This window comes from Procambarus clarkii, chromosome 25 (assembly GCF_040958095.1).
Source record: "Procambarus clarkii isolate CNS0578487 chromosome 25, FALCON_Pclarkii_2.0, whole genome shotgun sequence".
Taxonomy (NCBI): domain Eukaryota; kingdom Metazoa; phylum Arthropoda; class Malacostraca; order Decapoda; family Cambaridae; genus Procambarus; species Procambarus clarkii.
Genome location: NC_091174.1, coordinates 6,474,407 through 6,594,624, shown reverse-complemented (window position 1 = coordinate 6,594,624; position 120,218 = coordinate 6,474,407). Strand labels below are relative to the sequence as shown.

The following is a 120,218-nucleotide window of genomic DNA, read 5'->3' as shown; positions in this document are numbered from 1 at the left end:
GGGGATAGGAGAAGGGGTGTGAGTAGGGTAGGAGAAGTGGTGAGAGACAGTGTGCTAGAGGAAGCAAACGAGGTTTGTGGAGGGGGAGGGGAAGAGAATGCGCAAAGTAAAATGATGGAGGATGGACGGTAGTACATTATTATTATACCAAGCTTAATTAACTTGTATTTCTCAAATTTTCAATTACGAATCTCAGTTTGTTTACGTCTATCTCTCTCTCAGCCGGCGGCTGAGCGGACAGAACACTGGGCGCGTGATCATGTGGTTTCGGGTTCGATCCCGGGCGCCGGCAAGAAACAATAAGCAGAGTTTCTTTCACCCTGATGGCCCTGTTACCTAGCAGTAAATAGGTACCTGGAAGTTAGTCAGCTGTCAAGGGCTGCTTCCTGGGGGTGGAGGCATGGTCGAGGACCGGGTCGCGGGGACCCTAAAAAGCCCCAAATTCATTTCAAGATAATCTCAAGATAACCTCTCTCTGGAATGACTTGTAAACATGACTTTTCTCATGTTTACAAGCTGCTAGAGAAGGCATGTGTGCATGACACCTGCCCTTGTAGCTGGCTGACTAGTGGTGCGTAGCTCTTTTGAGCTGGGAAAGACACAAAGTTACCTGCAGATCAAGGGTATGGGTAGCATGGTGTCTGACGCGTAAATGTGTATACCAAATCTGAGTATTTCGTTTACTGGTCCGAAATTAGTTCTCTTTCTAACAAAACGTAACAAAATCGTTCTTGGTTCGACAGGAATCCTGATGCCCAATCCCGTTGTACTGATTATACTTTAAATTTCGCCAGCAGTATTCGGTGTGCCCCATACGATTGCAATTAAGTCGGGGCCTTGCTACCGGACAGGGATGTTGCCCAGGTTGATTACCACCTGTACTAAGCCGCCGATTCGTAAGCTGAGCCCCGTTTAATGTTGCTGACGTTGATGTTATTAATGCAGCATGTCGCTCTGAAGGTTATTATTCAGCTGAGGGTGTGAAGGCCCAGAATGCTGGTTTGGGTGACCATTCCTGCGTCCAGTCTTTTTGAAAGGTCTATTTAACTCGGAGAATTTTGATTTGGACCTTGAATCGGTGCATTGGACACTTCTTGAATGTCAATTGTAGATATAGCAGGATGTGTCTTTGAGTTGAGAAGAGAAGACGTTACATTCAGTATTGTATTTGTGCCGTCGTGCATAACCTCACTTGGTGTGACAGGTGTTGTCTGCGACACAGAGGTACCTTGAGGTCTTAACTATCCTTAAAAAATCCCTCAACTAGGCAAGTAGAGTTAAGCACCACACTAGAGACCACGGTCAGCTGTACGTTCAGGCTTTTGTTGGGGGGGGGGAGAACGAGAATGGGGTCTGGGTGTAAGACCTGTGTAAACAAACAGCTGGGTGCACGCCCTCTGCTAGCACACTAACACTTTACGCAGAAAGCACAAATCCCTTATAATACATAAGGAATTCACTCCACTATGTCGGTTTCCTATCCACGATATCTCTCTCTCTCTCCATACAAGTGGGCGGAAAACATCTGTTAAGTCTTGAGCATATTTGAAGCTTCTCTCCCCGTCTGAACCAATCCTGTTTATTCCGGTCTTCCGTCAACCTTTTCACCGAAGCAGGAGCGTCTGAGTGGCCGGCTCGCTTCGTGCATCTCGTGTCATTTCAGGTAAGAAAAAAGTACAGAAAGACGAAAAAAAATTGAATTCCCGCCCTAACTCAAGCACTCTCGGTCCGGATTTGAAAGATAGTGCCTTGAAAGTGCCTTGATTTAACTTGCTCAACTTTAGTTTTTTTCCGCTAATCTAAGGCATGAACGACATAGAATTCAAGTTACTCTAAATCTCGAGAAGACGTGTGCAACTGTCGCTGATTTGTCCGTATATGTGATGGAAGGAACTTTGTAGGGGAAAGCAAATTATGAGGGGATAAAAAGTTGTGATTGGAAAGAAGATTGAATGGGAAGAAAATTGAGCTGGGAAAAGAAAGTAGTGAGGAGAGAAAAAGACAGTTATGTACATGAAGGTCCTGGCGTTGTTCTGCAGAAAGTTCTCCATATGTTTGCTAGGAGTGCTGAACTTAGGTACCGATAACGTTGTTAAATTAAAGAATAATTTCTGAAGAATACTTTGACATTTGCTGAACGTATTCAACGAAACCCAACTTTACCCAATCCATCAATTAACTAGTGGATAAGTGAGTCAATGGATCAGCGTCTCACAGATCAGCTCTTTCTCTCCATTTCCTACTACCTAACGATACAACTGTTCCGCCTAATCACAAATGTACGACCCCAAGCAACCCATCTAACCTATCGTGGCCGATGCATAAAAAAATTCAATACGAAGTATCAAGTGAGAAGATGAGATGCACAGATAAACATTTAATATTTATATGCCGCCTCTCATTGAACTACACAGGTATTGAGTTATCAGTTGTTAGTCAGGTAAGATCTAATGTAATTTTTTCCAGAATCCCAGAACTCGTTTTCCAGTAGCACAAAACTTCAAAGGTCAGGATGTTTTGTTGGGTTTTCCCTGAATTTCCTGAAAGATAAAGTAAATTGTATCTCAAGAGATGAGGGAGGGAGGAAAGAAGGCTGAGAGCAAGAGAGAAGGAGAGAGAGAGGGGAAGAGAGAGAGAGAGAGAGAGAGAGAGAGAGAGAGAGAGAGAGAGAGAGAGAGAGAGAGAGAGAGAGAGAGAGAGAGAGAGAGAGAGAGAGAGAGAGAGAGAGAGAGATTATACACTGTCATGGCACCTAAATTGTCCCTAACCTCTCACCTCCCTAAAGTGTTTTCAACAAAGTGTTGCGACGCCCAATTCAACTTTTCGTCGACATTCAGAATGACCGCTCCCCCTCAGGGATAGGCTGCTGCCAATCAAACACTCACCCTGATTGACAGGTGAACACTTTCTCATTCGTTTTGAACGAATCAAATTTTACTTTCATCAACTTACAACCTAACTTTATATTGCAAAAAATGTAGGTAATAATGTCAGTGAATGGTACAGAGGGACGAATCACCACAAGCTATTGAAAAGTATAAGCGACGAATGTACACCACTGTAATGACGAGTCATGCTTTGATGAAAAGGAAGCAATCAACGAACATCATCCTGATAAAGAGCCAATCAATGTATATCATAATGATGATAAAGAACCAGCCAACGAACTCCAAGATGAAAAAGAATTTAAAAACAATTAACGCATGCCAAGATGCTGAAGAACGAATCAACGCATACCATGATGAAATAGAACCATTCAATGCACCCCGCGAAGAGAAAGAACAAATCAACGCACACAAAGATGAAAAAGAACGCCGAAAAACAGACAACGCATCCCATAACGCCAAAGAACCAATCAGCGTACACCATGGCGGAAAAGAACCAATCCACTCCCGCCGTGAAGAGAAAGAATCAATCAACACATACATCGTGAGCATAAACACGCCAACACGCTACATAATAGGCTAGTGCCACAATAAATTAACTTCACGTTGGGCACAGTGCCCACTAACGCATGCAGTTGTCCCCCCGTTTTCCCCGCTGCCAAATAAAAAGAACAAATCAACATGCGTAAATCAGAAAATTTCCCCCCAACCGCTTAAAGAATCTCGGCATAGACAAGGAAATATGTGACTGACAGCGTCACAGGGATCCTAATTGATAAAGCTGGTGCATCTATAGATGAATCTCTAAGAAAGATTCTACCTAAGGGGAGTTTTAGATGAAGATAAGGGAGTTAAATTTACGCGAAGAGAGATCCAGCCGAGGATTTCGGGGTCAAGTCGACCGATTTTTGTTTCATATTATCCTTGATAGATCGTATTCACTTCCCTTATATATATACTCGCTCCGGCAGCACCACAACTGGCTGTTATTTCCTGTGTTATGGGTCGTCTGTCGCCAAGAAATATGTCTGACGCGTTTGCGTGTTTTTTCTGCCCCCATAGAAGGAAAACACGGATGCTACATTGGGAGTGATATACAATGTATCTTTGACTTGATGATAGTGATGATTATGATGGCGGTGATGATAGTGACGGTGATGATGGTAGTGAGGGTAGTGATGGTGATTCATGGTAGTGATGGTGATTATGGGGTGATGAATGTGGTGATTAATTGCTTAACTAAAATACCTCTTTAATTGTAAAATTAAGGAGATTGGCACCTCAGATAATGATGATTACTTTCTCTCTTCCCTCTACTCTCAGTAGTTCATCAATTCCTTAAAAATATCTATCTTCCCATCTCTGTCTACTTGTCTCTCTCCCTCTTACAAATTGCTTTCATTATTAACCTTCCTCCTGTTTACTGAGCCTTGCTTCTATTTCTCCTACATTTCAGTCCTTTTTCTTACTTCTTTTTATTTTATTTCACTTATCCTTTTTGTCGTTTTAATAAATGTTTTTTGTATTCTGTATATAATTATTGTTCTTGTGCAAAATTTAAATTATTTTGTTTCTAATTAATATTCTCAAAATTTAACACTGATTCGTTAGCTCATACACACGTACATACACACACCACAGAGACATTATAAAGAACTTTTTCAGTGTTGGTAGTTAACAAATGGAATTCATTAGGCAGTGATTTGGTAGACATAGCATTGAGCCGAAGCTCAAGAAAGCACCACTAGGTGAGTACAACTAGGCGAGTACACACACACACACACACACACACACACACACACACACACACACACACACACACACACACACACACACACACACACACACACACACACACACACAAACACACACACACACAAACACACACACACACACACACACACACACACACACACACACACACACACACACACACACACACACGGTAATTATAACACCCTCTCCCTTCATGCTGAAGGGAGAAGGTCCGGGACAATGAGGTAAGTTACATGATTTTGAACGAAATTTCCATTCCCCTTCTCAATCCAGGAAAGAACATAGGTGAGGTTGAGATTATTCCCATCACTTACACCTTGCTTTTGCTCGTGAACTAATTTTCTGCTATGCTTATTTCCAGGAATTTAACCAGCCACTCACGCACTGGAAGACCAATATATCAGTTATCGGCAGACCAACACCGGCCCACTGCAAGCCCAAATCTGCTTGCACCGATCTAACTCAAGCTCGCCCTTCGTTCAACGAACCACTTCAAGCGTATTCCTCCTGCGCCGACCGAACTGAAACCCACCCTTCTTCACCGACCCACCTCAAGCCGACCCCACGTAATCAACACCCCAAGCATGGAAGCCAGCGTGTATAAAACCCATTACAGTGCAATGCGCGTGTTATCAATAAACAATTATAACCAATTTAGCAGTTAAAGAGATACTAACGCCCCGTTTACAGCCTGAACGCTGGTGACTTTCAAGTGAAATTAGAAAGTGTCTGGTATAATAATAATCTGGTTATAATAATATCTGGCGTAATAATATTAAAAGTCTTCGGAATAGTTGATAAGATTGATTTAGTGTTTGTGTTTGTGGATCAGTTGTGCACAAGAGGTTCCGTCTGCTAGACAGATAACGAACGAGGTATTATATGTGCAGGAAAAGCGTTTATCGAAGACAATATTATTAATAATGGAATCTATTTCTTCTGACCTTTATTGTGTGAACCAAGAACGCTTTCGTTGAATCATTCAACGCTTTAAGGAAAAAAAAAAAGAATTGAGTCTTCCGATAAAAAGAAGCTAATTGCTTTCATTAATGTTAATAAGCTTGAAAAGGTCTGAGAGGTAGCACTTGACACAATACTTTACCCGAACCGTACCTTAGATAAACGTATATTAATAGCTGCAGTTCAAGTTGAAAATAATGTGACGAATTCAATGTATCTAGTGTTAGCCTCAAGACTCGGTACTTCACGACATGTTTAAGGAACCGTACATTTAGCCTCTCGTCACGTCCTCGGGAGGAGGGGGCATGACACATGACCACCTCGACGGAATCTTACATAACGGCAACATGGAATTACTCGAAAAAGTTGGCCGAGATAAAAATCAACCTCGAGTAAAACGGAAAGAATTTCTTCACGCTGTTTGATCGCCAGGAACTCGTCATTATAATATAAGAATCGAACTGTTGTAAATGTATTTGTGTGAAGCCATGCGTTATTTTTTGTTTAAAGGGAAAAATTGAAAGTGTGCTTTTCAGCATCAGTTTTAAGAATTAATCAGAAAATAATTTGCATAGTAATTATTGCGAAATAGCGATGCGTGTTTGAACCATTTGCCTGGGCTTTGCTACTACTAGATAGAATACTAATAGCTCCTTGAGGACCTCCATCCATCCAGCATAACATCTTCCAACACACTACAATCCAACATCACATCTTATATACTTCATGAGAAGCTGAAGATGGCATCCCTAACTCTGTAAACGTCGAATGTCGCTCACCTTGTGTGTCTTGTCATTCGAGTAGAGTGTCACCCGTCTCACATGAGCCCATGATACGACCTTGACAAGTAGAAGCAGAAGGAGGCAGGGAGGAGAAGGAAGACGAGGAAGCAGGAGAAGGTGCTCCTGAGCCGTGAGGGAGCACCCTCCACCATGGCGAGGGATATCCCACATCTGGACGTGTCGGCTCTCATGTTCCTTCTCTTGTTGCACCTCACTCTGGCGGACCCTCACAAAGGTCAGTCAGTCACTCAGTCGCTCTTCGTGGCTGAACAGAATAAGAATTTGAAGTCTCCAGTAATGATGTCTTGGGAGTGGTGTATATATATATATATATATATATATATATATATATATATATATATATATATATATATATATATATATATATATATATATATTGCTTTTCATAGCTCCCCGCCCCCCCCCCTCTCTCTCTCTCTCTCTCTCTCTCTCTCTCTCTCTCTCTCTCTCTCTCTCTCTCTCTCTCTCTCTCTCTCTCTCTCTCTCTCTCTCTATATATATATATATATATATATATATATATATATACATATATATATATATATATATATATATATATATATATATATATATGTGTGTGTGTGTGTGTGTGTGTGTGTGTGTGTGTGTGTGTGTGTGTGTGTGTGTGTGTGTGTGTGTGTGTTTACTAGTTGTGTTTACTAGTTGTGTTTTTACGGGGGTTGAGCTTTGCTCTTTCGGCCCGCCTCTCAACTGTCAATCAACTGTTTACTATTTTTTTTTCCACACCACACACACACACACACACACCCCAGGAAGCAGCCCGTGACAGCTGACTAACTCCCAGGTACCTATTTGCTGCTAGGTAACAGGGGCACTTAGGGTGAAAGAAACTTTGCCCATTTGTTTCTGCCTCGTGCGGGAATCGAACCCGCGCCACAGAATTACGAGTCCTGCGCGCTATCCACCAGGCTACGAGGCCCCTGATCCACCAGGCTACGAGGCCCCTCTGTGTGTGTGTGTGTGTGTGTGTGTGTGTGTGTGTGTGTGTGTGTGTGTGTGTGTGTGTGTGTGTGTGTATGTGTGTATGTGTGTGTGTGTCTGTCTGTGTGTGTGTGTATTCATAATTGAATTTCTTTTGATCTTATATTCTCTATAAAAATAAAGTCTATGGCAATGGTAAATATCTTGAAATGATAGAACCGAATTAATCAATACACATAAAATAGCAAACCTGCCTTCATTGTCAGACCTAAAACAAGAGATATTAAGGTAATTAGGAAAATCCAATTATTAACATCAAATTAAAAATATTGTTAAGATTAAATCTTAAGAAACACAAAACAACGAACGAAAAAGAAAAACTGTCGGTAATTGTTGTATAAACATTAAATAAATTAATGAAAATGAGTTAACATAGTGAAGAACACACACCGCTCTTCTTAGGTTAGGTGGTCAAATAAGATGTAAATTGACAAATCAGAACGAAAAACATTTTCGAAACGTAATTATTTCATTGAAAATAAATATTTGAGGACTGTTAAACAATTGTTAAAACACAGTTGTAAATATAAAAATGCTTAAACCTGCAAAAACAATACATAACAAATGCAAATAAATTAAAGTGATACAAAAAGAAAAGCGAGCAATTAAATTATCTTTATTGCACATTTGTTTTTGCGTTTCTATTCACACACTGTTTTGTATTGAATGTATTGATAGGGCTTGTTAATTAATCTACGGCTCTTGCAACCCACGTTTAACTAACTTTATTTCATTATTACAATGATTTAACAGTTCCAGTTACAAAAACTGGTCCTAACATTACTACTACTACTACTACTACTACTACGATTACTAAAACTATTATTATTGAAATAATTGCTACTATCATTAAAACTGTTGCTACTGATTGTACGCTAATAAATGCGGTTGCTCTTTCTTTTGATTTTATGGCTATTATATTTTCCAGTTTGTTATTTTATGTTATATTATTTGTTTATTTTACATCTGAACTTTAAATTTAGTTTACAATATTTAAGGTATCAATAACTTTATCAAGTATACACATTATCCGTAGTAAATTTATATTAATAATTATGGTTTTAATGCATTCTATATTCAACTATTTCATTCCTTTGTTTTTGATAGATGGATAAATCAATTTCCTCACTCTTTCAAATCCTCCTTTCTTCGTTTGTCTTATTTATACATTCTTATTGATTCATTCCTATTCCACTGTTCCTGACCCATCCCATGTGGGCTCAGTCCTTCCTTCCCATCATAATATTTTCTCCTCCGACCCCTTACTTGCTTTCATTTTCCTGTCCTGTCACCCACATGCTTATTATTACCCCTATACACAACTCTCTCTCTCTCTCTCTCTCTCTCTCTCTCTCTCTCTCTCTCTCTCTCTCTCTCTCTCTCTCTCTCTCTCTCTCTCTCTCTCTCTCTCTCTCTCACATTTATTGTTAACCCCCCCTTCCCACATGCGCCTCTTCCGTTGTTCGCTCACATTTTCCTCTTACACATTTCTCTCCACTTTCTCCTCTCTCTGCCCCGTGTGAGGAAATGTTAACGAAGTCATGTCGTGTTGGTAAGCATTGTCAGGCCTTTCCTCTTGTCACACAAGTCATACATCCTCCCCACACCACTCTACACCATTCGCCTATTATACTCAAGTCAAACACCATCGCCTATCCTATTTCACCCCCGCACATTAATCTGTCCTAATTAATCCCCCCCCCCCCCGGCCAGTGCTCCTCTGCTATTGCACTCCATGAAATTTCCTATCCTACCTCCCCCCTTTCAAATTTCTATTCTTCCCAACCCCACACCAATAGTTCTACCCCACGTCATCGCCTATCTTACTCCAGAACTCTACCTATCCAACCCCACACCACACCAACGCCTATCCTACCCCATCTCTCACATTTAATGCCCGTACAATTCCGGGTTTGAATTTATAAGATTTGTGCCGCGGGGATGGAAAAGTAGCTGGCTACTTTTCGTGCCCAGGAAGGGTAAGTGAGAGCTAGGGTAGCAGATAGCCGTCATCTATCTTCATATTTTATGGGCACTGTGGCTTAGTAGTTAGGGACTTACCTGTTACCTTGTTTTTGCTCTATATGTCATTCATTTTCATTATCGGAGTTTCAAACTCGGGCCTGAAAAATACGAGAATATTGTGTACTAACCAGACCATGAATTTTCACAAAAAGAAAGGACCTCCGACGAACTTAACTAAACTGAGCAAGATCTAAAAACTGAGCTTTTAAATCTTGTCTGGAACTTATCCAAGTCATCTAGGTTAATCCATCCTTTCTTACATGTAAAGATTTTGATTGCCCGGTCTGGTGTTGGGGGTGCGGGGGTGAGGGAGCAGGTGTTCAGTGCCTTAGTTCTGTTACTTAGGAGAGTCCACAGTAATGTTAGAAAATATATTGGTGATGACAATTTATTTAATTCTACCAATCTCGTGGAGTAATAATTCCAACTTATAGACGCAATTGTTGGGACAAATTGAAAATTATACATATACAAAACTGCGATTATAGCCGTCTGTGGGCTCTCGGTCGGCACAGGTGTCGAAGCCCTCGTGCCTGAAGTGTGACGTCAATGGCTAGGAAGGTGATACGGATATTGACATTCTTCGAAATTGAATTTTCATTAGGCCGTTGAGTGCTTTATGCATGATGAAGGGAGTAGTGCCACCATGACGGAGTAACAGATGCGAGAGTAAAATGTGATATATGAAGAACGGAATAAAATAAGTAGAATACTCAGGTAAAAAGTGCTGTTGAATACAGAACGTAGCTGAGGTCTGGAGTGAACATGTTGCATGCAGAAGGAGGGGGGATTAAAAGACCCAAATGAAGGAACCGTTGAACACAGAAGAGAGGAATTAAAAGACAGGTAAAGAGAGTGTTTGCACGCAGGAGGGAGTAAAAGGCGCGGGGGGAGGGGGAGGAGTCGGGAATTAAATAACATTTAATGAGTTCAGATAATTAGAAATCTAAAGCAATGCAGGAGTGCAATGCCTGTTACAACATTATTTGTGAGATTGCAGTTGCTGGTTTTATTTTGTGTGTACAAGTGCGCCAGTCCCTTTGTGTCCCCTAGTCAGAAGCACTTGCATGTTCGCCCCAGAGAGAGAGTGTGTGTGTGTGTGTGTGTGTGTGTGTGTGTGTGTGTGTGTGTGTGTGTGTGTGTGTGTGTGTGTGTGTGTGCACGTGACAGATGTATGTGCGTGTATCACTGTGTTAATATAAACAGACTCTTGCGTTTATGCGCACCTCTATGCTTGTAGAAAAAAAGGATATATGTGTGAGCCCTTGTATATCTGTGGACAGATTTATGTACGTGTATACACTGTATATATATGCAAAAAGACACATGCGTATATGCTGTATATAATGCCTATAAGATTAACGCCCTCTTTCCCCTCACTTGGCCGCCTTTTGCGTGAACGTTACCCCAGCTGTGATGCTCTGATTAAAGGTCCTGATCCAAGGTTTTCCAGAGACAATAAATATTTTCTCATAAAGGGCCAGGGTTCATGAATGGGCAAAAGTACAAGGGACTTAGCTAAGAGGCTTAAAGTTCAAAGGACTTGGGTTAGAGGGGCTAAAGTAGACGGGACTTAGCTTAAAAGAGCTAAAGTACAAGGGACTTAGCGCAGAATGGGCTAGAGTACAAGGGACGTAGCTCAGGATGGACCAGAGTACAAAGCTCTTAAATCGGGGTAGACTGGAGTACCAATTATATAGATCATGATAGACTGGAGCCGGACGAGAAAAAAGTAATCTCAGTTTACCCATATGATATTGATATTGATATTGATATTGATATTGATATTGATATTTGACATAAACTATATGAATTGTTTACTTCCTTTCTTGTTAGTTATTCTCACAATTTCTTTCTTGTTACAGGAAATTATTCTGTGACGTCCTTTGTCACATCATTTGTCACCTTTTTTTCCGGACTCCTGTTCCCAGTACTCAGCTTCAAAGCTTTACACTTTGTTTTTGTACAACTCTTGTAGCTTTTACAGCTCTAGTAGCGTTACAATTCTGGTAACTTTACAACTCTGGTAGCCACGTGCTGTGTTTGTCTGCGTATGTTATTGCGTGTGTACGTTTCTAGCTGTATTCATTTAGTCTTAATTGTGTTGGTCAATTAATCTTCTTACTCCACGTGGCAAGTGACCTTATCGTTCGACTTTGCATTTATGTGTTGCTTCTGACCTGCAAAGCCTGTTTGAACCTAGGACCATTGAACTTCTCGAATCAATGACCATTGTATCTATCGACCCAGGACCATTAAATCTTTCAAACCAGATATGTTATCTATGGACCTATGGAAAACAGATACAATAATAAAGTAATAATATCTTACAGCTATCGAACCATAGGCCATTGTATGTATCGAACCATGGGCCATTGTATGTATCGAACCATGGGCCATTGTATGTATCGAACCATGGGCCATTGTATGTATCGAACCATGGGGCATTGTATGTATCGAACCATGGGCCATTGTATGTATCGAACCATGGGCCATTGTATGTATCGAACCATGGGCCATTGTATGTATCGAACCAGGAACCATTATATCTGTGAACCAGGGACTATAATATCTATGAATCAGGGACTATTATATCTATCGGAGCAGCGATCATTGCATCTGTCATGACATAAACTATTTTATTTCCCATGTTTAATAAAGCGAACCAAGGAGAAACCGATGATTTTATTCCCGAGTACATGCGTTCTTCATACACTGGACTGTAAAGTGGCTCCTCCTGGCACGATATTTTTATGTAAGAGAAGAGGGTTAGGTAATTATGTGTAAACATTAAAGACCTGGGGTCCCGTCCACTTGAAACAGCAGTCTCTCTCTTGCCTCCTCGCTGAGTCTACCTCATTCAGAGTCTCTCTTGCCTCTTGGCTGTGTCTACTTCATTCAGAGTCTCTCTTGCCTCCTGGCTGTGTCTACTTCAAAGTCTCTCTCTTGCCTCCTGGCTGTGTCTACTTCATTCTGTCTTTCGCCTCTTGGCTGTGTCTACTTCATTCAGAGTCTCTCTTGCCTCCTGGCTGTGTCTACTTTAGAGTTTCTCTCTTGCCTCCTGGCTGTGTCTACTTCAAAGTCTCTCTCTTGCCTCCTGGCTGTGTCTACTTCATTCTGTCTTTCGCCTCTTGGCTGTGTCTACTTCATTCAGAGTCTCTCTTGCCTCCTGGCTGTGTCTACTTTAGAGTTTCTCTCTTGCCTCCTGGCTGTGTCTACTTCAGGGTATCTCTTGCCTTCTGACTGTGTCTAGCTTATTCACAGTATTTCTTGCCTCCTGGCTGTCTACCTCGCTCCCAGTCTCCAATAGATCCTACGTTCCTCCGCAGACTTGGCTCTACTACTGCTGGGTAAATCGTCCGACATGACACGCTTCCGAGAATGACTGAGTACTGCCGAATACTGCTCGATTTTTCCTCCTCAGACTATGAAGTTGAATACGAAAACAAGGGCTGTTTTCTGAAGGGGCAAGCTACGGCTGTGGATAATTTGCTCCATAAATAGACTCAAAAATGCGTCTCTGAAAGGATAGACTTTAAGGCGAAAGTTTGACGTTCGAACTTTTTCATTTTGCTAAGATGTTAAAGAAAGTTTTTAAGAGATGAAACTATTTATTATTGAGGAATGTGCTCGGAGGAGGGCAGACGAGGAATGGTAAATAGGGAGGAACACGTAAGAGTGGAAAAGTTGCACACGGCTTCTCTCTCTCTCGATTTCACTCGCTTGTATTGAAGAAATGATATGAGGCGACGCTCTTATGAATAAATAATGTGTTGCGAAATCAATAATGACGTGCTAGGAGCTCTACAAGCATGTAAGATGTGCTAGGAGACCAACATCTTGGAATGACGTGCTTGGAGACCCACGTGTTGGTATGACGTGCATGGAGACCCACGTGTTGGTATGACGTGCTAGGAGACCCACGTGTTGGTATGACGTGCATGGAGACCCACGTGTTGGTATGACGTGCTAGGAGACCCACGTGTTGGTATGACGTGCATGGAGACCTACGTGTTGGTATGACGTGCATGGAGACCCACATGATTGTATTATAGGCTAGGAGATCAATTATTTCACATAAGTGTCCTATTTTTATTTCTCCATATTTTTGCATCATTGTCAAGCATCAGTGTAGGAACAAACTCCTACAGAAAGGGTATTGATGTAGCACAGATGAAGCATAGGACCAAGCATTGATCCTTGAGGTACGCCAAATGGTTTCCCTCTTCACTTTTATACCCTGTTCTCTATCTATCAGGTATTCTTTCATCAAACTAAATGTTCTTTCAATTACTTTAGACTTCCGTACATGTTTAAGTTATAGCCTCTCGTTCGGCAACCTATCGAAAGCTGTCAAGAAAGACACAGTCAATCCGATTTCAATTCCCTGTCAATTCCCACATTTGTCATGCTGATGTTATTTTTTTTGTTTTCCTGTATTTCATGTTTCTTATCTTTGATTTGTATGAGTGTGTACTCACCTAGTTGTACTTGCTGGGATTACGCATCGGTTTTTTTCCCGCCTTTCAACCGTCAATCAACTGGAGTACAGGTTCCTGAGCCCATTGGGCTCTATCATATCTACATTTTAAACTGTGTTTGGAATCTGTCCACCTAGTGCATTCCATTTGTTAACAATCCTGACGCTGAAAAAAAATTCTAATGTCTCTGTGGCTCATTTGGGTACTACGTTTCCACCTGTGTCCCTTTGTGCGTGTTCCACCTATGCTTAATAGATTGTCTTTCTCTATTCTGCCCATTCTTCTGAGAATTTTGTATGTATTGATCATGTCTTCATTCAACTAACTCATCTGTCTTCCAGGAACGTGAGGTTTATTTCCCGTAGGTTTTCTTCCCTCGCGCGTGTGTGTGTTTGTAATTATTAGTTGTGTCTGCATATTTCTCTCTAACATACTCACACACATACATCCCCAGGAAGCAGCCAGTAGCAGCTGTCTAACTACCAGGTACCTATCTACTGGTATATGAACAGACGCATCAGGGCGAAAGAAACTCTGCCCATTTGTTTCCGCCTCGACTCGAATCGGAATCGAACCTAGGTGCTTATGACTACGACTCCCGAACGCTGTCCACTCAGCCGCGAGGCCCCAGTGTGTGTGTGTATGTGCGTGCGTTCCCGTTTATACTTGTGTATGTTCATAATTTATATTAACATTTTCTTGAACAAAACCATAATTACAAATTCCTCGCACAAAACATTTCACCAAGATATCTTCTGGTAAAATATCCCTATAAGCCACTTATATCGACACAGCAGAGTCAAATATATCAGGTATAACTGAGATATTCCAAGAAGTGTACTCAGATTTAGATGAATCGATGAATGGGTTTGAATGCTGTGGTCGCCTCGGTTCCCGGATGGAACACGTGGCATTATAGCGAACGTTTTCATTGGTTCTGACCGTAAAGTGTCAAGAACTATGTCTCTCTATGTGTCTGCTTACCTAACTATGTTGACCTATGACTAGAAGCAAGTAGTAAAGCCCTAGGGGCCGTTTCCTCTTGGTTATTTTACCACTGATTTTACACTCCTTGACGTGTAAAATCTATGCTTTGTCACGCTTGCTCTCAAAGTCTGGAATTGAGGTGGTTGCTGCGACTTCTTTTTCAAAAGTGTTATATTTGTTTACCAATCGAAGTAAATGTGTTTATTGGATCGTTTATTTTTTAGTTTTCAATCTTTGTCCATTTGTCCTTTTATCTGGCTGGAAGAAGCTTTCTTCATTCAATTCATCAATTCATCTTATACTTCGTGGTCATATCCCCTCTGGTTCGTTTTTCAAGAGTAGTTATGTTGAACTCTTTTTTTAATCTGCGCTCATACCTCAGTTCTTTTGTTTCTAGTATTGGTTTTGTAGCAAATCTCTGGACTTTCTCTATTTTCGAACCTCACATGGTTGGAATTCCAGGATTTTGCTGTACGGTTGTATGTACTTACCTAATTGTGCTTGCTGGGGTTGAGCTTTGTCTCTTTAGTCCCGCCTCTCAACTGTCACTCAACTGGTGTACAGATTCCTGAGCCTACTGGGGCTCGGGAAGCCTACTGTACGGTTGTATGTTTGTGTGTGTACGTGTGCATGTGTGTGTGTGTGTGTATGTATGTGTGTGTGTGTGTATGTGTGTGTGTGTGAGTGTGTGTTTGAGTGTGTGTGTGTGTGTGTGTGTGTGTGTGTGTGTGTGTGTGTGTGTGTGTGTGTGTGTGTGTGTGTGTGTGTGTGTTTGAGAGTGTGTATAGCAGCAGTTGTAAAAAGATTATCAGTAAAGGTAGCAAAGGGAGTATTAGCTCTAGTAGTGGTAGCAGTGTTCATGGTAGTTACAATAGTAGTAGTAGTAGTAGTAGTAGTAGTAGTAGTAGTAGTAGTAGTAGTAGTAGTAGTAGTAGTAGTAATAGTTGTGGCAGTAGTAATGGTAGTAATTGCATCATTCACCCTGATAGTCTCCTTCATTGCGCCCCAACCAATGTCACCAGAAGCTAACAGCGTCGAAGGGAATGAACGTACTGATCTCCATATGTTTTGTTACAATACTCTCCTTGCAAAAACTGTCCCTCGCCCACACCATCTCACCTATCGTACCTTAACACACAGTTTCCTTGATTTAACTTACAGGTAAAACATTCCCCACAAAAGCATGAGCATCGTTCTCCATTTGTCCTGTTGAAAATTGCTTTGTGTTATCTCAGGAAAAATATGATGACATTAAACTGTAAATGATAGCAAGATATAATTATAAGATACTCGTAGTGCCTTGTGAATTCATTCGCTGTCATCATGTTGGAGCCGCCATGATTAGTTGGTAGTTGCAGATCAAATAATTGTTAGTGGATGTGTTAATACTATTTTAACAGAGTTTTTAAAATAGAAAGAGAAGGAGGAATGTTCTCGGAATAACTGGAGATGAAAGGGGGGATGAAAAGGAATATTGGAAAATAAAAACAATATAGTTGTGGAGAAGAAAAGGGTGCGTAGAAGTAGGAAAGGAGCAGAAAGTTTTTCGACCTACCCATAATACTTATACAAAGAGAGAACAGTTTATTCCCTCCAGGAGTGTAAGAAAGAAGATTATTGCATGTACAACACGAGTGTAATTATCGTTATAAACCACGATTATTATTTAAATAAAGACTGTGATACATGTACACTTCCTGTATTCATAAACCGGACAGACTAATGTAAATAATGACAAACTCAGGATAACTAGTGTACACGAGGCCTGGTAGTTTCCCCAGGAGTGTCACAGTCATAATACGTTCACTTTCCACCCTACGTTCTCACAGAGAAGGGACGTGGGAAAGCAGATAGATAACCACAGTCTACCACAGTCAGTCAAAATCCCTCAAAACTCCAGTCAAAACACATCAAAGTTTCATCTTCTCTCTTGATCTATGAAAGTATGTTTTTAAAGCTCACACCTGTGTAATAATACATTATCGATGTAAATAGTAAAATAATCAATTAACAAGTGAGAGTCTTAACTTACAGAGGTCTAATTCACCATCGAACTCGAAAACAGTAAAGACTAGTCTGAACAAAAGAACAATAGAATAAAAGAATCTGCAAAAGGCCTTTTGGTCAAAACAAGCAAGTTCCTATTTATATCCACCCAAACATATTCATATATAATATCTGATCTACCCTTGTAGCAATCCATATATTCCTCGTATATTATGTTACCCTATTCTTTGTTCCATAAATGAACCTCCGCTCTCGTAAACAATTACTAGGAGCAAGATTAGCAAGCAGCGCTACATCACTACCCTCTAGCATCATAAAAGAGCTTGAGGTCAGACGTAAATTACACCACAAGTATCAAGGCCACTCCACGAATTTGCAAGGGCGGGACTCAGCAACTGCAATGAACACGAGAGTCGACCTGTGATGAGGTACTGACTCAGGTCACGTCAGCTCTGGTATAATAATTCGCCAGGGAGAAGGGGGGTTCTTTAAATGCTCGGGAAGCCTGGCTAACCTTCAATGACAGCTGTCGACGAAATATCGCCAGCACGAAATATGACCGTAGAGTCACATTTTACGAGGTTATTATGATTTAATTCCAGGAACACTGTGGGGTGTGAGGGGGGTCAGAAAGTGCCTGAGCACAGTGATTGTAGAGTGAAGCCAGTCTTTTCTTGGGTAGTAGGCTCATTTATTATTATCATTATTATTTATTAATTATTATTATGATTGAGGATAATATATATATATATATATATATATATATATATGTATATATATATATATATATATATATATATATATATATATATATATATATATATATATATATATATATATATATATATATAATATTATTTTTTAAGACTCAGCAAGGATGACTGGCTGTGACAGCGGACCTGCTTTCTCCATCTGAGTGCAGAGTGTACGTCAAAAGTGCTTAGCTCCCTCTAGCTCTCGGGAGAAATATTTATCTCACTTATATTATTTATTTTATATATATATATATATATATATATATATATATATATATATATATATATATATATATATATATATATATAAATGTGTGTGAGTGTGTGGTGTGTGTATTTCTTTGTTTCTCAATTTCTTGCTGAATCTCTCTCTCTCTCTCTCTCTCTCTCTCTCTCTCTCTCTCTCTCTCTCTCTCTCTCTCTCTCTCTCTCTCTCTATCATAAATATATATGAAATTCCTTTTATCTTAAATTCTAATCGTTTACAGTATATTAATGTAATTTTCAAGTAATATTAATTAAGATTATATGAGAATTTTATGAATTTACTCAGATGCTTAGAACTTGGTTGAAAAATATGAAACTCACTCTCACCGAGTCAATTGTTATGCATTTGGATTAGTTTAAATTGCTGTTAAAGCTTTGATGAAGTGCATTGTAACCGGCTGCAATATTAAAGTTATTCCATGCAATATTGCAGCCGGTTCCTGTGTAAGTTAATATGCACGAAATATGTAAATTACATATATATATATATATATATATATATATATATATATATATATATATATATATATATATATATATATATATATTTATGGTATTAAAGCTTATATTAAAGCTTAAACTTAAATTTTTCCCCCGCCACATGAACCTACCGTAACATTTGAATCCATCTTACTGTTTACTGTATAAGAAGCGGGGAGAGTATTTTATTATCTGCAAGTTTTCCATTTGAAATTATTATGAATATTCTAAACAAAACAAAATAAAAAATCATGACTCTAAATTCCACGTAAAAGTAATTAAAATTAATAATTACTAACAAGTAGTATTGCAAGGACGAGATATTAATAATAATTTATTATCGGTTAGCCAATATTTAGCTTTTTATGAAAATAATGCTTTCATATTTGTTTAGAAATCAATTAGAGTCTATGTGTGTAGGCGCAGTGTCAATATGTTTCTGTGTGCGTGTGTCAGTGTGTTTGTGCGCATGTGTCAGTGTGTCTGTGGTATACCGTATATTGGCGTTAATATTCGATGTAAATATTTGTATTATTGAACAGAAGTCGACACAAGGTTATAGGCATGTGACTATAATCTTGTGTGTATTCACAGTACACCCAAATCCACACTTTCCCGCAAACGAAAACACACAAACCGGCTCACTCAAGTAACCCACAAGGAAGTCAAGATAGAAGTAACACCTTCAACATCTCAGATAACCAGACACAGCCCCGCTTCTGTGCCAGGTAAGTCCACTACGGGCTCGCCACACCCCGGGCTACTTGGAATTTTTGTTCCATGTAGCTGAATCTAAAACAACAACAACACAGCTAACGTAGTATTTAACTTTCTCCCTTCTTGCCTGGTCTCAGGAGGCGAGACAGAGTTTGACTGGTCCTCATGGTGGAGTTATGACGGAATTTCTGGCCCCGGGTTTTGGGGGATCATCAACCGGCGTTGGAGGCTATGCAGTGATGGTCGCCGGCAATCCCCCGTAGGACCTGGCCACTTCCTCCATCGTCTTCGACCACACTCTCTCCAGCCTGGTGCTCGCTTCTCACAAGGTAGGCTAAATTCTCTCTCATCAGATCTGTTTTCCCATATCACACCCACTTTTGTTGATACATCTTGCATTTCACAATGTAAATCTCTCTTTCTCTCTCTCTCTCTCTCTCTCTCTCTCTCTCTCTCTCTCTCTCTCTCTCTCTCTCTCTCTCTCTCTCTTTGAAATATATTTTTCTTCCCGGAATAAAGTTATCTGTTAAGGTAGTAGAGTATATCAGTTTTGCATTTGTTAACTGAGATTATCTATCTCTATTAAACTGACTATTATAGTTAATCTCAACCCCTATAGGAATTCTATATTACAAGGAAGCCATTTTGACGTATTTATATATCTCATTATTACGTCTATTTCTGGCGCTGTTGTCGCCCGTCTTCCATACAGCTGGACGGAACGCTCACCAACACTGGCTTTGGTTTGCGGTGGACGGTTGAGAGCAGCCAGGTGTGGCAGGTCTCCGGGGGACCTCTCCACTACACCCACACCTTGACCCACGCCGTCCTCAGGTGGTCCAACGCCGCCCGCACAACCCACACTCTCGGCTCTGAGCACAGCATCCAAGGCCAGATGTTCCCTGCTGAGGTGAGTACAGCCTTGCATGCCTCTACTTCAGCTATCCAGTGTAGTTTGTTTGGCTTGATGTCGTATCAGTATCCGAGGGATGAGTTAGGCTATGTTACAACATACACAATGGCACTGGTAAACACACTCGCACAAACTTGAGAGGTCGGCAGAAGAAAGTGACAGTTCGATCCTGCAGGCACAAATAGGCGAGTATACCCACCGCACGCGGCGATTACATCTCGTCATGCGATCCAAAGCCAAGAAAAACTCTGTGATATTCGTGCACCATCTTACGTGTGTGGTTTACGGATAGGGTCACTGACAATGTCACACTAGGTCACTGACTAGGTCAGACCAGATCACTTCAAAGGCCACACCAGGCCACTGACGAGGGTCACACCAGGTCACTGACCAGGTCACACCTCGAGCGACATTCCGTAAATGTTGAATTATTTGCCTCACAGTTTCTGTCTTATCTTCCATGACGTGAGATTTGGAATCGATCAGATGACCTAAAAAGAATACTCTTTTTCTTGCAAAACAATATTAATTTTTTGTTGAAACTGCAGAAGTGGGCACACACATGCAAATACACACAATACACAACACACATACACATACAGTACACACACAGTGTGTACAGTACACAGTGGGTGTCACAACAAACACATGTCAACAAACAGAAAACCTTCTAAGTGAGATCTATCACATAGACACAAATCCCTGGAAACAAACGATACAAAAACCAAACACAGACAGATACAGACACACAATACAGACTCACGATCAGTCATGGAACGGTCATACACAACATATCAGGCTGCAAGAGACTGCCCATCACACTAAGAAATACTGAGCGGCCACCGTGCAAGGGAGTATCCATAATTATTTTCAATTTTTCTTTCTGCGCGCGCGAGGAAGAGAGAGAGAGAGAGAGAGAGAGAGAGAGAGAGAGAGAGAGAGAGAGAGAGAGAGAGAGAGAGAGAGAGAGAGAGAGAGAGAGAGAGAGAGAGAGAGAAGGATATTACCTAGGATATAAACAACACTGAAAATGCATCTTGTATACATTTCAACAAAAACATCCATTGACATATATACTGCTGTTGCATATTACTTGCGTTTCGCTATCTTGCAGAAATATTGCTAATAGTGCACTCTTTCTCAATATATAAATATTTTAGCGTCAACTCTCCCAGTCGATATCGTCGTTATATCTTACCTGCAATTGCCATATGTACGATGATCTTGCATCACTGTTACATACTTATTCTTGCAGTAACCGTGCATTATAAATCATAACTAGGGGACTCGTGCTTAAGCAATTGCGATTCAGGGATATTTGTCGTCTAATTTAAAACAAACGTAAGTAATCAAATCATTCGGGGAGTCAATATTACCTCCTCTTGCGAAGCTTCTACAGAATCAAGTGTTGGCATGGAAGTCAGTGATATATTTGTGATATTTTCGTGATATATTGTGATATATTGTGATATATATATATATGCAGCGACATAGGCAGGTTTCTGTTATATATATCTACCATAAGACCTAATAATACGGTATAATAGATATACGGTATAATGGACGGTATAACCGATATACCGTCCTATTATAAGACCTAAGCAGAAGACTTTATCATATAACATATACAACATGCACCATGGTGCAAAAAATGAGATGCATTAGTAGACAGAAAGTGTTGACCAAATTACTCCTACACAAAATATGGCAGGTATCTTCATGTTTCGTTTCACTGTCGCTCACTAATTGATTTGCTTTTAATCAAGCAAAATAATAATAATACAGGAACATAGTGTAATAGAGAAGGACAATACTGCAACAACGCAACGTCTTCAAACACGAAAGAAGATATAAGAAAGTTGGGAAAATTGTGAAATTTCCATTGACAATTGCAACACATTGACCAGAGACACTAGTTTGCGGTTCATTTATACTAGTTGAATAAATAATCAACAGCTTATTTGCAGTCTCCATTAAGTTTAAGGTACCGTTCAAGTTAATAGATACAAATGGAATACGTTGAGATTCAGAAAAGATCTGGGTATATATTAGTTTGAAAATAGGGTTGTTGATTTATGGAACAAATTTTCTGGTAATAAAATTAGACATTGGATCGCTGGATTGTTTCACGCGTAGGTTTATATATATATATATATATATATATATATATATATATATATATATATATATATATATATATATATATATATATATATATATATATATATATATATATATATATATATATATATATATATATATATATATATATATATATATATATATATATATATATATATATATATATATATATGTATACGAATGAATTTAGTGAATATAAATAGAAGCTTCTTTGTATGTCCAAAAGGCCTTCTGCAGCTTCTTATGTTATGTTCTTAAGTTATACAACGTTGTAAAGCTGGGCTTGGTTACTTAGACACCGTCGTATGAGTTCTTTCCCTGCTGTCAAGAAAGATGGGAGTGAGAGATTTGCAGAAGAGATAACGGCGCAGCTACCAGAGTTTTCTTGTGGTTCCTAAGCCCAGCGCCCATTGTGGAGTCGTCTGGTAGAGGAACGCTGGCTCTGGTAGCGTCCCAGTGCGTCTGTGGCTTACAAGAATGGGAGTCACAGAGCCAGGAGGCGGACTCAGGCCGGAACCACTGTCAGCACGATCCTCCTTCAGATTACTTTGTCGGAAGAATCGACCGATGTGGGAAGTGACCTGAGGGCGGACTACACACGTATTATCCCGCGTGCGCGCGTGCACACACACGCACACACACCACACACACGCACACACACACACACACACACACACACACACACACACACACACACACACACACACACACACACACACACACACACACGCACACACACACACACACACACACACACACACACACAGTTTCATGTGTAGATATGACAGAGTTCAATAAGCTCAGGAATCTGTACACCAGTAGATTGACAGTTGAGAGGCGGCACCAAAGAGCCGAAGTTCAACCCTCTCAGGACTACTAGATGAGCACATGTAACTAGGCGAGCACACACAGTGCACTTCTGGTAGCAGTAAGGTGATGGAAGCCACCTCCATTCACAGCTTCAAGAATAAGTACACAAACCATAAGTAGCTATTTAGTACAAAAGTACTAAATCTTCGGTTAGGTATAAATGCAACAAATAACGATGAAGCAGGTCCAAAAACCTAGATCTCGATCCCCGGTGAAGCCCAGTTAGGTAGGCAGAGTTAGGTAAAGACATGCACACTATTTGCTTCCATGTTTCATGTAACTGCCATAACAAGCAATTCACATACAGCTACGTTAATAACTAGGAATGACGGGAACATGGACGTTTGATAAACAATTAGATTAATATTAAGTGGATTCTTTGTTAATTGTTCTTCTGTTAATTATTGCTGGCCAGAGATAGGTCACGAGAAACATGACCGTTCGTGACTAAGACCACCGAGTCTCTTCGGTGTCAAACACAACCCTGCGTGACTGAGACCACCGGGGCTCTTCGGTGTCAAACACAGCCCTTCGTGACTGAGACCACCGGGTCTCTACGGTGTTAAACACAGCCTTTCGTGACTGAGACCACCGGGTCTCTACGGTGTTAAACACAGCCTTTCGTGACTGAGACCACCGGGTCTCTACGGTGTCAAACACTGCCCTTCGTGACTGAGACCACCGGGTCTCTACGGTGTCAAACACTGCCTTTCGTGACTGAGACCACCGGGTGGTCTCAGCGCCATCACATACTGATGTCATCCTTTCACCTGGATGCCTTAAAGGTTATTATTATTTTGAGCAGTCTTTTTATGTGGTGAAGATCCGGGTATAGAGAGCCATTCCGGAGGATCTAAGCTCTTTCCTTCACTCTTTGAGATTACATTCTCTCTCCTCAGCTTACTTCTTCCTCAAGACCTCCTATATCCAAGGATAAATTTGGCATTTGATGGAGATCTGGCTGCAGTTATGCAATAGATTTTATCCGGCAACATTTAAGCTAGTGTTTGCTAACTTTCTGATTTTATTTTAGTTTAAACTTACAACGTCAATTAATCAAAATATTTTAAGAAAAAAGGTGAATTAAATATTTGTTCCCGTTGTTTAATTGTTTACGGTGTTTATAGTTTGGACGAGGAGATGAAATACTACTGGCTACCTGGCTGGTATCCCAGGTAGGTTAAAAGGCAGATATTCATTAAACAACTTTTGAATGGGGACTACTAGACTACAGTACCAACACTAGCAGGGACGCAGATGACTGCTGTAAGCTACCTCCCAATCTGTCTTATTCTCTGATCTCACTTTTCCTCTTTTCTATCTTCTTCAGATCATTAAATTTTTCCCCTAGGACTGCACCGATGGATGTCGAAGACGTGGGGTCCTTGACGTTATGTGTCGTCAACTAACTTGAGGCGTCTGATAGAGTTGACCTTAAGACATCTATGATGGCTTGATTGATTGATGAGATGATTTCACATTTAGATGGACTGAGGATGAGTCTCAGGCCATCTCCCACAGAGTTCACCGGAGAGAAATGAGCCATTAGTTTCCATATAACATTGCTTCTGAAGCAGAGAGAAACGGAGGCAGACACAAACATAGCGGTCGAAACATGAAGAAGGATTGTCAGAAATGCAAAAAGAGACACAGACACAGACACAGGTTCAAAAACCTTATTATATACAGATAGAAGAGAAATATTGACAGGGTCAGACATAAAAGCGGGTAGTGAATTAGATATAGAGAAACAGAGATGCAGAAGTAATGTAGAAAACACAAAGATTGATAAATAGAAAATCGGAGTCAAATAATGACCGAGCTAGAATTAAACAGACTCCGTGAGAGATAGAAATAAACAAGGAGGTAGAGAAACAGAGATATACAGAGGAACAGAAACAGAGACGAAAAACAGGAATACAGACTGAAAGAAAAAAGAGATTCAAAAATTTAGAAAAATAGGAAAACAATGACAAAGAAATAGATAAATAGGTACGCAAGAGACAGAGGTCCAGAGAGAGACAATTTAGCTAAACCTTAGAGACAAAGAAGGAACGAGGGAGACAGACACACGAGAGGAGATTGTGACAGTGAGAGGATACATAACTCCCCAGGGAAGGCCACGTTCACTCAACAGCGAGTGTGATTCACTCTATCACTGCCTCGGTAATTTGTACGTGAGAGGCCAAGGTAGTGTTTCCCCTGGATGGGTGATTTGTCAAGCAGCCAGCTCAATTCTCATTCTCTCTCTCTCTCTCTCTCTCTCTCTCTCTCTCTCTCTCTCTCTCTCTCTCTCTCTCTCTCTCTCTCTCTCTCTCTCTCTCTCTCTCTCTCTCTTCGCCATCCGACCCTTCTATCCAATCTCTCCCCCTCCTACTACACACATACATGCCAGGTAATATATTGCGGGCAGAAAACAAAGCCACAGTTCATGGAACGAAATCAAAGTGATGTTGAAATTATTATGGAGAAAGCTAGAATCAGTACTTGTAAAGTAATGCAAAACATTTGTAACTTTGATCAATGGTTATCATCCTGTATTAGGTAAGACCCACTACAGCTGATTCCAATGACTTCAAGTTTCACAGCTTATTTTTATAAGCTGTGAAAAAGACATTTATTGGGAATGTTATATTAATTTAATTTACTTGTTAAAAATTCGAGCAATGGTCATGTTTAAGATAACACACACACACACACTCACACACACACACACACACACTCACACACACACACACACACACACACACACACACACACACACACACACACACACACACATTAGTAGTTAGTAACAGTTGTTTGAGTGACAGTTGAGAGGTGGGCCGAAAGAGCAGAGCTCAACCCCCGCAAGCATTCCTATGTGAATACACACACACGCAAACATTCAACATGCGATTAAGTCCGAGAAGAATTAAATGATTTCCACGCCGTGGGTATATTCTGTTGCTGTTGTGACGAGACCTGTTTCCTTGTTTCGTGAATCTGAATGACGCAATGCCGGTTAAAGGACGCAACAGTTCACGTAACGCAATCCCGACTGAGTGTCGCTATATCTCCTTTGATTGCCAACTGACGCAAACTCCGTTCAGTGACACATGACGCAAACCCCGTTGAGTGACGCTAGACTCAACTCCGCTCCGAGAAAACGCACAAACCTGACTCTCGCTAAATATTTTCTGGATTTTGCTATCAATGTTTTATAGAGCATTTGCATACTGGACAGCGAGAGTCTATTTCGTGAGAGTGGTCGAGATTGTGGTACTACCATCTAGGGGGGGGGACACAGGTGTACATGTATCACTCAACATGAGTACATATGAGTGTACTGTAAGCATGCGTGTGCTCGCAAATGAGAATTTAAACTCAGCAAATGCAAGAACTGGGTACAGCATAATGCTCATTTGTTCACTCAAAGCAAGATGACAAATGAATGCAGAACATACTGTCATACGAATACTGAAGAGGTTTTCAAACGAATGACGAATAAACATAAAAAAACATTGGTGGTATTGCCAGCAACAATATTGGCGGCAGTTTTATCAGCAAATTCAACATTTTCAGCAGCAATAACATTAGCAGCAGCGGTGGCAGCAGCTAGTCAGCATGAAAAGGAGCAGTTAGTAACATGAGGCGGAGCAGCATCATCAGTAGCAGCAGCAAGCAGGCAGCATATAATAGCAGCCACAGCAGCACAGAGCCGGTTGGGACGACTCAGTAAATTAAAGATAATAGTCATTGATCCGCTGGAGTAAACTCTCATCTTAACTTATTCTTGTTTTCCTCCGCAACTCATGAAAAATGTAAACACCACAGGGTCCCAACACACGCACACAGACTCATGTTCATACCAATCCTCACACACACACACACACACACACACACACACACACACACACACACACACACACACACACACACACACACACACACATACACACACACACAGTGTCAGAGTGGTTGACAAATGGAATGCATTAGGCAGCGATGTGGTGGAGGCTGACTCCATACACAGTTTCAAGTGTAGATATGATAGAGCCCGATAGGCTCAGGAATCTGTACACCTGTTGATTGACGGTTGAGAGGCGGGACCAAAGAGCCAGAGCTCAACCCCCGCAAACACAACTAGGTGAGTACACACACACACACACACACACACACACACAGTCCCGCGTTCCATAGTATCTCATCATCTAACTTCGACCATCTATAATCCCATGTGCTACCCGGACACCAAACCTCTGCAAGACACGACACAACACATAGGGACGCCGAGTAAATGCGTTGCGTGCTTTCTCGCCCATTCGTGCCCCAAAACATTCCCTTTCTTATATATAACAAATTTAAGTGTCGCTTTACTAGAGGGGAAAGAGAGGTAAGAAGGTCTGTTAAATGTGTCTCTTGATTTGTATCATGGAGCGAAAGTCTTAAATTGAGAGATAGAGGAAGGTAAACGGTGAGTTAAACCTTCTGTTTCTACCATAGGGTGCTTATACGAGGGGTAAGGGCACCCCCTAAGGCTAGGGAAAGTCGAGCCTTATACGAGGATTAGTCAGGATTTATATGAAGGAAAATAAGGCCAAACACGAGGGAAAGTCAGGCCTAATTTGAGGGAAAGTCAAAGAGAAATGAGGCGCTAAACATAGGTCAACCTTTATTAAATTTCAGTGCTTCCTTTTAAATTGAGTGACTGGCTTTCATTTAATCATCTCGAATTTGTTTATGTGATCGCTTCCATTCATATGAATTCACGTTTTAATTACAAGTTCCTCTCTTCCTTTTTCTAAAGTCTTAATTTAATTTGACCACTTGAAAGTGAGCGCCTCACTTTCATTTGAGTTCCTCCCTTGCCATTGGCAGCCCGTAGGTCAATTCTGAGCTGGCAAATACATCACCAGAAATTCTTCTTCGTCTCCTGTTCATTACTTCAGCAGCCAGTATCGTCGGTAATACTCTGCAGGAAAAAATCAGAAGAGGTCTCTTTTTGTTTGTCGGTCCGTTCAATCTGGCGTCCACCAGTCGCATCGCAGACTGGAATGAATCCTGCCCAAAGTTTTAGAAGAGCGGTCATTGATACAGTTCCCGTGGAGCCTTCCCTGGAAGGTCTACTCAAGAACGCTGAGTTCAATTGAGATTAGTGATGATTACATTGTGCGTTCGTGTGTGTGTGTATCTGAAAAGCTAGAGAGAGAGAGAGAGAGAGAGAGAGAGAGAGAGAGAGAGAGAGAGAGAGAGAGAGAGAGAGAGAGAGAGAGAGAGAGAGAGAGAGAGACAAAGAGAGAGAGAGAAGAGGTAGAAAACTAGGAAAACAGAAAAGAAAGGATGAAGATTATATGATCAACTTCACAAAACTAAACCATCGAGAATCTGTCAGAGACTAGACGTAGACGAGCTTTTGGAATAGAAACCGATGACCTACTAATACATGATAGTAGTTTCCTGGATACGCTAGTCCGAAGAAAGTTAGGTGTATCATGTGGCCCCGCCTCTCCACCGTCAATCTACTGGTGTACTGATTCCTGAGCTCCTCGAGCTCTATCATATCTACATTTGAAACTGTGTATGGAGTCAGTCTCCACAACATTACTTCCTAGTGCATTCCATTTACTAACTACTCTGACACTGAATAGGTTCATTGTAATGTCTCTGTGGCTCATTTGGGTCCTCAGCTTCCACCTGTGTCCCCTTGTGTGTGTACCACCCGTGTTAAATAATTCATACTTTTCTACCCTGTCAATTTCCTTGAGAATTTTGTATGTTGTGTTCATGTCTCACCGAGCTCTTCTGTCGTCCAGCAACGTGAGGCGCAGTTCACACAGCCTTTCCTCGTAATCCATGCCTCTTAGTTCTGGGACTAGCCTAGTGGCATACCTCTGAACTTTTTCCAGCTTCGTCTTGTGCTTCGCAAGGTACGGGCTCCATGCTGGGGCTGCATACTCGAGGATTGGAGTATGTGTGTGTGTGTGTGTGTGTGTGTGTGTGTGTGTGTGTGTGTGTGTGTGTGTGTGTGTGTGTGTGTGTGTGTGTGTGTGTGTGTGTGTGTGTAGGTGTGTGTGTGTATGTAGGTGTGTGTGTGTGTGTGTGTGTGTGTGTGTGTGTGTGTGTGTGTGTGTGTGTGTGTGTGTGTGTGTGTGTGTGTGTGTGTGTGTGTGTCTGTTTGTGAAGTCACCTATGTACATTTACCAACAAGTATCTGAAGGAAACGACGTTGGGCACCTGGGTCTCGTTTCACCCCGATTGCACACGAGTTTGATTACCTGGACCCATAAGACGCTTTGGCCTTTTTTTTTTTTACACTTGACGCACCTATTCACGTAACAGTAAATAGTCAAAGCTCTTGTGGGTCGAATCCTGAGGGATGGTCAGTCGATGACCATAGTCTTGAGACATCATATTAACCTCTTTTGCTTGTGATGGAAGCCAATAAAATGGATGTGGGGGAGCTTTTTGCCCACTTATGGCAATGTGAGTAGGATATATGTACCACTTTCATCAACCACTGTCACACTGTTGAAATTTCCTGTTATAATTTTTTGGTGCATTTTGCTACCATCGTGATCCAAAATATTCTCAAAATATAAATCTCTTATAACCTTGACATGATCTGATAGATTATCATGAACGGGCAGACTGTCATATTCTGACACAGTAATTGCTAAAGCACCAACAACAATATCAGCTACAACAGTTACAACAACACAGAATTATTAACAAGGGTCAATACAAACAACAACCACAGCAATAAACAATAATATGAGACAAAAACACGGAACAAACAATAGTATTTCATTCACCTGGGCTATAGAAGGCTCGAACCGGTGACCCCATGAGTGTGAGGCCGAAGTTCTATTGACCGAGCTATTGAGTAACCTTAAACAATAGTCTTTTTTTAAACAATAGTATTGTTTGACAGCGACATAATAACTGCCTGTGACGGTCGACTCTCACTCTTTCTCACTCAAACCGCTTCACTGTTTCTCACTGAATCTGTTGCTCCATAAACTATTTTGATGCCCCATCTTCCCCCAACTGAGACTGTGGTTTCCCTGCCCCCCCCACCCCTCACTGAGTCTCTGGTTTACCTGCCCGCAGGGAACCCAACATTAAAACGTTGGAAACATCCAATATTAAAAACGGGATGTTGTAAAAATAGTGTAAGTACAGCTCTGAACTTAAATATACTGCAAATGTATAAAGCTATTTTCAATTGTTATAGAAGAAATGGTTTGTTTAGGTTATGTTTAGTTAGGTTAGGTTAAGCTTGAGTATATTTAACAAGGTTTAATTTGAAATGGCTACTTTAAATTTGGCTTGATTAGATTAGGTATAGTTAGGATAGATTAGGTTAAATTATGATAAATATAGTTAAGCAAGGTTTTGTTTGTACATACTATCACATGTTGCGGTAAGTTGAGTTTTGCACTATAAAATATAGGGGACGCAACTTCCTGAAGAAGAGAGAGAGAGAGAGAGAGAGAGAGAGAGAGAGAGAGAGAGAGAGAGAGAGAGAGAGAGAGAGAGAGAGAGAGAGAGAGAGAGAGAGCGGAAGAATCTCACAAGGGTCTAGTATCTCGTAGTATTATTTTAACCGGTTTACACACCTCGCCGTCCTCCCATGTACTCATTCCGTTAAGAACAGACGCGGCAGAAGAGAAGGCGTCAGTAACGACATATTGAAACACCTCTCGTCAGTATTGAAGCCTTTGGCGGGCGGCAACCAACGACGAACTACCAATTCGCTTGAGTGCTTCTAAAAGGCTCCACTGGAGCTGACGTTGCTGGTGTGAGACGCGATGTTCTGCATTCAAGTGATCACAGCTAATCCCGACGCTTTACTTATGTACATGTGTGTCGACCCCATTTGAAAAATGAGAGTTAGTCTCAGATTTTACCAATGTAGTAACCAACTTTTAATAAAAACTGTGTTTATCTCTCTCTCTCTCTCTCTCTCTCTCTCTCTCTCTCTCTCTCTCTCTCTCTCTCTCTCTCTATATATATATATATATATATATATATATATATATATATATATATATATATATATATATATATATATATATATATTAATCCTCTACCTCTTCTGTTTCGCCTGCTCCTATTATTTTTACTTGGAGTGATTGTTGTTATTCTCCAGACGTGCCACCACCACAGCACAACAACACACTGGGAGGGAAGGGGAGAAGGGGGGAGAGAACACATTAAAGAACGGAATTACGAACTTGAGCAAGACTTAGAGCTGGGGTATTACCTATATTCTCTCTCTCTCTCTCTCTCTCTCTCTCTCTCTCTCTCTCTCTCTCTCTCTCTCTCTCTCTCTCTCTCTCTCTCTCTCTCTCTCTCTCTCTCTCAAACATTTCTTCTTCCCTTAAATTTTCCTTCTCTCAGTTTTCTTTTCCTTACTTCTTCAACCGTATCCTTCACTTTCGTATCCCTCTCTTTCGACTTTATTTCCTCTCCACTTTGTCTTTCCCGCGCTTCCTATTATTCTCCTCTTCTCTTCCCTGTCCTCTTACATCCTTCTTCCCCCCCCCCTTCAGTTGTCATCCTCTCTATCTACCAACTCTCTCAGTTTCTTCTCTACTATCATGCTTCCCACTTTATGCCCTCTTTATTCCTTCCCATCCGTTTTCGTTCTAACATTTCGACCTCTTTTATCATCATTTCTGTCTCGCTGCCGGCCTCTTCCTGCCTCTCCTGGCCTCTTCCGGCGTCTAACTGCCTCACTCGACCTTTCCCGGTCTCTCCCTGCCTCTTGAGGCATCTTCCTGTATCTCCTAGTCTCTTCCTCTCTCTCTCTCGGTCTCTCCCTGCCTCTTTCGACCTATCCAGGCTTCGCACCTGTCCCTCCCGGCCTCTTTCTACCTCTTCGCGTCTGTTCTGATCCCTCCCAACCTCTTCCGGTCTCTTCTGGCCTCTCCTGACATCTAGCGGCCTTTTCGGACATTTAGCGGCCTCTCCTGACATCCAGCGGCCTCTCTTGACATCTAGCGGCCTCCCCTGACATCTAGTGGCCTCTCCTGACATCTAGTGGCCTCTCCTGACATCTAGTGGCCTTCCCTGGCATCTACCGGCTTCTCCTGACACCTACCGGCCTCTTCTGACACCTAGCGGCCTCTCCTGACATCTAGCGGCCTCTCCTGACACCTAGCGGCCTCTCCTGACCTCTCCTTAGCACCAAAGTCAATGTTTACCTGAAGAATCTCAGACACTGGATGCGGCAGCACAGACTGCAACGGTAAATATCCAGGGCTCATTATGGTAACAAGATCCGGCTAAGTATCCCACCACTCGCCTGATTGCCAACTTGACCACTAGTCGGAGCATTGTCCGGTATTGGAGGAGCATTTTAGTATCAGAAGAGCATTGTAAGCATTGTATATATCGACGTTAAAAGATAATTTTTATCTAAAGACGAGCATAGGGAGGAATATTTTTACATCAGAGGATGAGTGTTAAAGTATTATAATATAAAAAAGCATTATGAGGAGCAGTTCTCTGTTATATAAACATGGTGATGGTCAGTTTTGTTCCTGAAGACCATCCCAGTGCCAAAAGAGCATTTTAAGAAGCATTATGGCAACATTAAAGGGTTTTAAAGAACATTTTAGGACCATCGTATGAGTGTGAAGAGTATTTTTGTCAGTTGAAGGACAATTCCAGATGAGCATTTTGAAGATCATTCTTCGACTCGACGAGCATCATAGTACAAGAAATACATCACAACGTAAGATGAGCATTGTTGAAACATTAAAAGATCAGAAAGTCATTTTATGGAGAACACACACACACACACACACACATGCATTTATATATACAAACCCTTCAGGTCAAATAGTGTTTGCCAAGTTTATTGTCGTATTTGGGAGTAAAGGCTGTGTTTACCATCGTCTGTCCCTAATGGTGCAGTTTCACTTTTTGAGGCAATATTTGAGATGCGGAAATTGGTTGTGGAGACGCAGGGCAGAGATGGGGGCAGGAGAGGGAGAGTGGGAACCCAGCAGAAATGTACAGAACTTGGCTGAGGAAGGGGGCCATAAGACTGCATGAGTGTACATTGACGTTCACGGGAATACATAACATTGTATTCATTCCAATGTACTAACATAAGCATGAGAACTCGTGGAAGTACATTGGAGTACATGGGAGAAAATTAATGTACTTGCTTAACATAGCGGAAGACGTCTTCTTAGGTTTATCTTATATGTAGGTTTTTTGTATTACACGACGTCCTATTTGGGTTATCTAAATATTAGATAGAGGAATTCTGGATAGAAAAGCAGAAGGCCCTCTTCCTACTCTCTGACTCACACTGACAGCAGGATAACAGTTGAAGAGATTCCAGTACCATGTCGTGAAAAATGGAATGACAATTTAACCGAGAAACAAGAATACTCAATCACATTGCAGTACTTCTACTGCCCGTTGATATTTTCACTTCAGCTACTACTACAACACAACAAAAAACGACAGCAATGGCCATTTAGCTGAACAAACACACTTCAGCATATTAACAAATGAGAAAATATAAATTTCAACAAATATATATATATATACATATATATACCGTTATCTAAACTGATTGCTAACCAAATTGCAAAAATTGCCGAGGCAAAAAAATAATTGCAGATTCAATTAATATTGCAGGAACCACTTGGCACATATTCTTGTATTGGACGAAGATCCCTGGATTTGCAGACGATGAGTCACAATAACGTGGCTGAATATATGATGACCAAACCCACACATCAGAAAATGGAGGAACGACGACGTTTCGGTCCGTCGTGCACCATTATCAAGTCGTGACTTGGTAATTGTCCAGGACGGACCGAAACGTCGTCGTCTCTTCATTTTCTGATGTGTGGTCTGGTCATCATATCTCGATTTGGTTTTGTATTTTTATTAAAAAGACTTTCGCTCTTCGATGACAGCGTAAAGTTTGTCTAAGCTGAGTCAACGCTTATTTTATATGACTGCTTTATATAGGAAACAAATAGAATAGTAATATTTTCGGTAATTAAGCTTTCGAAAATTTATTTTTAAGTTAGCTATGGAAGATGGTGTAACTTATATTAGTTTGGCACTGAAGACAAATTGACTGCGTAACTATTTCGTTTTAGAAAACCTCATCCAGAAATTCGTGGCCACAAAGACTATAGAGAAACATCTCTACCCTAACAAATATAAATATTTGGCCACAATAGCACGAGAGAGAAACATCACTGCGCTTGTAATCATTCTTAATTATTTCGAGGTCAGAGCACGGTCAGCGCTTAACAAACGCACGACCACTGAATACTTGCTAATTCCCAACTGTTGCAATTACGCCGAAACAACAAGGAAAATGCGTATGCAAATTTGGAAATTATAGAGAGGTAAACTAGTGTACCACCTCCACGCAAGAAAAGAATAGAAGATCGACGGAGAAACAAAATATAAACAAAGAAGAGGAAGGAGAATAAAAATAGCAGGCAGCGAAGCAAGTTCAATAAAGGTAGGCGGATGTGAACTTGTTCCCAAGTTCATTTCTGTGTCTGCAGCTTGGCTCAGCCGAGTCTGTCCATTGTTTGCTTGCATAGTTTTCAGTGCCAGGTGGACCAAGCGGGGGAAGAAATGTGTAGAAAGCCCGAGATTTTCTCTGGGTGTTTACGGGGGTGGATGAGGTTCGTTAATGAGGTGAACCTCGGGAGGAAGTGGAGTGTCGCTAATGAGGTGTACCTGGGGTTGGGAGGGTGGAGGTCGCTAATGAAGGGGGGTTGCCTATGCTCTAGTAAAGTGTACTAGAGGAAGGGCACTAATCAGGTGTGATTGATGGGGTGAGAGGGCACTAATGAAGCTGAAAGAGGTCCAATGGGGTGCACCATGGGGGATGGATGGGGCATTAATGAGACTTACCTCATTCATGATCTGTCATTCAGTGTCAGCGAATACGTTGCTGTTTTGGTATATTATTTATTGATTATTCTCATATTTTATTGCATTTTTTCGATTATCGGAACTTATCTCTTTGTTATTCAGTGTTTATATTCCATCTTTTTAATTGTTTTTCTACAGTTCCTTGTGTACTTACTGCTATCGCGCAGTTTTCCTTTGTCTTGCTCTCACGTTGTGGGTGTGTGGCACAGAGGGAAAGAGAGAGAGAGAGAGAGAGAGAGAGAGAGAGAGAGAGAGAGAGAGAGAGAGAGAGAGAGAGAGAGAGAGAGAGAGAGAGAGAGAGAACAAGCGATTTCGGAAAGAGCTCTATTTCAAAATACCATTTTCTCATCGATGATGAGTTGCCTCAGAAACCCCACAAGGAAGCGGCAATGAATACCAGAAACCCAAATTGGAACCTGGAGTTAAGAGACGGTAGGATCATGAGACAAAAGACTTGGGTGAATTTGAAACGTGCGAAAGCGATCACAGTCGAGAGAAACAATTCCGGTTGGTGGTTACAAGGGGACCATTCTCAGCGACACTTATTGCAGGGATATGGGGGACAGGGCGCCTGTTGGATTATTCAATATGTTTCTATTTTGTGTGTGGTGGTTCATATCCTTAGACTGGTTGGTTTGAGCAAGACAGGCGTTGATCCAAGTGGTACGGCATTATTCGTTCACTCTGTTCTCGTATACCAGCTCCCTGTACTAATATCCAAGCTCCTTGTACTCATATCCTGGCTCCTTGTACTCAGATCCTAGCTCCTTGTACTCAGATCCTAGCTCCTTGTACTCGTATCCCTTCCAGGAGGTATATACCTATCTGGTCATAAATTTGTGTGTTGTTTCCGGATTAACAGGTCAAAAACCGTGGGATTAATTTACTGGGTTAAATACGAGAGTTTAATGATACATGACACTGAATGGGTAATGGATCAAAGACGGGGTCCAGGAGCGGAAGCTTGATCCTCACAATCAAAATTCCGTGCAAATACAAACACACACACACTCACGCGCGCATGTGAAATTATTCTAGTTTAAGATCTAGTTCCCAGAAATTTGCATAAAATGATAATCCATTATTTCCTTGGGGCAAGAGAGTGCTGTATTTTGTTTATATATGAATTATTAACTAAATTATTGCCACTTTCTTTGCTTTTTGGTGATACATATACTACAGCACTACAGCAGGGAGTAGGTATGTTTCTGCTTCCTTTCTATCTGTCTGTCTGTCTTTCGGTCTTTCCGTTTGCCTGTATGATTTTTCATATGTATATGTCTGGGTGTTTGTCCGTATGTATGTCCGTCTTTGTGTCTGGCTATCTATCTACCTGCCTGTCTTTTCGTCTGTCAGTCTGTTTGCCTGTCTATATGTCTGTTCGTCTGTCAGTAATGTGCAATTCTAAAAAGTTTCAAGCTGATTTTAACCCAACTTGGATGGTATTTTAGGAACAGCCCGGCAGGAAGTGATTTAACTTTGAGAGTCTATCAAGTTGTTTAGCCAAATATGTAAATTTTGAGGACTAATCTTACGAGACAATGAATAAGTTTACGCAATTTCCTTCATTCGCCTGCTGTGGCCAATTTTGCCACGGATGCAGCGAGGAAGAAGGGGAAAGAATGTGTGTGTGAGAGAGAGACACTGGGAGTGAAATGAGTTTGAATCAAATTAAATAGGAAATGAAACTAGGTGTGTTTTGAGATAGTGATCTCGGATGAGGATGATGGTGAGTGACTTGCTTCAGATGGTGAAGGGGCTCACATAGACTCTCAGGAACAGGAGAGGGGAGGGGGGAGCTTCAGCCCTCTCTCCTGACCTTCTCCTGGTGTTGAACGCGCGAAGACGGTTCAACGTTGGGTGCTGGTTCGAAGCCATCTGACTGCCCGTCGGAGAGAGCCCCCCGAGAAGGCCTCGCCCTCGAATAATGTACCCATTTAGTTATGCTTGCAGGAGGTTGAGCTTCAGCTCTTTAGTTCCGCTTCTCAACGGTGTTTCGCGTAGGTTTTTTGCAAATAGTGTACTACGGTGAGCATTTAAAGAGATGTTAGAGCTGTAGTTCAAATAGCTCAAAATTATAAGGTTCGGGGTTCGATTCACAGGGCTGGACGGGATATTTTGTGCACGTTTCTTTACGCCTGATGCCTCTGTTCCCCTACCTGCAAGTAGGGAAATTTAGACTGAGTTAGACAACTGTTGTGGATCGCATCCTGGGGAAAAGGTCTTGCTTTCTGTTACCGACAAGGAGAAATCAGATGTGTGGTTGACAGGTAATTCCCTCGTCCGGAATTTCGACATTTTAAGTTGAGCTTCGAAATTTTCTGTTAAACTTAAAGTTGCCAGCTTAGGTGTGAGCTCTTTGTCCATCCTTGGTGGAAATTTTAAAATAAATTTGATAAAATTTTAATATTTTTAAACTGTAAATGTACTAACAGCTAAATATTGTGGAAAGCTTCCATATTTGCCACATGCAAAAAAATCGGTAATTATCAGGCGAAACTGATATGAGCCAGGAGCTGAGATATGAGGACAAGGAGCTGAGATATGAGGACAAGGAGCTGGGATATGAAGACAAGGAACTGGGATATGAGGAGAAGTAGCTGGAAAATGAGGACAAAGAAATTATATATAAGGATAGACTAGGATAGGAGAGGGAACTGGGATATTAGGACAAGTAGCTGGGATATGACAACAAATATCTGGGATATGAACACAAGGAGCTGGGATATGAGGACGGGGGAATGAGAAACAGTGCCCAACCTCTTAGGCCATCGTGGGCTCTATGCAAAAAAAAAATAATCTTCCTGAGAGGTTTTATATAAAATGACAAGAGTGAACTGCGAGACGGTTTATCTGTTTTGGGTGAAGAGATGTGTTGAACGTGAGCGTTGAACAGATGATATCAGTGGGCGTTGAACAGAAGGTATCCATGGGCCATAGGCTTTCTGCCTCTTAACACTTATACTAGTAAGACTCGAGTTCAATTTACATGACAGAACGTGTTGACATTTTATAGTGTTGGTAACAAATATGTGTCCGTTTAGAGCGCTGTTGTGTTGTATATGTATTGTCTCGTTGGCTCGCTAGTGTTACTAGGGAAATGGGACTATGGGAATATCCCATTTGTCCCGCACTAATCCAAGCAGCATCACACAAGCAGGAAACAGGAATAAGCTTATGCGTCTTCCCTGCGTTGTTCCTTCAAAGTTAGTTTCTGGAGGGAAACCCAACGTGATGCGACGACCTTCCGAGTCTTCAGTAAGCAAGCTTGACCGGACAGCACCACCAAGAGTGACCTGGCCAGACCTGGCCAAGCTCACAAGGTAAGTGACGCTGACAGCAGCATCCCAGGAACTCCTGCAGGGAAGCTGTACCCTTGTTGTCAAAGCGTGTTAATTAACAATTTTTATCATAGTCACGTTGTTATTAGTGCTCTGACGTGTCAATAATTAGTTTTCAATTACAGTTTTCCCTGGGTTGATAGTTAGAAATCACACAATGGAATAATGTAGTGCATAATTTCTATAAATATCGATTTCGTGCTACTGTTGCCTTCTGTATTTCGCAAACGCATTATTTCGAGACGAACGTATGTGCAATAATTTAAAGATAACACCAATATGCTTCCACGTAGCATATTGGTGCTACTATGTATATATAAAGTAGCACCAATACGAGGACAAGGGATATATATATTGTATTATATTCATATATATATACACACATATATATATATATATATATATATATATATATATATATATATATATATATATATATATATATGTATATATATATATATATATATATATATATATATGTATATATATATATATATATATATATATATATATATATATATATATATATATATATATATATATATATATATATTATATATATATATATATATATATATATTTTATGAGATTAAAATTACTCTGGTACCAATCATATTAATAATTGTGTTTTATTAGTTGAATACATTTTAATGAGAATATTCACGGGTTAATTATCACACAGCCTCAATAAGGGTGTCATATCTTCTGCAAACTGTTAATAATAACAGGTGCAACACAGAAATAATTTTAGTGTTTCATACATATCCTGACAGTGGAAAGTTTCCACACAATAAACATAGTACGCTCTAGGAACCCCTAATAAACGGAATAGGTTCTAAGAACTTCCAATGAACGTATTCGTTTCTAGGAACCAATTATCTTGGTATTTTAGGAAAAATATTGCCTTTTAGCAATATTATTTTAGCGATATTAGTAGTGATGGATCGCCTGGGGAACTTTGACTTGTGTTGATTGGTACAGCGACGGTATCGTTTCTAGCAGGTCGGCGTCCAATCCCCGATGGTCCAAGTTGATGGGCCTCTATTTGTTACCCATCGTCCTATCCCAGGTCATTGTTATCATATCCCTTCCAAGTGACCTTATAACCTTACCATCTCATCCATTCCAGGTCAAGAGGTTATTTTGGTCCAGTGTAATGGAGTAAAACATGTTGTTGTCGTGCTCAAAGACGCTGATTGGCTGGTCTGATGCTCACGCAGTATGACGCGCTCTGATTGGTCGTACATTCCCCCCTTCCCCCTCTTGAAGTGCGCCGAGTGGTCGTTCCTTGTCATGGGTATTGCCAATTGCTTCTCTCCTGTCATGAGGTAAACTGATTGGCTCTGTTCTCACCTTGACGTCGGCTGATTGGTCACTTCTAATCGTGAGGAATTCTGCCGCTTAGCACCGCTGTTCTGATTTACAGGATTTTTAACCGGGGAGCAATAACCCTAGTGGCCTCGACGAGGACAGGAAGCCGGCGGCTTGTTCTACATATACTACTGGACAATAACTTTCACTTAAAATATTTTTAGATATTGCAGGTAGATTTACCACCCAGTAAAAAAACAATGCAACTGTTTTGCCTAATAAGAAACACCAGCAGATAACACCAGCAGACTACACCAACAGATAACACCAGCAGACAGGTAGTGGACTGAGGAACTTGATAGTCAAGGCGAGGTGTAATAAAAGAAGTGACTTCAGTAAAGTCCCGAGGCGATGGCACCAAGCCTCCCTTAGCAACTACACCTCTTCGACACCGTCTACACTGTGTGGCTTGAGAGAGAGAGAGAGAGAGAGAGAGAGAGAGAGAGAGAGAGAGAGAGAGAGAGAGAGAGAGAGAGAGAGAGTGAAAGAAATAAGAGAAACTGAAATATATAATTACACTTCTCACCATGACACGTCCAATCCATCTTAAAACAATCAGTATCTTTACATATTTGCTTTGACTTCGATGAAGCCTTAGTCGCAACCTGGATGTGCAGGCGGTGACATGTTTATACTCGCACGTGGTACAATGAAATTTAGGTGTTCCTACATAAAGTATTTGCCGGTGCATAATGTGTATGTTTGTATATCTGTGTATGTGTCCACGTTTATGCACGCGTGAGCAATTTAGATGATGTTTTTGCGTGTGTGTGTTGGTGGGTGTGTGTGTATGCGTCTGCGAGAGTGTGTTTATGTATATCAGTATGTGAATGCGTATGTGTATGGCCGTGAATTCATATATATGCTTATAAATGTACATTTGTGAGTTCTTATGTGTTACCTCGCAAATATACACAACTCAGCATATTCCATTTATAATAGATTACTCACGTGTCTATTTAATCTGTCAAGTTGGACCAAAACACAAAATTAAGCCATTAATCACATGTAATTATAACCGAAAAACCGATCTATTGCAGGACCTCCTAAACCGGATGATCCCCCTTCATCCGGCCAGTCGACCACTTTCCTAATGCATTTTGGACACTAATTGAGTCCGCAGAGCACTAATAAGCAGCAAGTTACGCTCGCCTTAATATTTTTACGTAAGGAATGAACGATGTTTGAAAGACATTGTTTAGTTGTATCGTGGATGATTTGAAGCCTCTCTGTTTCTGTTATTTATATATATATATATATATATATATATATATATATATATATATATATATATATATATATATATATACATACATACATATATACAAACAATTGCCAGATCAAACGATTGGCAAATTCCCTGACAACCAATAACATCAGCTGACACCAATAATATTTTACTATTGTGTCTATCAACAAGGTGTATGACATTGGAGATATTCTGAGCACTTATAAATGTTTTTTAACATTAACACGTGCTTTCTTCACTTTAATTTTCTTCACTTTAATGTACTAATACTTACAGCAGGTATATTCATACACTCTATATATTGAAATACAACGCAGCTTGGCCTGACTGGAATGTAGCAGTAGTCAAATGAGATATAACTAATTTAGCTGGGAATGTAGCGGTAGTTGGATGGAATATAAATTATTTTTACTGCGATACAATGGAAGTTACCTGGAATGTGGCGCTAGTTGGCTGGGATGTTGAGGTAGTCCCGGATAAAGCCATTAATATCTTACTGACGCGATACACATCTCACCGTGTATATTAGTGAGGTGTATACTGTGAGGTATATCTCGATACACCTCACATACGCGATATACATCACACTCACGCTTTCTCTAGAACGATATACTGTACACATATCCGACGCGATTTACATGCCTCCGACGCGACAAACATCCAATATACATATCACGGACGCGTTATTCATCTCAATATATGTGCCTGACAGTTCTGTCAAGCATATATATATCATATATTTACCACCATTTAATGACCTTTGTAACCACCATTGTCAACAGCCACGGCCAAAGGGGAAGAAATAAATCAGAGTCGTTTGCGTATGCGGCTGTTATGCTTTTTCTCTCCAATTACACTGGCAACAGCGTGCTGGTTCAGTCCAATCGGTCTTTCAGTTTTACATTTTTGGGGCCTTGTTTTGCCGGAATAAAAAGATATGAACGGGATTGCAGCGACACAACAAAATGGTTTGGAGTAACATTGATGCACACGTGTTTGAGGTTGTTTTTGATAATGTAATATAAGCGTTTCAAGAACTCATCAGTACAGATTATGCATTTGAATGATCTGTGTAGCTGAGAAAAATACTGATCCTTTAAGGTGGGATCGAACCCGTGTCATGTGAGCGGATATGTTGTAAAACTTGTGATACCGAATGATGTCTTCTAAACTGTTTTATTTTTAAGCTCAACACGGTAGAGTCTGATGTGTCCAAGTACGCGAGTTTGAATCCATTGTATGACGAGAATTTTCTCATATGTGCGTTACGCTTTCGTGCTTTCATTATACGTCTGTAGTTCTACGTAGATGACGCAGGATCCGTTATGATGAACCAGGACGAGCGAAGACTACATTTGGCTCCGGGAAGACTTAGACGAATTGCAGGCATGATATGACAGATGGTTGCTGGACTTCAACCGAGATAAATGCAGAGCTATGAGGCCGGAAACTGGGAGTAAGGAGGACAACGCAACTTTATATACAGGCATTGATATGGGAGGAGCTTAATAAAGCCAATGAGAACAGGATCTAGTTGTACAGGCAACAGCACGCGATATATATCTCACTGGTTCTACATATATACTGGCACTGACTCGATATATACGTACATGACGTATATAACTGATATACATCTGACTCGTTGTACACCTGACTGACTCGATTTGCATCTCGCTGATGTGATATACATCTCGTTATAACGATATAAAAAGCTTAAGAAAGCCCAGTTTTACTACAAAATTGATCCTTCAACTTAGGGTACTAAATAACTTGGATATATTGTGACATATTTCTTCATGTGAAGATATTTCTGTGTTCTTGTTAGTACTGAATACACATACGTTCCTTCTGATATATATATATATATATATATATATATATATATATATATATATATATATATATATATATATATATATATATATATATTTTCCTCAGATGAAATATATGAAATATATTGCATCTGAGGAAGGCAGAAACGCCCCCTGGCCAATGACAAATAACGCTCCTTACTTATGGGGGCAATTTTTTCATCCCTTCCCTCAACCCCCTTTCCCCTCAGTTTATGAAGGTTGATAACAAGGCATCTCCCTGTGTGTCACTCTAATGGGCTGACTGAGATGGGGTAATGAGCCAGACCACGAGAATGGAGTTAGGGAAGGAGAAGCAGATGGACAGGTTAGGGGGTTCAGTGTGTTGGGACATGATTTGGTGAGGTGTTATTCCAGTCGAGGAAGGGGGTGTGAGGAAAGGGGTGTGGGGAAAAATGTGTGGGGAAAGGGTATGAAGAAAGGGGTGTGAAAAAGGGGTGTGTGAAGCAAGACTAACATAGAAAGCAGAAGAATAATAGGGGGAAGAAGAATGAAACTAGCAAATTAAAATTAACCCCCCCCCCACCCATAAAACATTCCTTTAAAACCTGCATTTAACAAATTATAAGTATGCCGAAAGAGAGCTTAACATCTCCAGCGTCTTCTCAGTCTTGAAAGAAAAAATCTTAAAAAAGATATACTTGCCTCAAAATATATTGCTCGTATGCATCAAAATATAATTGATGCATACAGGTTGGATATATAGAAATTTACTATCATAAGTGGATGTCCATCCTTCATACCAGTACAAGAGATACTCTGTCTAAGGTTGGAGGCCAGACGCTTGAGGTTAGTCTCACTCAACTTTTGAATATGATACATGTGAAGTGTGAGACTGTCATAGGTCAGTTGACGTCGGCCCAGTGACCCCTTTAAGAAAAACTGGCTCCTAATTTTTGCATGAAGTCTGAAATCGTGTATTTATTTTCTGTAAAGTTTTAGTAGTTTTCACCTGTTTGTAATATTTTGTTTTCAGAGAGAGAGAGAGAGTGAGAGGGAGGAAGGAATTGTGGTAGATGGGATAAGAAGCGCGGGGAGGAGAGGGAAACTATAAAGGTAGAGAGCCTGGTAAAGGGAAAGATAGGGAATAGGACCAGGAAGGAGGAGAAGATAGCGGGGACAGAGGAGGAGAGGTGAGGAAAATAGGAGTGAGAAGGAAAATAAAGGGATTGTTGGGGAGAGGGGATAAGAGTGTTGAAAGGTGGAGAGAAGAGATGTAGGAAAGAGATGAGAGAAAAGAGAGAGAGATTGAGATTTGGATAGGGGTACCACCTCTGTTGCAATTGTAGGGACCCATAGCCACGAATATAATATACATAAATAGAGAGTAATATAAATAAATAATATAAATAGATATTAAATATATATATATATATATATATATATATATATATATATATATATATATATATATATATATATATATATGTCGTACCTAATAGCCAGAACGCACTTCTCAGCCTACTATTCAAGGCCCGATTTGCCTAATAAGCCAAGTTTTCATGAATTAATGTTTTTTCGTCTACCTAACCTACCTAACCTAACCTAACCTAGCTTTTTTTGGCTACCTAACCTAACCTTACCTATAAATATAGGTTAGGTTAGGTTAGGTAGGGTTGGTTAGGTTCGGTCATATATCTACGTTAATTTTAACTCCAATAAAAAAAAATTGACCTCATACATAGAGAAAAGGGTTGCTTTATCATTTCATAAGAAAAAAATTATAGTAAATATATTAATTCAGGAAAACTTGGCTTATTAGGCAAATCGGGCCTTGAATAGTAGGCTGAGAAGTGAGTTCTGACTACTAGGTACGACATATATATATATATATATATATATATATATATATATATATATATATATATATATATATATATATATATATATATATATATATTTTTTTTTTAAAGTTTGTGAGGGTACCACCTCTGGTGGTACCCTCATATACCCTCATATGGTACTCTCATATATATATATATATGTCGTACCTAGCGTACCTAGTAGCCAGAACGCACTTCTCAGCCTACTATGCAAGGCCCGATTTGCCTAATAAGCCAAGTTTTCCTGAATTAATATATTTTCTCTAATTTTTTTCTTATGAAATGATAAATCTACCCAATTCATTATGTATGAGGGCAATTTTTTTTTATTGGAGTTAAAATTAACTTAGACATATGACCGAACTTAACCAACCCTACCTAACCTAACCCAACCTATCTTTATAGGTTAGGTTAGGTTAGGTGGCAGAAAAAGTTAGGTTAGGTTAGGTTAGGTAGGTTAGGTAGTCGAAAAACAATTAATTCATGAAAACTTGGCTTATTAGGCAAATTGGGCCTTGCATACTAGGCTGAGAAGTGCGTTCTGGCTACTAGGTACGACATATATATATATATATATATATATATATATATATATATATATATATATATATATATATATATATATATATATATATATATATATATATGCAATTGACGATCACAAAACACTGATCATTTTATGCGGAAAATCCACAGAGAAATATGAAATGAGGTGAACGTTTCGGCTTTGTTAAAGCCTTTGTCAACACCAGACTGACTAAGGAGAAGGGAGAAGGGGGAGGATATATAGGCCGACACCTGACCAACCCATCCCTAGGGTTGGTCAGGTGTAATTAACCAAAATCAGGTATAGCTTAGCTTAAAATGGTCAAAGAGGATTAAGCGGTCAGAGAAAGAAAGATTAAAGAAAAGCCTCATGAACACACAATATATGAATATACAATTATAATGAGACATTGTAAGCCTCTCTATCAGAGTTGTTTCTTAAACTGTTGTGCAATATTATAACTTAAAAATGGATCAAGTTTGTACATTCCAGTACTAACATTAAGAAGATTTGGACACTGACTGATTAGAGCAGACTCAATCAAATTCCGTTCCACGAAATCCCCCCCAAAAAAGCATTACCAATTGTGGGGATTTCGTGGAACGGAATTTGATTGAGTCTGCTCTAATCAGTCAGTGTCCAAATCTTCTTAATGTTAGTACTGGAATGTACAAACTTGATCCATTTTTAAGTTATAATATTGCACAACAGTTTAAGAAACAACTCTGATAGAGAGGCTTACAATGTCTCATTATAATTGTATATTCATATATTGTGTGTTCATGAGGCTTTTCTTTAATCTTTCTTTCTCTGACCGCTTAATCCTCTTTGACCATTTTAAGCTAAGCTATACCTGATTTTGGTTAATTACACCTGACCAACCCTAGGGATGGGTTGGTCAGGTGTCGGCCTATATATCCTCCCCCTTCTCCCTTCTCCTTAGTCAGTCTGGTGTTGACAAAGGCTTTAACAAAGCCGAAACGTTCACCTCATTTCATATTTCTCTGTGGATTTTCCGCATATATATATATATATATATATATATATATATATATATATATATATATATATATATATATATATATATATATATAAGTGTATGTGTGCGTAGAAAAATTCATCTGTTTCTATATTATATACAGGAAAAAATATCATACAAAAGAATATTTACTTTCTTGTCGTCAATTTTAATTCAGGGAAAATATTCATAAGATAATTGGAACATTGTGTGAAGAAAATCCACATTAAAATAATATAAATTACTCTGCAGAATACAATTTTGTTCTCATTTATTGTATATTTTGACTGAAATTGTCACGAGGGTATTTTCAGCTTTATCATATTTTGTCTGAATATCTGTCTATTTAGATGAAGATAGATGAAGATGAGATACATCTTCAAATGTTATGCAATTTATAATACGTAAAAGTGTTTAAAAAATTTTGGCAACAAACATTTTAATGTTCCAAGTATCACGTAAAGGAATGGTTACAGAATTGAAACTGTAATGAGTAAAAACAAATTTCATGTTGTGCTACATATAACTGTACTGAAAAATAACAGTTATAGCTGGCAGTATCCAAGATAACTGTTGTTGAAATTATTAAAATTTATAAATATTTAGATTACATATTTAATATCATTCTGCTTCATGTACCTTAGAGGGTCTTTCTCTCTCTCTCTCTCTCTCTCTCTCTCTCTCTCTCTCTCTCTCTCTCTCTCTCTCTCTCTCTCTCTCTCTCTCTCTCTGGACAGACTTACCAACACACTCACACTCTCACTCAAACTCAGAGAACACATACTTGAGACATTGGGTCCAGTTATCGTGAACACTTTCCTGAAGACATTACAAGATAATATGAATGCCTTTTTTAAAGATATCTTAGTGGAGGAAGATGGAGGAGGAGAAGGAGACTAACGAGGTGGTGAGAGTCTCGACATGTTCCCTGGGGTAACGCTGCCGACCTCTGAGAAGATACTCGACAGTATAGTAAAATACGACAGCACCAAGAAATGGGAGTAAACCAGGTAAAGGAAGCTCAGACGATGAAAAATAATAGGATAAAAAACGAATAGAAAACCGATGGCTAAAACTGATAACCAGAATAAGAAGATAAAACAGCAATATAATACCTAAGAGATTGAAGATGTTCCCGTGAAGTGCCAACATTGTGAGATTTTGTGAATACCATTCAAATAGATTTTCTAATTTGAATAGTTTTCTTAAGTTTTCACCTTTATTCACTTTGATTTAAATATATTCACATGTATCCAAGCCAGGTAAAAAAGAACTAGAAATATGTAAATAAATAAATAAAAGAACTAGATCAAGAGAACAACGAATTTATGAGGTAAATTCAAATAAAAAATACAAATGCTAAGCAAACATTGTATCAAGTAATAAATATCGTGTTCCACACACACACACATATAATGTGTGTGTGTGTGTGTGTGTGTGTGTGTGTGTGTGTGTGTGTGTGTGTGTGTGTGTGTGTGTGTGTGTGTGTGTGTGTGTGTGTGTGTTTATCATTTGTGCCTGCAGAATCGAGCTATTAGCTCTTGGGCCCCGCCTTTCTAACCATTCATTTTTTTCTCTATTGTATCTCCCACAGATATTTCTCTTTAACACAACATTGCACTCACACATCCCTACAAAGCAGCCCGAAGCAACTGCTTCACTCACAGGTACCTATTTATTGCTAGGTGAACAGGTGCATCAGGATGAAACAGACTCTGCCCATTTGTTTACGACTCCCCTGGGAATCGAACCCAGGCCATTATGACTACGACCCCCAAACGCTGTCCACTCAGCCGCAAAACGCCTATTGCGTGTATGTGTAAATTACAGGGAAATTAATACGTGATCAATATTGTAAAAACGTATGACACCTCGAGGGGAAATTAAATAAGAAATGGCTTGTTTTGAAATATACACAAAAGCACTCCAGTAATTTCATGTTTTATTTTCCTTCGTGGTCATACCTTTTCACACACACATATATATATATATATATATATATATATATATATATATATATATATATATATATATATATATATATATATATATATATGTATATATATATATATATATATATATATATATATATATATATATATATATATATATATATATATATGTCGTACCTAATAGCCAGAACGCACTTCTCGGCTTACTATGCAAGGCCCGATTTGCCTAATAAGCCAAGTTTTCCTGAATTAATATATTTTTTCTAATTTTTTTCTTATGAAAAGATAAAGCTACCCATTTCATTATGTATGAGGTCATTTTTTTGTATTGGAGTTAAAATTAACGTAGATATATGACCGAACCTAACCAACCCTACCTAACCTAACCTAACCTATCTCTATCGGTTAGGTTAGGTTAGGTAGCAGAAAAAGTTAGGTTAGGTTAGGTAGGTTAGGTAGTCGAAAAAACATTAATTCATGAAAACTTGGCTTATTAGGCAAATTGGGCCATGCATAGTTGGCTGAGAAGTGCGTTCTGGCTATTAGGTACGACATATATATATATATATATATATATATCCTCAGTACACACACACACAAGGAGAGGCACTTGCATACAAATTAGGGAGACTATAACGAGGAAACATGCATGCAAATTGAACACGCAAATTAATCCAAGGAACATCAGGAAGTGTTTTTTCTGCGCAGTTGAAGTGAGGAGGAGAAATTGCCTAGATGGAGGGGCGTCCAGGACAGACTTCTCACCATGTTACAACACGAGCTACAATATAACACAAGGGGTTAGTGAGCAACGGAACTCTAGGGTCTACTAGCCAACATGAAACCAATGGACTAGAAGGTAGCTTCCAGGCAGTGGGGTTGGGGGAGTAGAACTACTGTCAGAACACCCTCCAGGTACGATCCAGGCCTACAAGTTAATCTGTTAAAAGGCTCCCTTATCCATTAACCATGGATTAAAATTAACCATTAACCATCCATTAAAAAGGCTTTGTGCAAGGCTCCTTTATCCATTAACCTGTCGGTATCGGCACTTGTAATGCTGTATTTATATTTGGCATTTGTTGTCATAAATTCATTTATCTTTCGTTTGCAAATATCTGTTTCCTTTTTCAATATTTTCTCATAACTATTATAGTATTGGGTTGATATTCTTCTCAGATGAATATTTTTAATACTTATATGTGATCTAATCCGAATATTTCTTGATTAGAAAATTACTAGAAATCTATATTATATATGTATAGACGACCAACGTATATACGTTACTATATATGATGACGTCCAAGCGTGTCTATAAATGCCGATAAATAAATACGAAAATATTTTAGATAATAGCAAAAGGTGAAATGATTACAAGTGATTTCACCTTTGCTGTCTGACTGTATGTTTTTTTTTGTTATCTGTGTCTATCTGTCTGTATGTCTTTGACTCGGTCCGTCTTCCCCGCCCCCCTCTCTCTCTCTCTCTCTCTCTCTCTCTCTCTCTCTCTCTCTCTCTCTCTCTCTCTCTCTCTCTCTCTCTCTCTCTCTCTCTCTCTCGTGCGAGTTCTTGTTCAGGGTGTAACAATATGTTAACATCTCACCCCTCGCGACATTTAGTTTGACAACCATCTCGTTAAAGTATAAATTTATGATTAATTTGTTTATAGAAGTTAGAAAGCTGAAAAAGTATTGATAATGATGTTGCTTTCGGTAATGTTTAATGAACCTCAGCACCCTTCGAGAAGTTTCTCGTTTGAATTGCATTAAACATAAAAAATTACTACTAATAGGACATGTTTAAATAAAATCAGGAGTTGCAAACATTGAACTTTTATATTGTAAATGCATGGTTTGGTGAGGTAACAATGGTTTGTCTAGTTGTCAGGTAAGACTGGCATGCCTAGTTTGTGAGGTAACACTGGCATGCCTAGTTTGTGAGGTAACACTGGCATGCCTAGTTTGTGAGGTAACACTGGCTTGCCTAGTTTGTGAGGTAACACTGGCATGCCTAGTTTGTGAGGTAACACTGGCTTGCCTAATTTGTGAGGTAACACTGGCATGCCTAGTTTGTGAGGTAACACTGGCTTGCCTAGTTTGTGAGGTAACACTGGCTTGCCTAGTTTGTGAGGTAACACTGGCTTGCCTAGTTTGTGAGGTAACACTGGCTTGCCTAGTTGGTGAGGTAACACTGGCTTGCCTAGTTTGTGAGGTAACACTGGCTTGCCTAGTTTGTGAGGTAACACTGGCTTGCCTAGTTGGTGAGGTAACACTGGCTTGCCTAGTTTGTGAGGTAACACTGGCTTGCCTAGTTGGTGAGGTAACACTGGCTTGCCTAGTTTGTGAGGCAACACTGGCTTGCCTAGTTTGTGAGGCAACACTGGTTTGCCTAGTTGGTGAGGTAACACTGGCTTGCCTAGTTGTCAGGTAACACTGGCATGCCTAGTTGGTGAGGTAACACTGGCTTGCCTAGTTGGTGAGGTAACACTGGCTTGCCTAGTTGGTGAGGTAACACTGGCTTGCCTAGTTGGTGAGGTAACAATGTTATTTTTACGATAGAATTATATGTATAGTTAAGCTTAGATTAGGGTTAGAAGTTTAGGTTCAGCTGGCAATTATTTGTATCTGTAATACGCAAGTGAAGCTTTTAGACAGGTGCAATTTAAACACATGAAGGCAGCATACGACTGTGTCAAGAAAAGTTCGAACGTCAACAATTGTGAGTCGTATGTAGAGTGGATTTAACTTATAAACAGGTGGGATTGGTAGGTAGATTATGCGAGCATTTGTCTATTGTATATGAGGATGGACTGGATATTTTTACCCACACCTTACTAAACATTGGCTAAGTGGCTAATAATTCATAACAGCCCACAACAGTCCCTGATCAGCGCCGTGATGCTCCTCCATCAAACCCCTTTCCCCTCTATTTACAAATAAAAATAATAAACATATGACTAACGTCTTATTACTCTATCTTTTATCGAATAGTGTTTTGCCCTCTTTCTAACCCGTTCTCTCAAACGACAAATCATTTTTTTTTACATATTGGTAATCAACGTTTGTAAAGCATTCTACTATGACATGTAGAGGTTCCCAGATATCTACGGGAGGGTGGGAGGGAGGAAAGGAAGGATAAAGGGGGGAAAAGTTAGGGAAAAGAAGGAAAAAGGAAGATAGAAGAATGGATGGAGAGAGAAAATGATAGGAGTGGTAGAAGGAAGATAATGCAATATATATATATATATATATATATATATATATATATATATATATATATATATATATATATATATATATATAAAATAAATAACAGAGGTTCCAGGATAAAGCCCTGGAGCACTCTACTTGTAACTCGGAATAAACTCCATTGATGCAATCAGACAGATCGACAGGTAGGAATACAGACTGACGATGAGACATGTATAAGCGGAGGAGAGTATATACTGAGAAATAAATAAAGAAAAGAGCTAATAAAGTAATGTTCTGATCCTATTACCTCCCCTTTCCCATCTTCCCCCCGAAGCCTTCATTAACGGAGAAACGTTAAAAAAATATATGATAATGTAGCCATAAAATGTGAAAAAATATTAACTCGCATTTCCTGTTGGAGGTGAAGCCTGGAGGGGGGCCGGGGGAAGGGGAGAGAGAGAGAGAGAGAGAGAGAGAGAGAGAGAGAGAGAGAGAGAGAGAGAGAGAGAGAGAGAGAGAGAGAGAGAGAGAGAGAGAGAGAGAGACAGACAGACAGAGAGACAGAAAAACCGTCAGAGTGAGGAGGAAAATACATTCAGCTTATGTAGGAGGCCGATAAAAGGTAGGAAAGAGGGATGGAGAGGGGGGGGGGGAGAAAAGGTATGTAAAAGGGAAGGGGTATAGATAAGGAAGGCGAAAGAGGAAGAGAAGTAACCAGGAAGAAATAGAATGAGAGAGAAAGAAAGGGAGAAAAGAAGGATGGAGACATGGAGAAAAAATGATGGAAACATGGAGAAAAGAAAACAAGAAACGAGGAAGGAATAACGATGAGAATAGAAAGGATGGAAGGAATCCTGGTAATACTCACAACAACTTGTCATCTATCAGAGTAAAGAGTATATCAACTCTGCACTGATATGTATAATTTGAATGATGTATATAGAATATGATGTATATAGTGCACGAAGTATATAGTGTATCAGACGTGTATGATGTATATAGTGTATGATGTACATAGCGTATGATGTGTATACGATGTATATAGTGTATGATGTGTATTTACAATCAAGGTAAAGCAATATGTCAACAAAGTCAATACCAAAGCAAGTTATCTTAAACAGGTGAACTACGTAATGCAAATCCCCCACAAAAGCAAATTACTTGAATCAATCTAGTCCACTCACGAAGGTAAATATAAGCAAGTCCCTCATAAGGGTGAATTTACTTAGACAAGACCCTCCGCAAAGGAAAATTACTTTTGACAAGTCCTCCACAAAGGAAAATTACTTTTGACAAGTCCTCCACAAAGGAAAATTACTTTTGACAAGTCCTCCACAAAGGAAAATTATTTTAATCAAATCTTCCACAAAGGTAAACTACTTCAGGCACGTCTGCCACACAAGAAAATTACTCCAACGTAATATAACTCTCTCCCGGCAGCTCAGCTCATAGAACAAACACCGCATGGCGAGATGCTCCACGCAAGCAATCACCCACAAAGACAAACGACACAAACAGTGAACCTCATAAGCCAGGAAGGCAAACACGAGAGTCAAGAGCCAGGTCGTGGTTCCCCTCTCTGAGAGCATATAACGCTACCAGACGATGTCGTAAATCTCCGGTCCAGCGGTTCATGGCCGGTTCATGGAGGAGGCTTCTATAGGGGTGACGGTCATGTGACCGGGATGAGGGAGACCGTGTTCTGGGTTGTTGATCATGGGCTGCTGTAGGTTGCTCTGAATGTTGTGGGGTGGTAAGTTATGGTGCAAGTGGTGATGAGCTTCCAGGGTAAGCGGAATGAGAGGGTATTATCTTGTTGGGAAGCATAAGGGCGTGCAGTATACCCTAGCAGGCTTGGCATCAGTTGTTACATCAACGTCTATTGTCCCCAGGAAGTTCTAGTCTCAGGGCATAGCTGAACAGGCGATAGTTGATGTAACAATGAATAACCGTTGATAATATTGATCTTTTGTCAATGATGTTGGTTTTACGTTGCAGACCATGTCATAATAACGTAGCTGAGGATATGGTGCTGAAACCACACATTAGAAAAATGAAGAAGCTAGACGTTTCGGTCCGTCCTGAACCATTATCAAGTCGTGTAATGGAAAGAGTGTGGAAGAGATAGACTGTATAAGGAAAGAAGGAGATGAAAGGTGGGATGAATGAAAGAGAAAGATGAGGATATTAAGATGAAAGGTAAGAATAAGATGAAAGAAAAATTTGATGACAGATAAGATGTTTGGTAAGAATAAGATGAAAGGAAAAATAATGGAAAGGGAAGAAAAGGTAAAAAACAAGAATAAAGATAAAAAGAGAAGAATCAGGTAAATTAAAGATAAGGTTAGAAGGGAAGGAAAAAGTACGATTAAAAAACAGATCAACATTACGTTGGATAATGCTGATCTTACGTTGATGATATTGACCTTATGTTGATAATATTGATATGTTCATAATACTAAATATGTTGATAATATTGATCTTATGTTGATAATGTTGGACTTATACTGAACGTTGAATGTACGGTTCTGGGGCATAGATTGCAATCTAGGATGCCTTGTGTATTGGAGAACACGTAACGTAGAATGCTCTTTGAAATGAGCCAGGCGAAATGGGAGGTGCCCTGAGGAGCTGGGATGTGCTGCACAGGGTGTGTCTACTGTATGGTATTACATACTGTAACCATGAAGGAGGTTATACCCTACTTCGAGTTCTGGAGCAACGTTTATACCTCGAGCTTTAGATCAGCGTCTATCTCGAGTTTTGGGATAGTGTCTACCTCAAGTTTTGGGGCAGCGTCGGTAGCTTGACCACCGTACCTGATCAACCAGGCTGTGACTCATACGTCAGGCTGCGAGCAGCCGCGTCCAACAGCCTGGTTGATCAGTCCGGCAACCAGGAGGCCTGGTCGACGACCGGGCCGCGGGGACGCTAAGCCCCGGAAGCACCTCAAGGTAACCTCAAGGTAAGGTAACCGTTCCTATGGTCCGTTCATTTATCTTCACCCAACTCTTTTACGGACTTGTATTTCAAATAGGCAGTAATTGGGAAATGTCAAATGTCATTCTGAATGGCAAACATTCAGATTCCCAATTGAACATATTTTGCTATGCACCTGTCCTCTCAATTTGATTAATGTGGTGTGGACCTAGCCCATCGAACTAGGACTCCCCTTCCTCTAGAATAGATGACATTTTCAAACAACTCAATACCTTTTTCAGCCTCTGCGTGTATTGCAAAGTTTGTTTGAGACTCGGCTAGAAGTCAGAGGTAAATGTCAAAGTGACTCTAGCACCATTTCCTGCTGCGAAATGCCAGGAGGCGGGTTTATCGTGTTACATTCCGACGTTGAGGGATTATGTGGTCTTTGAGTGAAGTGGCAGGAAGGGCGACTTGTCGCCTGAGGTGTAACGCAACGCTACGCAATTTACTCACACGTTGACTTACTTGTTCAGTGCTCCTTGACACGATTGCAATAATAACTGATGTACTCAAGCAAACTAACACACGCACGCACACAACACTGATACACACGAACACAATACAGATTCACACGAAAACAATACACATTCACACGAGCACAGTACTGATACACTGATGAGCACTAACGCAAAATTGACACACCCAAGGAATTTTGACATGCTCAATACTGACACAAACTCACGTAAAACTGAAAAACACTTACATAACAATGACAAGCTCACGCATCACTGGTACCCTGGCTGGCCTAGGTTCGAATCCTTGAGGAATCATTTAGGTTCAAAGAGTTTATGAAATAATGGTGCCCATTCTCCGCCAGTGATGCGGGGTGTTGGATGCATATAGGTTTGACGACCTTCTAGTACTTATATGCAAACGAAGCTTAAGTGGGTACAGTACTAAGCTGCTACCCAGGTGGCCTAGGTTCGAATCCTTGAAGGATCATTTCAGATCTGTTGAAACACTGATGCCTGAGAAATTTATACCAATACAAGGTTCATAACTGCAACGTTTACTATGTGAAATTAGCAGAAAAAATAATTCTCACGCCACAACGACATTGCAAAATGCTTTACTTCCTTTTAAAAAGGAATCGAGTTATCAAGCTTTCTGGACCTCGTCAATGGAACAGTTTTCGTAAGACTTCACTTCCCTCTCCCTCTGCGGATAATCCACTCACGATTTTTTCCTTAAACCCACAAAGGATGGAATAGAGAAGATCAAGGACTCGAGGAACACACACACACACACACACACACACACACACACACACACACACACACACACACACACACACACACACACACACACACACACACACACACAATGGGATCTGGTAGCTGAGTGGACAGCGCTCGGGACTCATAATCCTGTGGCGCGGGCAGACAAATGGGCAGAGTTTCTTTCACCCCTGAAGCCCCTGTTACCTAGCAGTAAATAGGTACCTATGAGTTAGACAGCTGCAAAGGGCTGCTTCCTAGGGGTGTGTGTGTGGAAAAAAATAGTAGTTAGTAAAAGTTGATTGGCAGTTGAAAGGCGGGCCGAAAGAGCAAAGCTTCACCCCCGCAAGCACCACTAGGTGAATACAACTAGGTGAATACACACTCAGGGGCCTCGCGACTGAATGAACAGCGCTCTGGGGTCGTAGTCCTAAGGACTCGGGTTCGAGTCCCGGCCGATGTGGAAACAAATGGGGAGAGTTTATTTTACCCTGATGCTCCTGCTCACCAAGCAGTAAATAGATACCTGGGAGTTAGACAGCTGCTACGGGCTGCTTCCTGAGGTCTTGTGAGTGTGTGCGTGTGTTAGAAATATATGTAGTAGATATAATAGAGGAAAAATTTATTGGTTAGAAAGACGGAGTCCAACAGCTAAGAGCTCGATTCTGCAGACACTAACAGTAAATACACACACACACACACACACACACACACACACACACACACACACACACACACACACACACACACACACACACACACACACACACACATACACACACACACACAAGGTTCGTTCTTGAGCTAAAGAAGCGGAGCTATGAAGAAAGACTGAAGGCACTGGACCTCACTACACTGGAGGAAAGACGTACAAGATACTAAGGGGATTGACAAAGTAGATATAGAAGCAATGTTCAGTTTAAGGAACAGTAAAACGAGCGAACATAATTGGAAACTAAGAACACAGATGAATCTCAGAGATATTAGAAAGAACTTGTCTCAGTCTAAGAGTCGTAAATAAATGGAACGGACTCGACGAGGAAATTGTCGAGGCCAATTCCATAAAGCTTTAAATGTAAATATAAGAAAAACGAGTTAAAAAAGACATTGCATTGAACTAACGATGGTCGAAAGGCGAAGATTAAAAGCACGACCCTACAAGAACTAGGAGAGTACACACAGATCCTCGCCACCGAGCGGGCAGCGCATAGGGATCACAGTTCTATTGGCACGGGGTTCTATTCCATACCGTCATGTAGGTGTGGCAAGGGGAGCAATTAAGTCAGGCATAATCACCTCACTGCCCATCTACGCCGCGCGTTAAACCACTTTCCGGGACCGGACTCCATCCTTAAGTAAATTTTATAGGACCGCACAGCCGGGTCGAGAGGCTCCTAATTGTGATTTATAGGTGAAGGCTTCGGCTCTTGCTACTGCACATGCGCCTCACAACGCAGGGGAAATGTGCCCCCTGAAACACATACTCACACATGCGTATATATACATTAGTATACAGAGAGAGAGAGAGAGAGGGGGGGAAGGAGAGATAGAGTGAGAGATAAAATAAAGTTAAAAATATCTCATTTAATCTCAAACCAAATTAATTTAATACAAGAAATAGAGCTTTAGTTGGTAAAATGATATACTGTGGCCAAGTGAATGAATAAAAAAGTGAGTAAACGGCTCTCATACTTTCTCTAATTTAAGAGTAAATAGCAAGAATTTCTTCATAGTTGAACACTGACACAAGCTAAAGGGGGATACAAACGTCAACATGATAACTAAGAACACTGTTAATATATTATCTTTCAAGCTGAGTTATTCTTAATTTGGAAGCCTCCAAGTTACAGAAAAAACGATCTTCCTGATGCACTCAACAGAGAAGATCTTCCTGATGCACTCAACAGAGAAGATCTTCCTGATACACTCAACAGAGAAGATCTTCCTGATACACTCAACAGAGAAGATCTTCCTGGTACACTCAACTGAGAATATCTTCCTCATACACTCAACAGAGAAGATCTTCCTGATGCACTCAACAGAGGAGATCATCCTGATGCACTCAACAGAGAAGATCTTCCTGATACACTCAACAGAGAAGATCTTCCTGATACACTCAACAGAGAAGATCTTCCTGGTACACTCAACTGAGAATATCTTCCTCATACACTCAACAGAGAAGATCTTCCTGGTACACTCAACTGAGAATATCTTCCTCATACACTCAACAGAGAAGATCTTCCTGATACACTCAACAGCGGAAATATATTCCACTGAGTAAATATTTATCTTACATAATAATGAGACACACTTCTTCCTCAAGTCCGTCTGGGAATATTTAGACACCCAGAGAATGTTATTTTATGGTTTACGAATACAATTTAAATTCTCTGGAATTCACGCGGGAAATAATGTTTTGCTTTTTTTCGTTGTTGGAGAGTGGCATATATTTATATTTTTGAAATGGAGGGATTAGATATAATGGCCTTGTCTGATGTTCGGAATGCTATTTTGTTCCATGGAGCGATATTTTTTGTATTTGGCAAGCGTTCTGAATGGCGATTTTTTTTTCTGGGGTGGAGTCGTAGGGAATTTGGGGAGAGAGGTTGGGGATTTGTTTGGGTTGCAAGCGTTGTTGACCATATCTAGGCATCGTATGGTTGGCGTTCGATCCCCGACAGTTCAAATGCTACGTAGTGATGGTGGTTTCTGCTGTTAATTATTTTACCTATTAGTGTAGTGGAGAATATTGTAATGTGTTACTCTGTGTGTGGGGGGAAGGGGGGGGGGGAGGCAGGGTGTTTGTGTGTGTATATGTATACATGCATACAATGTTTACACATAAATTACACATCCTAATTTCTCCCCAGAATCAATACAGCAAATTTAATGCAATTATGGATTATGGTCTTTAGGGAAAACGCTAAGACATGATTTTGAGCAAATTGGCCTCTTGTAGTATTGCATATTTGCGTATTCTGAAATATTTCGAAAGCATAGATCAGGGCCACAACTAAAAATATTCACTTGTTCAATTAATGTACAAATAATATTAATATAAATTATAATGCAAAAAATATAATTGACACTGACAACAATAATAACACTTCGACTTATTATTATTAAAATCGTTATTATTATTATTATTATTATTCAAATCCACAAGGGCCTTGATTAGGGTTCGAACCTATGCGTTGGGTGTTCTCAGACGTGCTCTAGTCAACTGTACCACGACATGGTAAATAATTGAAAACAATTTGACGTGGTACAGTTGACAAGAGCTCGTCTGGGAACACCCAGCACATAGCTTCGAACCCCCTCATCAAGGCTCCTGTGGATTTGTTCATTTGATATATCACGTTATTGTGACTTCTGCGTGTATTATTATCCAGAGACCAGGGACCATACAGACATGGGTCCAGAGACCAGGGACCACACAGTCATGGGTCCAGAGACCAGGGACCACACAGTCATGGGTCCAGAGACCAGGGACCACACAGTCATGGGTCCAGAGACCAGGGACCACACAGTCATGGGTCCAGAGACCAGGGACCACACAGTCATGGGTCCAGAGACCAGGGACCACACAGTCATGGGTCCAGAGACCAGGGACCACACAGTCATGGGTCCAGAGACCAGGGACCACACAGTCATGGGTCCAGAGACCAGGGACCACACAGTCATGGGTCCAGAGACCAGGGACCACACAGTCATGGGTCCAGAGACCAGGGACCACACAGTCATGGGTCCAGAGACCAGGGACCACACAGTCATGGGTCCAGAGTCCAGGGACCACACAGTCATGGGTCCAGAGACCAGGGACCACACAGTCATGGGTCCAGAGACCAGGAACCACACAGTCATGGGTCCAGAGACCAGGGACCACACAGTCATGGGTCCAGAGACCAGGGACCATACAGACATCGGTATGCAGACTGGAGGTGTGAACTCGAATCCTAATTCTGATTTATATAGCGAGTTTTTTCAAGGGTTTTCTGATCTCGGGAACATCAGGTTAATGTGCAGCACAGCCAGGCTGGCCTCGTATATTCAAGACCTTGCTCAACTTTGCTATGCATTGCTAAACATGGACGTTGCTACACAAGGTCTTGAATGACTCAATATTCAGGTGTTAGAAGATATATATATATTATTTGTTAAGATATTCAGTTCATACGATTTTCCTGAGATACTTGAATTAAAAAGTATTTAACTTTATCCGAATCAAAATTTATTTTACTTTCCCATATCAATTTACCCATTTTGTACCTAATGTTATCGTATGAAAACTACAAGGGGGTTCAGAGAAGTGTAACGCATCCGGACATCTCATCTGTACAGAGTAACAAGGAAGCCGGATGAAATCACAGCCCTTGTTAAAGTCCGCAACACGCTAACGCAGTATATGGACGTAAATGTCTTCGCTTTTCCGGATAAAAGGACCCATAAAATTGGGATTCTGAGCCCATTCCACGGGGAACAATTTATTTGAATTTAAGTCCTGTTCCAAAACTCGGACAAGCGTCAGAGCTTTAAAAGTATGAATTTACGGCGTCTGGGAATTTATGAGCGGTTGGTGTGGGTGACGATGGTGGTAGTGGTGGTGGTGGTGATTGTAGTGTGGTGGTAGAGGTATTGGGTGGTGAGGGTGGTGGTGGTGACGATGGTGCTGATAGTGGTAACGATGGTGGTGATGTTGAAAGTTAATGTTGACAGGGCCAGATGAAAGTCGTACCTCCACTGGACCATGATAACTTTAGCTTTCTTGAAGGCAATTATTTTTACGGCTTTGTTATCCTTTGGTTCTTTTCTATATATTTCTCTTTCTTCATGTTGAGATTACGGTCTGTGTGTGTGTGTGTGTGTGTTCTTTTCTCTATCATTATGTCGGTCCCAATCTTTATTGCTCAAACACACACACACACACACACACACACACACACACACACACACACACACACACACACACACACACACACACACACACACACACGCACACACACAACTCAACTAGCGGTCTCATGAATACCGGATAGGAAATGATCTCCCAGAGGTCGCCCTGAAATATCTACTTTATACCTAACCCCCAGCAGTAATGTGAACAATAAGCAGTAACGTGAACAATAACAAACGCAGTTATTTAACTTTTGGCATTCTCTATTACCCATTTTGGTCGTTTATTTCATTGGTTATCGTCTAAATTTTATCTGATATCTAATTTAATTTCCTCTGCTGCTGCTGAGTTTGTCACGAGTTATGCTCAGATTGACCGAATTAAACCTGGCTCCAGACAACGTTTTCATTGACTTTTTACATTTTGTTTTTATTTTATTTGGGTCAAGATAAACAAATATATCGATTAGCAGACACGTGTGCAAGATATAAACGATTTATTTATTATAAATATAATTTATAATATTTATAATAAATATAATTAATATATAATATTAATTATTTATTATAAATATGAGCGTACAGCATTAATGTTAAAATTTAAGGCAAAATATTTACCAGGGGTGAATTCAATATCCACAGAACGAATACTATACACCTTAGAGGGAAATACAGTAGTTTCAAGATGAATACAATACCCGTCTGTCACCCCCATCACACCCCACTTTCACCCCCCAGCCATCCATCACACCCACCCTCATATAAGCCAAGAATCACCATCATAACTCCAATCACAATTTTAGCTCATAGTGAGTTGTAGCGCATCGTTATATTTTTCATGATTATTATAATTTTATTTTTCCTTTCCGCTGGCATCAGCGAAAATAGTGTTTAACGTGTAGAATTCTCAAAAATTACTTGATGAAATCACAATCTTATTTCAAATTCTTTAGGTTTTAATATATGCCCCTTCACCCCTCAACCTCGACCACAGACACAAGAGACTTTTCCGACCACAGACACATTAGACCTCCCATATCACACACACACCAGATCTCCCAGACCTCCCCTTTCCCTTGGCGACCTGTCCAACACCCCGTATGTAACCGGTTAGAGAGACAGTAAACAACCTCAAAATGCCCCTACAACAATCAGGAATCGCAGGCCACTGTCTCAATATTTGCCACTCCGTTAAAAATACAACTGTTTAGCTTAACCATGAGTGAACAAACCCAAATAACCCAAATAACCTCTCAGAGCTGATGAACAGACAAAATATTACGATGCTTAATTTCTTACAAATACGTCCCATTTGTTGCGGATTGGTCGAGACCTATTCAGAGAATATTTATCTCTTGCCAATCACAAGTCGTCGCAGGTAAGCTCGTTCACACCACTTAAACGTCAATTTTGAAACGGTTTTGCTTGACTATACCTGTCCGACCGGTGAGCCAAGAAAGCTTCAGTAATGTGGGGTTTTACATTTTCCTAAAGCGCATGGATTTTGATACTATGGTTGAAAGCGCCAAAATTGGCTTTTATTAACGTGAGGACAGGCTGAGCAGAAAGAGTCAAAAATAAAAAAATAAAGAAAAGAAGATCACAATTTCTGACAGTCACAATTTCGAATTGACAAAAAGAAAGTTGCAATATATATTGCAGGCTCTCCACTGGTAAAACAAAAAAAAAAGGCCAACAGAAATTCCCGACAGACGAGACAGACCGCCAGAGCACACAGATTTGTTGACCCGGAGCTGTGGAGTTGGAGGCAGTGTTGTTTATTGTGTAAACAGGAGGGTCAGAGTGGCCTCCCTCCTCCTCCTGGCACTCCTACTCCTGGTCCTTTTCTTCCTGGTCGCCCTCCTCCTGGACCTACTTCTCTTGGTGCCCCCTTGTCATGACCCGCCTCTTCCTGACCCTTCCCCTCCTGAAACTCCTGATCTCCTTCCTCCTGCTCTCTCTCCTCTAGCTCTTCCTCCTCAGGGCCCCTCCTCCTGCTAGCCTCCTCTTCACAGTCTTCTTCCTTCCCTCACCACCCTCCTCTTTCTTCTTCTTCCCCTTCTCTTGGGCCTCTTCCTCCTTTCCCTCCTTCACATCGACGGTGGACGGCTATATAAAGTTACAATACAGAACGAAAGAATGTACAGCCTGAGGCAGTAGAGGGCCCCCACCCCACCCGGCATGAATAATGCATCTGGCTCGGGTTTTTGTTGCTGGTGTGGGCGTGGGCAGCCAAGATAAAGTCAGGGGGCCTCTGACAGCAGAGACCAATAGTGTCTGATTACCACCTTTACCGGTGTGGGCGTGGGCGGGTTGGTTTAAGTCAGGGGGCCTCTGACAGCATAGACCAAGAATATCTGATTACCACCAAACTCACAATGGAAGATGATTTTCCCCTTCTGACCTTTTCCCTCGACAGAAATTGGCATTGTTTCAAGCCTGTTCCATCCGATGTGTATAATATTTCAATCTCAAAAATAGTAGTGTCTGAGAAATATTATATTATATTATATATATATATATATATATATATATATATATATATATATATATATATATATATATATATATATATATATATATATATATATATATATTAACTGTTAATATAGTAATTGTTTTTGTTGACATTTTATTCAATATGATTGAAAGTGTCACATAAAAAATTACATGACTGAAACATTGATATTTCTCAGGTTCTTCTTCGCATGGGAATAAAGTTGAAACATTAATTCTCTAAAATTCATTATATATTTATAACTGCCCGAATATTGGTTTGAATCGAATTCGGAGGAGCTAATTATTCAACATCCTTCCCAGATGAACATATCAATATTATATGCGACATAAGCAAACTACATATGAGTGGTTTTCGGGAATTTGGACATGCAGGCCCCTCACGGTAATGTTCACTACCTATGTGAGACGAGTGCTGAACTAGGCAGCAGCTGTAAGTTACTTTCATCTAAAAACAAATAACAAAACGAAATTTTGGACCCTAAACTGAGATAATTGGCGTACAAGGAAAGACTAAGGGAATTAAATCCTAATACATGAGTTAAGAAACGAGACAGAAGAGACATGATCGCGACATACAGTATCCTAAAGGATGTTGTTAAAATAGACGAGGACGAAATGTTAGGCAAGTGCGACAACTGAACGAGAGGTCGTGAATGCAATCTATAAACGACTTGAAGCATTTCTGCTGTTAACCCTCCTCCTGATGTCCCTTCCTTCCTGGTCAACATTATGATTGCCTTTTCCTCCTGGTCCTACTTCTCCTGGCAATCCTCCTCCTGTCCTGCAGGAAGATTTAGCAGAATCACTCTAGGTGTTGTATTAGACTCGTGACTTTATTCAACAAATCGTTCATCCTCGCCACACATCCGTCTCTAGCTACCAGAATTGCCAACAATTCTCAGCTGATCCCTAACTTAAGCATGGAGGAGGAACAGAATGCCAAAGGGTCTTCGCGACCAGAGAATGTAAATAATGCAGGTGTTGACCTACACATGTTTAAGTAGAGAACAAACAGAAGAAAGTGAACACTTGCTTGGTATTGTAATTAGATTGTGTACACACTTAGTTGTGCTTGCGGGGGTTGAGCTCTGCCTCTTGGGCTCTTTGTGTGGGTGTTTGGGGGCGGGGGCGGGGAGCTGGCGGACCCCCACGCTGACCTATACGAGGTCACTCCGTCAGTGTCTGTCCTTGGGTCTTCCCTCTAATTATCGCCTTGCCGCCTTTCCCCGTAAACAACAACAACCTTCAGACCGCAGCCATAACGCTACGTTGTCTGTCTTGTTCATTATCCTTCCTCTTCTCGTCATCTTTCTCCAATTTTATCGGAGATGGGAGAATCTCCTATTCTCGTCATCTGCAAATTTTTTCTCCTATTACTCCTCTTATCACTTGCCTGTTATTTACTCCTATTTATTCTCTTCTTCTCTTCTTCTTATTTACATATTCTCCTCTAGTTTCTGATTATTGTATTTTCTTCTTTCTCTTGTCCTTTCTTTCGCCTTATTATTCCTTCTTTTAACTTTGTTTTCATGTATTTATGGTCTTTATTGTTATTTCCTTCTACACATCCATTTGAATCGCTAATATTAGTTTTCATTATTCTTTTGCAACTCTCACTCTCTCTCTCTCTCTCTCTCCCTCTCCCTCCTATAACTCCTTCTTCTCCTCCTCCGTCTCCTCCTGCTCCTTCTCTTCTTCCCCCTCCTGCTCCATTCTTTTTCCTTCTCCAATCTCTTTTTATACTTTTCAGATTTCAACTGAAGACTATTCCTGAACACACATTCTCGTAATTCCCGAATTGATTCATATATATATATATATATATATATATATATATATATATATATATATATATATATATATATATATATATATTTATATATTTTATATATATATAAGAAAATAATGGAATCTACTAATTGTCTGGCTCACGAACGCAACATATCAGCGACATTTCTTTATGCAGGTTATTTTAATTAATAACCTTTTAATCTCAGCATTCTTTTTGTGTATCAGAACGTTGTGGATTATTTCAGATAATGATGGAGTGATGAAAATTGTTATAGAGTGGGAGTTGAGTGGAGAAGAACGCTGCAGAGAGGGAGAAAATCGAGGGAGCGAGTTGTTGAGTGGGAAATAGAGGGAGGGAGGGAGTGTTGTATAATGAAGAAGAGTATTGGAGAGAGGGAGTAGCGTGAGGGACCGTGATGGAGAAAGAGGGAAGGTGTATCAAAAAGGCCTTTGGGGTAAGATTCGTCTATGTCAGGTTAAAAGGGGAAAATGAAGATAAGATGAGGAGGGTAGGGTCTTTGCGGATAACAGAGTGGTGCAGATGTGTCATTGTGAAGAACAGAGTGTTGCAGAAGTGTGAGTGTGTAAGAGCATGAGACTGTGCTTCAAGCAGGAAGACGTATGAATATCCTATATAACTGATCTAAGCAGGAGAAGACACAATAATAGCAGCTTGTCGATACAACTCTTTCCCCCCCCATTCCCCTAGAGATGGCCTCCCCCATGGAGACTATAATCTCAACACTATAGGTGAGCTCTGGGGGTAACTGGGCTATTGGACAATATGTTCCTGGTAATAGGTACTGGTGAAGTCATCGAGATTCGAAGGTGGTGGTCACAACAGTTTGATGTAACGAGCTAGGTGGTGAGCTTGGGGGTCATGTAAGAGAGCATTGATTGTTTTTGCGTTCAGAGATTGTATTCCTGTCTTGTCCAGCATTATCTCACCGTTTTTTGTATTCTTAAGGAAATGTCTTGTGAACATATTTAGGCTGAGAAACAGTGTAGGCAGAGGGATAATATCACAATGGGTATTGTTACTGTTATAGCAACAGCCTTGATTGAAAACGATTGATTGGTAAGTTGGTATTTGATATTGATGAATTCAATTAAAATTGTTTTCTATAAATTGAATATTATTAGTTATTTTTGTGATATACTTTGGCAAAAAAGGTTTGTATGGCAACATTTTGCATATGCAGTGTCTCTAATATACAACTGAAGCAGCATATGCATCATAACTCATATATAGAAATGTTTCATTGGAACTCATCCATATAAATGTTTCATCAAAACTCATCCTCAGAAAACTTTTCAACAAAACTTTGTGACACATTTTGCTGCCTCTGAGTGCTTCACAGGAAGTAAAACTTGGATTAATCGATTGGTTGATTAATTGAATAACAATTTGATGAACTTGGTTATTGGTTGGATAGTTGATCAATTGAGTTATTGTGTCATTAATTGACAGTTTACAAAGACAGTACAGTACACTGAGCAGCTCTGTCCGATTTTGTATATTTATGGCGAATATTCCTTGCGTTCTTAGTGAAAACATTAAATCAATTTGCAATTGAATTTGGCTGATTTAGGGTACAAATGGCTCGGAGGAGACAGGTACCAGTGTTGTAGAACCTTCAGAGGTTTAGTTTAACGCAGTGATCCCTACAAATGAAGCCTTTCTTAAGGCTGAGCTTGGAATAGTGACAGTAGAAAGTACTTTACTGCAATAATCATTGCAGTACCATACCTACAATAATTACTGAATTTATAATAGTAATAATTATTTTTATTATTATTAGCAATATTATTATTATTATGATGCAAGGGTGTCAACAGTCATATATGCAGCAGCCCAATACCCCTGGAGGGAGTGAAACAGTAAATCCCTCACATACAAGACATGTGGGCCAAAGTAGCAGCGTGCGTAGACATCAATATCTAAGAGATAATAACAAGATATAAAATATAATATAAGCGTAGGATACCTTGCATTTCTAGTATGATAAAGGTAATCAGTATAAAACTAATAAAGAAGACTTCACAGTTATTCTAACTTAGATGGCATAGTGGCAACTGTAGAAACCTTCTTGGTGACTCTGTCCTCAGTAGCTTTGTTTAACTCATAGGACACCCTAAGTGGCACAGGAATGGCAGAAAATCTGGGAGTGGTGGACAAGTTGCTGCCTGATCTCGTAACACTGCTGGAGGGTTTATAGTAGTCATAATCACAGAACATATTCCTTCGACGATCCGGAATAATCACTCACAACCCCGAGGAAAACCTGGACATATGTTCTTTCCCTCCCGGCCTTCCACTCCGTCCCTCTCCTCCAATGTACCAGACTCACGGGAGATAAATATCACTCGTCTCCACAAAGTCTTACAGTCGGAAATCAACACAAATACTGTCACAAAGCTTACTTTAGAAATTATTTTTTCAACTACTCAATGCTGAGTATTGAGCATACTTTTGTGAAGAAAGTTGTTTATATAAACATTAACGTGAGGCTCTCTGACTTCTCATGAGGAGGTCTTTGAGTCGAGTGAGTCACATTGCTTGTCAGAGGAAGTCTCAAAAGACATTCAAGAGGTATTATGACAAAGCTGCAAGTCTCTCCAAAGAGATATCACCTCCGTATACCGCAGTGAATACGACCTGTGGAACGCACTTCAATATGTAAGAAATGATTTCCAATTCAGATATCCTGACAATCGATTTCCAGCAAACGTGTCGCTAATGGAGGACCATATGTCACACTACCTGACGGAGACCCTGTTCACTAACCACGTAGTGAAGGACATCAAATGTTCCTGAAGGAGGCCTCGTCCACTGACCACATCGCTCAAGAGATGAAGAGCATCTGGTAACACGTGAAACTTGGTGAATTGTCTGTAGCTGTCAGAAACAATTGGAACCTAATCTCTTTTCGATCTCAAGAGAGATCGAAGTCATCCACAAGACCTGGGAAGGAAGAAGCGCAAGCAGGAAACGCATCGTATGTTTGGGTATAAAAAGATAACTCCCAATTCCCATACCACTACTCCCTATTACAATTATCTGCCACTACCATTACCCCCTCATCCCACTTCCATTACTATTAGCTTGTCCCTTACTACCATTAGTTTATCTCTCCTTGCCACTAACATTAGACCCCATCCTCTTGACTCGCGTTCTCTTTCATTGCACTCAATTGAAACAAGGATAAGACACACCTCCGCTCATCACCAGCATTGTGTTATGCCCTCCTAGCACCTCGAGACACAATAGCTGACAGATATTCATCTTAAGTCAGTATGGGAAGCTGAGTCATCTCCCAGTGGCTGAGAGAGAGAGAGAGAGAGAGAGAGAGAGAGAGAGAGAGAGAGAGAGAGAGAGAGAGAGAGAGAGAGAGAGAGACAGAGAGAGAGAAAACATCTAATACTTGACAGCTTCCAGCCAGCAAATCCATCACCGGGTCGACTATCTGCCGAAAAATTTAACAGGAGATAATTGGTCACGGGATGTTACCGTTTCCTCCCCTCACCCCTTACTCTTTATATCTCCCCGCCCTGCTCTCTCTCTCTCTCTCTCCCTCTCTCCCCTCCCTCCCTCCCTCCCTCTCTCTCTCGCCCTCTCTCCCTCTCTCTCTCTCTCTCTCTCTCTCTCTCTCTCTCTCTCTCTCTCTCTCTCTCTCTCTCTCTCTCTCTCTCTCCCTCTCTCTCTCGCCCTCTCTCCCTCTCTCTTCTATTTTTAAACTAAGACTAAGGTTCATTAAGAATCTCATTGATGTCCCTAGTGAAACTACACACAAGAGCTGAAATCCTACTTCACTTCATCTGAAGCCTACCCCTAGAGACTCATTTATTTCATGAGATTATTATTTATATCCGTGATGGTGATGCTGGTGTTGATGATTGGTTGTGATGAATTTGGTGGCGGCGTTGATTCGTTGTGGTGATTGTGGAAGTGTTAATGACTGGATGTGGTGATGGTGTCGCAGATGATTGTATATGATAATGTGGTGCTGGGTGAGGGTGGTTGTAGTGGTAGTGGCGGCAAGGCTGGTGCTAGTAGTGGTGGTGATGTTGGTAGTGTGGTGGTGGTGGCAAGGCTGGCGGTAGTGGTGATGGCAAGGTTGGTGCTTGTAGTAGTGGTGGCAGTGTCGGTGGTAATGATGGTGGCACGGTTGGTGCTAGTAGTGGAAGTGGCGGAGGTGGTGGCAAGGGTTGGTGCTTAGTAGTGGTGATGGTGGTGGTGGTGGCAGCGCTGGTGATAGTGGTGGTGGCAACGGTGGTGCTAGTAGTGGTGGTGGCACTGCTGGTGATAGTGGTGGTGGCAATGTTGGTGCTAGTAGAGGTGGTGGCGGAGACACAACTCGCACCAAACTTCAGTAAATAAGAGATGGTGGCCAGGGTAGCCCGGTGCCTCTTGCGTCTTCATTACAAACCACCAGCACCCACTAGGAAGGTGTCTCGTGTTTTACCCGCCCTTCATCCCTTCTTCTCTTACTTTCTTTCTCTCTCCCTTCCTCCCTACCTCCCTTGCTTCCTTCTTTTCTAGGTCTGGCTTTCGTTTTCTTCCTCCTCCTTACGTTCCTAACTCTGTTGCTTCATTCTTACTTCCCTCTCTACATCCTGCAGTCCATCTAAGTCTTCCTTTTACTTTTGGTCCACTTTCCACTTTATCTTTCTCTCAGTGCTTCCTCTCGTATACTGCCACACACGGAGAAACTTGCGCACTCTACTTTTCCTAGATAACCTTCACCTTTCCTCACTCTGTCCCTCGCAGTTCCTTTCTCTGTGGACTCCACACTTTCCAAATCCCGTTGAATCAATGCAAAAAAATACAAATAAAAAACGATGAGAGTTCTGGACCAAACGGTGCTGGAGAATCGAGGTGTGACCTGGCAATACGTTCCTCATGCTGTCTCACCTGCGAATCCAAGATTAATCCTCCTGCTAATCCAAGATTAATCCAGCTTAGAATCGACAATTGATCCATCTAGCTCACCTGTGGATCCTCAATTCCGAAAAAAAGGAGGAAGTCATATCCACCAAAACTGGTGGTCTCCTCAAATGGAAACAATGGAAAAAGTGACAATTTCGACAAAGAAGAAAAGGCAAACACGCACAACTGATATTAATAGTATTCGTATTCTGATGGAGACTATTGCAACTTTTAGCAGATGATCGGATACGGCGAGGAATACTGTAATAGCCGGTGGATTAATTACTGATGAGACCATGTTAGTTTAAAACGTGGATGGGGAGGGAAGAGACGTATGTGAAGGGGGGAAAGTGGAGGAATGAGGAGTAAATGAAGTGGGGAATGGGGTTATGGGCAGCATGTGAAGGGTGGGGGAGGGAGAGAGTGAAGTAATGATGAAGGAGAAGGTGGAATGAGAAGGATAAAGAGTGAAGCAATGATGAAGGGGAAGGTGGAATGAGAAGGATAAAGAGTGAAGAAAGGAGGGACAAAGATGTGCAACGAAACTCGTCCCAGAATTGAAAAGCTTGAGCTACGAGGAAGGATTTGCTGGGTGGGGACATGGTAATGACATAAAAGATTCTAAGAAAATTTAAAAGTAGAAGCAGCATTGTTCCAAAGTTAGGAACAGTAATAGGGAGCAATGAAGGGAACTAGAAACACACATGAGTTAGAAAGCAATAAAAAAAATCCAGTATAAAAACCATCAATAAATGAAGTAGACTTAGAAGCAAACTCAGTATATAATTTTAAATCTGAATATGATAACGTGAAAAATGAGTCACTGCAGTAATATAAGAACGTTCGAAAAGCGGGGCTAGAAGCCTAGCTCGTCCCTGAAACCACATCTTGATGAGTACACACATACACGCACACACTCTCTCTCTGTCTCTCTCTCTCTCTCTCTCTTATATATATTATATATATATATATATATATATATATATATATATATATATATATATATATATATATATATATATATATATATATATATATATATATATATATATATATATATATATATATATAATAGAATTTAAAAGTCATCTGTACATCAGTTGATTGACGGTTGAGAGACGGGACCAAAGAGCCAAAGCTCAACCCCCGCAAGCACAACTAAGTGAGTAAAACTAGGTTAGTACCTATTAGCACTCTCTCTCCCCTCCCGCCTTTTTTTTTAACCCTAAAACTCCAGCTTCGAAACCTGTGAATCGCATAATTCAATTTGTTCCCGTTTGTTTACCAACACAGGAGAAACACAGGCCTCACCGCCTTCCACTGCTGCAGTCCAATTGGTCTCGAGAACTATATAATTTAAATCCTAATACCTAAAAATCCTAAAATCCTAATACCCAGAAATTAATTTATAAAATTTTTACAACATTATAATCTCTCCTTATTTCCAGGGCGACGTAAATAGGTACGATTGAGCCACCCTGAGCCGCTCCCTGTGTTGTTTGTACATGATGTTAGAGTATTTGTTTTGATATTTTTATGAAATCAGTGAGTATCGGTCTCAATACTGACCTAATAAATTGGCCCATTAGCCTGCTGATTCAATGATTGGCTCTCTGACCTGCTGACTCAGGGAGTGGCTCTCTGACGTGTTGACTCAGTGAGTGGCTCTCTGACCTGCTGACTCAGTGAGTGGCTCTCTGACCTGCTGACTCAGTGAGTGACCCCTTATCTACTGACTCAGTGAGTGGCCCATGACCCTGCTGCTAACCCAATGCGTATTCATTTTCTTCTGTTAGCCAAAGTGGAGCTTTACCCTCCTGTTGTCTTTTTAAGTGATGTAGAGAAACAACAAAAAGGAAGCAAACGAAAAAAATAAATAGGAGAAAAGAAGAAAGAGGAGGAAGAACAACAACCACGGTGTGAAATGGCGTAAGATATGTATAAATGTATGATAAAGCCGAACTCCTCTGCCTCTGTTCAGCCCCTTCAGAATATGCTTTATTGAACATTTTCTTCATATTTTCCAATTCTCCTGTACAGCGGAGCCTCAGGCCAGACACCCCGGTGCTGGCAACTCAAACACTCTAAGATTATATCAACATTTTGGAAGGGGAGGAGAGTCGAGAGGGCCAAAGTCTCTCTCTATTCGGAACTATTCATTGTAGTTCCCTTTCTTTGGGGTCATACTGATTGTGATCCCACGCTCTATACAGGGACCCTGGCCAAGTGGTTTCACCCTTACTAAAGAAGGACCCTTTTGCCTAGTGGTTCCGCCACTAGGGCTTAAACGAATTTAAACAAGCGTGCAGTGTTCATATGGGCATAGATAAGCTAACATAGTTGTCTGAGGAGCCTAGATTAGCGCTGTATTGCTTGGCTATGTGAATAATAGCCAAGCAATACAGCAGTCTTCAGAAGGACCTAAACAAGCAGAATGCGGTCATCAGATGGATACAGGCAATTTAGCACAGAATTTGCAAGACCCTAAACAAGTCTTCAAAAATAACTTATTTTTTATATAGATTATATATATTATTATATATTATTGATATTTTTATGAAATCAGTGAGTATCGGTCTCAATATGGGCATAGATAAGGGCTATGCCCTTATCTATGGGCATAGCCCATAAGGGCTCAATAATGGGCTCCTTTTATATATATATATATATATATATATATATATATATATATATATATATATATATATATATATATATATATATATATCCATCATTTTAACTACCACGTCAAAACGTCAGAAGTAAATAAAATTGTTAAAAAAACAACTAGCGAAGACAAGGAAAAAGAAAGAGAAGGTCTTGAGGTGTCTGCCGGTAACGATCCCAAGTTCACGAGACAATATCCATCCACGAGTGACACTCCCGACAGGATGATTACCTCCAGGACTAGAAATATCTGGCACAAAACACCAGGAGCAAATGAGACTCAGAAACGCACCACTCAGCCCAAGCCTTGAACACGTTCTCCGACGAAAGAGAATGAACATTAATTGAAGAGAGCGTAATAAAAAACGATTAAACTGATGGATAAGGTAATATTTTAAGTGCAAAAATTACACGTTGATAAAGTTACATGCATATTACAGTTGTTTACTTCAAACAAACATTAATTACTCTCAGCATCTCGGGCAAACAAATGCAGTAATAACAAGAAATCAATTATAAAGCTCAAACACTACACGGATACCTCGTCCATGCTTCTAAAGCTTGCATGCGATTCAACGTGCATGCGCTTCGCCTAAAGATGCATAGAACCAAGCAGTGTATTACATCCTGAGAGGGATAACCGTAACAGTATAACGAACTAGATCAGCACTTTGAGAATATCCATTCTAGTACAATAAGAAAATGTTTTAATAATTGTAAACGGTAAACCTTCCCATGGGTTTATTCACTGAGCTGGGCACGTTGTTATGATTCTGGTCACTTCCTATTTATCCTTGGAAAATGATATATAAAATAGAAGCAAGTATTTTCAGTGTGAGATAAGATGGAATAACAATTTATAAAATAGTTGTAGTAGTAGTAGAAATAGAACTGGAAATGGTAATATCAGTATTGGTAGCAATAGTAATATTATTATCATGTGAAAGAAGTAGCAGTTATGCTAGCAGGAGGTAGTTGTAGCAGTGCTAATAGTAGCAGAGTTATGAGTGGTAGCATTGCAAGTTTCAGGAGTTTTGGCAAGATTAGATTCGAAATTCCTTCCTTCCTGTTAAATTTCCATAAAGGTATATTAGTAGGGAAAAGTGAAATCACTATTTTCCTGCTGGGAGTGCAAGCCAAAGGGGGTGAGAGCAGGGAGTGAACCTTCAGCTTTTCTATCCTGCCTTAATTTTTCTACGTCAGAGTTGTAGCAGCACCAATATTAGCAGTTGATTCTCGGAGTAGATAACTTCTGTATATATCTCGTGTTATCCTGTAAAATGTGTGATAATGCAATCTTTTGCATTTTTTGTCTGTTTCTCTCTCCTCTACTTTACTAACATAGTTCACTAAGCTTTCGTGGAGTAAGCTTAGTTGCAAGCACCGTGTATTTTCATTCACTGTACCCTAAAGCTGTAGAATTTGCTTGTTTATGTCCGCTATGTTTGACCTTAATTAAATTTGCATAATTTTCAGTGTTTTTGTAAGTGTGAATTTCAAAGTGAATTGAGTATATAAAAAGCGAGTTTTAGCCTTAACTGAGGAAAAATTAACTGGAATACATGATGGGAACTTGCTCTGAGGATTAAAGAATATGTAAACACAATATTAAATAAATTTGTGATTGGCTTACGTTCACGAATATAGAATTAAAAATAATAGTATTATAACCCCTAAAGGTACTTGCATCTATAACTTAAACAAATTGTAAGCCAATTTTGTAATCAATTATGTAAGGTTTTAGTCGCATCGTAATACTTATTGGAAACATTTGTTGAAAATTTTATGACAAAATAATTACATAAAATAATTGTCAACATTTAATATAACAATTAAATCGTACTTAATTTAATTTCTTATCAATATATATATATATATATATATATATATATATATATATATATATATATATATATATATATATATATATATATATATATATATATATAAGACGGAGAGACGGAGACTTTGTTACTAGAACTGAACCTCACAAAACTGGAAGAAAGAAGAGTTAGGGGAGACATGAGCATTACCTACAAAATTCTCAGAGGAATTGATAAGATAAACTGTTTAACACGAGTGGTATGAGAACAAGGGAACACAGGTGGAAACTGAGTACCCAAACGTCCCACAAGGACGTTTGAAAGAACTTTTTTAGTGTCGAGTAGTTAACAAATGGAATGCATTAGAAAGTGATGTGGTGGAGGCTGACTCCATACACAGTTTCAAATGTAGATATGATAGAGCCCAGTAGGCTCAGGAATATGTACACCAGTTGATTGACAGTTGAGAGGCGGGACTAAAGAGCCAGAGCTCAACCCCTGTAAGCACAACTAGGGGAGTACAACTAGGTGAATACACACACACACACATACATACAGACACACGTTCTTAATTCTTATGTTCTTGTTCGTGACTGAGAACGCACTGACAATGAGCATTTTCTCCCATGACAGATTCAGCTCTACCTCTACAACAGTGACCTCTACAGCAACTTCACTCATGCTCTAGACAAGCCCAATGGCGTCCTTGGTGTAGCGGTCCTCCTGAAGGTTAGTTCATACACCATATATATATATATATATATATATATATATATATATATATATATATATATATATATATATATATATATATATATATATATATACACACATATATATAACATGATATGAATTCATTGATCCCACCAGGATTCGAACCCGCGAGGCCAGGGATCACCCCACTGGCTACCACCTAGTGCTAGGGGGTCTGGTAGCTGAGCGGACAGCGCGCAGGACTCGTAATTCTGTGGCCCAGGTTCGATTCCCGGACCAGGTAGAAATAAAGGGGCAAAGTTTCTTTCACCCCTGATGCGCCTGTTACCTAACAGTAAATAGGTACCTGGGAGTTAGACAGACAGTTACGGGCTGCTTCCTGGGTGTGTGTATGGGGAAAAAATGAGTTAGTAATTAGTTACAGTTGATTGATTGACAGTTGAGAGGCAGGCCGAAAGAGCAGAGCTCAACCCCCGCAAGAACAACTAGGTGAATACAATACCGATACCTTTCCACTAGCAACTGTAATCGGTAGCGGAGTGTCATTGGCACTGTGGTTGCCAGGGCGTGGGGAAGGTGATCCCTGGCCCAACAGGTTCGAATCCTGGGGATCATAGGGTTCATAATGACTTACAGCTTATGAACCCACTCAAACTTTGTTTCCCAATATATTGATTTGTTTAATATTCATTTGGAAACTGTCTTCCATTTGGGTTTCTAAGGCACTCTATAACCCTCACCTCCGAGGCACTCACGAGAGACAAAATGTAAACAAAGACAGCTGTGCAATATTATTCTCTCAGCAAACAAAGGCGAGACATCATCCGAGGACATTCTCGTTTGCTCAACCCAACCTGCTCATGTTCCAGCCTCTGAGGGAAGGTATGAAATCTAACATGGAAAGTATATATATATATATATATATATATATATATATATATATATATATATATATATATATATATATATATATATATATAAATATATATATATATATATATATATATATGGTTCATGGTAATTCACATAAGAATAGAGCGACCTACCATGAACACCCAAATCACGGAACTATTTACTCTACCCACCATGAGAGTAAGGACAAGACAAGAACATATCGATGCCAACACAGAAGACAATGTCCAACATAACAGACCAATTACACTGGATTAATCTTTGTGTTTAGATAGGAGATGCCTCGTATGGGCCAATAAGCCTTCTGCAGCCCCTATGTTTATCCCTTATGTATCCCCCCATGTTTTCACCTTCATTGTATTATCACCTGACCTAATGCGGGTATAAAATCAACTAGTATTGTAAGATCTGTTCACTTGAGAATGAACCATGGAGGTTCGAAACGTCGTGCAAATTATACAAATAAGTGTAATACACTCTATAGTAAATCACTTCTTTTCTTCACCTTAAAAGTACGAAAATAAGTTTTGGAGAACTCCTATTTCAATTAAACCCTGATGCTAAGAAAATAGTTAGAGGGATAGAAGCCCTAAACCAGAAAATAATAAATACAGAATATGCGGTCATATTCAATGATATTGATATATATATATATATATATATATATATATATATATATATATATATATATATATATATATATATATATATGTGAGACGCTCTGAATACAGTCAAGAATAATATAGGCCACAGACTACGCCTAACACCAGCTTGTAATTAAATAAAGGTGTTCCATCTGCTCTCTCTCTCTCTCTCTCTCTCTCTCTTGGAGCTAATTCAATAACATCAGTATTATGATCAAAGGAAGAACAAAAAGTCTGAACATATATTGTCTCTGTGGAAATGGTCCATTCTGTGCGACACAGTCACACGCACACACACACACACACACACACACTCAGCTCATTGCTTTGCACCAACACTAATTATTCGTTTCTTGCAGATCGGGTGGCGTCCTAATCCCGTATTGAAGATTTGGATGGATCACATCCACATGGTGCCCCACAGAGGTGAGAACGTACGTTTGTGTGTGTGTGTGTGTGTGTACCTTCACAATGACAAAAATATATATCAAGATATAGCCGATTACAAATACACCTGAACGTATATACCCACGCAATTCATGTATATATATATATATATATATATATATATATATATATATATATATATATATATATATATATATATATATATATATATATATATATATATATATGTCGTACCTAGTAGCCAGAACTCACTTTTTGGCCTACTATTCAAGGCCCGATTTGCCTAATAAGCCAAGTTTTCATGAATTAATTGTTTTTCGACTACCTAACCTACCTAACCTAACCTAACCTAACTTTTTCGGCTACCTACCCAAACCTAACCTATAAAGATAGGTTAGGTTAGGTTAGGTAGGGTTGGTTAGGTTCGGTCATATATCTACGTTAATTTTAACTCCAATAAAAAAAAATTGACCTCATACATAATAAAATGGGTAGCTTTATCATTTCATAAGAAAAAAATTAGAAAAAATATATAATTTCAGGAAAACTTGGCTTATTAGGCAAATCGGGCCTTGAATAGTAGGCCAAAAAGTGAGTTCTGGCTACTAGGTACGACATATATATATATATATAATTAACTCCCTGCCTCCCTCAAAAAATAAATATAATAATTAGTTACCACGCAATAATTACTTCCATTCCCTCCAGGAAAGTCGACAGCGATACCTTTCGTTCCGGTACGAGAGTTGTTCACCTCGCACCTCTACCTGACGTACGAGGGTTCACTAACTGAGCCCCCCTGTGAGGAGACCGTCACCTGGGTAATTCTTAATAAACCTGGATATATCACTGCAGACCAGGTGAGCCCATACAGCAGTGTGGTACATCGGTATTAGTGTTCTACAGCACGTCAGTGCTATACTGTACATCCATTGTAATGCAATGCATGAGTATGACGCAATGCAACAGTGTGATTTATCCGTGTTATGCAATAATGTTTATACTCTGCCACGTAACAACATGTAGCTCAATACAGTTTTTTTAGGCTAGGATACAATGGCATACATAAGTATACACTGTAAAGTACCACAACACAGTATTATTATGTGTCATTTAATTCAGTAATATAGAGAGCAATGCATGATCGAACAAACCATCACACTGCAGTGCAATGCAGTATGACATAATACACTACAATTCAATGCACAATACAATAGATCACCATCAAAAAGTCACACACTACAATACAGTGTTATTCAGTGCAAAACAATGCCGTAGAGTGCAACTCTTTACGAACAAATAAAACCTCTCCTGGTTTTCCAGAGTTCGAGAATTAAAACTGCATGTAAAGTTTTAACAAACAACTATATATTTTTATTCAAAATAAAAGAAGGCTTCAACAATTATCGTATATTTTTTTCTAATGACTCGATTTCCTTCCAAAGCAACAAAACATTCAATGCGTTACCTTGCCCACACACCTGCCATTAACAGAGTTGGTTCTGCTAATGATTGGCTGTAATCAGCTCTGCAAGTAACAGTATCTACCACACGTAGATAGTAGCTATGAATCCAGGCGGCCACATAGTGTCTATCATGCCTGGATGATAGATAATAGACCAACACGTAGTAACTTTGAATCTACCATACCTGGTCTTACATAGTCAGTCTCCAATACATTAGTAACATTTATTGGAATTTAAAGACAGATTTATTTTCATTGTAATTGAAATGAAAATTGTTAGGTGAAAGAGCTACAGGTGTATGGGGAACTGAGTGAAGGAACGATGCCCAACCACTTAGAACATCAGGCCGTATCGAACGCTCACCTGGAAGAAGCAAGCCCGTCGCTGTACCAACCAATCCAAGTGGTTGGCCAGATATCCTAATTTGACTTCAATGTTATCAAAGAATAATTGGTCCCAATGACGCAAAAATAACAGGAAATATTTTGTGGCAAAATTTTTCAGGCAAAGCTTTACAAATCCTTGACACTTTACTACAAAACGCACCCAACTTTTTCTGAATATTTGATGTTTTTTCTTATTTTTTTAGAAATCAATCTAAAGAAGATATTGTAGTCATCATAAGTTTTGTTCTTCGTGATTTATTTTTAAAACACTGTTGATGAAGTTCTTGGGAATATTGACTGAAAAGATTATTAACAGGATTTTGAAGGGAGATGTGTAGTTTTCTGTTCTTGTTTTTCGTTATTTGTACTAGCAAATATTTTTATTTATCGAATCTACTAGAAATTTAACAAAATCATACAATATTATGTTAATAAATTAACAGTAAAATACAAACAAAAAACAATGACAACATTATATAAAAAGAAACTACTTTTAACATCACAATTTCTCATATCTTTGGAAAGAAAAAAATGATAGCAAAACAAATATTAACCAAATTTTACTTTTTGCCGCTGTTTCGGAATGCATCCATCTACATGGACTACTCGGTCTATCTACGACCCTCGCTTCTTGCAGGTCGACGTTCGGTCCCCGACAGAATAACTGATTGGGCACTGCTCCTTCCCCTCCTTCCTATCCCAGTTCCTTGTCCTCAAATCCTTGCAAATTGAACATAGTCATACTGTCTCATAATTACCTTATCCTGCTCCGGAGTGCGACTAGAAAGATCGAGTATCAGAAATGTTGTAAGACACACAGGGTAGAGGTCTAGGGCATAATGCCAATGCTAGGGCATAATGACATACTTAGGGGCCACAATATCAACCACAGATCATAATCATCTCGCTAGAAAATCTAAAACAACAGTCTTCCGTCTAGCTAGAAATCAACAATTCACGGGAACTGTTGTACGACATTTTGTGTGTTGCCTTTCAGCTGTGGCAACTGCAGTCCCTACGTCGAGGTACTCATGGTCAAGCGCTTCCCATCAGTGGGAACTTCAGGCCGCTGCAGCCTTTACACAGCAGGGCCATTAGGACGAATATTCCCCCTTATACCTTGGTAAGTACTTAGGCGTCACCTGTTTTGAAGTGTGTGTGTAGCAAGATACGGAAGGGAGAGAGAGAGAGAGAGAGAGAGAGAGAGAGAGAGAGAGAGAGAGAGAGAGAGAGAGAGAGAGAGAGAGAGAGAGAGAGAGAGAAGAGAGAGAGAGAGAGAGAGAGAGAGAGAGAGAGAGAGAGAGAGAGAGAGAGAGAGAGAGAGAGAGAGAGAGAGAGAGAGAGAGAGAGAGAGAATGACAATCACTCAATCATAAAAGCTCCTCCAATTGTTGTTGCTGTAGATTCAGCTACTCAGAATAAAAAGTTCCAAGTAGCACGGGCTACGTGGTGAGACCATAGTGGACTTACCTGGCACAGGAGCGGGGCTGTAACTTGGAGCTCCTCTCTAATCAGACAAATTTTATATGTTGAGTAGTGTGAGGTGATGCTTGAGTTCCTCCTTCCACCCAGCCACGTCTGCCGTCACCAGACACAAGCACATGCTATTTTCTTACAACGCAACTCTGGAATTATCTAGTCTCTCTACTACACCTCCTGATAAACGAAGCTCAATAATCTCACGCTAACTCAACCTCATCAGCACCTCTCTCTCTCTCTCTCTCTCTCTCTCTCTCTCTCTCTCTCTCTCTCTCTCTCTCTCTCTCTCTCTCTCGTGGTAGTGGAAGGTCCCCCGAGCAAGCACACTTGATGGAACGCCTCCCCCCAGGGTAGTGAAGGCGTCGTTTTCCACGGGTACACTCAGTGCCTCAGACACCTGTCGCAGAGTGGTGACCACAACGCCAACTGTACCCGAGTCTGCGTTTGTTGTGTGTGTGTGTAGGGAAGGGGGTAGACAGGAATGTGTGTGTGGTCTGATCATTCCAGCTACTGTAGCACGTCCAGTCTCCCCCTGGTGTTTATTACAATCATCCACAGCTCTATTAATAATAAAACTGCCTTTTATCTTGTACCATCTTAGTTTTATCTTCTAGAGCTTGCAACTATGTCCTTCAATTTTGGCTCAAAGACTCTTCTCGGTCCATTTTCTACTTTTTATTTAACTAAATTAGATATGGTTATTATTTTCTCTTTTGTTTATCACTGTATTTGATCACAAGTTTGTATGTGAGAGTTGCTGTAATGAGCAAGTTTTCAATTATATCTCCTCCAAGTTTCGTTTTTGGCATCAGGATCGCGAACCAAACCATGGCTGATCAGGTTTGGCCACACATACTGCCTATGAGGAATGTATTAGTGATGGAAATCCCGCAAATGATCACTGAATGCATTTGCATGGCTGTTCACGTCACCCTGGAGCAAGATATTCCATTTAGTTGCTCCTATCTCTAAGCGAAGACTTGGCCAGACTCCCTTATCCCAAAGCCAGGTTGCACTAGACAATTTTTCTTGCCGTCTGTCGTGATAGTGTAGTGAAGAAAGCCAAATGGTCTAATGAATCAAAATATCACTCACTCGCTATCTCTCGATTTCTTGCTGCAATTGTTCTTTCTCCTCTGTTTCCCCTCATTGTATACAAACATGTGCATTTCTTGCTTGTTCATTTGTGCAACTTGATTTATTTGCAAGGTTACATGAATGTACTCACCTAATGGTACACACCTATTTGTGTTCATGCGTCAGTGCAAATATGTAGACGCGTTCGTGTGTCTGCGCATTTGGTGTTCCCATCGTACGTGGATACGTTCGTGGCTGCCACCGTACGGTGACACATTCGTGGCTGCCACCGTACGTGGATACGTTCGTGGCTGCCACCGTACGGTGACACATTCGTGGCTGCCACCGTACGTGGATACGTTCGTGGCTGCTATCCTGCGAATGTTTCTAATCGTCAGTAGCGCCACGATCTCTAGACGTCGCCCAGCAGTCCATGATTCTTTATGCAAATGAATCTGTGTGAACCAACGCGAATTGCCACTAAAGGCAGAAGGCGCGGATGAGTTTTCTGAGATGAGACTACAGTATTAAGTGACTGGGGAATGAGCTCTGCATTACGGAAGTACGGAAGCGAATGAGAAATTGGATTGGAAATTGGTAAGTGTATATTTTTTTAAGAAAATGTGAATTGTTTAAACTAAAATGGTTTGGAAATTCGGGTTGGTGTGTGTGTGTGTGTGTACTCACCTAGTTGTGTTTGAGGAGGTTGAGCTTTGGATCTTTGGTCCCACCTTTGTGTGTGGTCCGGCCGGTGAGCCAATAGACCGGCTCTTTGTGTATTTACTATTTGTATCTGCAAATTTGAGCTATATTAGCTCTTGGACCCCCGCCTTTCTAACCAATTTATTTTTCCTCTACTATGTCTACTTCATATATTTCTAACACATGTGCGCGCGCACGCACACACACACACACACACACACACACACACACACACACACTCCCTCCGTCGTAGGGAGCCGGTGGCCGAGCGGACAGCACGCTGGACACGTGATCCTGTGGTCCCGGGTTCGATCCCGGGAGCCGGCGAGAAACGATGGGCAGAGTTTCTTTCACCCTATGACCCTATTACCTAGCAGTAAATAGGTACCTGGGAGTTAGTCAGCTGTCACGGGCTGCTTCTTCGGGTGTGTGTGTGTGTGTGTGTGTGTGGTGTGGAAACAAAAAATAGTAGTAGTAGAAACAGTTGATTGACAGTTGAGAGGCGGGTCGAAAGAGTAGAGCTCAACCCCCGCAAGCACAACTAGGTGAATACAACTAGATGAATACACACACATATCCCCAGGAAGCTGTCCGTTGCAGCTAACTCCCAAGTAGCTATTTACTGCTAGGTGAACAGGTGCATCAGGGTGAAAAAAAACTGCTCATTTGTTTCCGCTTCCGCCGGGAATCAAACTCGGGCCATTAGGACTACGACCCCAAGGCGCTATCCACTCAGCGGCGAAGGCTGGAAAGGTGGGTGTGCGTGTGTGAGGGTGACAACTCTCATGTGCTACAGTGCCCTCTGGAGGCCCCATGAGACCCAGTGCCACAGTTACAACGCAAGACAGAGTGCCAGTCGTGGGAGGAACGGTAATGGCGAGTTATGACCGGCTGAGTGAGTCTCCAAGGGTGTTATTATTATCATTCTTATCGCCCATTACCTGAGCGCTTCCTGGTATTATCCTACCCAAATACCCGACCCGTTTCCTGCATCATTCTTACCAATTACGGAGTAATATATAATCTCGGTGCGGTCCAGACCTTCCACAGCACCGCTCCAGTGCCAGGTAAGTCCACTACGGGCTCACCATAGCCGTGCTACTTGGAACTTGTTCTGAGTAGCTGAATCTATAACAACAAACCAGACCTTCCTGGCTGTGTGGTGTTGGACTCCTTGCTTACATTTGACGAAGGATTACGAATCATTGTCATTATTATATCTTTTGACACTGCAACTATGAATAATTTAAGCAATATAAACAATAATTTAATATTTTTTAAAGTTACAATAATTATGAATACTAATAATTATTCTTGTTATTATTATTATTACGAAAATCATTGGAGAAATCCGGGAATTTCGAACAAATGTTCTGGGGTCACCCGCGAGCCACGAGCCTTAACCCGGGACACTGGTTCGAATCCTCTGAGTGCTCCAATGATTTTTAGCATAACGATACATCACGTCACTGTGATTTTCCTATTGATTATTAGTATTAGTATTAAATATTATTATTATTATTATTATCATAAAATTAGCAATAACAAAGTAATTACGTTCGATACAATAATAATAATATGGTTAATAATTTTTAAAAACAAAAATTACCTGCAGGGCTAACGACGACGTTTGTATTAAGCGATCAACATGTATGAACGAATTCAAACTACAATCAGCAGCGGCCTCGCTCAGTGTTGCTCATGTGTGATTAGTTTGGCAAACAGCAGCGCCGGGCGTGGATCGGGAGATTTTGGAAGTATATATATATATATATATATATATATATATATATATATATATATATATATATATATATATATATATATATATATATGGAAGAAAGGGTTCGAATTTGGGGGCTGATTATTAATAAGTTTCATAATTAGGAGGAAAACTGCTGTGGGATGGAATATTTAGTTTTATTACCTGTCTGTCTGTCTACCTGCCTGTCTGTGTCTGTCTGTCTGCTCTTCATATGTTTATCTGGCTGTTCCTTTCTTCCCTCCCTACCACCATTATGACCTCAACTACCTTTCTCCTTCCTTCCCGCTTTCCTTGCCTCCCTCCCTTATTTCCATCTTCTCTTTCCTCCTTTCCTCCCTCCATCCCTCCTCTTTCCTCCCTCTTGCCTCCCTCCATTTCTTTATCTACCCACACCCTCCCTACCACCATCTACATACTAAGGAGATAGAAGGAGAAGAATTAAAGAAGGAAACTTGGAAGAATCCAAAGACACTGGGGTGATGGAGAGAGATATAGAGGAAAAATGAGAGAACTCAACGATCGAGGATAAATTACTCTATTATACACCGCAAATGCATTGTGGTGTATCGTATTCAATGACGCCACAGTTAAAACGACCAAACGTTAATTGAATTTAGACCTATTCGGCCCTCATTTCAAATTTATATATATTTTACGACCCCTCTAAACAATTGATTATCGCGTGGCGGAACGTCATTAAGTGAAAGGTTCCCTCTGAACTCTTCTATATGAACTATATGAACTATAAGATCATATAGTCGTATGAACTATACGACCAGTGTGACCATAATAACCATGGGGGGTAACTTAAACACTCTCTGATGACATAATGTTTATATCTCTTTAATGTAAAATGGGGAACGCTTTGCACTCAATACTACCGGGTGTATTTACGGTAAATGTTGAACTTTTATATGAAATGTTTGCGTTTCCCCGGAGCGGTCAGCTGTGGTATGATTTACTGTAATATTTGTTGTGTACAGTGATAGGTTAGGTTACAGTGCTTTATTATGGAATATGTTATTATGTATCACGTTATGCTGATAACCAAGCACACACGAAAAGATGAGGATGAGACAGAAAAATATAACGTGATAACAATCATGTTTTTATATTCTGCCTTCTGATAATTACCTTGCCTGTCCTCTGACAACTACCTTACCTGTCTCCTGATAACTACCTTACCTCTTCCCTGATAACCACCTTACCTGTCCTCTGACAACCACCTTACCTGTCCCCTAATAACTCCCTTACCTCTCTCCTTATATCTACCTTACCTGTCTTCTGATAACTACGATGACATCATTATTTTTGCGCCAATATTCCACACGGAAAGATGTAACATGGAAACTGTCCATTTCTCCAGCGACACAAGTTTAAGAGAATAAAGGAATCAATGACAATTTAGAATGAATGGAAATAACACCAACGTTAATAATAGGGAATGCATGACTAATAGGCCGGATCTTGCAGTAAAATAGTCATGAGGTACACCAGACATTATAAATCTCTCCCAGAGGAGCAATTACCATTAGAGGTGATCAATTTTTGCAATGCTGCATGCAAACTATATATATATATATATATATATATATAAACATGGTTTTACTATGGCTGCTAGTGTTAAACAAATATACTTTCCTACTTTCTCAACATTTTTCACGTGGTTCATAGTTGAAAAGATTGCAACATTATGTAGCTTTCCTCAAGCAAAGCCTTTGATGCAGTGCCTCAAGAAAGACTCATTAGAAAGTTAGATTAGGGCATGGCTATTTCAAAGGAAACAGAGCAAATGGAGTAAAGTCCGAATGGGAAACAGTTGCCGGTGAAGTGCCTGAGGGTTCTGTCCTGAGTCCTCTGTTGTTTAAAATATATTTTATAGATTTAGACCAAAGATTGAACAGAAACATTTTTGAGATTTGCAAACGATACTAAAATAGGTTGGAAAATAAATTCAGAAGACTCTAAAGCGGTAACAGACGAATTAAAATGACTTTTACAAACGTACAAAATATTGGCATGTGCAATTAAATGAAAAAAAATGTATTTATAAATGTGCGGAATTTGGCAAATATAATGCTAGAATTTATATTTAAAAGCCTTTGCAATATTGCATCTAATCGCATGGGTATACATCGAAAGGTATACCCCACTTTACTGGGTATAATGTATACCTTGAGAAAGGATGAAGCTTTCATCCAATAATTTGGTTTTAATACACTTACACATATTCAATTTGTATTGCATTCAAACACTTCGGCATTGTGGCAAGTTCCTCCATAAACTGACATGGAAATATCCATATATTAGAGGTACTGATATATAAATAAATACAGAAAATAACGACAAAGAATATATTCATCAATGAATAATGTTTTGTAATAAATAATTGGATAAATTAGGACTGACACGTGCATTGTCAAGCAACAAAACTAATGAAATATCCCAGCCGGTAACGCTACCCATGAGGGTAATTACATGGCGTGAGCTGGCGGGAGGGGGGAGACAGGTGAAGTGTCGTTCCATCCCATCCTTCCCTCCAGGTAGCTAAAGGCGAGTTTCTCCAACCACCTTCCCACCAGTAGTCCCTATACCCCCACCCTCCCAGGCGTCTTTGAGAGATGTCCCCAACACAGCACTCTCATCCCCACTAACCCTCCTATCAGAGACGCCCTAAATGTATCCAAGTGAAATACAATTAGAACCCAACAACCCAAGTAGTATTTGTAAACAAAAACGTAAATATTGTAAGTTTTTTTACGCATCGGGATCGGTAGCTTACGTGGGTGTTCATACGTTTCTGGTTTAGTTAAAAAGTTGATATGTTAGCGGAATTATAAATTGTGAGAGCAGTCTGTCCTCACATCCACCCCGGGTGTTGTCCTACAGGAGATCTGACACCTCAATTAGGAAGCGCTTGTACAGGGATGATGTAGGAGCGGCACTGATGGCAATTTACTCGAGTTGCACTAATTCTCCGAATCTACGAGTGCCTTGGAACTTAATTCTGATCTGAAGTCTCGGAGTAACATGCACTAGAACGAAGGAAAGGGATGTGGGAGGGAAATTATAATTTTTAGTATTGTGTCTGAGAGGGATGGATTTTTATTTTTACTTTTGACCGTAATATCGACATGGTATTGAAAATAGTTTCCAAAAGCTCGTAAAAAAAGTAAAAAAATATAACAACATGAAATATAACTCGTTTTTATCGCGAAAACAAAGAATGCCTGAAAACATTATATATAAAAAGAGAGCCTTATATTTTTCTCTCTTTTTTTTTTATTTGTGTGAATTTTTAAATCGGGGCAACAAATATATTTACGAGCACACATGCCCAAACTCTCTCAGTTTATTATTCAACACAAGAGTTCCACGACAACTATTGTTTACAAAGTAAGGAATGGAAACGCATCCACAGGCATACTCATGCCCCTCTCTCTCTTTGATATATATATATATATATATATATATATATATATATATATATATATATATATATATATATATATATATATATATATATGATCAGAGTAAGAAACTTACTCTGATCATTCTTAGAAGATAATCACCAACACAAAAGTACTCAACTTCACAACATAGATTTAGCCCTTATATATATATGTGTATATATATATATATATATATATATATATATATATATATATATATATATATATATATATATATATATATATATATATATATATATACACACACACACACACACACGCCCCCTCACACATACTGCCTTACTTGAATAGTAAATAGTAAGTAAATAGTTCTTACTTACAGAACTATTTGGTTCTCCCACCATTTCCAGCTATGGCCCCTCCTGGTCCACAGCTTCCTTTCACCTCATGCCACTCACACCTTCCCCCTCCACCAACCCATCCACTCAAGATCCATAGTTCATATTTTCGGGGAAAAGGTCCCAGGAAAGCAAGAATTTATAGTTTGATGAAATTTGATTAGTCTTGAAAGATTATTACCATTATTATCTGCCTTCTTCACTAGAAATGGCTGCCCTCTTTCCCTGGTCATGGCTGTCTTCTTCTCCAGGTAATGGTTGCCTTCATCCCCCACTAATGGCTGCATTCTTCCTCGTAATTACCATTTTGGTATGCCAGCCTTTTCTTTTCTTATCACTTGAGCAATTATTTCCTTCTTCCTCCAGATGTTCAAACGTAAATACATTGTGATCACTCATTCGCATGTGTATGTACTCACCTATTTGTACTAGCCTATTTGTACCTGCAGGATCGAGCTGTAGCTCTTCGTTCCCGCTTTTCTAGGCGCTGGTTGTCTAATGCAAGGGCTCCTCACCAATTTCCCTATGATTCCTGCTTTTAAAGTTATAAATAGAGTTTGCCTCTACAACCTGCTCCTTTAGGTCATTCCATTTACTCACTACCCTTATGGTAAAATAAATCTTTCTAACACCTCTAAAACATATCTGAGTTTCAAGCTTCTATCTGTGCCCACTTGTTGTATTGATATTCATTGTAATAATTTCTTCTGTTTCCACCTTGTCAATCTCCCTAATTATTGTATACGTATGTATCATGTCCACCCTATCGATCCCTCTTTCTAACGTCGTCAGGTTTAATTCCATCATTCTCTCTTCATGGGAGCTGCGAAGGATGTGTATGTGTGAGTGTACTCACTTATTACAGGTGATACAGGTGTGACCTTTACACCTGTGTTTTCAGTTGTATGTGTGTGTGAGTATGAGTGTGTGTGTGTGTGTGTGTGCGCGTGTGCGTGTGCGTGTGTGTGTGTGTGTACGTGTGTGCGTGTGTGTGTGTGTACTCACCTAATTGTACTCACCTAATTGTGCTTGCGGGGGTTGAGCTCTGGCTCTTTGGTCCCGCCTCTCAACCGTCAATCAACTGGTGTACAGATTCCTGAGCCTATTGGGCTCTATCATATCTACATTTGAAACTGTGTATGGAGTCAGCCTCCACCACATCACTTCCTAATGCATTCCATTTACTAACTACTCTGACACTGAAAAAGTTCTTTCTAACGTCTCTGTGGCTCATTTGGGTACTCAGCTTCCACCTGTGTCCCCTTGTTCGCGTCCCACCAGTGTTGAAGTGTGTGTGTCCCACCAGTGTGTGTGTGTGTGTGTGTGTGTGTGTGTGTGTGTATAAGGATCCATTCAGAGTATCCTCATCCATCAAGTCCTCCTAATGTTTCTCAACGTCAAGGAAACGGTCAATTTAAAGTGTCCTCTCCAAACCTACCAGAGGACCCAAAACAGAAAACGGGACAGTTCTTCACTTTCCCGAGCCGCTTCCATTTTCTTGTACGACAATTTTTGACCTTATGTAACGCATACGAGCGAAATGCGACGTTCTTTATAGGAGCACAGGTTTCTTCACCACATGTACCAATCAGGTCACCACGTGTAGAAAACCGGAACCGTAAAGAAAATGGTTCTGGGAGCGACTGAAGAAAACTGGTGCCTCTGTTAGGATATCGAGGGTAAAGGAACTGTTTTTATTTGAATGTATCTGGTTTTGAGTTTATCCTGTGTAATATATATGCAAATGAATGCCGCACATTAAAAATTCAAATTGTCTTTTATTTCAGAGTTGTACAGCTGTAAACAGAACTAATCTCTATCAAGGTAGGAGGCTCTCTAATTTTGTAATTGGTAACATTAAGATTTTTTTTAAGTTGGAAAAAATCTAAAATATGTGAAAAACTAAGTTTATTGTTTGGTTCTTGATTGTTTAAAACAGAATAAACAGAATTAAAACAGATTTGTTCATTTGTTTAAAATAGAATAAAATCTGTGATAATACCCCCGATGATTGTTTAAATATACAAAACAATATCCTATTGATATCAAAGAAAGAGGAATAGTTAGAAATTAAAATTTATTTTCTTTGCTATTATTTTTTCTCACAGCTGTGGATTTGACGGGGACGTGACGGCCAGGTCCATGACAATCATCCAGATTGCAACCTTACCGTCACCCGTCACAGTTACCAGGTATGCTCCTTCCTCTCACCCGTCACACCCACCAGGAAACCATCCCCTCCCCCCCCCATCCCCTTCACCAGTCACACCCACCCTCACCCACCATATACCACGCCCACTTTCTTCTCCCCTCAGGCGGTCTGGTGGTTAAGTATCAGTACCGTTATTTACTGACTCGGTAATGAACCTTCTTCCGCTTCAGAGCGAAGTTTGGTCAGCAACTTCGGTTGGAGTTTTGTGGCGGAAGGAAGCTTGAGAGTTGATGCTTTGGAGAGAGAGAGAGAGAGAGAGAGAGAGAGAGAGAGAGAGAGAGAGAGAGAGAGAGAGAGAGAGAGAGAGAGAGAGGTAAGCTGTAGCTAATCACCTCCCTGAATACATAAGAACCTACTCTATCGAAGCGGCTTAGTTCTTATGGCGCTGGTCCTACTTACCAGGTATAAACAAAACCTTGGTGCCAAAGGTTTATATCGCTATGGGTGAAAAAGCCTCTCCTGTTTTCTGTCCTAAAGTTTATTACGAACATCAATTACATGTGTATACAAGGAACAGCCAATTAAAGATGTATACAAGGAACATCTAATTACACAGGTATTTAAGGAACATCCAATTGGAACAGATGTATACAAGAAATATTCAATTCCAGACATATCCAAGGAATAATGACCAAACCACAGACCAGAAGATGAGGAGACAACGACGTTTCGGTCCTTCCTAGACCCTTATCAAATCGACTGTGATGGCAGCTATTGATTGATTGATGGAGATTAAGTCACCTAAGAGGTGGCACTGGCATGATTAGCCAGTAAGATGGAAGCGATGAAGGCACGGGCATGAGTTAGGCAAGAGTTAGGTGAGGAGGACGGACCGAAACGTCGTCGTCTCCACATCCTCTGATGTGTAATTGGTCATCATATCTTCAGCCACGTTATTGTGACTCATCGTCTGCCTGTATAAGAAACCCCCAATTACATACGAACAGGAAGAACATACGGTTACAGACGTTCATAAAGAACATCCAATTACAGACGTGCACGAGGGACATCCAATTACAGATGTTTACAAATATTGTGCAAGGGCACGCCAGCGTTCAATTACGCAGGCGCGTGTGTCTCTACCGTAGTGATTATATTATTTTTAGCTGGGAGTGTTTTTCCCCAGTTCCTGGCAGTTCTCGACATCAATGAATTTACGCTTCAACAGGATCCACCGATTCACCGGACCGTAGTGTTTACTCTCAAACTCACTGGATTTGTTTATCATGACCTTATCCTGTATACAATAGTGCCCATGGTTATCCGGATGGGCTAACATATGGGTTTACATACGTTCGAATAAGCTACGTATCAGTGTTTAATGAATGCCCGACGGATAAACAGTGGAATCCTGAATGATGGCTATACAAGGGATCGATGTATGTGGTAGATATTTTTCTAGCCTTTAATTTAAGGGTAGTTATTTTATATTTTATCAGAATGTAGCAACAAGGAATTGCATTTAAGAACATTGGCACTAGGTGGCTCTTCCTTGCTCTACCCACCTGGCTCTCTGAGAATTTTGTCTCGTAGTTTGATTGGTGAGAAAATTATATTTGGAGATATGAAGTAATATCTGAATGAATAACATTTCGGATGGTCCATGTTTAATGAGATTCTTATTTTCATTTCAGATGAACCAGAACGGAGAATGTCCCGTCCAGACGTGTTGCATTTGTTTAAACTAGACCTTCCTTGACCTCTTTCTACTTGAGCACCCCCTCGCCTACTATCAAATAGATCTTCCCTGCCCCTTTCCAAATAGATCTCCCCCTTACCTCCAATGAACCCAGTCAACTAGATCTTCCCTTGCCCCCTTTTTCAGCTCTCTCTCTCTTTCTCTCTCTCTCTCTCTTTCTTTCTCACTACATTCCTCCCTCCCATCCTCTGAAAGAGTGCTTCCTCCAACCATTTCCACTACACCCGCCGACGCTTTAGATCGGACGAAAGTTTTGCGTCCTAGCCTGGCAAACTTTGCTTTATTTTTCTCTACATTTGTTTTTATTATATATATATATATATATATATATATATATATATATATATATATATATATATATATATATATATATATATATATATATATATATATTATTGTCGCCTCATTTACTATTAACAAATTATAATCATAATATTTTGCCTTATTATCACTTCTCAACCTACTATTGTGAGTACTTATTTAGGAAGACAGATCAGAAGATATGTCTACTTATATCTCTACTTCTGTATTCATATCTACTCTCTGCTAATTGTCTAATATATGTGCTACTATATCTGCTTCTATATCTACTTCTTTATTTAGCTGTCTATTAAAAGATGTATCTTATTACTTGTCTAATTCTATATCAACCATATTCTCAGTTCCGGAACTTCTACTAGGTGGAATGTAATTACATTACACAATTTAATGCCCATTTCCCTACTCTGATCTATCATCAGCTCAGTCTACTCTAGTCTACCATTAATTTACCTGCTCTGATCTATTGGCTCCCTTATTCTGATCGACTGTTGGGCTCCCTTGTTTCTTGAATTACCCTTTTTAATACCCACCTGCTTTTTCTTATAACGGCCCAGGACATGCCACTATTAGTGAACCTTAACTTCCTGTATGCTATCCTACCTTTCTACCATTACCCACTCCCTTTGCTGTAGACTAATACTTTATGCCTTATTTTGCCTTAAATGCCTTAAACATGCATACATTAGCTCATTCTGATAGACTTACACTGCCCTTAGTTAGATCTACTTCATACAACCTTCACAATATATCTTAAACTTTTACATTCTGGGCCAAGCGAGGCTGCTCTAAGCTAACGTTCCTTAGTCTATCCTACGCTAAATATGTCGAGCCCAACTCAGGATTACCGAGGTTATTCTACTCTTCCTCAACCTGTCTTAAGAACTGCTTTCCAACATCCGGATTCATGCGGGTCTCCTCGCTATCCTGTTCCCTCGTTATTTACTGATCTTTTCATTTCATGTACAATCCACATCAGAATATCTAGATTGCTCTGTTCCATCCCTCCATTCCTCCATTCCTCCATTCCATCTCTGCCTAACCTAAATATTCCTAGAACACAACTCGCCAATCGGTTTACAACCAGGTGTCTCATTACTGCTGGGTGATCAGGAGCACAGATTTCAGGATCGGTGTCTAATCATCCTTTTTTGCCCTGGGCTCGATTCCGGGTCAATATTGCTCGTGAGGCGTGTGGCGGGTCTAGGGGTCTACTTCCAAAGACCAACTTTAGTGTCCTTACCCGCCCTGTCCACCCTACCCACCACCCAGTCAGCTCACCCTGAACCCTCTCAATCCCACCTCTGGCCAACCTCTGGCCAACCTCTGGCCCATCCTGACATCCTCATCCCGAAAGGTCGCTTCCTCGTCAACACAACTAAGAACGGAAAATAGATATATAGAAGTTCAACTGATTTTCACTTTCCTTCTCCAATATTTCGGACACAAAAACGTATCAAAGTTTATAATAAATCGACGGAGCTGAAGAGACAGGTAAGACGGCATACGAAGGTCACTTTAAAAGAATAACTAAAGGTAACTTTAAAAATTAATTCCAAGAATTTAGAAAATTAAATTAAGTACCAAAAAATTTACAAAACAAGAACAAAAATATATATTACATAACTAATTTAATAAAATTGATGAACTGATACACAGAACCAGACTACAAACTGAAATGTTCAGTGCCGTGATGGTAAGACTTTGAAATAACTCAGCAGTGTGAGTTATATACTTCAAAAAACCAAATCGAATCGTGAACTGTAACTGTGCTTCTGACGGTGAAGCAAATGTAGCAACGGGAGTCATGGTGAGGCAAGATGAAGCAGGATGAAGCAAGGTGAAACAAGATGAAACAAGCGAAACTATTATACAAAAGCATTGTCTACAGAGTTACAACTTTTATATTAAGGTAACTAAAATGATCAGATGTTTATGTATATTTCCATATTATGTTATTAAGTTGGGTGTGAAGCCCCCAATGATTACTTTTTTTTTACCCTCGACCTCGGGGGGTCGAGGCTACTGCCTCGGCCAGGTTCGCTTCCGGCCGAGGCTGAGACAAGTGGGCCGAGTTTCTTTCACCCTGATGCCACTGTTCACCTAGCAGTATATAGGTACTTGGTAGTTAGACAGCTGCTACGGGCTGCTTCTTGGGGATGAGTGTTATATAGATTCTATAGACATAGAATTGTGGGCTGACAGCATACTTTTTATCCACCGGAAAGTAATCGGCATTATATTTAACATGAGACAGGCGGATAAGTTAGAGAAACACGCAAGAGGTGTTTAGGAACATGATGAGATTTTGAAAGAAGTACCTAAGCAACAGAAGTGAGTTAGAGTAAGTGGAGAGACTTTACAGACAGGATGTTACCACTGAGACCTCGTAAGTACTAACTTGTGCCTGTTAATGTGAACGGTCTCTCAGAAGGGATATGTTACTTCCCAATAATATTCGCTGTTGAAACATAGAGCAGTAATACGAAGGAAAACTATGGACAGATTAAAAGAATTGCTGTATAAGTGGCTACTAGAGAATAACTCAAAGAAGTGCAAAGTAATGGAGCTGAATGATTGGCCAGATATAAAGAGGGCAGACATAATGTAACAAATGGGGAAGACTAAACGCTCCTGAATATAGAGAACAAGTCTTTGTGGAACAAGTCATCGCAACGAATTTATTAATTGATGTTCACATCAACCGATGGAGCCAGCTGCACATACACTTTTGATCATTAGAGGGAAAGTTTTCCTAAAGATGAATCATTTCGTCACAGAGAATCCTTGTATACCACATATATCTGCCCAAATCAACAATATACGGCACTTGCATGGAGCCCATATCAAGTCAAACGCAAAACGATTCTACATACAGTCTAAAGGTATGTCATTAGACAATTCACAGAGCTCAGAGTTATGAGTTACTAAGAAACACTAAAAGAATTAAACCTCACATCACTGGAAGAGAGATGAAACAGGGGAAACATAATCACATCATATAAAATACTCAAGGAATAATGTGTGTCATTGGTGTTTAACAAACAATTGTACACAGGTGGAAACTAAGTTCCCGAATAACACCAGATATTGTTCAAAACTGTGCAATTTCTCATAGATAAAATCCCATTATACACGCACGTTGATGAAATGAATTACTATTGGCTTTATACTAAATATTTAATATGTTCTCTGTAAAAATGACTTAAAGTACTACGGATATTTGTTTTTCCTGCAGAAGGATTTAATGTATTGTGTATACAAGCACGTCACTTCGTTAAACAAATTATTGTGCAATATTTACGTGATCATTGCATGTTATATTTAAAAGACATAGAGAATTATTATGCAAGTTAGGGAAATTTCAAAATTCTATTTACTTAAGAAATTTACAAACCATTTAAACAGATGAATCCTTTACTTACAATAACTTCATTCACGATAGAAAATAATTGGAATAAAAAATTTGACTTTTCCTCTTTTACTTTGACTGGCTTTGTAAACTTTTAATCGTTTCTCCATCACCTTAAGATAATTAGCAATTAAGGATATTAATGGCACCATCATCAAAGTCAGCAAGGCTTCCAGCGCCATGTGTTCCTCAGTTATTGTCACCTTTATGTTCTCTGCTGTATTTATGACTCATAAAATGATAATTGGAAACTATTAAATGGATCATTAAATTAAAATACAATTACACGCACTCACATTACATATTTATATATATACATATGTATGACAGTACACACACACTGTCATGCATATATACATATATATATATATATATATATATATATATATATATATATATATATATATATATATATATACATAAATATATATATATATATCCATCCCAAGGGCACCACTCTGGTGCCCTTGGGAGATAGAGAAATTTGGGGTAAATACCTCGAAATCTCTATCACTTTTAAGGGTCTGATGTTGGTGTAGTGGGCTAAGGCGTACTAGTTATGGCAACTACTGGAAGGTAGTTGTGCTTTCTGGGTTCGAGGCCCACTGGTGGGTGTTGTCTAAAGTTTGTTAAACTTCACTTGTGGTTTAAGCAAGTTAGTGCATATATATATATATATATATATATATATATATATATATATATATATATATATATATATATATATATATATATATATATATATATATATATATGTTCTCTGAATATGTTCGACATAGTATATTCTATGTATATAATATTCATATATTCGAATTATATATAAATTCTGTGTTTGCTATTCATTATTTTGCTAACACAGGGAGTTCATATTTATATTATCTACAACGATAATAGCTTCTATACTCTATGTTGCTAGTTATAATAGTTTTTAGTTCTGCCTCTGCTAGATAACCTAGTTTATAGATCTGGTTTGGAAAACTAAGTCAATATATATTCTGGTATTTTTGTTGACGAGTTTCTATAAATGGTTGCTAAATTGCTTCTGGTTTGGCTTCTGTATATGCAACTCTTGAAGCAAGAAACTATTTCAGAAACCATATACAACATCATTCACTCCCCAGTCAGAAACTTCCACAGAGACCATATTCAATCCACAATCCTTCATCAGCCAGAGACCACTACAGATACCATACACAACCACAATCCACCCCAGCCACTACTCCCTCCCCCCCTCAGACACGCGTAATGAAAAACCGCCAGATAATCTCCTTTTTTAATAAATGTCAAATTCATTATCGACGTTTAATTCCCTAGAGACTGTGAGAACCAGTCACCCAGTTAGATAAATTGATTGTTTTAGAATGACATTAGCTAATCTTGTGGGAAACTATTGCTCAAAATTGTATACGCTGTCAGCATTTCTAATTAATTCGTTGTCAATATGCTTCAATAAAATAAATATAATTATTCAATCGGCAGGTAATTGATTAATTGTCTGTTATTTTGCCATCCTGATTTTGGTCGAACATAAGGCGTGTGGCGCCGAGTCCAGTCACTGGTCCAGTCACTGGTCCATTCATTGGTCCAGTCATTGGTCCAGTCACTGGTCCAGTCACTGGTCCAGTCATTGGTCCAGCCACTGTTCCAGTCACTGGTCCAGTCACTAGTCCAGTCATTGGTCCAGTCACTTGTCCAATCACTGGTCCAATCACTTGTTCATTCACTGGTTTAACCACTGGTCCTGTCAATTATTCGGCCACTGAGCCACCACAACTCCAGTTACTAATCAAGATTCACCTTTCATTACTGCACCAGGTGTCACATATGTACACGAATGCCTCAGTCCCGATGTTAGAATGTTCTCTAAATGTTAGAGAGAGAACACTCATTCTCTCTCTCTCTCTCTCTCTCTCTCTCTCTCTCTCCATCTCGCCTCCCCTTGAAAATGACTAAACAAACTGGTGTTCAAACAAATTTGTTCGGAAAACCACTAATAAACATTTGTCGTCAGTGACTTTAGGAGCTGTGCAAAATTGTTATTTTTTCGACACTTTACGACTCACTTTTTTGTTCTCTTTTTTACTGTGAACGAAGAACAGAACTCTGTTAGAATATAGTTGGTGGAACAAATCCTCTAGTAAATAAACAGGAAAAAAACAGTTAAGTGAACACCCTCAAAGTTGAGTGAAATGTGTTGTCTGTAGGTCAGAGGAGCATGTGGAATTTCACTGTTAAGTGACAGGGCTGAAGATTAGAGACAGACTGACAGACACAAAGCTTCAAGAGAGAACGAAATATTTAAATTTAGGAGTTAGGAAATACTTGACATAATTGTGACAATTATATTCATGTATAAATTAATAATTTACGTCTAATACTTACAGTTATACTGTAAGTCTAAGACTAAAGTACAGAAGTATTAAAACGTATACATATTTACTCCTGAAAATACTACATAAAACACCTAAAGATCAGTTAAAAACTGTCTTGAGCTATAACTTATAAATTGTGAATATTTAGTTAATGTTTCCATTGATAAATTATTTAACGAAAAGGAAATTATTATAGCAAGTAATAAGGCAGCGTGAACATAGTACTTGTGAGGGATGACGACAGACTAAGAGGATGGTGAGTTGAAATGGTGCCCAACCACTTTGATTATCGGGGACCGAACTCGGCCCTGCTAGAAGCAAAGCCGTCTCTGTATCTATCAATCTAAGCTCTTGTTAACTATTGTAAACGCAAATATAGAGTTCAAATTACTTTATACCAAAATAGAGGTTAAGGGGAGGTCACGTCAATATTGCGAGAAGGGAATTCTGCAGAGTTGGCCCAACTAGCGCAGGACTATCGATAAAGCGCCAAGCATCGTCAGACAATATCCAATATCATGCTAATCTTAACTTTATTGAGATGCCGAAACACTACTCCTTGAAAGACTTTCAGACAAAAAGGCTGAATGATAAATTCTTAGCGATAGGTTACTGTAGAACTGCAGGCAGTGACCTTAATACTGAGAGAGAGAGAGAGAGAGAGAGAGAGAGAGAGAGAGAGAGAGAGAGAGAGAGAGAGAGAGAGAGAGAGAGAGAGAGAGAGAGAGAGAGAGAGAGTGTGAGAGTGTGAGAGAGAGAGAGAGTGTGAGAGAGAGAGTGTGAGAGAGAGAGTGTGAGAGAGAGAGTGTGAGAGAGAGAGTGTGAGAGAGAGAGAGACAGAGACAGACAGACAGAGACAGTCAGATAGATTTAAAAGAGAGAAAGAAAGAGAAACAGCTTTATTTCTCATGAAATAATTAAGTTTCTAGGGGCAGGCCTCAGATGAACTGAGGTGGGAAAACAGTTCTTTCTTACAGTTTCCCTAAGTACGTCATTTAACAGCCCTTATGAACCCTAGTCTTAGTTACAAAAAAAACAGAAAGAGAGAGACAGAGAAAGTAAAAGACAAATGAAAAGGAAGATGAAGACATAGGCAATCAAGACAAAAAGATACACAGACAGATTCAGCAATCTGAAAGACACAGAATTTCGAATCGAAAAAAATATTGAGTTTAAAACATCAAAGAAATAAAACAAGAGAATTAGACTGTCACTGGTAAAAATATATAAGCATGAGCCATGTTCCCTCCATATAAACACGGCCCCTGCCTTTTACAGCTGCCATGAATATTTCACGTTGTGTTCCTGAAGAATCTCTTGCCTTCTGTAACGACGCTGTGTACCTGAAGGATCTCTTGCCTCCTGTAACGTCAGTTTACTTAAAAGATGGTTACAAGGCAATTTCCAAACAATTTTCTTGTCATGATTCGAAGGGAGTCTCCCCGTTCTAGTGTAAAGAATGTCTGTACTGTTTGCTTTTTTTCTCAATGAACTACACGTGATAACCTAAATGGATGGGAAAGATCCCAGAGCCTGATAAGATATTTTGATGATGTTTTCGCTGTATTTGACGAAGTTTTCGAGAACCTAGATATGAAATTAGAGGGTATCAATAGCCTAGAGCATTCTGTGCATTTTACTATGGAAGAAGAAGTTAATAAAGAATTCCCCCCTTTTCGGATTGCATGGTAGGTAGAAGCAACGATCAATTTACATTCTGTACTTACAGGAAAAAGACACATATGAACTCATATATTCATTTTTTTCTCATATCATTTTAATTCATTTACGCTAAGTGTACTCACCTGTTTTTATCTAAGAACCTAAGGATTTATAACCCGTCTTATCTACAGCTGAACATATATACTTATTTAAGAGTTTTTTTTTGCATTTAGGTTATCCATCGTCGTTCATTGAAAAAGCACACAGTAAAGCTAAATGCATCCTTTATACTATAACTGAGACACGCTCTTGGAACCCTGATAAGAAAATAGTTTTGAAATAGCCTCATAACCTTCTTTAAAGTAAACTGACCCGTAACGTAGCGAATACAAAACATAAAATCGTTTTCAATTACCAAATACAATTAGGGAAAGGATTAGTAAGAATAGAGTAGAGCAGGATGGAAATCCGGGAGGCTTTATATAATATGCCTTGTAGAGATTGTAATAAAGTTTATGTGGGGGAAACAGGGCAAAAACTTGATAACAGAATTGAAGAACATAAGAAAGCGGGTAGAATTATGGCTGGTAACAGTACTGTAGCAAACCATAATTGGAAAAAGGATCACAATGTAGATTTTTAGAAGTGTGAAATAATCTATAACAAGTAATAATATTAGAAATAGAAGGGTAGTGGAGCGGGTTCTAATAAGTACTCTGAATACTTTCGCTGGCAACAAAAGCTTTACTTCATTGGATAGCTTTACTAGGAAAATGATTCGGAGTGAATTAAAACTAGATACCAATAAATGGATGAATGAAAGCAGTCCCATTAGCCACGTTCCTTGGGGGTATAGAGAGGAGTTACTATGGCTATCATCCAGATGAACATCTCTATTAATAACTCCAGTTCCCAGAATAGCAGAATTAAAGAAAGGTCACATGACCATATTTCCGTAGAAGACATTACCGCGGGTACATCGCCACTCAGGAATAGAGTTGACATGGTCAGACGGTCAAGAACCCAGGGTAGCAGCCAGAGCCCCGCTCCTGTGCCAGGTAATTCCACTACGGGCTCACCATAGCCCGTGCTACTTGCCCGGCTCCTGTGCCAGGTAAGTTTATTACGGGCTCACCATAGCTCGTGCAATTTGGAACTTTTGTTCCGAGTAGGTGAATCTAAAACAAAAACAACAACGGGTAGCAGCCTTTACGATTCACCATAGCCCGTTCTACTTAGAACTTTATGTTCCAAGTAGAACGGAACAGCTACTTGGAACTTTATGTTCCAAGTAGCTGTACCTTAAACAACAGGATAGCTGCCTCATTTGACGTTGAGATGCGTTGAAATTGAAAGCTGTAAGTCTCGTCCTAATCACACACTCAGACTATGACAAAGCACTCAGGAGAGTGAGAAAGACTTGGTGTAAATTCATTACATAAATTTCCCAAATATACAAGTGTAGGTTTTTATCCCATGTTATTATGTCTGTGAGAAGATATTACTTACCTATTTTATTGCTAAATGCCCAACCGTTTCTGCCATCCCCAGGGATTGAATCACTAGACAAGAATCATACAACACCACTAACAATAGTATTGGACCCGTGATGGTGGAAGAAGTTTGAAAGTTCAATGTCTCTATGTCTTATGAACAATTTATCTCGTAAACCTTGTTGAATAAACAAACCAGAAAATGTCACGACAAACTTCAAGAAGCGGTTTGTTGACGGACACAACAGAACAGTGAAATGTGAACATGTGTCGGCTACAACAAAATACAGTCCAACAACAAGACTATTGTATATTCTTCACAATACATCTCTCACCATTACTCATCCTGCATCAATAATATAATAACGAGAAATATTATCAACAAATACACACACAGTATGTATTTACTTATTCAATTTACTATAACATTCATATATATCTCGAAAAATACATCACAAAAATAGGCCTGGAATAAATATACCCAACCATAAACACATCAACAAACATACCCCAAACCATACAACCCCCCAAAAAAATATATTGAAGCAATTACAACCTTAAATATATTTACTAAGAAATACACCAAATTTGTTTACGGAAATGTTCACAGTTGAGAGATGGGACCGATGAACCGCGGCTCAACCTCTCACAAACAAAATTAGACAGTTACGTAAACACCACACCAATCACAAACCCACAAATGCATCACGAACAAAAACGCAAACTACTTCATAAATCCCCGCACCTCTCTGGTTCTCCTCGTCCGGAGCCCCTAGTCTCACTGGCTCCATGCTAAACTCAGCTGCAGTTCAAAGCAATCTACAAGCGCCAAAAATTCCGGTAATTAGAAGCGGTTATGACATATCACCTCTAGTTGTTCCCTGGATGGTTCTCGGAGCCGCAGCAACACCAGCCATTAGGGGTAATTAGGTCAGCACTAATGATCTCGGGTCACGTTGGAGTAATTAAGCATTGTCAGGGAGTAAGTGCCCCGGACTGTGGTGAGTGCCTGTGGTGAGCTGGACTCTTGGGCAGAGAGAGAGAGAGAGAGAGAGAGAGAGAGAGAGAGAGAGAGAGAGAGAGAGAGAGAGAGAGAGAGAGGGGGGGGAGAGCCGGCATTTCCTTGATGACAAGGGTCAATACATCACCAATCCTTTCCAAACTTTAAATGTCTAATATTTTTTCATCAGAGCTTGTAAAAAGCTAGAAAGGTCATCAACAGCAGTACAAATCAAACCAAACCGGAACGTCATCTCGGTCTTAAGACAGGACAGACATCGACTTATTCTCCCGACAGGACAGATAACAACCTCACAACACGTTAGAATGAATCTAAACTATAGATTGTGCATATGACATCTGCAATCATCACTCATGTCAGAAGCAGGACTAACAATCTCTAGTTCACCTCCTAGATGTTTGTACTGTACCATCTTCACTTCCCTGACCTCACTTCTCTCCCATGTTCACCTTCATAAGTACTAACCCTATTTATCTGTTAAATTTGCTAAATTCCTTCCAGGCAAAACGTTATAAACTTGAGATCACAGGTGTGCATGTGGCTCCAGCTTCATCTTATTTGTTCACGAAGATAGTCAAACACTAAATAAAATATGCTACTCTATTAACAAAGATACAATAGATTAGATATTAGAGCAGAATTGCAGAATGAGCTGTTGCAAGATAACATATCCTTGTTCGCACAATTCATGTTAGAATGTCGATGCTAATGTAAATCAAATTGTATTTAACCATTTATTAAACATAATTTCTCAGATAAATGGAGTCAGATACAGACAAATGCAGAGCAAGAAAGACATGCAAATAATGAATTAGAAATAGAAAAGTTGACAGAGTTAAACAGATAGATAAAAAGAGTGAGATACAAAGGGTAAGTTAGAGACAGAGGCAAACAGATAACAAGACAGTAAACAAGATAGAATTAACTTGGCTTCCACAATAACCCAATCACCCCCTATCCCCACTATCACAACGAGGACCTTCACGGAGACTGATTTTGTGACAGTCCTTCTCTGTTGATGTTTGTATCTCTCTCTCGAAGCCTCCGGGGAAATTTTTCATATTTTTCTTTAAAGTTGTCAGTTGTTGTAAAGTAAATGTTAGACTTGGATGACAATAAAATATTTATACAGAGAGGGAGAGGAAGAGAGAGAGGAAGAGGAAGAGAGAGAGAGAGAGAGAGAGAGAGAGAGAGAGAGAGAGAGAGAGAGAGAGAGAGAGAGAGAGAGAGAGAGAGAGAGAGAGAGAGAGAGAGAGAGAGAGAGAGGGACTGAAGGAGGGAACCTAGAGAACGACACATATAAACCTTTCAGGACAGTGAATGGGTAGGCGAGACGCTAAACCAACAGGAGTAAAATTTGCATTATTTTGAATTGAAACTCTTTTGCAATAACTTAAGTCACAATGGAAAGACAGGGAAAGAGATAGAAAATGCGATAGAAAAAAATTCTATTCCCAAGCGTTTTCCTCCCTCAAAAGGATTACTTTGGAGTTATGAAAATAAAGAAGTTGACTATTTATTAAATAATTGAATAGTATAAATATTAGTTAACTAAGTTTCAGGTTCATTGCTTGACTCACTGATGCAGTCTACGCAAGTAAAAAGCTGTTTGAATAGTTCACTTTATTTAGCCGAATCTCTAATTCGTTAAATAGCTGACTGACTTTGGAAATAATCCGATACCTGCATCCTTACTCCTTCATTCTCGGGAGACGAGAATAACTAAGGAGGACCAGGAAGACACGATGTAGAATTGAAGTCAAACACCTTCTTGAGGAAAAAGTTTGGTATGCAAAACATTTCAGTTAAGGACGCCAGACTCGTTAAAAAGCAGTCAGCCAAGTTTTTTCTCAGACCCTAAGTTTTTCAGTTCAAAAAGCTGTCGTGCAGTGCGCCCTGATGATAGAAGCGGCAGTGGAAGCGATGAGATCTGCGCCAAAAGAGGCGCTGAGATCTGCCCCAAAAGAGGCGCTCAGATGAGCATCAGAGGAGGCGCTGAAGTCTACAGACCTCGGATGTTAAAGGATGTTAAATGCTAGAGGTAAAGCTGTCAGTGAGAGAAACATTGGCTGTCAGCTCACGCACTGAGCTTAATTTTTCTGTTCCTTCTCTCTCTCTCTCACTCTCTCTCTCTCTCTCTCTCTCTCTCTCTCTCTCTCTCTCTCTCTCTCTCTCTCTCTCTCTCTCTCTCTCTCTCTCTCTCTCTCATCTCTCTCATCTCTCTCTGAGTCTATTGCCCTGTTCTCAATCATCTTAGTTCTAATTTCAGCATCTCTAAATTCCAGAAATCTTTTGCTTCCATTTGCTCTCCTTTACGTGCCTCTTTCTCCTCCTCCTCCTCCTCCAGTCCTGACCCAGCCAGAGAGACACGAGCAAGGAACCTCCTGGCGATAGCCACACAAGAGATCTCATCACGCTGGGTCGGGCCTGGGAAGATAATTATAACGCTTATCTTCCTTGCTTCTTAGACGAAATTAGCTACAATAGAAAGATGAAATTACACTGAACTAGATAGGATTAGGGAGGGACTAGGAGGGATTACGTGATATAAGACAATTACCCTCAGGCAAGATAAGCATTTATTTTACGAGCGATGGTGGGAGTAATGAGAAGGTCCTTATGCCACCTTTGTGAATCGTAAGTTGGTCTAAGTCCTCTTCTCTCTCTCTCTCTCTCTCTCTCTCTCTCTCTCTCTCTCTCTCTCTCTCTCTCTCTCTCTCTCTCTCTCTCTCTTTCATTATCGTAAACGGGCACACCCAAGAAACCGTTGTACACTGCACACTCTCGCATAAAAGTATTACACTGAGCATAAAACTATCCATTCGGTGTGTGTGTGTGTGTGTGTGTGTGTGTGTGTGTGTGTGTGTACTCACCTAATTGTACTCACCTAATTGTGCTTGCGGGGGTTGAGCTCTGGCTCTTTGGTCCCGCCTCTCAACCGTCAATCAACTGGTGTACAGATTCCTGAGCCTATTGGGCTCTATTATATCTACATTTGAAACTGTGAATGGAGTCAGCCTCCACCACATCACTTCCTAATGCATTCCATTTGCTAACTACTCTGACACTGAAAAAGTTCTTTCTAACGTCTCTGTGGCTCATTTGGGTACTCAGCTTCCACCTGTGTCCCCTTGTTCGCGTCCCACCAGTGTTGAAAAGTTCATCCTTGTTTACCCGGTCGATTCCCCTGAGGATTTTGTAGGTTGTGATCATGTCCCCCCTTACTCTTCTGTCTTCCAGTGTCGTGAGGTGCATTTCCCGCAGCCTTTCCTCATAACTCATGCCTCTTAGTTCTGGGACTAGTCTAGTAGCATACCTTTGGACTTTTTCCAGCTTCGTCTTGTGCTTGACAAGGTACGGGCTCCATGCTGGGGCCGCATACTCCAGGATTGGTCTTACATATGTGGTGTACAAGATTCTGAATGATTCCTTACACAGGTTCCTGAACGCCGTTCTGATGTTAGCCAGCCTCGCATATGCCGCAGACGTTATTCTCTTTATGTGGGCTTCAGGAGACAGGTTTGGTGTGATATCAACTCCTAGATCTTTCTCTCTGTCTGTTTCATTAAGTACTTCATCTCCTATTCTGTATCCTGTGCCTGGCCTCCTGTTTCCACTGCCTAGTTTCATTACTTTGCATTTACTCGGGTTGAACTTCAACAGCCATTTGTTGGACCATTCACTCAGTCTATCCAGGTCATCTTGTAGCCTCCTACTATCATCCTCTGTTTCAATCCTCCTCATAATTTTTGCATCGTCGGCAAACATTGAGAGGAACGAATCTATACCCTCTGGGAGATCATTTACATATACCAGAAACAGTATAGGTCCAAGGACTGACCCCTGCGGGACTCCACTTGTGACGTCTCGCCAATCTGAGACCTCACCCCTCACACAGACTCGTTGTCTCCTGTTGCTTAGGTATTCCTCTATCCACCGGAGTACCTTCCCTCTCACTCCAGCCTGCATCTCCAACTTTCGCACTAGCCTCTTGTGTGGCACTGTATCAAAGGCTTTCTGACAATCCAAAAATATGCAGTCTGCCCACCCTTCTCTTTCTTGCCTTATTTTTGTTGCCTGGTCGTAGAATTCAAGTAACCCTGTGAGGCAGGACCTGCCATCCCTGAACCCATGTTGATGCTGTGTTACAAAGTTCCTTCGCTCCAGATGCTCCACTAGTTTTTTTCGCACAATCTTCTCCATCAGCTTGCATGGTATGCAGGTTAGGGACACTGGCCTGTAGTTCAGTGCCTCCTGTATATCCCCTTTCTTGTATATCGGGACTACGTTAGCTGCTTTCCAAGTATCTGGCAGTTCCCCTGTTGCCAGTGATTTGTTATACACTATGGAGAGTGGTAGGCTCAGTTCTCTTGCTCCTTCCTTTAGAACCCAAGGGGAGATTCCATCTATGCCTATAGCCTTCGTCACGTCCAACTCTAGTAAACACTTCCTTACTTCCCCACTGGTAATCTCAAACTCTTCCAGTGGTTCCTGGTTAGCTATTCCCTCACTTACCTCTGGAATTTCTCCTTGTTCTAAGGTGAAGACCTCCTGGAATTTCTTATTCAATTCCTCACACACTTCCTTGTCATTTGTAGTGAATCCTTCCGCCCCTATCCTTAATCTCATAACCTGTTCCTTTACTGTTGTTTTTCTCCTAATGTGGCTATGCAACAATTTAGGCTGAGTCTTTGCCTTGCTTGCGATGTCATTTTCGTATTGTCTTTCTGCCTCTCTTCTCATCCTGACATATTCATTCCTGGCATTCTGGTATCTTTCTCTGCTCTCCAGTGTCCTGTTATTCCTATAGTTTCTCCATGCCCTTTTACTTTGCTGCTTAGCTAGCCTACATCTTTGATTAAACCATGGGTTTCTCATCTTCATTTCTCTGTTTTCCTTTTGGACTGGGACAAACTTGTTTGCTGCGTCCTTGCACTTCTGCGTGATGTAATCCATCATATCTTGGGCCGTCTTTCCCCTGAGCTCTGTTTCCCATGCTATATCTGTTAGGAATTTTCTTATCCCCTCATAGTTTCCCTTTCGGTATGCTAACCTTTTGGTTTCGGTATCCCTCCTCGAGTTCAATAACCCTTCTTCAATCAAGTATGTGTGTGTGTGTGTGTGTGTGTCCTGTAATAAGGTACAGGACTGCGGGCTTTGCTTCTCTGATAATATGTTTGTCTTCATTATCACAAATTAGAAGCGCCTGTTGCTCATTCCTTAATTAAATATACCTTTCATTCTGAATTTTCACTAATTGATAGATATAACATAATATTTATAAGAATAAAGATAATAATTCGAATAGCTATTAAACAAATCCACGCATATGAGGATAGTGACGAGATTTCGGCCCATTCCGGACTCCATTTTCCAAGTCACAACCTAGACATACATGGGAGGAAGCTTATGAGATTCTCACCTCTCCTCCCACTTCAAATGCTCTTTGGGCTTATAATGGCTTCCTTACCCCGTAATGCCCCGACGACGTATTTCGTCGGGGACACCCACTAAGTTCAGGGTATTAGTGGGTCTTCGTTCAGCACATCTCCTGTGACAGATAAGGACACTACGAGCTCACTGTACCCCGTGCTGCTTGGAACTTTTTGTTCCGAGTAACTGAATCCAAAACAACCCGTATGCGTCGGGTGCTCCTTGATATGTGGTCTACGACAGGCTAAGACGTTGTCACGACTCTTACCGCTCATATACGTGGGCTGAGTCCCATGTTCTAGTCACTGTTGAGTGACGTAATCTCTTCGATAATTATGAAAACTAAATCAAAATGATTTGTATTATTATTCGCGTAATTATTAGTAGTAGTAGTAATTATATGAGTTAATAAAAAAGTGACTTTAAAATGAATACAAATATTTACAGAATTTGGATAATTATTACTAATAATGCAAATAACAACAAAGGAGGAATTATATCACCTTGTCAAGAGCTCTCATATAATTACTGTCTTGACATGAGATAAATTATTCCTAATTTATCCAGTCATTAATTATTCTTGACGGATAAAGCTTTCATGCAGACCACTGAAGCCATCATATATCATCTCCAGAGCGAGAGAGAGAGAGCGAGAGAGAGAGAGAGAGAGAGAGAGAGAGAGAGAGAGGGAGAGAGAGAGAGAGAGAGAGAGAGAGAGAGAGAGAGAGAGAGAGAGAGAGAGAGCAAACACAGACAGATATATATACAGTCGTATATAAAAGAAATTGATACATGTTTAACAATTATTTGATAAATCCAGATCATCCATAAAAAAATATGTGGTCTAACTTTTGGAGTAAAAAAAGTGCAAAATATAACTAAAGTCTTTTTCTGTTTCGATAGAGACAACAACAGCAACACACACACACACACACACACACACACACACACACACACACACACACACACACACACAGACACACACACACACACACACACACACACACACACACACACACACAGACACACAGACACACACACACACACACACACACACACACACACAGACACACACACACACACACACACACACACACACACACACACACACACACACACACAGACACACACACACACACACACACACACACACACACACACACACACACACACTAGAATTCGCAAGAGGTGGTTGGAGGCTCCATGAGCAATAACACATACACCTCATGGTCGAGAAGTCAGCGTCCGCGATCCACAACTCAGGGTTCCGAGTTCGATTCTTGTTCGAGACAATAACAATTAGTTTATTTTTCCAAGAACTAATAGCTCGACTCCACAGACACAAATGTATGAATACACACATACAAAACATGTGTATGCGCTAAGCCAGTATGACTATACATGAGCAAACGCAGTCTCACCCACATAGTAGCAAGCAGTTACTTGTTCAAATGAGCAATCATTGTGATCATGAATTAGTAATTATTGCAAATACTATGGACGCTTACTAGTACATTATACCAGTTGAACAGTCCTAAATAACAAAAATTTGTTCGTTAATAGAACTTGTGAATGTAATAATTGTAAACTCAAATCAAAATTTGGTTGTTTAAAACTTATCTGAGAGAGACCACTAACGGCACGCGTGAATGTCCCTGAGCCTACGAACGAACTATATGTCACGGTGACTGCTAACTTAGTTAGGGTAAACGTAATTATCAGGGAAAATGTAAAGTAATTATCAGGAGAAATGTAGCCCAGTGCTAACGCCATACAAGAGTTTATCTGTCCAAAGTTGAAAACCAGACGCTCGGGGCTAACCTCGCCAAACTTGGCAGGGAGGATTGCCAGGGATATAGAACTAACATAGGCTGATCGGGTAGATCTCATTGGGAATACTGAAACGTGGCTGGCTAAGTCCCTAGATTTCGTCCCTTGTAAGTGAACTTGAATTCAGTATTAAATGAAAATGTCTGTCTGTGTTCCAGGTTGGAGGCCAAGGGGGGGGGGTTAAAGAAGGAAAGAAGAGAGATAATAGGGGGAAGGTGAGAAGGGAAAAATGGGATGGGGATAGAGAGGGAGGAGCAGGAAAGGGATAAAAGTGGGAGAGAAGATGGGGGGAATAGGAGGGATGCAGGACAGACAGACTGTAAAACTCTGCACACTTTTCTTGTAAGAAGATTTTTGTAAAATTTTGTTTACATTCAATGCCCACTCTGTGGAAGGCGGTGTAAAAGTTAAGGAGTCACATAATGGGTTCAGAAACTAGAAACAGTGAGATTAAATTCGATGTAGAGGAAAACATTCAGCGGTTGTCACATATAAGGTCTGAGAGATGATGCAAAAAACTACACAGCATTGTTATCAATTTTAGGATTACAGACAACACACAGGAAATATCTGAAGTATTGTGTGTTTGTGTTTTTTCCTCCAAAATTACAAACATTGCTGATCAACACGCACGCTAACGTGCATATGTAAATATGTATGTCATACTGATACATATATATGTGTATATCACACTGGAACATACACACCTTACTAAATTTGAGGCGAGCCGGAAAAGAGAAGATATAATAAGGACATCCAAGATTCTCTCCCGAACACACACACAGTGAACTATACAAAGTCTTCATTACGAGGAATGGCTTTAACGTGACCATTTATAGGGATGATATCACGAAGAACTTCTTCTAAACATAGCACCGAAGATGAATAGGTTTCAAAAGCACAAATAAAAGTCCAAAAGTGTTAAAAAGTCAAACAGGCTGCTGCTGGGAATGACCTCAGTAACTAGTCAACATAATATTACATAAATACGCTCCATTTTATTAAAAAATATATATTTCATTAAAATAGAACAACTGCTTTATAAGGCCTGGTGCCTCCGGGCACTGGTACCAACCCTCGTTAACGTTAATATGCAGTTCAATTAATTATCTGTCGCCGACGGAGTGTAATGTAATAAGGGAATCACACGGTAGCCAAATTTCTCCACCCTACAGTTAAAACCACCTGTCCTCCCACTTAATACACCGTTATTTTGACGCAATTGACTCCAGTGTCAAAATTCTTGTTCTTTAGTGTAAATTTGAAGCAATGTAAAAACAAAAAAATTACGCTTCCATGGAAATGCTAGGATCAGGTTAGGTGGGTTGCCTTGTTTCGAACGCTTCTGGGTTGGCAAAACTATTTCAAATTTGACGTTTGTAAAGTGGTGAGAACTTAGGGATCTGTTAACACAGTCTGCGTCATCAGCTGTGTATACGTGGTCACAGCATCCAGTGGTGAGGCGAGAGTCACAGCGCTGTGTGGGGGCCTCTGGCAGACTACCCATAATCACTTCCCATTAACCCATTGGCACTGAATTTTGCCATACTCACTTCTCATTGGATCAGGGCACTGAATCTTGCCATTGAATCTTTCCGTTGAATCTTTGCACTGAATCTTTGCACTGAATCATGACATGTTTATTTCATTAGATCACGTACTGAATCTTGGCATTCTCACTTCTCACTAAATACTTGACAATGCATCATCGCATTAAATATTAACCCTTTTCAAAACACAATTTGTGATCATGTCAGACAAGACATAAATCATCAATTTATATAACCTATATCTCTCTTAAGGTATAAAACCTGTGTCTAATTTACTGATACGTTTTGCATTCGGAAACCACTAAAGAGAATTCAGTCATTTGGACAACACTGTAACACGTCACCCAAACTCTGTATATCATCCCCCTTTGAGTCGAGGAAGCTGAAGGGATTCTTGGAATGAAGCTCCTGGAGAGATTCAGTCTACTGCTTCTAAGTGATTACAAACCCAGAATAACACAGAAAGAGGTACCAGACAACAAGCTAAATGCTAAATGAATATTAGGAAAAAAATTGTCTGGCAATCAAGATTCGTCATAATTTAGCTTACAGGAAGTAACATGTTCACTTACTGTGAACTGGACCCCAGGGAGATGTCGGCTGATGGTCGACGACGTCTGGAGGATTGCTGCCCGTCCTCGTGAACAGTAGTCAAATGATCTTATGATCTGGCCGGCAAACCACCCTGTTTATGAATGGAAAAAAACACTTTATTCCCGACTCGGAATTGATGACGTTCGAACATATCTCGAACTTCAACTTCGTTGACGTCCTTTGTTCAGAATAGTATTACAAGCAGTTTTTTCTCATATAGAAATTAATATTATACCTTAGAGTTATATGTAGAGTTAGGCATAGGTTAGGTTAGATGTCTAGGCTCTGTTGGCAATAATTTAAATCTGAAATACGTGGGTGAAGCATTTACAGAGTTGCTATTCGAACAGAGAACGTCAGTGAAGCGCTGTTCGATAAATTTTCAAATCAGTTTTGATTCGTATGTAAAATGTTTTTCATTTATATAAAAAATGGAGGGGAGGATGGGGGGGGGGGATTGGCGCCAGGATAAACGAGCTTTTGGCCTTTATTAAGGCTGGAGGATCGGATGCCAGATGTACGATGTGCGACTCGAAGATAGTATTAACTGCGATTCTGAGTAAGAAAAAAAATATTTTAGAATTAAAAATATGAGCTCGTTTGCATAATTATAAGCGCATAAAATATGCGCTCTTATGCTAAATATATGGCTGGTAATGCTAATTTGCATATTCACGGTGATATAAGAGAGTATTTATGGAGAGTCAACACATTTTTCGAAAATTTGTAATCAGCTGAACGTGTCCAGTCATCTGATGACTTGCAGTGATATTTACTGCAAATATTTGCTATTAGTAAACAGTTTGATAAATGTAAAAAAAAAATCATTATTACGATAAATAGAAGAAGTATTTACGCAAAACCTCATACTAAAAAATAATGTTTCCAGCTTAACGCGGCCAATCAGCTAATGATCCAGGGTAGACAAAGTTTGAATTCCTCTTAACATGAAGCAAAGATTGTATTGCTAGAGTGACATTATATTTCTTAGAACAATGTCGTATAATGTCTTCATAATACCTTGGTCAGGAACGAATTAGATTATCGTTTCACGTTAGAGAAATTAATTAAATATAAGTAATATTTGAATTTGATAACTGACGAAGCAAAATATAATTCTTTTATGACAACATATTTAAAACAGAGTGAAGTATATAAATCAGCATACCAACTAACAAGGTCAAGGGATAAATACACCGAGTATACCCATACACACTGAGAGTTTACTTTAGCTCTGGATAAAGTTCAGGATTAAAGTATATATTTGCTAGTTGGTCAGTAAGCTATTGTGGTGGCCTTACTAACCCTGGAGAGGTGGATATAGGTCTTCAGGCCACAGCTGAACCAAAGCACTAGCATTGTACTCTCTCTCTCTCTCTCTCTCTCTCTCTCTCTCTCTCTCTCGCTCTCTCTCTCTCTCTCTCTCTCTCTCTCTCTCTCTCTCTCTCTCTCTCTCTCTCTCTATACTCGCAAACGCCAGCTGTTTGGACATACTGGTCACGTGAGGGCGGATAGCTCGGCTTTTACTAGCTACGTTTCGTTATGGTATTAGATCCATTTCGTAGGATTTGCGTGATGGAAAAGTTACCTTAAAACTCTATGTGAATAAGGTAGGTGGGTATGTAGGTAGGCAGATATGTAGGTAGGCATAGAGAGAGAGAGAGAGAGAGAGAGAGAGAGAGAGAGAGAGAGAGAGAGAGAGAGAGAGAGAGAGAGAGAGAGAGAGAGAGAGAGAGAGACAGAGAGAGAGAGAGAGAGAGAGAGAGAGAGAGAGAGAGAGAGAGAGAGAGAGAGAGAGAGAGAGAGAGAGAGAGAGACAGAGAGAGAGAGAGAGAGAGAGAGAGAGAGAGAGAGAGAGAGAGAGAGAGAGAGAGAGAGAGAGAGAGAGAGAGAGAGAGAGAGAGAGAGAGAGAGACAGAGAGAGAGAGAGAGAGAGAGAGAGAGAGAGAGAGAGAGAGGAGAGAGAGAGAGAGAGAGAGAGAGAGAGAGAGAGAGAGAGAGACAGAGAGAGAGAGAGAGAGAGAGAGAGAGAGAGAGAGAGAGAGAGAGAGAGAGAGAGAGAGACAGAGAGAGAGAGAGAGAGAGAGAGAGAGAGAGAGAGAGAGAGAGAGAGAGAGAGAGAGAGAGAGAGAGAGAGAGAGAGAGAGAGAGAGAGAGAGAGAGAGAGAGAGAGAGAGAGAGATTAATGATCCCACACCTCTCTTTCAACTGGAGATTGCCTTTTTGTCCAATTCGATGCCTTGTTTTGCAAGTCTTGAAAATTTCCTTTTTTATTAATTCATCACTCCTTTTCCTGAGCTATCCATCTCCGTCGCTCGCCGCCGCGTTGATAACACACACACCGAGAAAGAGGAATGATTTCGTGGCTATCAAGGGAGAGACATTGAGGAGACTGCGTCGGCCGTAGTGAAATTACTTGTACCTTTGCGTGACCTTGCACTTACTAACACTAAAAGCAACATTACTAGGATCAGCATTAGTACCTATGGTAGTAGAAAGTACAGTAAAATAGTACATATGGTTGAGTATGCGGCTTGGTAATGCCGTAGATCGTATGGATCTATAACCCACCTATAGTCCGAGTGGAATTTCTCATCAACATTAGTGTTAGTCGAGGCAGCAGAGGAGCTACTAACAGCAGTGTCATCAGCAGCAGCTGATGCTATGACAAAAGTTGCAGCCGTATCAAAGGAGTGATAAATGAGAAACAAATTCAAAATTGTGTTAAAATATTACTACATGAGAATGTAAACACATCGGAAACTAAAACTATGAGCACCATTCATATAATTAAAGCAAAGAACATTGAAATAACATTTCAAAGTAATATCCAGTGACCCAAGATAATTTTGTAGTTCATAGACTACAAGAGTTTTCAGAGTTTCAGAGTTTTCGATTGCAGAAACTCGTCCTCATTTTGTGAAAAGTCGTTATAATATTTTTATGAATATTACATTCAGTTTGGTCTATCATACGTGAGAAAGTATACTGACAGAATGCGATGAAATTATATGAAAACTAAAATATGAATCAAATGCTGTAAGTTACAAAAGCAGAGTTTCTTCAATAATACAAGGGGAGGAAAAATATGAAAGGCCAAAATAATGTTGATTCAAAAAAATACTGTTTTTTCGCTCAGTCATAAAGCATAATATAGTTAGAAATATATTTATATTTGTCTATAGAGAAATGTCTAATCAAAGGAATTTCTGTCTGAACCAAACTTTTTATTATTATATCTAGTAGCAGATATTCGGAACAGTTTACCAGACGAAACTGAGAGCATTTCTATTTATGTATTTAAATATGCATCTTATTTTGTGACTCTGGGGCCCATCTGTGAGCAAAGGGCATCATCCTGATCTAGTAGTTTGTTGCTGGTTGATTGTGTGTACTTTTGTCTTCTTATAGGTACCTCTACTACCACCATCACCACCTCTCTCTCTCCACTGAAACCATCATTATTTCCCTCTTCACCACCACCATCAGCATCTCCATCACCTCAACCCTCCCCACCACCACCACTACCACCACCACCACCACCACAACACCCACCACTACCACTACCACCCCTCACCATCACCACCCTCACTCTCACCACCCCCACCACCACCACCCTCACCCACATATATTACACAGCGTCGCATCCTGACAGCAACGTCAGGTCCGTCTTCAAGCTTTACCCGAGAAAGCTTTTACTGTTCCCCGCTGATGGATCACGATTTATAGAAAGCCTCCTCTCTCAGATGCCAGGCTCTCAGGTCCTCGCTCTGAGGGCAGACGGAGGCTTGCCGGAGCTTCCAGCGGGTCGTGTGGCAGGTGGCAATCTCTGAGCACCTCGGTGGTGGCGCTGTGATCTGTGCGACTGGGGACCAACAGGGAAGACACAGGAAATGTTGTCTTGAGGACAGATTTATGTTGGATCTATAACCAGTTTTGCGCTTGGGTATGAAGGGGATGAATAGAAGGGGGAGCAAGGCAGAAACAACGACAGACACAGGCAGAGATAGAAAGGTAAAGAAGCAACTCGAGACAAGGCAGACAAAAGGAAACTGGTAGATAGAGACAGAGATGGAATCAAGCAAGCCGAGACAGAAGCAGACGGAGAGAGGCAGAGATACGAAAGAAAAAAATGCACGCCCGATAGATTTTCTTGAAAGTACTATTCAAAGAAATCATACCAGATGGGTTCTAAGTGGTGATGCGCCAAAATGAGGGGTAAAAGCTTTCCCAAGTAGCCCCGCGGCCTTCGCCAGCTTGGCGTAAGGTAGTTTCCAGAGTGGCATCGTATATAGCCTGACGGAGAGTGACGTGATACCAGCCTCTTTCAGGTCAACCTGTATATTCTCACACACACACACACACACACACACACACACACACACACACACACACACACACACACACACACACACACACACACACACACACACACACACAAAGCTGGTTAAACTATGAGTGCCTGTATAGGTGAGGGGGATATCCCCAAGGTAGGAAACAGAGGGTAACGGTGAGAGACGAAAAAGTCAGGGTAGCGCAGACAACAATAATGTGTGGTTTTACAGGTATCAGAAATGTGGATACATTCTTTTCCTGAAAATGTAAATGAATTGAAGAGGAAATAACGTAATCTTATCCTTGTTTGCATATGACGAGAGAAGAGATGCAATCTAAGATAACTGCAAGAGATTTCAGGAAGACTTAGATGCACCAGAGATGTTCTAAAAGATGTCTGCTAGACTTAATCCTAAATCTATGCAAAATAATGATTACTATCGAATGAAGCTCTAAGAGCATGTACAGGTCGAAACCAGGTGCCTAAAGATAACATTAATAAAATAATGTTTGTAACAGAACCTGGAGCATCCTCCAAGTACCTAAATATTGGAGGGTAGATGAAATTTCGAAGCCAATTATAGGTAAACTTCAACGTATTCCTCTTACTATAAACAGATCAACAAAACACACACACACAAACTGGAAAAGGTTCAAAGGTTTGCCACCAGACTACTACCCAAACTGAGAGGTATGAGCTACGAGGAGAGACTACGGGAATTAAGCCTCACGTCGCTGGAAGACAGAAGAGTTAGGGGGGCATATGATCACCACATACGAGATTCTCAAAGAAATTGATAGAGTAGATAAAGACAGGCTATTTAACACAAGGGGCACACGCACTAGGGGACACAGATGGAAATTGAGTGCCCAAATGAGCCACAGAGATATTAGAAAGAACTTTTTAGTGACGTAGTAGTTGACAAATGGAAATGCATTACGAAGTGATGTGGTAGAGGCTGACTCTACATGCAGTTTCAAGTGAAGATATGGTAGAGCCCAATAGGCTCAGGAACCTGTACACCAGTTGATTGACAGTTGAGAGGCGGGACCAAAGAGCCAGAGCTCAATCCCCGCAAGCACAACTAAGTGAGTATACACACACACACACACATTGACAGGGTAGACAAGGATGGATTATTTAACACGGGTGGTACACGAACAAGGGGACACAAGTGGAAGCTGAGAGCCTAAATGAGCCACAGAGACTTTAGAAAGAACTTTTTCAGTGTCAGAGTAGTTAGTAAATAGAATCCACTAGGAAGTGAGGTGGTGGAGGCTGACTCCATACACAGTTTCACATGAAGATATGATGGGCGTTCGAGAAGCTCAGGAATCTCTACACCAGTAGATTGACGGTTGAGAGGCGGGACCAAAGAGCCAAAGTTCAACCCCCGCAAGCACAACTAGGTAAGTATACCCACACACACACACACACACATATCCCAACTTAATACAACTGTTAAAATAACAATATTGTATAAACTTGTTATATTCATTATCTACAATGAACAGAACGGATTTTTTAAACGAGCAAAAAACATCTTTCCTAATGCGTTTAAATAAAAATAACAGTGAGGCGAACGGTGTGACTAGAGGAGAAAGAAGAAACGTGAAGAAAGGAGAAGGTAAAAAGAAATATTACATGAAACACACGGAGAAGGATCACACTCTACCGTTTCAGGTATCAAAGCCTTCCCATGAATAACAAAGACGGCCTGTCGGCGTGTGGGAGGGGCGGGGAGCTGACAGAATGGAGGGAGAAGAGGAGGTAGAAAGAAACAGGGAAGGAGGCAGGGGAAGAAGGGAGATTTGGAGGAGGGAAGGGGAGATGAGAAAAAGAGAGGAGGGAGGTCCTTCAACCTGGTGACGGGACCTGGTTGCTTGAGTGTTCAACGTGACTACAATAGTCTGCCAATCACCACATCACTCGTCACAACAACAATAGCCACAACAACAACTACAACCACAACAACAGCTTCCACTAACAACCACACTTAAGGTCTCATATTCCCGCATTTCTTCGACACTTTTAAAGAACGAACACGTGCACCTCAGCCTCAACTGCCCTCAACTACTTCAAGTCATCAGATAAATCCCTCGTTAAAGCATATCTGTCAGCAGTCTTCTTCCCTGGATCCCAGCACCAAATACCTCGTTGATCTCCGTTCAAGTATTTTCTTAGAAACTATAAAACTTATAATCCAGTCTACACATTATCGTTTCGGTCACTCCTGGACTCCTTCCAAGAACGGACCGAAAAGACGCCACCTTCATTACAAATGTGCGAGTTGGATTATTTTGTTTCAGCAACGGTATTGCAACTTATTCTTACTTGTGTCTGACTCGTATATCTCTGAGCTTTGAGGTGCCAAACAGGTCAGATCTTCCTTGACCTCTCGATGATCTCGGGAGGTTGTTATGTGACCGTTTCCGCCGTTTGCTACACTATTTTACACATTATTTCCTACTCCTCCCCCCAACATTTTCTTCTTATATTCTTTTTTACACGGGTGGGTTATGAAACAGTTGGCTTCTGACTCCTGTTAGCAGGCTGAGAGCTTTCCCTTTCCATAGCTCGTAGAAAGGGAATTAAAACCTTACCCAATAGTTTTCCCTTGAAATACGGCCCGCCAATCGGCTTACAAACCAGGTACTCAATTACTACTGGGTGAACAGAGTCGAACTATTAAGGATTGACATCCACTTAATCCTCCCTAGCCAAGACTCGAACACAGAGCAAATGTTTTCCCATTATCGGTGGCAGGATGTTTTTTCTAGTTTATCGAGTCCGCCAAGGCAACTGACGGTCATCCTCTAAGATGCGGCCCATAATTGTCGACTAACTCACTGGTATCTATTTCCTACAAGTTGAAACAGAGACATCGAATGAAGAAAATGTACCCAAACGTCTCACCTTGCCAGGGAATCAAACTCGGGGACCAATCTGTTGCGACACGACTGTTCCAGCAACTGGGTCACAACACCACACAAACACCCTCCCAGCATACCATGCGAGCACTGCTCGCTTGACATAATAATTGGGGTTATGGCGAGGAGCAGGAGTCGGACTATCGACTTGTTCTCCTGGTACTAAGAAATAGCCCGGGAGGAGCAACTGCTGCTTCGGTGACGTCTTTGTTCTTTACCTGGTTACTGGTTTCGTGCTCCTCCAATTTCCCGTATCTTCTGCGTGTTCTTGCCAATTTTAGGTGTTTGTGTTCTCCTTGTCAAGTGTTTCAGCCATTTTTATTCTTTACGGATGCTCTTGTCGTCCTTGGTTCGTATGTTCTGCTCGTTGTCCCTCGTTTCCAGGTACTCTGCTACCTGGAACTTCCTTTGTTCCGGGTGCTATGTTCATTCTCCTAAGTTCCAGATTGTCTTCTTCTTCCTACTCGTTCCAGATGTTCACTTTGCTCTCCCTCATTCCAGGTGTTCTGAAACGTCTCAGAACGTCTCTATCTACGATTGAGAACACGAATGTGTTTACTAATTGGCTAGAATTACACATTAGCCCAAACCATTCATCCGGACTGCCCTAGTCTCTTCCGCTCACTTTGAAGCAGACTCACGGCAAGCTCTACTTCGGTGGCTTACAGAGTCCATTTACATGGACAAACCTTTAATATCAAAAGACATTTCTGTTTCATTTATTTCCAGCAAGACATCTCATGTCTTTCCTATTTCGGATAGCAACGAAGTAACTGAAAATCTTTGTCCAACAAACTCAGCGTCTATGAGTATTAGGACGGCCACCTTCAACTGCCTTTACCACCACACCTGCTGTTCCACAACACCTGGCTTCACCACACCTGCTGTTCCACCACACCACCATTCTTAATTGAACTCACTGCGGAGTCTGGGAAGTACACCCACGGCCAGTCACAGCGTCAGGTGTGTGTGTTCTGAAGTGAGACCACCTGACACGCTACCTATCTCTCCTCTCTCTCTCTCTTCTCTCCTCTCTCTCTCTCTCTTCTCTCTCTCTCTCTCTCTCTCTTTACTCTCAACCAAAGCTAAGATCCAATACGAAAGGTCACTGATTCATGTTAGTGATATTTCAAGCAAGCTCTGTCATTCTACATCAGCTCATCTGAAGCCTCCCCCTAGAATCTCATTTATTTTTGGGAAATATTATTTGTATGCATTAGGAAGAAACTAACTTGAAGGATAAGTAACTTATCATATCACTGTCTAATTTCTCTCCCTCTCTCTCTTAATAAATAATATATAAAAAGGTGGCTTGCATGAGATTCATCTTTCCTGTTCTCCATCTGGTCTAGGAGTCAGGTAGACTGCCTGAGGCAAGAGTCCAAGGTCGGCTTCATTTGGGCGTTTCTGGAGAATAGTTTGACTTTACTCCAGAGAGAGAGACAGAGAGTAAGGAACTGAGAAAGAAAACATGTAATCAATGAACAGGAGATCTTGCATTGTCAGGTCCAAACAACACCAGCGAAAATTTCCCTTGGGATCAACACAGCTTCGTACGATGACGCCAAATTTTCTGCGTCACTGAAAGTTTACAATCATCTAAACAAATTGGAATAAACCCAAAGCACAAAATAATTACAAATATTACCGATGTCATTGTTGACACCGCGGCGTGTATGGTATGAACCATGGCTGTTGAAACTGTTGTATATAATTTGGAGAACGAGGGGCGATTAAGGGGTGGAATCATGTTAAACTAAAAGTTCGATCATCCACACACCTAAAGGCATTGTGGGTTCCTGCATCGTCTACACCCAGCTACA

At 40.2% G+C, this 120,218-nt stretch overlaps 1 protein-coding gene across 1 annotated transcript; it reads left to right on the top strand.

Moving 5' to 3' along the window:
• Positions 1-3,141: 3,141 nt before the first annotated feature.
• Positions 3,142-91,756, top strand: LOC123756578 (carbonic anhydrase-related protein 10). Its single transcript, XM_069330872.1, is given in 13 exon segments — positions 3,142-3,429; positions 5,023-5,159; positions 19,023-19,156; positions 19,283-19,407; positions 19,409-19,474; positions 19,858-20,055; positions 74,803-74,898; positions 76,799-76,865; positions 77,556-77,707; positions 79,697-79,822; positions 89,321-89,357; positions 89,642-89,725; positions 91,380-91,756. Coding segments are annotated over 12 exon segments (1,449 nt in total). The 3' UTR covers positions 89,665-89,725; positions 91,380-91,756.
• Positions 91,757-120,218: the final 28,462 nt, after the last annotated feature.